Source organism: Bufo bufo, chromosome 11 (genome assembly GCF_905171765.1).
Source record: "Bufo bufo chromosome 11, aBufBuf1.1, whole genome shotgun sequence".
Taxonomy (NCBI): Eukaryota; Metazoa; Chordata; class Amphibia; order Anura; family Bufonidae; genus Bufo; species Bufo bufo.
Genome location: NC_053399.1, coordinates 25,481,043 through 25,625,221, shown reverse-complemented (window position 1 = coordinate 25,625,221; position 144,179 = coordinate 25,481,043). Strand labels below are relative to the sequence as shown.

General features: G+C 45.6%; 4 protein-coding genes across 6 annotated transcripts; 3 read left to right on the top strand and 1 right to left on the bottom strand.

Annotated features, from left to right (window-relative positions):
- Window positions 1-37,895: 37,895 nt before the first annotated feature.
- On the bottom strand, window positions 37,896-39,985 carry LOC120981436 (myosin-9-like). The gene is given in 5 exon segments (XM_040410975.1): window positions 37,896-38,168; window positions 38,171-38,457; window positions 38,460-38,586; window positions 39,334-39,408; window positions 39,707-39,985. Coding segments are annotated over 5 exon segments (1,041 nt in total).
- Window positions 39,986-66,401: 26,416 nt separating this feature from the next.
- GPR132 (G protein-coupled receptor 132) lies at window positions 66,402-81,626 on the top strand. Its single transcript, XM_040411628.1, has 2 exons — window positions 66,402-66,835; window positions 80,361-81,626. The coding sequence occupies exon 2, from the start codon at window positions 80,370-80,372 to the stop codon at window positions 81,489-81,491; it is 1,122 nt and encodes a 373-aa protein (XP_040267562.1). The 5' UTR covers window positions 66,402-66,835; window positions 80,361-80,369; the 3' UTR covers window positions 81,492-81,626.
- An 8,361-nt stretch (window positions 81,627-89,987) lies between these two features.
- On the top strand, window positions 89,988-111,082 carry CDCA4 (cell division cycle associated 4). 3 transcript variants are annotated; one of them, XM_040412795.1, is made up of 3 exons: window positions 89,988-90,162; window positions 109,236-109,464; window positions 109,623-111,082. In XM_040412795.1, the coding sequence occupies exon 3, from the start codon at window positions 109,629-109,631 to the stop codon at window positions 110,367-110,369; it is 741 nt and encodes a 246-aa protein (XP_040268729.1). In that variant the 5' UTR covers window positions 89,988-90,162; window positions 109,236-109,464; window positions 109,623-109,628; the 3' UTR covers window positions 110,370-111,082. The 3 variants fall into 3 exon arrangements, with proteins under 3 accessions (XP_040268729.1, XP_040268728.1, XP_040268727.1); XM_040412794.1 differs by having other exon boundaries at window positions 109,231-109,464; XM_040412793.1 differs by lacking the exon at window positions 109,236-109,464.
- Window positions 111,083-123,012: 11,930 nt separating this feature from the next.
- LOC120982551 (SERTA domain-containing protein 2-like) lies at window positions 123,013-136,956 on the top strand. Its single transcript, XM_040412791.1, has 2 exons — window positions 123,013-123,243; window positions 135,377-136,956. Exon 2 carries the CDS (start codon window positions 135,381-135,383, stop codon window positions 136,203-136,205), a length of 825 nt encoding a protein of 274 aa, XP_040268725.1. The 5' UTR covers window positions 123,013-123,243; window positions 135,377-135,380; the 3' UTR covers window positions 136,206-136,956.
- Window positions 136,957-144,179: the final 7,223 nt, after the last annotated feature.

Sequence of the window (144,179 nt, the reverse complement as noted above, 5' to 3'; positions counted from 1 at the left end):
CTGTTTCCACCAAATGAATGGTTTTATTATTAAATCCTCACAAATGTGGCAATCTGCTCCCTGAATGAAATGCACCAGATGGCAACAGCTTGCAATGCAAAAATTCATTTTTTGTCAATTTGTTTTTTTTTTATTGAAGAGAAATTCTATCCTATATTCGTTTTATACAGTGCGTGTCTAGGAGATGCATTGCATAGATGCATGCACGTTACATATGTAGATTGTATATGCACTTACAATATAACATGAATAATGCAGAGACGTGATGAGGAAAGCCCAGGGGAAATCCTGACTTCTACATGTTTGAAGTGATTCAAGACTATGAAAGTGAATCCAAAATACAGACGGCGTCCTAAAGCGATGCCGCACATATGCAGCTATATTATACTTTGTCGCCCTTGGTTGCCAATGTAATCTCAATTTTATCTGTGGTTCATAGTCTGCTGTAAAAGCCTCAGGTCATAAACTTAAAGGGTCTGTCCCAATACAAAAGGGGTTATGCCCTATTCACAGTGCCTGATCAGTGGGGGCCGACTGCGGGGGAAGGGGGGGGGGGTATGATTCACCATTTGAATGGACTGAGAAGCGCTCAGCTATCTCCAGCAGCCCCATAAAATCGAATTGAGGTGCAGTACGCTGGCATAATTTCTGCTCCATTCAATGGAGTATGGGCCCCCATTCTTGTGATCAGCGAGGCCCCCAGTGATCAGACCCCCACTGATCAGGCACATCCTCTGTCCTGCAGATAGAACTTAAGCTGATGTAATGGGATAACCCTTTTTAATAAACGCCAAACTGATATATTAGCACATAAATAATCACACCCCCGCACCAAAAAGGGACCTTGTTACTCAGGCAAGGTGAAGGTGGCAGTCTCTGCACTGGCTGAGCATAAACCTATGCTGCCCTTTTTAAGAGAATGGCTTTAGTTTGAACGTGCATCCTTATAGCTGTGGCAATGGTCAAATAAGTGGCCAATGCCCCATTGTGTCCTCCTTTCCTATATACTGCATATCCAATGGGGTTCAAATGGACAGACTGAAGAAAAGGACACATCCCCTAACCACATCATCGGAGAAATGTATCTGATCGCTGGGGGTCTGATCGCCTGTCATACGAACGGTGGTCCAGGAGTCCCATTTGTAAATAGGAATGCACAAATGTGACCACTGCTCCATTTCCTTCTATAGGACTGTCGAAGAGTCGAGCGCTATCTCCATCAGTTCTACAGAAGTGAGTCGAGCATTGGTCACCCTTGTTCAAAAAATAGACTTCTGTTCTCATGATTGATCGGAGTCCCAGATATCAGACCCCCCATGGTCAAAAACGTATCCCGTATCCTGTGGTTCTTTGTGGGAAAATCCCTCAAAGTGTAGTTCATGCTTAGACCAAACTCAGCAGATGTGGTTGGACAAGTATATGGCTTCAGTTTTTGAGGTAGCAACGCTCTCCTACGGTCTGGTTGTGCTGGACCACTCTATAGGTGGCGCGGTGGCTGAGCAATTGTAGGTTTCTTCAACACCCTCTTCCCCTTCATCTTGCGTCTGAGACAATTCTTGGAGCATGAACAATCTTTGGGCATCTTACTGTAAACTAATAGGGTAGCCTACCAAGAAGGTAGAAAAGGGCTGAAGGAAAGATGCCAAAGGTGCAACTTGAAGCACCAAGGCTCTGAAGCAAAATCTTCTGTCCTAAGTATAAAATGCCATATTTGTACCATTGAAGCCCTATAATATTTGTTACATTGAAGTCCTATAATATCTCAGAGGTGACACTGGGTCCCTTTTGCAACTTGCGCATGAGTGTGCCTGCACCACCTATGGTAATGTCCTTGGTGGAGGCATAACACCTATACCTAGGCTGACCATCTAACAGGTAATGATGTCATACTGCTGTGTATGATGTCACCTCCCATACCCCAGCTCCTGAGTGATGCCAAAAGATTGCCAGGGCATATAGAAGACCTCTGAAGCCCCATTTCTTCTGATTTCTACAATGTACTATGTATCTAGACCAAAAATATCCTCCAAATTGTCATGTCGGGTCCTCCTTGTGTTCGTACATTTTGTTTCAAGCAGCAGCATGTTACATATTCATGCACTTCTGCTGTGAAATCTAAAAGGATGCGAAATCAAGGCTTATGAACAGAATGGTAGAGTTGATCGAGTTATTAAAACAAAACTTGTCAAAAGCCACTAAATGTCATGTAAAGAAATAAGTCTATGGTCACCTGTTACCACCAAGCTGTTTCCAATTCGCAGCTCCGGTCCTCCTCACTGTGTTACAGGTCTGCAGCGGTGAAGTAGCCGTATAGGCAAACGACTGCTGCAACCAATGAATGGCCTGAGTGTTATAGCGCTGTATACTTCAGGGGCCATTGATTGGCTGTAGCAGATGATGTGCTGCATACGTCTTGGCTGGAGCATTGGAGTGCTGCAAGCCCCGGAGGAGCAGAGGATGGGAGTGGTAGTGGCTCTGGCTGCAATAATCATTCATAGTAGCTGTCCTCACATCGATGCTCCCTAGGGCCAGGTTAGTGATAGGAGGGCGCACCCTTTCTTCCCTCGGGGTACACCCTGATGTTGGGGCTCCTGTCTGATGGTAGTTGGGGTGCCCTTGGTGATGGTGCGAGTGCAAGGCAGGAGATGTAGGTGCAATGGCCGGCGAATTATGTTTGCATCAGTACAAGGCCAGTTGTAGAATATAAATGTCTGTCTTTACTAAAGTACAGAATATGAGTAGTAGTACATCCAACGGTATCAGAACACTGTTCCAAACAATCCTCAGTGCAGATCTTCCCAGATAGCAATGTTTGAATATAGGCCAGGATGTAAGTTGTAGTACTCCCCTCTTTCTCTCCAATGTCTCTCGCTGCAGAATCTAAGGCTGGCAATACACTGTTCATAAGGTTCTTGTAATTTTCTCTGTAATTCCCAGCCGAGGGGTACAGGATTAAGATATGGTGGGCTAGACTGTGCCAAGTGTGAAGGGTGTCTGAGCAATGTCTCTCTCACTGCAGTAAAGTCTATCAGTCTTAAACAGCAAATACCTTACTGACTGACTCCAAAGCTCGGCCATGCAAATTCTGGACCTTCTAGGTTCTTTCCTTCTCTCTCTTTTTGGAGTACTGTGAAGTAGAGATTACCTAAATCCATGACCCAACTTCCTACAGGCGCACAGTCAAAATTATTAACCCTGACTGATCTATACAGAGATATCCTGGTACATTATAAGGTAGGCATCCTCAAACTGCGCCCCTCCAGCTGTTGCAAAACTACAACTCCCAGCATGCCCGAACAGCCTACAGGTATCAGCCTACAGCAGGGCATTGTGGGAGTTGTAGTTTTACAACAGCTGGAGGGCCGCAGTTTGGGGATGCCTGTTATAAGGCATGAACATATTAAAGAGGACCTTTCACCGCTCCTGACATGCCTGTTTTAATAGCTTCATGCATTCCCCACATCCTAACAATTCTGGAACATCTATTCTTATGACTCTATGTTCTGCTATTCCTTTATTATTTCTACTCGAAGTTGTGAATGAATTACTAGCAGTCTGCAGTAAGGGTACAGGGGGGCGGTAACAAGTTGGGGGTGTGTACCTGCATAGGATGATAATGGCAGCACTGATTGGATAAAATGAGTCTGTGCAGGTACACGCCCCCAACTGGTTACCGCCCCTCTGTACCCTTACTGCAGACTGCTAGCAATTCATTCATAACTTCTAGTAGAAATAATAAAGGAATGGCACAACATAGTCATATGAGTACCGTAGATGCTCCAGAATTGTGATTACATGGTGAATGCATGAAGCCATTAAAACAGGCATGTCAGGAGCGGTGAAAGGTCCTTTTTAACTAACATTACATAACAAGAACAGTTTGTAAGTACCGTATTCCGATGTACTGCAGTAGTGATGGACCAGCGGGGGTTAGTGTTTTTAATGCCCTCACTGCCATTAAGGGCTCAGGCACACAAATGTGTGTGGCTCGTTCCCGTATTTCAGCCTGCAAGATACAGAGCGGTGCAGAGTGGAGGCATGGAGTGGAAGCCCACAGAAGCACTACAGAGTGCATCGGTCGTGCCTCCGCACCGCAACAAATTAGGAAATGTCCTATTTTTTGTGTTGTGGACCGTCTTTTGCGGATCTGCATCAGCCAATGCTGGGCACTCGGCCGTTGTGCGTGCATTGTGGGCCACTATTTGCGGTCCACAGCACGGGTACGGGCCGCACACAATCGCGTGCATGAGCCCGAAGAAGGAAAATAACTCGGACAATGCAATAAATTTGGCATTAGGTGCACTACTTTTCTAAAGCTAATATAGGGTGAAATGAACACAATGGCCACCTTTTGTATTACTCAGTATAGTAGTGGAAGCAGCATGTGTAATGTGTAGTGGATAATAGTAAACCTTGGAGTGATTCATACAATGTCTGATGGAAGGAAGCCGACTCAGCGTGTAGGTGTCAGTGAGACATTCTGGCATCGCAGGTGGGATCACATCCTATGAACACAGGAATATGATGTCATACGACAGTAATGCTGCCTTTCCAAGAGACCTTGGAGCGTGTCTAAGGGTGGTATGTGTCTGGCTAAGATCCTAATGAGTTAAAGGGCTTTTCTGGGAGTGCAGTATTGATGCCCTATCCTCAGGACTCCCAGCACCCCTGCCGATCAGTTGTGTGAAGAAGCCGCGTCTCTCTGTGCTCCTCACACCATACATGGTATCGTGGCTGTGCTTGACGTTGCAGCCTTGGCCTATTCACTTGAATGGGACTAAAACCTCTCACCTAGATACAGTAGATACCAGAGCTGGACCCCAGCTGGCGTACCTGGTCCCCCAGCAGTATGATAGCCTGCCCCTGTTGACCATGAGTGGGTGGAAGGGCCTTTTACACATACAGTGGCATGCAAAACGTTTGGTCAAAATACTGTGAACAGTTAAAGGGAACCTGTCACCGGGATTTTGGGTATAGAGCTGAGGACATGGGTTGCTAGATGGCCGCTAGCACATCCGCAATACCCAGTCCCCATAGCTCTGTGTGCTTTTATTGTGTAAAAAAACCCGATTTGATACATATGCAAATTAACATAAGAGTCATATCTTACTTGTGTGACCAGAGAAGAGTCATATTTTCAAGCTCTGACTCATCTCAGTAATTTGCATATGTATCAAATCGGTTTTTATACACAATAAAAGCACACAGAGCTATGGGGACTGGGTATTGCGGATGTGCCCACGGGCAAATAACGGATATGATGTCCAAGTGACCACATAGCAATGTGACTAAATAGTGCCCAGGACAGATATAGTATGTAATGATGTGTCCATGTTACAATAGCTTTGGTTTAGTCTTTACTTCCCTTTTCTCTTTATTTGGAGGATCGATCATGGGCAGGTCACGGCGAGATCCATTCGGGTCACTCTGGACAAAAGTCACAGTCAGGCGGTGCGTTCTCCGTCCGACCTAACATAGAGCATGTCGTAGCCAGAGCGGAGCCTCGTTCCTTAGAGACAGGGACACACATGATAAAATTAACCTCACAGCTTCATGATTAACTGGTTGCATGGAAATGTCAAAGACGGCATCAAAAGAATGACTTGCCCCTAAAAAGAAGAGAAACGGTCTATATTTCATCATGACTCGCAGATGGCAACTGTTCCCCATGTGGAACCCAGACGGGCTTTGCATTGGTGTCACAATTAAAGTATTTCCTTGCTTTGTTCGAGGAGGTATTTTCACATGTATTTTACACAATAACAAGGGTTGCCCGTGGAAAAGCAGCATGCTACAATATTATCGGCCAACTACAGATGTTGGCAAGCAGAATGCAAACATAGGCTGCATATGTGAAACTTCTAGTCCTGGAAATGTTCAAGCTTATTTAACTTGGGGGAGGCAAATATGTACATTTTATAGGAAATATTGCATTTTATTTCCTGTCAAAAATATTCAACATTTTTCAAACCAGCACCTGGATCTGAATACTTTTGTATTTGCATGTAATTTAAAATTTAGCATAGCCACTAATATATTCAATAAAATGTATCTGCATAGCACCACCTGCTGTTTTTTCCCCCCTCTTATTTCTTTGACCTGCTCACTGAGATGGTCGCACATGCTCAGTTTCATCCTTCAACTGCCTCCTGAGCTGTGATAGGGAGAGCATGGACACGCCCCCTTAGCTACAGCAGAAAAGACACTTCCCTTGAGCTGTGATAGGGAGAGCCTGGACACGCCCCCTTAGCTGCAGCAGAAAAGACACTCCTCTTGAGCTGTGATAGGGAGATCCTGGACACGCCCCCTTAGCTGCAGCAGAAAAGACACTCCCCTTGAGCTGTCAGCTTGATATAAATCTAGCAGAGCAATGAATGGAGAGATCTCTGGATCCATGTGAGGTACAGGGCTGGTTCTAGCTTTTTTAGAAAGAGGTTGTCATGTACTATATGGTCTCTGATTTTCATTATTTTCATTAGTCATGGGAGAACCCCTTTAAAGAGGACCTTTCACCAGAATAAAACATCTAAACTAGCTATACAGACATGGAGAGCGGCGCCCAGGGATCCCCCTGCACTTACTGTTATACCTGGGCGCCGCTCCGTTCTCCCGGTATAGCCTCCGGTATCTTCAAAGTTAGGCTCCACCCAGGGGAACCTGCCGACGTCTCTTTCTCCTATGCTGTAGCGCTGGCCATTCGCAGCGCTCAGCTCATAGCTGGAGAGTTTTTTTTTTCTCTCGGGCTATGAGCTGAGCGCTGCGATTGCCCAGCGCTACAGCATGGGAGAATGAGACACCGTCAGGTTCCCCTGGGTGGAGCCTAACTATGAAGATACCGGAGGCTATACCGGGAGAACGGAGCGGCGCCCAGGTATAACAGTAAGTGCAGGGAGATCCCTGGGTGCCGCTCTCCATGTCTGTATAGTTAGTTTAGATGTTTTATTCTGGTGAAAGGTCCTCTTTAAATATAAGCATGATAATGTCTGGCATGGAGACACCTAAATATAATACTAAATTACCACTGTCTATAAACCGATCCATCAGCCCGGCTTAGGACCTCCTTCTATTAGCCACTGTGGCTTCTGCTCTGGAGGAGTCCGAAGTTGCTCATTTAGATGGCCACCGTGTAATACTCAATTTGTCCAGTAGTTGCCGCTATAGGAAAAACTTGTTGCTGCTTGCAGCTTCAGCCAATACAAGCAACTGATCGGTGGCGGTTTCAGCTGTCAAACCCATGACAATTAATTTATGGCCAGTTGGTCCACCATGTTATTCATGATCAATCCCATAATTATGTGAATTAAGGAGGTGGGGTGTGAGAGGAGCCTTCTGGCTGATCAGGTTAGATATAAACCCCCTTGATAACTAAGGGTACTTTCACACTTGCGTTGCTGGATTCCAGCAGGCAGTTTCGTCGCCGGAACTGCCTGCTGGATCCGGCAATTTGTATGCAAACGGATAAAAATTGGAGACGAATCCGGATGCGGATCCGTCTCACAAATGCATTGCAATACCAGATCCGTCTCTCTGGTTGTCATCCGGAAAAACGGATTCAGTATTTATCTTTTTCACATTTTTAAAGGTCTGCGCAGTGTTTCCGGAACACTTGGGGACGGATCCGGCATTAATGCATTTTAATGTAAAATAATGCCGGATCCAGCATTCCGGCAAGTGTTCCGGAATTTTGGACGGAGAAAATACTGCAGCATGCTGCAGTATTTTCTCTGTTCAAAAACCGTACAGTGACTGAACTGAAGACATCCTGATGCATACTGAACGGATTTCTCTCCATTCAAAGTGCATTAGTATAAAACTGATTTTTTTTTTTTCTGGTATTGAGCCCCTAGGACGGAACTCTATACCGGAAAAGTTTAACTCAAGTGTGAAAGTACCCTTATATCATACTTTTCTCTACTCACCATCAAAATATGGGGATCTGCGAGACTCCAAGCAGAGCAAAAACACCTCCCTCCAAATTTAGCCTCTACTTAGTGCAGCTAGAAGCATATGTACAGTATTTATATAGCTCCCATTGACAGCAGCCAATGTGCTCCCCCTAGTGGAGGCTGAAGGTAGCCAGAATTTTATTGGATTCCCTCACTGTGTGAAGGGTGGCATTTTGTTGGTAGTTTTGCTAGTACTGAAGTACAGTACTAACACTGTTTATTACGGGCACTTCTAGACTTGACTGCTAATTCCTGCTCAAGAAACTAAAGGCAGGAGACATCTGGAGAACAAAAGGCTGAGCTTAAAAGTAAGACGGCTCACATTTACTGAACATTACAATTCAGATGTACAGTCCAGTGTCCGGTACTGCCTGGAGACATGCTTTAAAGAAACATTCCCATATCGTATTGATAGGATATGCAATTACTTTATAATTGGTAGAGGTCTGACCTCCAGGACCCCCACTGATCCTGAAAATGAAGGGGCAGCATAATTCACTTAAAGGGGTTTTCCAGGACCCAGTGGGTCCCGCAAAGCCACTTTAACAAGACAGAGCACACCTATGGTTTGTAATATACACTGCTCAAAAAAATAAAGGGAACACTTAAACAACACAATGTAACTCCAAGTCAATCACACTTCTGTGAAATCAAACTGTCCACTTAGGAAGCAACACTGAGTGTCAATCAATTTCACATGCTGTTGTGCAAATGGGATAGACAACAGGTGGAAATTATAGGCAATTAGCAAGACACCCCCAATAAAGGAGTGGTTCTGCAGGTGGTGACCACAGACCACTTCTCAGTTCCTATGCTTCCTGGCTGATGTTTTGGTCACTTTTGAATGCTGGCGGTGCTTTCACTCTAGTGGTAGCATGAGACGTAGTCTACAACCCACACAAGTGGCTCAGGTAGTGCAGCTTATCCAGGATGGCACATCAATGCGAGCTGTGGCAAGAAGGTTTGCTGTGTCTGTCAGCGTAGTGTCCAGAGCATAGTGGCTCTACCAGGAGACAGGCCAGTACATCAGGAGACGTGGAGGAGGCCGTAGGAGGGCAACAACCCAGCAGCAGGACCGCTACCTCCGCCTTTGTGCAAGGAGGAACAGGAGGAGCACTGCTAGAGCCCTGCAAAATGACCTCCAGCAGGCCACAAATGTGCATGTGTCTGCTCAAACGGTCAGAAACAGACTCCATGAGGGTGATATGAGGGCCCGACGTCCACAGGTGGGGGTTGTGCTTACAGCCCAACACCGTGCAGGACGTTTGACAATTGCCAGAGAACACCAAGATTGGCAAATTCGCCACTGGCGCCCTGTGCTCTTCACAGATGAAAGCAGGTTCACACTGAGCACATGTGACAGACGTGACAGAGTCTGGAGACGCCGTGGAGAACGTTCTGCTGCCTGCAAAATCCTCCAGCATGACCGGTTTGGCATTGGGTCAGTAATGGTGTGGGGTGGCATTTCTTTGGAGGGCCGCACAGCCCTCCATGTGCTCGCCAGAGGTAGCCTGACTGCCATTAGGTACCGAGATGAGATCCTCAGACCCCTTGTGAGACCATATGCTGGTGCGGTTGGCCCTGGGTTCCTCCTAATGCAAGACAATGCTAGACCTCATGTGGCTGGAGTGTGTCAGCAGTTCCTGCAAGACGAAGGCATTGATGCTATGGACTGGCCCGCCCGTTCCCCAAACCTGAATCCAATTGAGCACATCTGGGACATCATGTCTCGCTCTATCCACCAACGTCACGTTGCACCACAGACTGTCCAGGAGTTGGCAGATGCTTTAGTCCAGGTCTGGGAGGAGATCCCTCAGGAGACCGTCCGCCACCTCATCAGGAGCATGCACAGGCGTTGTAGGGAGGTCATACAGGCACGTGGAGGCCACACACACTACTGAGCCTCATTTTGACTTGTTTTAAGGACATTACATCAAAGTTGGATCAGCCTGTAGTGTGTTTTTCCACTTTAATTTTGAGTGTGACTCCAAATCCAGACCTCCATGGGTTGAAAATTTGATTTCCATTTTTTAATTTTTGTGTGATTTTGTTGTCAGCACATTCAACTATGTGAAGAACAAAGTATTTCAGAAGAATATTTAATTAATTCAGATCTAGGATGTGTTATTTTTGTGTTCCCTTTATTTTTTTGAGCAGTGTACATACTGTTCTGAAGTTGTGTTGGTGTTGGCCTCCTGGAAATCTGGTTATATGATGCTCCTCTTCTGAAAATCCAGCTTTGCTGATGTCAGGTCCTGTACCAGGTTTCCGGCCTGAGCTAAGGACGGGACGCCGCTCTCGAGGTGGATGGGGCCAGAATTATTCCTCTCCCTGGTGCATGTGCAGATGAGGTGGATTCAAGAGTTTGTGAATGCGCCAAAGAGAGGAATCTTTCTGGCCCCGTCTATGGCAGGAGTGACGTCCCATCCATAGCCCAGGCTGGAAACCTGGTAAAGGATGTCACATCATTGCAGAGTCATCCGGAAAGCCGATCCATGCAAATTTGGGCCAGAAAGTAAATGAAAAGCTTTCTCCTATAGGTGTGTTATGTGTAATTCAAGAGGCTTTACGGGTAGTCTGTGCTGCAATTCCCCCGGACAGTGTGTGGCCGCGGCACCACTGTACAGGCAGATACTTGAAGAGGCTGCAGCACTGAATCAGCGCTGCAGCCCCTTCATTCTCAGGATTGGTGCGGGTCCCTGTGGTCACATCCCCGCCGATCTTAAAGTAATGCCATATCCTAGCAATATCAATTAATGAGATAGCAATACCCCTTTATGCCTTAGGCTACCATGCACACGAATGTGGTTTGGTTCCGCATCCGAGCCGCATTTTTTGCACCTCGTGTGCGGACCCATTCACTTCAATGGGGCCGCAAAAGATGCAGACAGCACTCCGTGTGCTGTCCGCATCTGTTGCTCCGTTCCGTGGCCCCGTAAAAAAAATATAACATGTCCTATTCTTGTCCGCGCTTTGCGGACAAGAATAGGCAGTTATATTAAAGGCTGTCCGTGCCGTTCCGCAAATTGTGGAATGAGCACGGACGCCATTCATGTTTTGCGGATCCGCGATTTGTGGACCGCAAAACACACAACGGTCGTGTGCATGTAGCCTAAGGCCTCATGCACACGACCGTTGTTGTGGTCCGCATCCGAGCCGCATTTTTTGCGGCTCGGGTGCAGACCCATTCACTTCAATGGGGCCGCAAAAGATGCAGACAGCACTCTGTGTGCTGTCCGCATCCTTTGCACCGTTCCGTGGCCCCGCCAAAAAAATATAGCATTTCCTATTCTTGTCCGTTTTGCGGACAAGAATAGGCATTTCTACAATGGGCCGCTCGTTCCGTTCCGCAAATTGCGGAAGGCACATGGGCGGCTTCCGTTTTTTGCGGATCGCAAAAAAACGGCACAGTCGTTTGCATGAGGCCTAAGTGTTCGATCAGTGATTCACATTAGTGATTTTGAGCCAAAACCCGGTGCGGCTCTAAACAGAGAACAGGTGCAGATCTTTCCTACCCTGGTTTTGGCTCACAATCACTGACGTGTGAATGAAGCTTTAAAGGGGCCATTAAGACTCGAAAAACAATTCTGATTCCATGCAAAAATAGTGCCACCGCTGTCTGCAGGTCGGGCGTGGTACTGCAGCTCATTACCATTCACTTCTGCAATACCACACCCAACTTGTGGACAGCGGAGGTAAAATATCGAGAGGAAGCTGGTGCCTATGCTTTTACTTTGGTTTTATCGACACATTCCCCTCTGATCTGGTTTACAGTAATGATTTTTGATCTATTGCGAAGCGCGCTGACTCTCATGACTATAGTCGGAAAGTTTTTTCCCCGCTTCCTCCTGGTGGTGGAGTAGAGCTTACAAACCTTCCAGACAGAGAGCGTCGAACATGGGGCAACAGCTGCTGAAAACAGATCAGAGTTTCTGGAAATATTCAGGATATCTCGGCATAGTGCACATAACTTCAGGACGGTACTTCAATAGCATTTCCAGCAGAGATCCTCCAAGACTCCAGCATGTGCTTACATAATCTCCAGTGCCGTTATATAATGCATGGTATGGACTGGAGACGGCTTCAAGCTCATGTTGTTCCCTAGTGAGGATGCAGTTAGGAACATAATCAGCAAGAACCATGTAATCATATTACACCATTTGTACATGATATTTCGCTTGTTTTGCCTATTTTCCAAGCAGTAGTTTGCTCGCCAGCTCCTGTTGACGGATCTGGTTTACTCAAGCCACAATTAATGTACATGGGTTGAAAAAGGACACAGGTCCATCAAGTTCAACCTTTCTCATATGAATTATACAACATTAAAGGGGTTGTCCGGGTTCAGAGCTGAATCCGGACATATCCCCGTTTTCACCCTTCCGGTCCCCCTGATATGAGCATGAAATGCTCTAATGCTCTCCCTTGCTGTGTGCTGTATCACAAGGGCTGTTTGCTTATATTTTTTACACTGCTAGGCAGAGGCTTACACCTAGCGGTGTTGCTGGTGACGTCACCGGTACTGATGGGCGGACTTTGGCACTGCCCTAGCCGTTTTACAGGCTAGGGCAGCGCTACAGCAAGCCCACTAGTGCCAGTGATGTCACCGGGGTCACTGCTAGGCGACGCCTTCACCTAGCTTACCCATAGAGAGCCCGATACGTCACCGGATCTCCAGAAAAAGCCTTTACCCTGCGCGATTCAGCGCCAGGCAAAGGAGAGCATGTTAGAGGACGTGCCCAGGTGAAAACAGGGATATATCCGGTTCAGAACCCAGACAACCCCTTTAATTGTAATTGTTAGATTAAATGGGTTATTCACCCCGGGAGACCTTTTCTGCAGAACCCCCAATGTGGCTAGACCTTCAATGGGAATCATACCTGATCTCCCCACCGCTGGGTTCTGGCTCCATCACTTCCCCTCGGCTGCAGCAGGTCTCCAGACTCCTTGTGTCAACATTTGGTTTGATACGAGATCACGTCACCGCCATGGCCAGTCCTTGGCCCACGTCAAACCAGATATTAATGTCGGGAGACCCAAGATCTGCAGCAACGGCAGGGGAGCAAATTTCTACCATTTCTACCTCTTGGGGTAGGGCAGCTCTCCTTGAAGAGCACTAGGGATGAGCAAATCGAATTCGGATGAAACATCCGAAGTTGATTTATATAAAACTTTCTTTCAATAATAACTTCAGAAATTGATTTATACTGTAAAAAAAACATTTCTCCAACTCGGGTTCGGTTCCAAGTAGTACCTTGGAACCGAACCCGAGTTCGGGAAATGTTTTTTTACAGTATAAATCAATTTCTGAAGTTATTACATGAAGTCTCGCGAGACTTCAGCCAATACATTCTAATACTGTACGAAGCGCTCGCTCCGTACAGTATTAAAACAAAGTTTTATGCGAATCGACTTCGGATGTTTCATCCGTAGTCGATTCGCTCATCCCTAAAGAGCACCTGTCAACAGGATCAACCCTATTAAACCAGGCACACGACCTGCAAGGGTTGATCCCAATGATATAAATGATACCTGCCTTGTGAAAATCGGACGTTCCTCTTTAAGTTCAAAAACTTTCTAGTGTGAACTTGTAAATGGAGGAGGGGGATGCGCCTGCAGCAATCTCGATGGGATAGGCATCTGATTGGCTCAAGGGCTCTTGTATATTTACAGAGACCGATAGAGGGAAGGAAAAAGACCCTAGATATGCAGGTTACACGCCCGAGGTCTAATGTCTGATACACTTGGATGATTTGCCTCTCTGTGCAAACTCGTATTTGTACGGAGCAGTAATATTGCATCCATAGATGTGTATGGGCCTTTACGATTGCTCAGATTCCTCAAGTGCCTCAGATTTTTTTCTGATGGCTTTGCATTAAAAAAAAAAGTGGATGGTGTCCCCCTGTAGTGCAGAAGTGCCATATGGCGGGACACAGAGAGCCTACATCTCCGTATAATACAAAGCCTATACAAAAATTGTTCTGCCGTGATTCAAAACCATGACCCCGGGACTACAAGGTGAAGCCCTTATGTAACGTTCTGTGGTTGGGTTCCAGCGACAGTTCAGAGGAGAACAATCCACCTATTAAGGTTTTATCAGCAAAGAAGAGACATCCATGAAAAAAGACGGATCGTTAAATGCTCGGCTGTTGAGATAATTTCAGCAATGGTTTAAGCAAACTGTTGGAATGAGCAAATGTTCTCACAAGATACCACAGCAACAGACCATGCTCTTCATGGGTATTTACCAACCAGCTAATAATTGACAAAAAAAAATTACAGGCGGAGAGGTGGAGAATTTCACCTGAGTACACAGAGGATGGAAATGTTCCACTGATCAGGCAAGGTTTTTTATTAAGAAACCTAACATGAGGTCCAGTGTCCGCCAAATCCAGCTGAGCATGAGGAATGTCATGGACAGCCAGGCGGACAATTACAATTTATCCACCATGAAGCCAGTTCTTTGTGTAGGTCACTATTGAGGCTGACTAGTACTGTCTAACTATTATAACCATCCATATGGAACTTAAAGGGCATCTGTCAGCAGATTTGCACCTATGACACTGGCTGACCTGTTACATGTGCACTTGGCAGCTGAAGGCATCTGTGTTGGTCCCATGTTCATATGTGTCCGCATTGCTGAGAAACATGATGTTTTATTATATGCAAATGAGCCTCTAGGAGCAACGGGGGCGTTACCGTTACACCTAGAGGCTCAGCTCTCTCTGCTGCTGCCACACCTTCTCTGCTTTGATAGGGCCAGGCAGTGAAAACGTCATCACTCCTGGCCCTGTTAGTTAAAGTGGAGAAGGGCGTGGCAGAGAGAGCAGAGCCTCTAGGTGTAACGGCAACACCTCTGTTGCCTCTAGAGGCTCATTTCCACCCCAGAAACCGCTGCAGAGCCCCACAATGGTGTTAGACATTGGGGGGTGGGGGGTGGGGAGGGCACATTATCATTCAGGTCACTGTCACTGGCTGCAGTGGATCATGTGACCATTCAACTCGGAAGTTTACAGAATAGGAAAGGAAGACCGCAGAAGCCAGAATGGAGCAGTGGGGAGAAGGTCAGTATGATTTTTTTCCAGCAGGTAAAACACTCTGCTATTGGCATTTAAAAAGCTGGTCAGCCCCTTTAATGCAGCGTTCCCCAACTCAGTCCTCAGGGCCCACGTGCCCGCCATATTTTCAGGATTTCCTCAGTGTTCAGCAGGTGATATAATTTGCGTCAATGCATCAGGATTTACCACAGGTATTCATTTTGTGGGATATTCTCAAATCATGACCTGTAGGTGGGCCCTGAGCACTAGAGTTGCGGAACAATGCTTTAAAGGGGTTCTCCGGGAATTACAAAAATGAAAATAATTAAATATTACTTTATTATAAATATATTCCCAAATAACTTTCATTAGTTATAATGGCTTGTTTTCTCTAGGGAGCAATCATTAGGAGAAATAAAATGGCCGTTGTCCTATTAGTACACAGAAAACCTATCCTAATCACACAGCAGGACAAGTTACTTCACAACACGGAGGTAAAGAGCTGCCTCATCCTCCTCTCTGCTCTGCTTGTCAGGGATTATAATCCTGAACACAGCTGATAAGATCTTCAGCTGAATCTCTGTATGAATGGAGTTCATGAGGAGACATGAAGTACACAGAGGAAGTGGCAATGTGGCTGATGAGCAGCAGCTCTCATATGCAGTCTCCATTGCCACAGCCCCACATTACCATAGTCTGTCTTCTCCATCCTCCCTGTACTTCATATCTTCTCATGAACTCCATTCCCACAAAGATTAAGCAGAAGTTCTTATCATCTGTATTTAGTATCATAATCCCTGACAAGTAGGAGAGGAGGAGGAGGCAGCTCTTTAGCTCAGTCTTGTGAAGTAACGTGCTGCTGTGTGATTAGGACAGGTTCTGTGTGTACTAATAGGACGGCAGCCATTTTATTTTTCCTGATGATTGCTCCCCAGACAAAACAAGCCATTATAAATAATTAAAGGTATTTGGGAATACATTTATAATAAAGTAATATTTAATTACTTTTATTTTCTTTATTCCCAGAGAACCCCTTTAATGTATCATGGAAGTCCAGTCTTCAAAGATGGGTATCAGCAAGCTCTGTGGGTGGAATAACTGCCAGGTTTCTGCTGTTTTAAACAAGAGGCCCAGGGCTAATGTCTGCGATCAGTGATAATGCCGATTGCAGATCTTTAATCCCTCAGATGCCTTGGTCAAATATGACCATGGCATCTGGGAGAGCTGAAAACGGGAGCTGCGCGCTTCCTTGCCCGGGCCACTTACCCCTGGCTGAGATCGGAGAAGGCGGCCCATAAGGTAAATCGGCCTGGGAGCCTTTTACAGGCTCAGGCCTATTACTAGTATATTCCAATGCAGGCCTGTAGGTGCCAGCACAGCATTGGAATATACTGAATCCTGTGTTCTGTAATGTATATATATATGCATTCCAGAATGCAAGTTGCAATCTAATGATTGCTTGTTATAGTTACCTAGGGTGACTTAAGAAAAGTAAAAAAAAAAACTTTTTGAAAAGTATAAAAAACATAAATATAAGTTCAAATGACCCCCTTGCCTAGAATAAAAAAAATAATAAAAAAATTAAACATTATTGCTGCATCCGAAAACCTCCATACTATTGAACTATAAAATTCTTATTCAGATTGGGTGAGCAACATAACGGAAAAAAAAAAAAAATGGCCGATTTGACATTTTTCCATCACTTCACCTTCCCCCAATTTTTTTAATAAAAAGTGATCAAAAAGTCTCACACACTCCGAAATGGTATCAATAAAAACTACAGATCTCCCAGCAAACAATGAGCCTTCATACAGCACCATAAACATTACTATAAAAAATTATGGGGGCTATAGAATATGGCGATGAAAAGAAAATATATATATATTTTTTCAGAATTAAAACTAAAAAAACTATATAAACATGTTATCGTTGTAATCGTACTGACCCAGAGAATGTTGGGCACAGGTCAGTTTTGCCACATAGGTAAACCCTGTAAAAGAAAACCCATAAAACTGTAGCAGAATTGAATTTTTTTCCATCCCACTTGGAATTTTTTTTCCAGCTTCCTACTACATTGTATGCAATAGTAAATGGTGCAATAAAAAAATACAATTTGTCCTGCAGTAAACAAGCTCTCATACGGGCATGTGAATTGAAAATTAAAAAAGTTACGGCTCCGGAAAAGGAGAGGAGTAGAAAACATAAATGGGAAATTGCAAGTGGTCGAAAGGGTTAAAGTTGCCATACATATTTATCAGCAGATCTGGGTTATTTTAGTATTATTTGCGCTTATTCTTATGTGATTGGGAAAACGTAGCTTGTTCTGCCCATGGTCAGCAGCTAAATATCTCATGTCTATGGCTAGCTTTACTAAACCCTCTAGACATACACATCTCTGTATAGCCAGCCTTCCTCAGCTTGCAGGCTACAAGAGGTATACGGTTTTCTATGGTCTCTTCCGATAACCAAAAAAGGTTATTAAAGTCTTGATTTTTTCTTTTTTTTAACAGGAGCCATATGACACAATGCACAAACTAAAAATGGATGAACTTCCGCAAGTTGACAGGGAGTGAGATCATAAGAACTAGGACACCTGGTTTTCTGCTGAAGTTACATCCTTCCTAACCGAGTCCTTCTGCCAAGGGAACTTCATATCTTCACTGTGATTGGTATCGGCTAAATTTAAGAGATTGCAAACTTTTGGGGGGGAAAAATGTTCAGTCACTTGAGTTCTTCATTTCTATGGACCTGTTCCATGCTGTATGATGACTCCTATGCAGACAGTAGATCCAATGCCTCCCATAAATAGGGCTACTGGATCTGGCCAATGTATACATTGGAAAGTCATCTACTGATTGAACCACCAGATCCCAGACAGAACTGCCATTGTATTGCTCCTAGTAGGTTCATGCAGTCCATTTTGCCAATGAAGATGTCACCTAGACAGCGGCAGTGCCCACAGCTGAAAGGGGCCCACGGTCCTGGAGTCAGATGCATTGAAATGTATAGGGTTTATCCCATCAGGACAGCCTCTGTTCATACGCTCCATTGGGGTAGATTGATGCATTGAGGGTGGCTACGAGGTTAGGACGCTCTTCATTGGAACAGAACAGAGGGCCACTGGGTATCAACAGCTTCTTCTCTGCTCGTCCATGAACTACTACAGGGCCAGCGGCGTAGCTACCATGGAAGCAGGGAAAGCGGCTGCTACTGGGCCTGAACTCAGGAAGGGGTCCAGGGTGGGGACTAATGGTTCATTTTCAGGACTCTGTGAGCGGTGAGTATGGTGCTCCTAGTCCTAGCACTGGTATTACTCACCGCTTCCGGGTTCTCTTCTCCAGGGGCCTGTGCTGCACTAAGTCCTGGCGATGCACAGCTTCAGGATGAGACTTGGTGTGTGTGTGTAGGAGCTCACTATGACCTGACGCCGTGGCGCGTTCAGAAATTTGCTGTGGGACCCAGTCAAGTTCTAGTTACGCCAGTGTACAGGGCAGACATATGTATGATTGGCTGGAGATCTCCAGAGCAATTACAGATGTTGGCCTTGGGGTTTCAGAAGCCAAGATGGATTGTTCTAGGTAGTTCTTGTTAGACAACCTCTTAAAGTGCAGGGTTTGCAGGATAGGAACCTGGACAAGTCAGAGGCTTAAGCCCCTTTCACACTGGCGAGTTTTCCGCGCGGGTGCAATGCGTGAGTTGAACGCATTGCACCTGCACTAAATTAGGACCCTCTAATTTCTATGGGGCTGTTCACAAGTGATGCTGTTTCACGCATCACTTGTGCGTTTTGTGAAAAATCGCAGCAAGCTCTATTTTGTGCGTTTTTCACGCAACGCAGGCCCCATAGAAGTGAATGGAGCTGCGTAAAAATCGCAAGCATCCGCAAGCAAGTGCGGATGCGGTGCGATTTTCACGCACGGTTGCTAGGTGACGATCGGGATGGGGACCCGATCTTTATTATTTTCCCTTATAACATGATTATAAGGGAAAATAATAGCATTCTGAATACAGAATGCATAGTACAATAGCGCTATAGGGGTTAAAAAAAATAAAAAAATAATTTAACTCGCCTTAATCCACTTCCTCGCGCAGCCCGGCTTCTCTTCTGTCTTCTTCTTTGATGTGTGCAGGAAAAGGACCTGTGGTGACGTCACTCCGGTCATCACATGGTCCATCACATGATCAATCACCATGGTAAAAGATCATGTGATGGATCATGTGATGACCGGAGTGACGTCACCACAGGTCCTTTTCCTGTACACAGCAAAGAAGAGAAGCCGGGCTGCGCGAGCAAGTGGATTAAGGCGAGTTAAATTATTTTAAAAAATTTTTAACCCCTCCAGCCCTATTTTACTATGCATTCTGTATTCAGAATGCTATTATTTTCCCTTATAACCATGTTATAAGGGAAAATAATACAATCTACAGAACACCGATCCCAAGCCCGAACTTCTGTGAAGAAGTTCGGGTTTGGGTATCAAACATGCCGATTTTTCTCACGCGCGTGCAAAACGCATTACAATGTTTTGCACTCGCGCTGAAAAATCGCGCATGTTCCCGCAACGCACCCGCACCTTTTCCCGCAACGCCCGTGTGAAAGAGGCCTTAAAGGGGTTGTGCCAAGTTTTAAACATATCCACTACTTACAGGATAGGAGATAAGAGTCTGAACAGTTTGGGTCCAACTGCTGTGATCCCCCAACAATCATGACAACGTGGTTCCTGTCTCCCACCATATAAGCATGCACACCACTGCTCCATTCATCTCTATGAGACTAGCGCTTGGCAATCTCTAATATCCCATAGAGATGAATGGAAGGACAGCGTGCATGCTTGACTGGGATCTACTGGTATGTGAGGTACAATGGACTCTTGCTTTTGAGATCATGGTGGTCTCAGTGGTCAGACCTCAACCAATCAGACGTTTAGTCCCTTGGCATGATCGCTTTAAAGCCCCCATATACCTTTTTAAAGCTGAAAAGCTGAGACACATCATAAATATTGCCCACAGGCAAACTGCATAGGCATGATGCTTCAGTCCTAGTGTATCGATTCCTCATGGATTTTCAAGATCTCAGCCTGATGTCATTCCATTGGCAATTCCACACCTTTCACACCTGCATATCCCCTGTAAAGAAACAATGAAGTTGTCTATAGAATGACAGCAAGCAGTGATCCTGAAAACCACGAGGAAATGAGACAGAAAGCAAGTGGGGAAATTAGATAACTGTTCATTATACCTTTATTTGCTGACTCCAGAATACAGCTTTATCCGAGTATATTTACGAAAAAATATGGTATAATTGGATGTAGTTGCGAACAGATAACAGATTGTGACTCACTGTGTCTGTAACGTGTGCGCAAAGGTAAAAAAAAATCCAAAAAAGACCTACTGCAAGTCCTGCCTGCCCTCTAGTGGTCATTTAAGAATAAGCAGTTTAAGGGTTGTCCTGTTTTCTATATTGATAACCTATCACTCCTTTGACGTTGCAGCCGGCAATGCAATGTAATTACAGCTCCTTCGTCCTATTCACTTGAGTGGGACGGAGCAGTTGTAGCTATGTCGACAGCATGCAGGTAACCAGTGAAGAGTCTGCAAGATAATCATTAAAGAATGCTGTCAGCAGTTTTGAGGGCTCCTTAAAGTCCCTTTAAATGGGTTTTGGCACCATTAAATGTTATTTTAGAAGTTGTTAGGAACTGTGACAGTTACAGGGAGAGAGCTGCAGTCCAAAGGACGCGCCCCATGAGAAAGGACAAACACAATCAGCTGTGATAGGGAGAGCGCTCCAGCAGAAAGGACCCCACCCCCAGAAAGGACACACACCCTGAGCTGCCTGATATAAATATAGCAGAAATATCAGAGCAATGAATGGGGAGATCTCTGGATCCAGAAAGATATACCGTATTTGTCGTCATATAAGACGCACCGGCCATAAAACGCACCTAGGTTTTTGAGGATGAAAATAAGAAAAAAAATATTTTTAACTAAAAGGTGTGCTTTTGGTGGGCTTTGAACTAATGGTAGCCAATGAACGACACTATTATGGGGGATCTGTGGATAACGCACTGTTATGGGGGATCTGTGGCTGACACTGTTATGGGGGATCTGTGGCTGACACTGTTATGGGCTTCTGTGGTTGGCACTGTTATGGGCGTCTGTGGGTGGCACTTTTATGGGCGTCTGTGGGTGGCACTGTTATGGGCGTCTGTGGGTGGCACTGTTATGGGCGTCTGTGGGTGGTACTGTTATGGGCGTCTGTGGGTGGCACTGTTATGGGCGTCTGTGGGTGGCACTGTTATGGGCGTGTCTGTGAATGGCATGACACTGCTATGGGGGGGGGGGGGATCTGTGGATGACAGATAAATAGCATCTTATGTTATGTGTCCTCCACAGATCCCCCCCATAAGTGTCCCTGTGAATGACCCCCAATACAGGGGGTGAGGGCTGGCATCTACAGTAGTTTTGTAATGGCAGCAGGGCCCAGTGCAGTCATTGTATTCTATTGCACCGGGCCCTGCCCACTGTACTAATCATATCTAACTGCAGGCAATGTTTAACTATAGAAAATCTTCAATCCAGCAGCCTGTACTTACGACCATAGAAGGCAGGAGGCTGGGCGGGTGGGCACTGGCAGCGTAACTCACTACGTCACGTGCCCGCGCCGCCTGCTTCATTCATAAAGTGGGAGGAGCAGGCGCGTGACGTAGTGAGTTACACTGCCAGTGCCCGCCCAGCCTCCTGCCTGCTATGGTTGTAAGTACAGGCTGCTGGATTGAAGATTTTCAATAGTTAAACATTGCCTGCAGTTAGATACGATTAGTACAATGAGCGGGCCCGGTGCAGTCACTGTATTATATTGCACCGGGCCCTGCTGCCATTACAAAACAAGATGCCGGCCCCCAGCCCCTCCTCGCTGATGCAACTCAGACCGCGCTGTGCAGCATGCGGTCGGCGGTGTATCAGTGTAAACGGCAGCATTCGCTCCATAAGACGCACTGCCATTTCCCCCCACTTTGGGGGGGGGGGGGTGCGTCTTATAGGGCGAAAAATACGGTAAGTGAGGGTCATTGGGTAGAAACTGAAAATCTACTACTAAGGGAAATAGATGAGGCAGCAAATCATAATGAGGTCATAATTATGGGGGACCTCAACTACCCAGATATAGAGTGGGAAACTGAAACCTAAAATGTTTAAATAGATTCTTGTCAATAGCTAAAGATAATTACCCAACTGGACCCGACTAGAGGGACGGCCATACTGGACTTAGTATTAACCAGTAGACCTGACAGAACAACAGATGTGTAGGGTTCGAGGACAGCTGGGAAATAGTGACCATAAAATAATAACCTTCCAATTGTCATTCAAAAAAGTGTTTCTTCAGGGAGGCACAAAAATACCAAAATTCGAAAAAGCGAAATTTGACCAGCAGACCATTAGCCTCACCAAATGGGACAATGTCCTCAAAAATAAAAAAATACAGCCACAAAATGGGATATCTTTAAAAACATTTTAAACTAAATGACAAAAAGAAAGCATATCACTAAAACAGGAATGTAGGGAAGAAGCACTAAAAACTATAAGGTAAAAAAATAGAGTATGTAAAAGACAGATAAAGGCAGGGATGTTGGAAACAGAGAGGCTCATTGCCAAAGAGAGTAAAACTAACCTGAACATGTTTTTCAATTATATAAATGGTAAAAAGTTTAAACCTGAAAGTGTTGGCCATATACAGAATGATAAGGGAGGAGTGGTAGAGGGCGATGAGCAAATTTAATAAATAATTTATTTTTCCACTGTATTCACTGATGAAAATAAATTGTCGGACGAAATGAGTGTCATAATAATAAACTCCCTATTGAAGGGAACCTGTCATGTGGAACATGTTATAGAGCAGGAGGAGCTGAGCAGACTGATATATAGTTTTATAGGAAAATATTCAACACTTGTAATTCATTTAAATTCCTGCTTATTCTGGGCTTTGAAGTCCAGGAGGCGGTCCTATCAGTGATTGACAACCTTCCCTCTATGACTGTGTATACAGAGATAGCTGTCAATCACTGATAGGACCGCCTCCTGGACTTCAAAGCCCAGAATAAGCAGAAACTTAAATATATAAAATACAAGTCTTACTGAATCATATCCATTAAAACTATATATCAATATGTTAGCCTCTCCTGCTCTATAACATGCTGCCTTTAGCACCATATTTCATGTGACATATTCCCCTAAAATGTGGCCTGCCTGACCCAGGAAGAAGTGCATCATTGTCTTAAAAAGATTAAAATCGACAAATCACCGGGTCCAGATGGCATATACCCCAGTATCCTAAGAGAATTAAGTGATGTAATAGACAGACCCTTATTTCTGATATTTACGGACTCTATAACAGAGCTGGAGAGGGTTCAGAGGAGAGCAACTGAAGTAACAACTGAAGTGGGTGGACTACAGGTTAGAAATAAGACGACTGAGGGGAGATCGAATAACTATGTATAAATATATCAGGGGTCAGTGCGGAGATCTACACTGAAAAAGCCAAAAGGTGGTCACTTCTGAACCATGCATTGTACCCAAACAAAAGTGTTTGTCCACATTTATGGCATTTAAGTAACCAGTAGTACCTGCCTAACATTTTAAAGGGCTCGGTGCGTCTTAGATGGTACACGGTGGGCATAGCATATTGGGCACTGAAATGCAATATCTGTGGAAAACATGCAATTTGTGCAGTCCGCTGCATGTTAGTTTCTGCAAAATAACTGTGGTGTCAAAATGCTGACTCCACTGCTCAATAAATACCTTGAGGGGTTTAGTTTAAAAAATGGGGCCACATCTCTGGGATTCCATTTATTACATCACCCTAGAGCCTCTGCAGTTGTCAGCACAAGATGCGCAAGTCACCACATTGGGCCTCAAATGCACATGGTGCTCTTTTACTCCTGAGCCCTATGGTTTGTCCAGGCAAAAGATTAGGGCCATGTGTGGGGTGTTTATAAAACCTGGAAGCACGGCATAATGATGAGAGCGTTTGCATTTCACACAGGCATACGCTGGCGCTGGGTACAACATATTGGGCACTGAGATGGCATATCTGTGGAAAAATTGCAATATTCACTTTGCACCATCTGCTGTGAATTTATTTTTGCAGAACATCTGTGGGGTAAAAATGTTCACTGCGGCCCTTGGTAAATACTTTGAAGGGTGTGGTTTCTAAACTAAGGTCACTACTTGGGAGGTTCTTTTTTATTTCACCTCAGAGGCCCCGGAGTTGTCGACCAGTGCTGTATAAATCACCAAACTAGATCTCACTGTACAACCACATATGGGATTGTAACATACTTACCTGTCTGGGTTCCAGCGGCATGATCCTCAGCCTCAGCATGGGCATGCCAGGAGAGACTAGCTGCTAAGCCATGCCCCCTGGTGATGCGACAGCATCCTTAGCAACAGGATGCTACGCTCTGTTTCTCCCTGCAGTGGGTGTCTGCTGGAGGAGATTAGCAGTGGGCTGATTGCTCAGCTGCTCTATTACTGTGTGCTAGTGTTCTGACTAATGGAGTGCCGAGTCATGACCTATCAGGTTCTGATCCTGGGACTCGGTGCTCTATTTAAACCCCTTCCTGGCCATACACCATTGCCAGTGATAGTCTCTGACAGACCAGCTGTGATCCTGGTTCCTTGTTCCTGTGCTTATTGGATTGCCCGTTCCTCTGACCCCAACTTGTCTTGACCACTCTCTGTCTCTCGTTTAGAACTGCGTAGCCTGTCTGGTTCTGACCCATTTATGTACGACTCTGATATTTTATTTGTCTGTCTTTCTTTGTTACTCTGTCTCTGCACTTAATTAGCGTAGGGATCGCCAACCAGTTGCAGAAGGGCTTGTACTGCAAGTAGTTGGTTAAAGCGGGCTGAGTTCTAGCCTTAGGGCTCGGTGTCCTTGTCTGTCCCTACCTACAGTCGTAACAGGGGTGTTGCCATATTCAAGAAGAAATGGGTAACAAATTACGGGTTCTTTTCTCCTTAAACCTCTTAAAAAAATGAAAAATCTGTAAAAAAAAATTAAAGGGGTTTTCTGGGATTTTAATATTGATGACCTGGCCTCAGGAAAGGTGATCAAATTAGATAGTCGGGGGTCCGACACCTGGCACCCCGCCGATCAGCTGTTTGAAGAGAGCGCAGCCTTCCCTTCATTATTTATCTGCTCCCCATTGACAATGCAGTGGTGAGCAGATGTAATTACAAGGATAGGTTATCATTATTAAAATCCCAGAAAATCCCTTTAAATATTTCATATTCACAGCCAAGTGTTTTTAAAGGAACCTGTCGCCGGGATTTTGTGTATAGAGCTGAGGACATGGGTTGCTAGATGACCGCTAGCACATCCGCAATACCCAGTCCCCATAGCTCTGTGTGCTATTATTGTGTAAAAAAAACGATTTGATACATATGCAAATTAACCTGAGATGAGTCCTGTCCCTGAGATGAGTCAGATGAGATGAGTCAGGGACAGGACTCATCTCAGGTTAATTTGCATATGGATCAAATAGTTTTTTTTACACAATAATAGCACACAGAGCTATGGGGACTGGGTATTGTGGATGTGCTAGCGGCCATCTAGCAACCCATGTCCTCAGCTCTATACACAAAATCCCAGTGACAGGTTCCCTTTAAATTATATGAAAGGCCTATTGGGTCAATGTGCTCACTACACCTCTTGAAAAAAATTCATTGAAGGGTGTAGTTTTCAAAATTGGGTCACTTTTTGGGGTTTCTGCTATAGGGGTACCTCAGGGTCTTCTTCAAATGCAACATGGTGCTTGGAAATCATTCCATTAAAATCTGCCCTCTAAAAGCGTATGGCGTTCTTTCCCTGCTGAGTCCTGCGGTGTGCCCATACAGCAGTTTATGACTATATATGGGGTGCTGCTGTAATCAGTAGAGATTGTAGGATCCTGTTTCTCCTGTTGTCCCTTGTGAAAATGAAAAATATGGGGCTAAAGCAACATTTTATTGGAAAAAATTTCATTTTTCATAGATAGCAAAACCATAGACAGCAGCGGTAAGCAGGAAGGGAGACGGCATGTGTACATTGCACGCACTTTCTCTTCATACAGTTGATCGACGGGGGTGCCGGATGTCAGACCCCCACCGATCTGATATTGATGACCTGTGCTGAGGATAGTTCATCAATAGTAAAAGTGCCAGGCCATGTGTATGCATTCTAGTGGGGCCCAGTGCCATGACAGGAGTGTTGTTGGCCTGCTGGATTGTGTTACCTGCAGGTGTGGTGTTGTGGCGGTGGTGGTCGCTGTGTAGCGCTGCGCCACTTTAGAGTAGGGACCTGCTCAAAACAGGTCACCTTCACGTGATGAGAAAGCTTATGCATTTTGATCAAAAAGTACACAAAGTGCTTCATGTACTGCTTATAAATTATACTGCGAAGCAACAGATGAATGCATAGCATGTGGGTATGCGATCCATACTTTTTAAGTTTACGTCAGAATATTCCATATGTACATATGTGCCAGGGTGACTGATGCATACCACGACAGCTAGTCCTGGTAACGGTTTTGCCCAGAATGTTACTTTAATGATCACATATTGGAAGTAGCTTTGTAATATACAGTGTTTCAATACAACTTTCTTCTGTTGTATTCAGTCTAGGTCAGGGGCGTAACTACCATAGTGGCAGACCATGCAACTGCTATGGAGACCAGGGCAAGAGGGGGCCCAGTCTTAGTTGGGATTATTTCCTCTTCTACTGGTCAGGACTCTATCCTCTAAAGGAACAACTTCTAGCAAATGAGGTAGGGGGTAGGGTCATTGAAAAGGGTTTAGGTAGAAACCCTTCTGTCCTGTGTGTATGTGTGTGTGTGGGGGGGGGGGGGGGCTGGTTTGATCTTTGCTATTGGGCCATCTATGTAAGCCACTGGTCTATGTATTCCTCAATCAGGCTTTTATATTTGAACTGCACTAGTAGTACTATGGAATGACCACTAGAGGGCAGCAGATGGCAGTGACAATCTCATTCCAGGCAGCGCTCTGCAGAGAAGGCAAGTCCTGAGATAAGAAGATACAGCTATATATTGGTGCTGTACAAACATATGAATATATTTTGTAATGCCGTGGGCTCCTATGACCAGTTTTAAAGACAGTCAGGGACACAACAAAATCCCTTCAATACAGTTTATTGCTTGTTCCAGCCAACTTACAGTTCAGCCAAATCGCAGCTGGGACAAGTAATCAGTTCATGTCATCCACAATAAAGTCATGCAGGCTCGGGGCTCCTTTAGAAGCGCCCACAGGCCAGTGTTTGCTTCACACGCGCCCTGCAGGGTGTGATCTGCAGCCTCTCACACAACAGACACACCCTTCCTCATGCTGCTGACTTTTAAACGCAATCATGGACATGGGCCACGTATAAACCCCGGAGTGGATCGTGGGGAGTAAGCACCCACCCAGCTCTTTGCTTACTCCCAGTAAAATCCAGGCCCAGATTATTACTATGCTAGTTAACAAGAGCGTCCACTATCTATTCTAGTGGACGCACAACTTAACGGCTTTTACTCCACCAAGGCCGGGTACCTTGGTGGCACATCTCAGGTGCACCCCAGCAAACCCCAATATGCATCTCCTTAATACGTTTCTTGTACCATTCTCGGAGATACAGACCATCCTTTATAAATGAGGCCTGACACTGCCTCTTACCCCTCCTCCTGTTCAAACCTGTGAGGGTGAACACCTGCACCAAAACATGATGCTCGTGACAAGGCATCCACATTACCCTACAGCTTTCCCGCTCGATGTTCCACCGAGAAATTAAAATTCTGCAAGGAGAAAAACCACCTGGTGACCCGAGCATTTCTCTCCTTGGAATTCCTCATCCAGACCAATGGTGAATGGTCCGTCACCAGGCGATAATGTCGCCCTTGCAGGTAGTACCGTAAGGATTCCAAGGACCACTTGATGGCTAGGCACTCCTTCTCCACTACGCTGTAGTTCTTTTCTGCTGGGGTAAGCTTTCTACTCAAATAAGTGATGGGATGTTCATCTCCGTTCACTTTTTGAGACAGAACTGCTCCTAGCCCTACTTCAGACACGTCAGTTTGGACGATGAATTCGTCCTTAAAGTTCGGGTTGGACAGGACGGGCTATTTACATAGGTCCAATTTCAAGGCCTGAAACGCTTCTTCTGCCTGAGGATTCCACCGAATCCTGACTTTCTTCCTTTCAGCAGATCGGTCGGGGGTGCAGCCCTCCCGGCAAAATTGGGTATAAACCGCTTGTAATACCCAATTATGCAGAGAAACGTTTTTTTACTTGCTTCGTCGTGAGAGGTCGAGGCCAATTCTGAATGGCCTCAACTTTGTTTATCTGAGGTTTGATGATCCCACGGCCAAATCACAAGTACCCCAAATAATGAGCCTCCTCTAGCCCTATGGTACACTTTGGAGGATTTGCAGTCAAGTCCGCATCTCGGAGTGAGTCCACAACTGCCTACACATGGGACAAATGAGACTGCCATTCGCCACTATAGATAATGATATAATCCAAGTAGGCGGATGCGTACTTCCGATGGGGTTTTAAGACTATGTTCATCAGACTCTGGAACGTGGCGGGGGCACCATGTAACCCAAAAGGCAAAACGACATAGTGGCAAAGTCCCTCCGGTGTGACAAAGGCGGTCTTTTCCTTTGCTGACTCTGTCAGAGGTACCTGTCAGTAACCCTTGGTTAAATCCAGCGTCGTGAAGTACTGGGCCTGTCCCAGTCTTTCAATCAGCTCGTCAACACGAGGCATTGGATAAAGGTCGAATTTCGACACCTCATTCAATTTCTGGAAATCGTTACAAAATTGTAACGATCCGTCCGGCTTTGGAATCAACACAATGGGACTGGCCCACTCGCTCTTGGATTCCTCGATAACTCTTAGGCTAAGCATCTTCTGTACCTCTTCCGTAATGGCTTGTCTCCGGGCCTCTGGCACACGGTATGATTTCACTCGTACCCTTACCCGTGGCTAAGTGACAATGTCGTGCCGGACCACCAATGTACGACTGGCCTTTTCTGAAAAGACTTTGGTATTCTGCTGCACTAACTTCCTGACCTCCCGTTTTGTTGTTTTGACAGGGTTTCTGCTATTTTTACTCTGACCTCTGTCAGGACTGATGGAGAGTCTACACTAGTTCCAACCAGCGCCTCAGTGGCCCACAGGGATTCATGGTCCTTCCCTTAGCAAGTTTATGTGATATATTTATTCTGGTTTTCTCCGACCCATGCTGATATATTTTATAATTAACTTCGCCCACTTTCTCCCGAACTTCATAGGTTCCTTGCCACTTGGCGCACCCTAGCAAAACCTTGATATGTATCTCCTTAATAGGTTTCTTGCACCATTCTCGGGGATACATACCGTCCTTCATATATGAGGCCTGTCACTGCCTCACAAAATATATATACACTCACCTAAAGAATTATTAGGAACACCATACTAATACGGACCCCCTTTTGCCTTCAGAATTGCCTTAATTCTACGTGGCATTGATTCAACAAGGTGCTGATAGCATTCTTTAGAAATGTTGGCCCATATTGATAGGATAGCATCTTGCAGTTGATGGAGATTTGAGGGATGCACATCTAGGGCACGAAGCTCCCGTTCCACCACATCCCAAAGATGCTCTATTGGGTTGAGATCTGGCGACTGTGGGGGCCATTTTAGTACAGTGAACTCATTGTCATGTTCAAGAAACCAATTCGAAATGATTCGAGCTTTGTGACATGGTGCATTATCCTGCTGGAAGTAGCCATCAGAGGATGGGTACATGGTGGTCATGAAGGGATGGACATGGTCAGAAACAATGCTCAGGTAGCCCGTGGCATTTAAACGATGGCCAATTGGCACTAAGGGGCCTAAAGTGTGCCCAGAAAACATCCCCCACACCATTACACCACCACCACCAGCCTGCACAGTGGTAACAAGGCATGATGGATACATGTTCTCATTCTGTTTACGCCAAATTCGGACTCTACCATTTGAATGTCTCAACAGAAATCGAGACTCATCAGACCAGGCAACATTTTTCCAGTCTTCAACAGTCCAATTTTGGTGAGCTCGTGCAAATTGTAGCCTCTTTTTCCTATTTGTAGTGGAGATGAGTGGTGCCTGGTGGGGTCTTCTGCTGTTGTAGCCCATCCGCCTCAAGGTTGTGCGTGTTGTGGCTTCACAAATGCTTTGCTGCATACCTCGGTTGTAACGAGTGGTTATTTCAGTCAACGTTGCTCTTCTATCAGCTTGAATCAGTCGGCCCATTCTCCTCTGACCTCTAGCATCCACAAGGCATTTTTGCCCACAGGACGGCCGCATACTGGATGTTTTTCCCTTTTCACACCATTCTTTGTACACCCTAGAAATGGTTGTGCGTGAAAATCCCAGTAACTGAGCAGATTGTGAAATACTCAGACCAGCCCGTCTGGCACCAACAACCATGCCACGCTCAAAATTGCTTAAATCACCTTTCTTTCCCATTCTGACATTCAGTTTGGAGTTCAGGAGATTGTCTTAACCAGGACCACCCCCCTAAATGCATTGAAGCAACTGCCATGTGATTGGTTGACTAGATAACTGCATTAATGAGAAATAGAACAGGTGTTCCTAATAATTCTTTAGGTGAGTGTGTGTGTGTGTATATATATATATATATATATATATATATAGTGTAAGGGATCGCTCTCTCTCAGGAGGTCGCAATCACAAACGTCTCGTCAGACAATGGCAATAAAGTCCATATGATGCCTTATTTTTGCACCAGCACAAACATAAATATCAAAATAAACACCTGCCCGTCTGGGCTCTACCTAATAACAAAAGTTCTTCTCCCTGACTCACCTCTAAGCACAGCTTACACACAGAGTCTCAGGCTCCAACCCTTAGTAGTGTAGCGCCCCAAATGGCATTACCACTCCTACACCCTGCTTCTGTCTGTATATGCAATACCCTTGTCATCTTATGCCTTTATTCCAGGTCGCCCATGTAGTGTGCATTTCTTCCTATGGATTTGTATTGTTCATGTAATAACTGGTTCCCCAGTGGGTGGCAGCGTTCTTGGCAGTGCTACACTACAGAGGGTGAAACCTGGCTTTCCAGCTCTCATATACTCTCCTCCAAGGAGCAAGTACGATCTTGGTAGAACCAGTTAGTGCCTGTACCCCATGCTGTAGGGAGGAAAGCAGACGCTCGTCCCTGGTATGACTGAGCTCCCCCTCAAAGCCAGAAAGGACAAGAAGTTCCTAGGATCACAGTAGGAGACAGACTTAGAACAACAACATCAAGCAGAAAAGAAAGCATTCCTATTTAATATTGCTGACATAGCAGAGCTGAGAAAGCTACAGCATAGCAGAACTGAGATTGTTGCAGAAGAGTTTGCCTGCCAAAGTCCTGCTAAAACCTGTTGGGAACCAAGACAAGTTCAGTGGATTGTTTGGATTATCGTTCATGCAAAGTAAAGCAACTGTTGAACTGCCATACAGCTAAGTCTGGACTTAACTTTATTTCTACACTATCCAAGTTAACTACCCTTTTGCACTGCTTCGGACGGCCATGTCTGGGATCCAACCGTATCCAGGTAAGGAGCACCGTAACACGTGCAACACAACATCTTCAGGGATACTTCTACATCACCTTAAAAATCCTACACCTGGGAACCAACACTTCACCTAAAGGGAGCTTTGTGCTTCCGTTGATGGAAGGCAACTGGCATCACGACAGCTTACTCAAAGGGACATATAATCGTAAAAACCTCTTAAAGGGTAAGAGATACCCCAAACGCTGAACCCGTCCGCTGCATCATGTCAGCTTGCCAACCATAAGTCCAGGGGAGAGATCCGGCTTCTCTAAGTCCCACGGTCTAGCAGCCCACCTGACTGTGACCACACAAGCCTCCCAGGCTTCCCTCTCTGTAGGGTCACTTCCTCTCTCCCCTTCTCATACACAGAGGGTTGATTTATCCCAGCCTGATTAACCCGGCTGGCCTCACCTGCGATCACCACCGGCAAAAGACAACACATGCACTGGAAGGGTGTGGACTGGCAGATCCCATTACCAAACCTATCCACCAGTCCAAATAAAATCCAGCCCAGAACAAAATCTAGACAAAACTGTCTCAGCAAACTACACTTTGCTGAAACTACTGCAGCTTTCTGGATTTTAGTTATCTCACCCAGATGAGGTATCTGGGTGGGATATACACGCCTTCCAGCACTGTACACATTACCACATATCCACCCTCGTCTTCTCCAGACCGGAGGTCTGGGCATTTCTCCACAACATACCGTGCCCTCTGAAAGATGTGGCAGGATTTGCTCCCCTGTATATATATGCACATCTGCGGTGCTCGGGCTCAGACATGTCCTACACCGTAGGACATGTTGGCTAATCTCTCAATTTTAAAATCAGTTTGAGGGTTTAGTAAGACCGCAGAGTGCACCTGTCTTTGTTATTTTGTTATATTGTTAAGATGTGGCCAGTGTCACATTTTTTCCTTTATTCTGCCACACCCAGCCCAGCAGCGCTTGGTTTGTCACCAACACAGATTTTCTACCCAGTAGATAATGCCTAAGAAACTCTGGTGCCCATCTAATGGCCAGATACTCTTTCTACTCTTTCACGGGCGACGATGATGCGCCCTCGCACTCTTTGATCTTGCTCACTTTTTAACTTCTCTGGCTCCCGCACATGCTCCTGTCCAGACACTTTCTCCTTTGCTTTGCGGGGCTCCTTTAGCAGAGCATGCTTTTCCCGCACGCTTCTTTTAAATGCATCTGGTTCACTTCTTCCTTGGCGTCTTGCCGTTTCCCTTCTAGGGACCTCAATTTTGTCTCCACTACTTCTTTTGACAGTTCTTTCAGCAGGGGTTTCCTCAGGTTTGGCGGCAGTTTCAGAGTCCTCTGCTTCTTCAGTGGCTTTTCCCACTTCGGCAGACTCTCGTTCAGCCCCTTCTCTGATCTCTGCAGCGTCTGAGGTTTTATCCCACTCTAACACATCAGCCTTAGCTTCTTCAGCCTTTGTCTCTTTGGCGTCTCCATTCTCTTTGATAGCCTTCTCATCCTTCTCGGACATGGCATCATATACCGGCACTCTTAAAGGGGTTCTCCGGGCTTAACCTTTTTTGGGGTATTAAAAGCTAACCTGTGGAGGAAAGGTTATTGCTCACATACTTACCTTCCAGAGTGCAACCGTTCTTGAGATCTGCCTCCCGGTCAGGTGGCCCCTCAGATGGCTTTTCTTTGCTTCCGGCCGAAGTCCGTCTTCTTGTCTTCCTGTCTTCTCTTCCTTTCTTGAGCAGGAGACGGATCGCCTCCTGCTGAAGAAAGCGCCGGGCAGCCGTCTTCACTCACCACGCAAGGGATTGCCGGCCGCTCTCTGCAGTGTACAGGCTTCTTTGTTAAGCCTGTACTGACTCCTGCACAACGCGATGTAAGCGCTGTTCAGGAGTGACAACATAGCGATCAGCCACAGTGGATGACACTTTGGGGCAATGAGGATGGTACATGGGGGCACTAGATTTCACTGGGGCACAGTGGATAAAACATGGGGCAATGGATGTCACAAGGGGGCAATGGATGGATGGCACAAGGGGGCAATGCATGGCAAACAAGGACACTGGATGGCAAACAAGTGGGCACTGGATGGCACAAGGGGGCATTGTATGGCACAAGGGGGAAATGGATGGCACAAGGGGGACACTGGATGGCACAAGGGGGCATTAGATGGCACAAGGGGGCATTGTATGGCACAAGGGGGAAATGGATGGCACAAGGGGGACACTAGATGGCAAACAAGGGGGCACTGGATGGCAAACAAGGGGGCACTGGATGGCAAACAAGGGGGCACTGGATGGCAAACAAGGAGGCACAATGGGGCAATAGATGGCACAATGGGGGGACTGGAGGGCAAACAGGGGCGCTGCATGGCACAGGGGGCACTGCATGGCACAATGATGAAACTCGATGGCACAAGGGGGCAATGCATGGCAAACAGGGGCACTGGATGGCAAACAAGGGGGCACTGTTATGGGGGCACTGTGGACGTCACTGTTATGGGGGCACTGTGGAGATCACTGTTATGGGGGCACTGTGGACGTCACTGTTATGGGGGCACTGTGGACGTCACTGTTATGGGGGCACTGTGGACGTCACTGTTATGGGGGCACTGTGGATGTCACTGTTATGGGGGCACTGTGGATGTCACTGTTATGGGGGCACTGTGGACATCACTGTTATGGGGGGCACTGTGGATGTCACTGTTATGGGGGCACCGCTCCGTGGTCACCTGCCGGCCCGTACCTTGCTGCACTCCGCTGAGGCAAACTTTGTGCGCGCGTCCAGCTGCCATGCCGGTTGGCAGTGTGCTGCCTTTCAGTGTGGAGTGTTCTTCCAGCAGCCTCCTCTGCAGCGCACCCCCTTTGGTCCTGGGCTGCAGGATGAAGAGGAGGGGGGTCACCTGCCCCCCCCCCCCCCCCCCCTCGCCCGGATCCGGGAGGAACATGAGAGGGCGCTGCAGGAAGCCAAGGACACACTGAACCGGCCGCCCGAGCAGATCAAGCTGGTGTAACAGATGATGCCAGCCACTGCTGGTACCATGTGCTGGCACTGGATGATGACATGACAGGTCACACTGGTGCAGAGGAGGGGGCGAGACTTACAGCCTAGGTGGCACTTTATGTCCTGACTTTCTGTTCTACATATGGGATCAGGACGCAGTTCCAGTTTACAGCGCTATGCGGGTTATGCAGTTTATTGTGGTAGCTGGCATCTACCAGGCATGATGCTGCTCCACAGTTTATGTCTTGATGCACTGGGGGAAAGCTGGTGGCACTGGGGGCACTTGATGGCACTGGGAAGCAAGCTGGTGGCACTGGGGGGCACCTGATGGAAAAGGGGGGCAAGCTGATGGCTCTGGGGGGGGGGGGGCAAGCTGGTGGCACTGGGGAGCACCTGATGGCACGGGGGGCAAGCTGATGGCACTGGGGGGGCAGCTTGTGGCACTGAGGGCACCTGATGGAAATGGGGGGCAAGCTGATGGCTCTGGGGGGGCAAGCTGATGGCACTGGGGGCAAGCTGATGGCACTAGGGGGGGCAGCTTGTGGCACTGGGGGGGAAAGCTTGTGGCACGGGGGGGCAGCTGGTGGCACTGGGGTTGCAGCTGGTGGCACTGGGGGGGGGGTAGCTGGGGGCACTAGGGGGCAGCTGGTGGCACTGGGGGGCAGCTGGTGGCACTGGGGGATAGTGGAGCTGATGGCATTGGGGGAACGGAGCTGATGGCACTGGGAGGAACTGATGCAGTAGGGATGATCGCACAGGGGGGAACAAAGGGTGTTGGGGACTGATGAGTTTTTATAAAGGAAAACAGTCTATTAATTCATTTTTTTCTTATTATATTACTCGATTAATCGTAAAAATTAATCGGTAGAATACTCGATTACTAAAATAATCGTTTACTGCAGCCCTAGTCCATTCACACGTCCGTAGTATATTCCGGATCCGCAATACACCCGTCCGGCACCCCCATAGAACTGCCTATTCTTGTCTGCAATTGCGAACAAGAGTAGGACATGTTCTATTTTTTTCCGGAGCCGCGGACCGGAAGATTGGAGGCGCACTCCGGAAATGCAGTAGCGGACAGCACACATTGTGCTGTCCGCATCCATTCCTGCCCCATAGAGAATAAATGGGTCCGCACCCATTCCGCAATTTGCGGAACGGGTGCGGACACATTCACGGACGTGTGAATGGACCCTTATGTGGGGCACTGTGGATGTCACTGTTATGGGGGCACTGTGGACGTCACTGTTATGGGGGCACTGTGGACGTCACTGTTATGGGGGCACTGTGGATGTCACTGTTATGGGGGCACTGTGGATGTCACTGTTATGGGGGCACTGTGGACGCCACTGTTAACGCCACTGTTATGGGGGCACTGTGGACGTCACTGTTATGGGGGCACTGTGGACGTCACTGTTATGGGGGCACTGTGGACGTCACTGTTATGGGGGCACTGTGGACGTCACTGTTATGGGGGCACTGTGGACGTCACTGTTATGGGGGCGCTGTGGACGTCACTGTTATGTGGGGGCACTGTGGACGTCACTGTTATGGGGGCGCTGTGGACGTCACTGTTATGGGGGCGCTGTGGACGTCACTGTTATGGGGGCGCTGTGGACGTCACTGTTATGGGGGCGCTGTGGATGTCACTGTTATGGGGCGCTGTGGACGTCACTGTTATGGGGGCACTGTGGATGTCACTGTTATGGGCGCTGAGTATATAAGTGATAGGGCTCGTGCACAAAACCGTATCTGTTTTGCGGTCTGCAAGTCGCGGATCCACTAAATAAGGTTACTGTCCGTGTGCGATTCACATTTTTTTGCAGTCCCATTGAGTTCTATGGGTTTTAGATCTGCATTATGAGGACCAGAATAGGACATGTTCTATCTTTCGCAGAACTGACATACAGATGTGAAAAGCACAGGGACGTCATCAGTGTGTTTTTTACATCCGTATGTCAGTTCCAGTAAAGACAGAACATGTCCTATTCTGGTCCTCAAATCCATAGAACTCAATGGAACTGCAAAAAATGAGGATCGCAAAATGGATACGGTCATGTGCATAAGGGTTTAGATAAACAGCCCAGCAGGCTGTGTCATACAAAATGGGATTAGATACACCGCTCAGCAGGCTGTGTCATACAAAATGGGATTAAATACACATTTTAGCACGCTTTATCATAGAAGATGGGATTAGATACACACTTCAGCAGGCAGTATCATAGAAGATGGGATTAGATATACACTTCAGTAGGCAGTATCATAGAAGATGGGATTAGATACACACTTCAGCAGGCAGTATCATAGAAGATGGGATTAGATACACACTTCAGCAGGCAGTATCGGACACAACAGGATGTGTATCAGGCACACATACAGGATAGGATTAGATACAGATGTGATTGGATACGCTTGCTGATTCAAGCCGTTTTTCACACTCTGGAGATGGTGAGGGAAGAGCCTGCAGATGGTCAGTGATGGGATTAGATACATAGCTCAGGAGGCTGTATCTCACAGGATAGGATTAGATACACATGTGAGGGCAGAAAGATGGACACAGGAGTTGTAGTGGGTGTGGCTGCTGCAGACAGGGCAGTGGGTGGAGCAGTGTGGGGGCGTGTCCAGCCTGTGACTCATCTCTGTGCAGTGCAGCCAGGCTTGTGTATCAATAAAGTTATGTATTCAACAAAACAAGAAGGGGAGAAAGTACACAGATCTGCCAGAATAGTGTGATGTCTTCCAGGGGGTAAGGAAAGCTCAGACATGAAAAACAGGTATTGGGGGCATATGTATGGAAGGTGAGGGGTGCTAGGAGCAGATAAAAAAAATGTTGATTTTGGGGACGGACAACCTCTTTAACTCCTCCTTTTCTTTCTCATCGAGATTGGAGGCACTGGGGATATTGGGGGCCTTATCAGACTCTTCCTCTTCTGACATTCCCTCCAGAGGGTCACCCAGTACATTGTTCTCCTTCGTGCAAGCTCCAGGAGAGCCATCCCATAGTAGTAGACAGCATCTGCATATTGGTCGTCCATCTCCCCATATTTCTTCCCCAGAAGGCTGCTGGCTTTCTGGAAAGCGTTGACGACGGAGCGGATGTCTTTCATGACCAAGTCCTGACTACTCACTGCCATGAGTCTGTTGGCTTCTGTATCCATATTAGCCCCATCAACTTGTTCAGCAGAAACATCTTCCATTTTCTCGACCGGCACCGCAGTGTCACCGTTTCCAAACCCATTCTCAACAGGTCCTGGCTTGGACTTTTTTGGTCTCTTTCAGAGGACTCTCCTCCTCGGGTTTCCCATTTACCTTCTTCCGTACTAGATAAGAGATGTCTGATACACAGTTGGTTCCCCGTACAATGCCGTCCCCGCTCCTCTCTGCAGCAGATATAGGAGTACCACCATTCTCTTTTGGAACCTTTGGGAGTTCTCCCCCGGGGTCTCTTTAAGCACTTTGTCTGTGTCTACTGCAGTTTTCTGTGCTTTTTCTGCCTCTTCTACCTGGCACCTCAACTGTTTTATACAAACTTTATCTTTCTCTGCCAGGTCTTTACACTGTTCAGCATTGTGCCTTTCATCTTCCAGCTGCATTACAGCAGATCCTTCAGCTTTTTCTCTGAGCGACGGACTTGTTTACTTGCAGCCTCTCTTTCTTTTATTTCAGTATCAAGCTGTTCCTCCAGTTGTGCAATCTTTGCTTCCAAGGCCATGATGGATGCCTTGAATTTGGATGTAATTGAGCCCTCCAATTCTTGCAATTTTGTTTTTAACTCCTTGTTACATCGATCCAATTGCTGACGGGCATTCTCCTCCTTCTGAGTATTACCACGTTTTGCATTCAGATCAGCATTCATCTGGTCAATCTGGAGAGTAGCCTTAGTCTGTCGTTGGCCAGTTCAGTAGTAGGCTGTTGGGCTTGCCTTTTGGCCTGCTCTGCCGCAGCAAACTCCTCCTGCATATGGATCATCTCCGCCTCCAGACTTTTAAGTTTCTTTTCATTTTCTTTAGGCTACATGAATACAAGACCATATATGTTTTGCCGTCCGCATTTGCGGATCCGCAAAAAAAAACAGATGGCATACGGATGCTTTCACACTTCCGGCAGGCAGTTCTGTCGCCGGAACTGCCTGCCGGATCCGTCAAAACGTATGCAAACTGGTGGCATTTGTAAGGCTGATCTGGATCCTGATCGGTCTTACAAATGCATTGAAATGCCGGATCCATCTCTCTGGTGTCATCGGGAAAAACGGATCCGAATGCCGGATCCAGCATTGCGGTATTTTGAATGCCGGATCCGGCACTAATACATTCCTATATAAAAAATGCCGGATCCAGGATTCCGACAAGTGTTCCAGATTTTTGGCCGGAGATAAAACCGTAGCATGCTGCGGTATTATCTTCGTCCTGAACAGTCAAAAAGACTGAACTGAAGACATCCTGATGCATCCTGAACGGATTACTCTCCATTCAGAATGCATGGTGATAAAACTAATCAGTTCTTTTCCGGTATTGAGCCCCTAGGACGGAACTTAGGGCCGGAAAAGAAAAACACTAGTGTGAAAGTACCCTAAACCGGACAAGAATAGGAAATGTTCTAATTTTTTTTGCGGGGCTACGGAAGGGACATACTGATGCAAACAGCACACGGTGTGCTGTCCACATTTTTTGCGGACCCATTGAAATGAATAGGTCTGCATCCTATCCGCAAAAAAAACGGAACAGACACGGAAACAAACAACGTTCGAGTGCATGTAGCCTTAGATTGACTTAAAATATAATTCCTGGATGCTCTAATGTCTTCCAACTCTCTCTGGTAATCCTTCATTTGCGCCTGCAATTTGCGCACTTGTTTGATGGCTTCTTCTCATCATCATCATATAGTTCACATAACTCCACATTTTTATTATGCATTTCAATTGGCTTGTCACGTTCACTCAGCACCTTATCTGCACTATTGTTTTTAATGGTGGTTTCACCTAAACCATTGTGTGTACTGTGCATCTCCCTTACACCTTCATTTAAAGGGAGAGGTACAGGTTCTGTAGGAGTTTCATCACTTGCTGCAGAAGTGTTTCCATTTTCCCACAACTCCTGTTTTCAACACCAAGTTCATAAGTCCCAATTCTCACTGGAGTCTCACAGTCAGTGAGAGCCACAGGATAGTCCTTGCTATCCCCGTCTATGTCCAGCACATAGTCCCCAGCTACCAAGCTGGCACGCACCAAGGTGCCCATACTACCAGAGTCCACAAGAGCCTTGACGGCGCAGTCATTCACCACCAGAGAACATAACTGTGGCTCAGTATCTTGTCTCTCTGAAGTCACACAAACAAGTTCCGCAAAGAGCGACTGTTGCCTTGTAGCATCACAGCCCCTGGGCTCTGCGGTAAGAGGGCAATGGGCCGCCATGTGTCCCCAGTCATGGCACGTCCAGCACTGGAGCATCCTGGATCTCCTCGGCAGGGAGACTTTTCTGGGACCAGATTGGGTTCTGTAAGGCCGAGGTCGAATGGCTGCCATTATGGGTCTAATTGAGAATGGCACCTGGGATGTTTTAAAAGGAGTTTGTCACCAACTTTTCATGTTTTACACTGCTTATATTGTGTTCTTGCTCGCATGCACACACGATAATAACGATACCTTTCTTGTTTTAGTCCGACTTTGTAAAGCTGCAGAAACGAAGTTATAATGGTATGCCAATGAGGGCTCACAAGTGCAAAGGGGCGGCGTTTTTGCTGTAAGTGCCCGGGCCCCTCAGCGTTTTGCGCGCCTAACTCCTCCCCAGTGTAACATCTGGCCAGCCCTTTCATGATGTGCGTACACAGTTCACCGCCAGGGCCGGGCGTGTGCACTCTGGCTTTGTTTGCAAGGAAGAGGTGCAGCGGGAAGAGACAGCAGCGAGCAGCCTGGTTATCGGAGTTCGCATGCCCGGTGGTGAACTGTGCACGCGTGGGATCCTGGGAACTGGAGAGGATGATGTAACATCATGAAAGGGCTGGCCAGACAATACACTGGGGAGGAGTTAGGCGCGCAAAACGCTGAGGGGCCTGGGCACTTACAGCAAGAACGCCGCCCCTGGGCACTTGCCAGCCCTCATTTGCATACCGTTATAACCTTGTTTTTGCAGCTTTTCAGAATCGGAGCAAAACAAGAAAGGTACCGTTATAATCGTGTGAGTATGTAACATAGTAACATAGTAACATAGTATATAAGGCCGAAAAAAGACATTTGTCCATCCAGTTCGGCCTGTTATCCTGCAAGTTGATCCAGAGGAAGGCAAAAAAACCCTGTGAGGTAGAAGCCAATTTTCCCCACTTTAGGGGAATAAAAAATTCCTTCCCGACTCCAATCAGGCAATCAGAATATCTCCCTGGATCAACGACCCCTCTCTAGTAGCTATAGCCTGTAATATTATTACACTCCAGAAATACATCCAGGCCCCTCTTGAATTCCTTTATTGTACTCACCATCACCACCTCCTCAGGCAGAGAGTTCCATAGTCTCACTGCTCTTACCGTAAAGAATCCTCTTCTATGTTTGTGTACAAACCTTCTTTCCTCCAGACGCAGAGGATGTCCCCTCGTCACAGTCCTGGGGATAAATAGATGATGGGATAGATCTCTGTACTGACCCCTGATATATTTATACATAGTAATTAGATCTCCCCTCAGTCGTCTTTTTTCTAACGTGAATAACCCTAATTTTGATAATCTTTCAGGGTACTGTAGTTGCCCCATTCCAGTTATTACTTTAGTTGCCCTCCTCTGGACCCTCTCCAGCTCTGCTATGTCTGCCTTGTTCACTGGAGCCCAGAACTGTACACGGTACTCCATGTGTGGTCTGACTAATGATTTGTAAAGTAGTAGGAATATGTTCTCATCACGGGCATCTATGCCCCTTTTGATGCAACCCATTATCTTATTGGCCTTGGCAGCAGCTGCCTGACACTGGTTTTTGCAGCTTAGTTTGCTGTTTATTAAAATTCCTAGATCCTTTTCTATGTCAGTGTTACCAAGTGTTTTACCATTTAGTATGTACGGGTGACTTGCATTATTCCTTCCCATGTGCATAACCTTACATTTGTCAGTGTTAAACCCCATCTGCCACTTATCTACCCAAGCCTCCAATCTATCCAGATCCCTCTGTAGCAGTATACTGTCCTCTTCAGTGTTAATTACTTTACACAGTTTAGTGTCATCTGCGAAAATTGATATTTTACTATGCAAGCCTTCTACAAGATCATTAATAAATATATTGAAGAGAATAGGGCCCAATACTGACCCCTGAGGTACTCCACTAGTGACAGTGACCCAATCTGAGTATGTACCGTTAATAACCACCCTCTGTTTTCTATCATTGAGCCAGTTACTTACCCACATACAGACGTTTTCTCCCAGTCCAAGCATTCTCATTTATTATATTATATACTAACCTTTTATGAGGTACAGTGTCAAATGCTTTGGAGAAGTCCAGATATACGGCATCCATTGATTCGCTGCTGTCAAGTCTAGAACTTACCTCCTCATAGAAACTGATTCAATTAGTTTGGCATGACCGATCCCTCACAAAGCCATGCTGATATGGCGTTATTTGCTTATTTCCGTTCAGATGCTCTAACATAGCATCTCTCAGAAAACCTTCAAACAGTTTACCCACAACAGATGTTAAACTTACCGGCCTATAGTTTCCAGGCTCTGTTTTTGGACCGTTTTTGAATATTGGCACCACATTTGCCATGCGCCAATCCTGTGGGACATTCCCTGTCAGTATAGAGTCCGCAAATATCAGAAATAAGGGTCTGGCTATGACATTACTTAATTCCCTTAGGATATGGGGGTGTATGCCATCTGGTCCTGGCGATTTGTCTATTTTGATCTTTTTAAGTCGCTGTTGTACTTCTTCCTGGGTCAGACAGGACACTTTTAATGGCGAATTTATTTCAACATTCAGCATTTCATCTGACAGTTTATTTTCTTCAGTGAATACACTGAAGAAAAAAATATTTAACAGCTTTGCTTTCTCCTCGTCGCTCTCTGCGACTCCCCCCTCATTACTCTTTAAAGGGCCGACACCTTCAGATTTATACTTTTTAACATTTATATAATTGAAGAACATTTTAGGGTTAGTTTTACTCTCTTTGGCAATTAATCTCTCGGTCTCTAGTTTGGCCTCTTTTATTTGTTTTTTACATGTTCTGTTTTTTTCCTTATAGATTTTCAGTGCTTCCGTGCTACCCTCCTGTTTTAGTGATTTATATGCTTTCTTTTTGTCATTTATTGCTTTCTTTACAGTTCTGTTTATCCACATTGGTTTCTTTTTGTTCCTTAACCTTTTATTCCCATACGGTATGTACCTCTCACAATGAGCTTTTAGGATGCTTTTAAAGATATCCCATTTTGTGGCTGTATTTTTATTTTTGAGGACTTTGTCCCAGTTAGTTAGGCCTATGGCCTCTCTTAGTTGGCTAAATTTAGCTTTTTTGAAGTTTGGTATTTTTGTTCCTCCCTGTAGAAACGCTCTTTTGAATGATAATTGGAAGGTTATTACTTTATGGTCACTATTTCCCAGGTGTCCCCCAACCTGCACGTCTGTTGTTCTGTCAGGTCTATTGGTTAATACTAAGTCCAGTATGGCCGTCCCTCTAGTCGGGTCCTGAACCAGTTGGGAGAGGTAATTGTCTTTGGTTATTGCCAAGAACCTGTTACTTTATTAGATATACAAGTTTCAGTTTCCCAGTCTATATCTGGGTAGTTGAAGTCCCCCATAATAACCACCTCATTATGATTTGCCTCCTTGTCCATCTCATTTAGTAGTAGATTTTCTGTGAACTCTGGTATATTAGGCGGTTTATAGTAAACTCCTATTAGTAATTTATTATTGTTTTTAGCTCCATGAATCTCTACCCACAGTGACTCCACATGTTCATGTCCCTCACTTATATCTTCACGGAGTGTGGGCTTTAGACCGGACTTTACATAAAGGCAGACCCCTCCCCCTCTCCGGTTTTGACGATCCTTTCTAAACAGACTGTAACCTTGTACATTAAGTGCCCAGTCATAGCTATCATCCAGCCATGTCTCAGTTATTCCCACTATGTCATAGTCCTCCTCACACATCACTAATTCCAGTTCACCAGTTTTATTAGTCAGGCTTCTGGCATTAGTATACATACATTTGAGAGGTTTATGTATATTTTTTACCCTACACCTTTCCTTCTGAACTGTTCTAGTCCCTCCTTCCATTCCTTCCCCAGTCCCACTACCTTGCCCCCGGTCTCTATCTGCACTATCTTCCCCTTCTATAGTGTAATTTCCCTCCCCAGTCCCTAGTTTAAACACTCCTCCAACCTTCTAGCCATCTTCTTCCCCAACACAGCTGCCCCTTCCCCATTGAGGTGCAGCCCGTCCCTACGATAGAGCCTGTAGCCGACAGAGAAGTCGGCCCAGTTCTCCAGGAACCCAAACCCCTCCATCCTACACCAGTTCTTGAGCCACTTGTTAATTTCCCTAATCCCCCACTGCCTTTCTTGTGTGGCCCGTGGTACAGGCAGTATTTCAGAAAATACTACCTTTGGGGTCCTTGCCATAAGCTTTTGACCTAAATCCCTGAAATCATTTTTAAAGACTCTCCACCTTCCTCTAACTTTGTCATTGGTTCCGATATGGACCATGACCGCTGTGTGTGCAAGAATGCAATATAAGCAGTGTAGAATGTAAAAAGTTGGTGACCAACTCCCTTTAAAGAGTCAGTTTTGGTTCAACTTAGTAAGGATCTGAGGCTGAGCTCTGAAACCCCCCACGATCACCTGAACAAGGAGAGAGAAGTGCTCTAATATGGCGCTCTCTCTACTTGCTTCAGAGGACGGAATGGAGACAGGTCCACAAACTATCCAGTTCCTCGTTCTAGCAATTGGTGGGAGTTTCCGCGCTCAGACCCCCACCGATCAAAACTCAGTGACTCTTTAAGTCCAGAGTGGCATAGCTTCATAGTTTGAGCAGAGGAACATGTCACTCCTGTGTCACTATGTGGCAGGGAAGAGCTCGATGTTCCTTCAGCTCCCATTAGCTGTTCTTGGGAGTGATGTAGTTGTGCCATTAACTGTAAAGGGCCTGAGGGAGGATGATAGGAGTCATAGGGGCACAGAACTCAGGGAAGCACTACTATCTTATTCTTCTGTCAATCAGTAGTGAAAAGCTCCAATGCTAGAGTTTAAATGGAGCGGAAGTGTACACGCTCGACCGACACTACGTTCAAATGGGGGACATGGGACCCTCGTGATTGCCTCGTGTCAGACCCCGAACGATCTAACCGTTATCCAGCAACATTTTCTGATTGCTAATCAATACTGATTGCTAGAAGAAAGGCATAGCAGTGCTTTCCTGAGTTCTGTGTCCCTGCAACTCACGTCAGCCGCCCCCAGGAGTCTTGAATATTGTCCGACATCACACTGACCCAGAGAGACTTAATACAATGGCAAAGCAGTGAAGACGTCAGCCTAGGAGCATCATACCGTGTGGGGGGCACTTCCAGGTGTCATACTGTGTGGGGGCATCATACTGTGAGATGGGCACTTATAATACTTTTCTTTATCAAACTGCAGGCAAATTAAACACAATCTCCCATGAGTTGCAGGAAGGGGAGCACTTTGTGATTCTCCCCATGTCAAGGAACCCTTCAAAGAAGTAGGGATTGTCCAAAGTGGAAAACCCCTTTAAAATGTCCCTAGGTTGCTAAATCCTCTGTGACATATTAATGAAACAGAAAGCCAGCGTTTCTCAGCAATGCCGCTATACATTGTATTTTAGGGAAATTCTTTGCAAACCACAGAATTGAAAGTGAACTTTTAGATAAAAGTGCCAGCCGCAAGACAGGAAATTTGCCCAACCTTAAACCAAAGCTGGTCTAGAACTAGATACATCTACAGGCATTGTGAGCTCTTATAACTAGGCCACATAAAATGCAGTACATGCAGCCAGGGGTGGATTGGCCATAGACCTTACTGGGAAATTTTCTGGTGAGCCGATGCCCCAGGGGGCCACCTGAGCCCTCCTCACGGCCGGCCAGTGGAAGTTTTTGGGGATGTATTTTGTGCTGGTGGCAGTATTTTGTGATGGACTGTGGTATTTGGCTGTGTTGGGGCGGTATAATGTGCCACAATATACATTTTCCAGGGCCACTTTATGTTCCCAGTCTGCCCCTGCACGCAACAGTCCCGAATTTGCAAAGACTGAGACCATCCCGGCAAATTCAGGCCATCTTGTGTAAAGAAATAAGCCTTGCCCAGAAGTGGGCATTTCTGCCCAGGTTTATGCCCTGAATTTACCGACCAGAATGTTGGTGGTAGGATAAAGACCTTATCACTTAGGCTCTGATCACATCTCATTTTTACAACACGTTTTGCTTATGTGTGTCGGAAAAGTTCCCAATGCTCTGTCGAAATGTATCCCAAGGCACCCATGCATCCAGTATGTGCCATAGGCATTTCTTTCTGGCATATTCTGGGCCTGTGTGTTGCTTTCCTACAAAGAGGAGCACAGTGGGGAAAAAAACAAAACACTGTGTGGTATACATATGACACTGTATGGCTATACCGTGGCATACGTCAGAGGTATACATTGGGGAATGCTCCTTACACATACCTCTAATGTAAGCAAAAAACAAGATGTGAACCAAGCCTTACATGGAAGATCCTTCCAGGCTAGGAAGAGAAGGCCTCTCGCTAAAATGTTAAAAATGTTCGCCTATTGACTTTCATTTTGCTCTGTTTAGGACATTGCATTGGACATGTTTCATGATGGAAATCTTGGAGTTTCACCAAGAAGTTTAAGGCTCTAATTAGGATTTTGCAGGCAATTCTGTGGGGATTCACGCTCACTGATTAATTCCGATGCACAATCCAAAATTCTAAAAATAATATAATTATGGACACCATAGAGGGGTGTCCCCTGGGAAACACATCAATTGACCAAATCAGAGGCCTGCTGTGCTGAAGGACTATATTTAATGGCTAAGGGATTTAGCCACTGGAACCAAGGCAATCAGTTGAATGCCAACTGGTGGTCAGAACTGTATTTAATGGTTAAGTATTTATGTAATGGGTACCGTGTAATACCATGTTTCTCCTTTAGTGGCCACTGCAGAAGAAAGGTGCAGCTGCCCACGATAGGTGATCGCCGGGGGATTTAGCCACTGGAACCAAGGCCATCCGCTGAAAGACACAGGTAGTCAGGACGAGAAGGTATTATCCAAATAGGACACCCCCTTTAATACCCAAGGTGATTGCAACCTTCTAATAAGACCGTCATTCCCAAATCCTCTTCTTGTAACTTAATAGTGCACGTTAGAATTTTATATTTCACGTGCATGGTCTCTGATACATTTATCACACTGCCTATATAAACTACAGGAGAAACGTTCTTCAAATCAAATGACTCCACATCAGTTGTTGATCTCAAGCACGCCCCTCACCCCCCATTTCCTTACCCTTTTCTTACATCCTGCTTCCCTTTCCTGCAGTCCAAGAGTCTATATCATTGGCAGATCAAGTACCTCGCAGGCTATTATTTTTACATTTATCACTGTTTCTCAAGTTGTTTCCTGGCTTCCTGATTGCAGTCCTGCCAAAATCACTTTCTGGTGAAGGAGAAACTGTGTGCTAGAAGTAGCGTGCTATCGCAGAGCCGTCAGAACGCGGTCTAGTACTCGTGAACTTGACCCCCTCACTCTAAAACATATAGGATATGTATTGCATTTTTCCTGTCCGAACGAGAGATCACAAGCCTTATCTAAATATTGGAGCACTTCTAATGGGCGAGGACTGAGGCTGCCCTAACATCTGAGATCTGATGCCACCATTGCCATTTGAGAGGCTCGACACAGAGATTTACATTAGTCCATATGCCAAAATTAAAGGGGTATTCCTATCTCGCCATTTGGGTACCCTAATGCAGCAAAAGTCAATGGAAAACACTTTCCAGTTGCAGTGATTTATTGGAAGTGCCTTCTTTCCCGGTTTTGGCTCCCCATTCTCCTGGCATGGGTACTGCCAATTGTTAGGGGATACAGTCACCATTGAGATCTTGCAGCGGTGGCCACACTTGGCATGAAGTCCTTTGCTTACTGTGGTGGCCGGGATTGCAGGAGAGCGCATTTCCACGCATGAGCAAAGCTGCTCTCCCAGCCACTGGTCTGCAGCATATCATGGTTTGAAAAGGACAGCTCCAGGGCATATACAGTAGCCCTGGAGCTGTTCTAGACAGCCATGATTAAGCCAGAGCGGCTGAACCCAGCATTGGGAATCTGTACGCACAGGCAAGCGGTGAAATGATGTAATTACAGCGCCACTTGCCTGTTCTTTTAGTCAAATGGAATGGATGCACCCACTGAACTTCCAGGCAGTGCTGAGCTCAGAAGGTGAACAAGGGAGATGGGACAACCCCTTTAATGATAAGTGATGGACAGGCCATAAGGCTCTGTTCACATCTGTGTCTGCGGCTCCATTTGATGGGAAAAATAGAGTTGCATGCATGATGGATGTCTTGGGGGCAACATAGACCCCATTATAAGTCCTTGGGGGTCTGTTGGGTGCCATTGGTGTTTTTTGTGCAATGGATCCATGACAGCCTTGTGTATTCCAGGAAGCTACAAGGGTGATATGAATGGAGCCTAACCAGTAGCTTCTTGGCCCTGTGCAATATCTGTACAAGGGTCCCCAGCTATTAAGTGCCATTTATATTAGCGACATCTTCAATGCCGGAGGAGCCTTTGGGCTCCCCTCAAACACAAGACACAGGTGCAAACGACCATTCTGAAACTCATGCAGTTACATCCTTGGTGATGGACAATGTATATAGACAGTCAAGGGGTTCAGTCCATTGCACCACCATTTTACAGCTCACAAGATGGGGGCAACACAAGCTTGGGGAACAATTTCTATAAATCTGAGTAAATCTGAAAGCAGTGTCAACATACATCGTCATGACTACCATTAGGAATGCAATAGCGGCTGACCGTGCCACCGTAGAGGAACAAGTAATGGCGGGGGTTCGAGGATGTTCTCCAAAAGCTTCAAATGTCAAAGTGAAGCAAGCAGAAATCTTCTAAACCCAGTTTCTCTTGATGCTCACCATCAAACATCAGAGGGAAAGAAGGCTGGACGATATTAGAGAAGTTCTACGGCTCCATAGTTTTCACTTGAGCAGATGGAGCCGTCGCATCGAAGTGAATGGGGACGCCATACCTGTAATTACACCTGCTCACTACTGCAATTGCTGCAGCGAGCAGGTAAACAGAGCAGAGAAGGAAGCTCTCATACGAGTGCTGCCTTCTCTTCAAACATCTGATTGGCAGGGGCGCCGGGAGTCAGACGACCCCCGCCTATCTGATATTGATGACCTATCTATGAGGATAGGCCCTTAATAAGTAAAAAGTAGACAACCCCCAGGGAACATTAACACCTTACATGTGTGTTTTCTCCCCCCTTCTGACGCTTGTTGGTTGAAGAAGCCATTGGATGTCAACCTATGACATTTGGAAGATATCTACTTGGTTTATTCTTCTTTTGGATAAATCAAATTTCCTGTGACTGCCCACACATTACCATTCCGAGAACACAGATGCCATTGCCATGTGTTCCTTCTGTAAATGGACAGAGCAGAGGCTTATTGTTGTGTTCTCCTAGGCACTGAAAGGAGAGGAGAATGTTATGGGCATGCTCTGTGCAATGTACACTAGTGCAGGGAGAGAGGAGGAACTGAATTGTGTCCATTAACTATTGTGAATTGTATATTTCTGTGTTATTTTTTATTGAAATCCTGCCACCTGATGATTATGTTGACTATGGATAATATATGAATAAAAGAAGGTTCTGCACAGGAGGACGTTATTTCTCTTAGGCTTTTCTTACTTGAGCCAATTCCAGGTAATAAAAAGAGCTAAACAATGATATATAAGTCAAGTGGTGCTGTTTTTAAGAACCTTTCCAAATTGCCTGATGACAAAGTGAAAGGGGAGCAAATGATCATTGTTACGATCATTTGTTCCCAATTCACCTGCCATATTCTCGGCAGGACATCCCCATGGCATTTGTAGGAACGATTGTTTCCGATAATTGGCTCGATACTAAAAGGGCCCTTACGGACAGGATTCATCTTGGTAAAGTAGAAACTTCATCATAATTCATAATGAGTGACAACTACAGGATAATGTGAATGGCTCGTTCCTAAAACATTGTTCTACACAAAATATATAATATTGGACCCAGGGCTGGGGCAGGGTCTCTGGATGCCTGTCACGATTCGGGGTGGGAGGGAAACACCACACCGAGCAAAAGAGGGAAGGGGGGAACAGGGAATCAGACCTGAGAACTAGGGAAGGAAGATGGACACCTCATAGTAAAACCCTAACTAAAATCCCGACTGACTATCAGTATGAACAGACCCCAGAGGTAGGTGTGTTCATATCATACACAGGATTACCTAGAGTCCTAACTAGCCCTATAGGACCCTGGTACTAATGGCAGGGATGAGACTACCTGTTCCTCCAAAAGGAAGGACGAACAGGAGTCTCCTTTAGGCCTAATACAAACAATAGGGAAACCCAAACAAAATACAAAAGGGAAAGGAAAGACTTAACTTCAAAGGAGCAATGGAAGCACCAGGAACTCTGCCGAGATCCACACACCAGCAATCCACAACTGAAACCGATGCTATAAACCGCACAGCATTGTGGGAGAAGCAACAATAAATAAGGAAGGTTAAATGACCACATTAGCAACACCTGAGGCAAGGGGTATGGCCATCACCAGAAACAACACAGACGCCTATTGATCCACAAGGAAAATGTGTCAGATCAAACCACGTGTTGCCAGTCTCACCGATCTCCTGTCGCGGGAACGTCAGTGACAATGGCCCTGGCAGACATCTAGGGGTTCATATTACCTGTTTATTTGAAAGAGAAGAATGAAAAGTAATATCGCGCCCACTAGCCGCTAAATAAAGCCACTATAGAATGTCCATATAATACTACTGTAGAGTGCATACATGATAGTGCCATACTTCAAACACATAACAATGCTCTAGGGACATGTAGTACTAAAAAAATAACAATTAAAAAAATAATCTGCCAGCAGTTTTGACTGTGTTAATCTGCTGAAAGCTCTAAATAGGGGCCTGGAAGAGCAGCACAAGCATACCTTTTATGGAGCTTTTATTATCAGGAGTGGTGTGAATGTGAAGTTTTAATCTGCCAGTTTCTGCTCCTTCAAGTACCCAGGAGTGACAGCTGTAGAATCCAACCAGGAGATCATAGGTGTAACTACCAGGGTAGCAGACATAGCAGTTGTTATGGGGCCCGGCAACTCAAACATTTGGTGCAGTTAGTAATGCAGTGTATATAGGCTGGCATGTGGCCCCATGATTAGCTATGCTGTGTCGTGATGTTGCTATATAATTAATGTACTGTGCGTTATACATACGCGTGACATCATTATGTTTTTTGACTGAGTGATGAACAAACGGGTATATGTTGCCATTTTTTTATGGTATTGCAATGTTTTGTGCTGTATACATGTACTGTGACATCACTGTTTGTATAATATGTACGCTGTATCATCCCTGAGTAGAATATCTCTCTATAGTGACATCACTGTGTGCATTTTGCCTATAACGTGACATCACTGTGAGCATTATGCCTACACTGTGATGTCAGAGTACAGGCAAAATGCACACAGTGATGTCTCTATGCAGAGATCACAGTGAGATCACTGTGCATCACGGGTGATGCTAGAGAGGCTCGTCCCCGTCGCGGCCTGCTATTGGCTGCCCAGGTCGCCGGAGATGCAGCAGCGGCCGTGCAGGGAGCAGGAACTGCGTGGGTGCCGGGGTGTGGAGTAAGTACCATCTATACAAGGGGCACGGGCATTTACACGTTGCATAACCCCTTTAAGTGAACAGGTGAGAAGATTTATACCTTCAAGGAAACACCACTCCTTTAAGGAAAAAAATTTAACTTTGGAAGGTTAAAAGTGAGATAACAAAGTTAATTTACAATCTAGGAGCCTTCAGACATGAGAGGAGGTGAATGTACTTCCCATGAGACTTGTCTGCCCTGACACGTCCCGTTCCAGTATGAGGAAAGTGTTTTTGACCATCGTCCAACTTTAAGTGATTTCTTTTGTGTGACCTTACGTTGGGGAACATCCAAAAAAGTGGAGACTTTTTGAGGAAAACGGAACAGGAGGTTAGTACACTGGAGCTCTAAATATTAAACCTGTAGCTAGTATACATGTACACCATCCTTACCATTTAAAGAGCACCTGTTGGCTGGATTAACCCTATTAAAACAAGCACCTAGTAGGGTTGATTCCGCTGATTGCAAGGATACCTGTCCTCGGGAAAGTTGGTTGTGGGCTTTAGAGCCCCTTGGTGCACTGAAGACCTAATTTGCATTAAGAATAACATCTTTCTACTTGAGAATGCTAAAACCGATTTTTATCAACAGAAACCACCCCCACCAGGAAGTATCCCTATTTAATAGGGTTGATCCTGCTGACATGTGCTCATTTAACCCCTTCACGCATTTGGACGTAACTGTACGTCCAAATTGCAAGTAATTTACTGTATTTAGGTGTACGGTCATGTCCAAACTGCCCACCGGGGCTGTGACACTATAAAGTCTCTGCTCTACCGGAGAGCAGAGACACCGGGAAAGCCAGCAAGGGACCAATCAGAGTGGTTCCTTGCTGTCAAGCACTCCGATTGGTTAGTCTTTTCAGACTAACCAATCGGAGCGCTTTAGTGTTAAAATGCAGTTTCCTGGCTGTGATCTCAAGGCTGGAGATCGTTGCCTGAAATTGGGTAGGACCCCTTGTGTTCCCCCAGTGCCCCTGATCATGTCTGTGGAGGGGTAAGGCTTAAGAAATGGAAATAATAATTTGGATGTCTTACTTTGTATGGTTATATCATTATAAAAAAAAAAAAATCCAAATGGGTTTTGATAAAAAAAGTAAAAAATATTAAATTTTATAAAAATAAATAGTCTTTTCTCATATGCGTTCATTTAGGTCATTAAAAAAATGAAAAAATAAAATGAAAAAATACACATAATTGGTATCGCCGCATCAGTAATGACCTGATCTATAAAAGGATCATGTTACTAATCCCGTGCGGTGAACGCCGTAAAAAGAATAATGTAAAAAACAATGACGGAATTGCTGTTTTTGTCACCTCACCTCCACAAAAAAAAAAAATAACAAGTGATCAAAAAGTCATATGTACTCCAAAATTATACCAATAAAAACTACAGCCCATCCTGCAAAAAACAAGCCCCCGCACAGCTACATTGGTAAAAAAATTAAAATGTTATGGATGTTAGTATATGGTGATGCAATATATCATTTATTTTAAAAACTAAATTGATTTTATGCTGTAAAAGTAGTAAAACATAAAAAAACTATATAAATTTGGTATCGCCATAACTGTATCAACCCACAGAACACAATTATTATATCATATTTAACGCAAGAAGAATCCCACAAAAAAATAAAAAACACTGAAACAATTGCCATTTTTACCCACTTCACCTCCACAAAAAATGATATAAAAAGGGATCAAAAAGACTTATGTAACCCAAAATTATACTAATAAAAACTACAGCCTGTCCCGCAAAAAACAAGCCCCCCCTCCCCCCACAGCTACATTGGTGAACAAATGGACCTTAGTATATGACGATGCAAAATATAATTTATTTTTAACACAAAAGTGATTTTATGCTGAAAAAGTAGTAAAACATAAACAAACTATATAAATTTGGTATCACCATAACCGTATCAACCCACAGAATAAAATTATCATATCATATTTACCGCAAGAGGAATCCCCTAAAAACAAAAAAAAAGACAGAACTGCTATTATTACCTACTTCACCTCCACAAAAAAAATGCTATAAAAAGTGATCAAAAAGACATATGTACCCTAAAATGATACCAATAAAAAAAAATACAGCCCCTCCCGCAAAAAACAAGCTCTCACACAGCTACATTGGTGAAAAAATACAAATGTTAGGGCCCCTAAAAACAATTTCAGCAAATTACACATTAGAAAATCCTGATGTTGCTTCTTCCCTTCTGAATGCTGCCGTGCCCCCAAACAACGGTTTACAACCACATGTATGGTGTTGCTGTATTCAGGAAAAAATGCATAACAAATTGCGGGGTGTATTTTCTCCTGTTAGCTCTTGTGAAAATAAAAAAATTGGGGGCTAAAGCAACATTATATTAAAAGTAATTTTTTCATTTTCACAACCATGCATTTCTAAGGGCTCTTTCACACCTGCGTTATTGTCTTCCGGCATAGAGTTCCGTCGTCGGGGCTCTATGCCGGAAGAATCCTGATCAGGATTATCCTAATGCATTCTGAATGGAGAGTAATCCGTTCAGGATGCATCAGGATGTCTTCAGTTCCGGTACGGAACGTTTGTTGGCCGGAGAAAATACCGCAGCATGCTGCGCTTTTTGCTCCGGCCAAAAATCCGGAACACTTGCCGCAAGGCCGGATCCGGAATTAATGCCCATTGGAAGGCATTGATCCGGATCCGGCCTTAAGCTAAACGTCGTTTCGGCGCATTGCCGGAGCCGACATTTAGCTTTTTCAGAGTGGTTACCATGGCTGCCGGGACGCTAAAGTCCTGACAGCCATGGTAAGTGTAGCGGGGAGCGGGGGAGCAGTGTACTTACCGTCCGTGCGGCTCCCCGGGCGCTCCAGAGTGACGTCAGGGCGCCCCAAGCGCATGGATCACGTGATCGCATGGATCACGTCATCCATGCGCATGGGGCGCTCTGACGTCATTCTGGAGCGCCCCGGGAGCCGCACGGACTGTAAGTATACCGCTCCCCCGCTCCCCGCTCCTACTATGGCAACCAGGACTTTAATAGCGTCCTGGGTGCCATAGTAACACTGAAAGCATTTGGAAGACGGTTCCGTCTTCAAATGCTTTCAGTACACTTGCGTTTTTCCGGATCCGGAGTGTAATTCCGGCAAGTGGAGTACACGCCGGATCCGGACAACGCAAGTGTGAAAGAGGCCTAAATTCTATGAAATGCTTGTTGGGGCAAAGCATTCACTTCACCCCTAGATTTATTCCTTGAGGGGTGTAATTTACAAAATGGGGTTACTTTTGGGGGGTTTCTTTCTAGGGGTTCCTCAGGGTCTCTTCAAATATGACATGGCACCTGAAAACCATTCCAGCAAAATCTGCCCTCCGTTAACAATATGGCGCTCCTTTTCTTCTGCGCCCTGCTGTGCACCCATACTGCAGGTTTCGACCACATATGGGGTGTTTCTGTAAACTGCAGAATCTGGGTAATAAATATTATGGTTTGTTTGGCTGTTAAACCTTGCTGTTACAGGAAAAAAAATATTAAAATTTAAAATCTGCACAAAAAAATGAAATTTCTAAATTTCCCCTCCATTTTGCTTTAATTCTTGTGGAACACCTAAAGGGTTATCAAAGTTAGCAAAATCAGTTTTGAATAACTTAAGGGGTGTAGTTTCTAAAATTGGGTCATTTATAAGTGGTTTCTACTATGTAGGCCCCACAAAGTAACTTCATAACTGAACTGCTCCTTAAAAAAGTGGGTTTTGACAATTTTGTTAAAATTTTTAAAATTTGCTTCTAAACTTCTAAGCCTTCTAACGTCCTAAAAAATAAAATGACATTTACAAAATGATGCCAACATAAAGTATACATACGGGGAATGTAAAGTAATAACTATTTTATGAAGTATCACTATCTGTCTTAAAAGCTGAGAAATTCTCATTTTCAAAATAGCGAATTTTTTCAAAATTTCAGCAAATGTGTTCTTTTTTTATGCATAAAAGGTAAAATGTATCAACTCAAATTCACCACTAATATGAAGTATGACGTGTCACAAGAAAACAATCTCAGAATGGCTTTGGTCAGTTATTACCAGATAAACTGAAACATGTCAGATTTCAAAAATGGGGCTCCATTTGGTCCAAACTGGCTGTCGCTTGAAGGGGTTAAAGAGCTCTTGCTCTCTGCAAAGTCTAGGTTATTTTGTGAGGTTTACTGGAGAGTCGAGTCTTTTATTTTTTAAGCCACTCTGTTCCGCCGCCACCAGTTTTTTTTGCACTAGAAGAGCCCCTTTAATAACCCTTTTGCACACTTTCTTCTTGAAACAGCTCCATCCTTGTCCATAGGATATGGCTGGTATTGCAGCTCAACCACAGTCAAGTCAAGTGGATGAAGCGACAATGCAATGCCAGACATAGCCCCTGGAAAAGAGAGTTGCTGTTCCTGGAAGAAAGCCGATATGTCCTCCTAATCACATGTACAGTATCTCACAAAAGTGAGTACACCCCTCACATTTTTGTAAATATTTTATTCTATCTTTTCATGGGACAACACTGAAGATCTGATACAATGTACAGTAGTCAGTGCATGGCTTGTATAACTGTGTAAATTTGGTGTGCCCTCCAAATAACTCAACACACAGCCATTAATGTCTAAACCGCTGGCAACAAAAGTGAGTACACCCCTAAGTGAAAATGGCCAAATTGTGCCCAAAGTGTCAATATTTTGTGTGGCCACCATTATTTTCAAGCACTACCTTAACTCTCTTGGGCGTGGAGTTCTCTAGAGCTTCACAGGTTGTTACTGGAATCCTCTTCCACTCCTCCATGACGACATCATGGAGCTTGTGGATGTTAGAGACCTTACGGTCCTCCACCTTCCATTTGAGGATGCCCCACAGATGCGCAATATGGTTAAGGTCTCGAGACATGTTTGGCCAGTCCAGCACCTTTACCCCCAGTTTCTTTAGCAAGGCAGTGGTCGTCTTGGAGGTGTGTTTGGGGTCATTATCATGTTGGAATACTGTCCTGTGGCCCAGTTTCCGAAGGATGGGGATCATGCTCTGCTTCAGTATGTCACAGTACATGTTGCAATTCATGGTTCCCTCAATGAACTGTAGCTCCACACAGCCGGCAGCACTCATGCAGCACCAAACCATGACACTCCCACCACCATGCGTGACTGTAGGCAAGACACACTTGTTTTTGTACTCCTCACCTGGTTTCCGCCCCACACTCATGACACCATCTGAACCAAATAGGTTTCTCTTGGTCTCATCAGACCATAGGACATGGTTCCAGTAATCCATGTCCTTAGTCAGCTTGTCTTCAGCAAACTGTTTGCAGGATTTCTTGTGCATCATCTTCAGAAGAGGCTTCCTTCTGGGATGCCAGCCATGTAGACAAATTTGATGCGGTGTGTGGTCTGAGCACTGACAGGCTGACCCCCCACCCCTGTAACCTCTGCAGCAATGCTGGCAGCACTCAACATCTGGATATGACATACAGCATCTGGATATGACGCTGGATATGACATACAACATCTGGATATGACGCTGAGCACATGCATTTGACTTCTTTGGTCAACCGCGACGAGGCCTGTTCTGAGTTGAACCTGTCTTGTTAAACCTCTGTATGGTCTTGGTCACCGTGCTGCTACTCAGTTTCAGAGTGTTGGCAATCTTCTTATGGCCTCGACCATCTTTATGTGGAGCAACAATTCTTTTTTTCAGATCCTCAGAGAGTTCTTTGCCATGAGGAGCCATGTTGAACTGACCAGTATGAGAGAGTGCGAGAGCAATAACACCACATTTTACACACCTACTCCCCATTCACACCTAAAACTTTGTAACACTAATGAATATGTGATGTGGGAGGGAAAATGGCTCACGTATGGGGTGTACTCACTTTTGTTGCCAGCGGTTTAGACATTAATGGTTGTGTGTTGAGTTATTTTGAGGGTACACGAAACTTACACTGTTATACAAGCTGTACACTGAGTACTTTACATTGTATCATATCTTCAGTGTTGTCCCATGAAAAGATACAATAAAATATTTACAAAAATATGAGGGGTGTACTTACTTTTGTGAGATACTGTAACTCTCTTACTACAAATTGTAGGCTGACCACCAGTGTGAAAGAGTGCTGCTATGGGCCAATATTTCCCAATAGGTCACTAGGGACTAAACCATATTCTTCTATCCTCATTGGATAGAACAAGACATGCCAAGTGTCATCAGAACTTGCACTGGGTGTCCTGAGACAAGCTGGTATTTCAGGAGGTCCTAAGGGACTGCATTCTGCTTCATTAGTCCACCAAGCACAGGGCACTTCTACTAGCTTGTCAGGAAAGCACCTCCTTGGCTCACAAGGGAGTTGATGGCTTCACCAGAGATATACTACAGTATGTAAGTGGATGGCTGGCTTCTACATTGTCAACCAGTAGCCTTTAACCTGTAACGGACACAGGGCATACAGGTACGCCCTGATGTCCCGGTACTTAAAGACACAGGGCGTACCTGTATGCCCTGTGTTTTTCCGATCACCGCTGCGCGGCGGGCGGTGATTGGAACTGGGTGCCTGCTGAAATCAATGTGACCCCCCCGTATCAGCGATCGCTGCGGATTAACCCCTTCTATGGGGGTTTGTATTTGAGGGAGCGCATCGAGTCCCCGCGCTGCTGTGGCGGGGACTCGATGTCTCAGAAGGCAGCCCGATGCCGTGCAGAGGCTGCCCGATGCCATGTAGAGGCTGCCCAACACAAACAGAATTTAAATGGCCAACCTGTAGTACACAAACAGGCAATGCATTTCAATACAAAATGTATTGTAATGCATTGCAGAGGGGATCAGACCCCCAAAACTGAACATCAGAAATAAAGTAAAGAAAAAAGTAAAAAGAAAGTGTTTTTAATAAAATTAATAAAGTAATAAAATTAATAAAGTAAAAAAGAAGAAAAACGCCTCTTTACCTTTATTTTATAATAAAAAACAGAAAGAAAAAAACCCACACATATTAGATATCGCCACATCCGTAATGACCGGCTCTATAAATATATCACATGATCCACCCTGTCTGATAAATACCATAAAAAAAATATAAAAAAATTGTAAAAAATGCAATTTTTGTCACCTTACATCACATAAAAGTGCAACCAAGCGATCAAAAAGTCATACGCACCCCAAAATAGTGCCAATCAAACTGACATCTCATCCCACAAAAATCATACTCTACCCAAGATAATCGCCCAAAAACTTAAAAAACTATGGCTCTCAGACTATAGAGACACTAAAACATGATTTTTTTTGTTTCAAAAATGAAATCGTTGTGTAAAACTTACATAAATAAAATAAAGTAGACATATTAGGTATCGCCGCGTCCGTATAACCTGCTCTATAAAACTATCACATGACCTAATCCCTCAGGTGAATACAGTAAAAAAAAAAAGCAATTTTTTGTCACCTTACATCACAAAAAGTGTAATAGCAAGCTATCAAAAAGTAATACGCACCCCAAAATAGTGCCAATCAAACCGTCATCTCATCCTGAAAAAATTAACCCCTACAGTTGTGGCCAAAAGTTTTGAGAATGACAAAAATATTAGTTTTCACAAAGTTTGCTGCTAAACTGCTTTTAGATCTTTGTTTCAGTTGTTTCTGTGATGTAGTGAAATATAGTTACACACACTTCATACGTTTCAAAGGCTTTTATCGACAATTACATGACATTTATGCAAAGAGTCAGTATTTGCAGTGTTGGCCCTTCTTTTTCAGGACCTCTGCAATTCGACTAGGCATGCTCTCAATCAACTTCTGGGCCAATTTCTTACTGATAGCAACCCATTCTTTCATAATCACTTCTTGGAGTTTGTCAGAATTAGTGGGTTTTTGTTTGTCCACCCGCCTCTTGAGGATTGACCACAAGTTCTCAATGGGATTAAGATCTGGGGAGTTTCCAGGCCATGGACCCAAAATGTCAACGTTTTGGTCCCCGAGCCACTTAGTTATCACTTTGCCTTATGGCACGGTGCTCCATTGTGCTGGAAAATGCATTGTTCTTCACCAAACTGTTGTTGGATTGTTGGAAGAAGTTGCTGTTGGAGGGTGTTTTGGTACCATTCTTTATTCATGGCTGTGTTTTGGGGCAAAATTGTGAGTGAGCCCACTCCCTTGGATGAGAAGCAACCCCACACATGAATAGTCAGGATACTTTACTTTTGGCATGACACAGGACTGATGGTAGCGCTCACCTTTTCTTCTCCGGACAAGCCTTTTTCCAGATGCCCCAAACAATTGGAAAGAGGCTTCATCTGAGAATATGACTTTGCCCCAGTCCTCAGCAGTCCATTCACCATACTTTCTGCAGAAGATCAATCTGTCCCTGATGTTTTTTTTTGAGAGAAGTGGCTTCTTTGCTGGCCTTCTTGACACCAGGCCATCTTCCAAAAGTCTTTGCCTCAATGTGCGTGCAGATGCGCTCACACCTGCCTGCTGCCATTCCTGAGCAAGCTCTGCACTGGTGGCACTCCAATCCCGCAGCTGAATCCTCTTTAGGAGACGATCCTGGCGCTTGCTGGACTTTCTTGGACGCCCTGAAGCCTTCTTAACAATTATTGAACCTCTTTCCTTGAAGTTCTTGATGATCCTATAAATTGTTGATTGAGGTGCAATCTTAGTAGCCACAATATCCTTGCCTGTGAAGCCATTTTTATGCAACGCAATGATGGCTGCACACGTTTCTTTGCAGGTCACCATGGTTAACAATAGAAGAACAATGATTTCAAGCATCACCCTCCTTTTAACATGTCAAGTCTGCCATTTTAACCCAATCAGCCTGACATAATGATCTCCAGCCTTGTGCTCGTCACCATTTTCACCTGAGTTAACAAGACGATTACGGAAATGATCTCAGCAGGTCCTTTAATGACAGCAATGAAATGCAGTGGAAAGTTTTTTTGGGGATTAAGTTAATTTTCATTGCAAAGAAGGACTATGCAATTCATCTGATCACTCTTCATAACATTCTGGAGTATATGCAAATTGCTATTATAAAAACTTAAGCAGCAACTTTTCCAATTTCCAATATTTATGTAATTCTCAAAACTTTTGGCCACGACTGTACACAAGACAGTCGCCCAAAAAATAAATAAAACTATGGCTTTCAGAATGTGGAGATACTAAAGAATTTTTATTTTTATGCTTTGTTATGTAAAACTGAAACAAATAACCCCAAAATTTGTGGTGAATTTGGTATTGCCGCGTCCGTGACAACCTGCTCTATAAAAATACCACATGATCTAACCTGTCAGATGAATGTTGTTAATAACAAAAAATTTAAAAAGGTGCCAAAACAGCTATTTCTTGTTACCTTGCCTCACAAAAAGTGTAATATAGAGCAACCAAAAATCATATTTACCCTAAAATAGTACCAACAAAACTGCCACCCTATCCCGTAGTTTCCAAAATAGGGTAAATTTTGGGGAGTTTCTACTCAAGGGGTGCATCAGGGGGGCTTCAAATGGGACATGGTGTCAAAAAACCAGTCCAGCAAAATCTGCCTTCCAAAAACCGTATGGCATTTCTTTCCTTATGCGCCCTGCCGTGTGCCCGTACAGCAGTTTACGACCACATATGGGGTGTTTCTTTAAACTACAGAATCAGGGCCATAAATATTGACTTTTGTTTGGCTGTTAACCCTTGCTTTGTAACTGGAAAAAATGGATTCAAATGCCAAAAAAGTGAAATTTTAAAGTTTTATCTCTATTTTCCATTAATTCTTGTGAAACATCTAAAGGGTTAAAAAAGTTTGTACCTTGAGGGGTGTAGTTTGTAAAATGGGGGTCATTTGTGGGTGGTTTCTATTATGTAAGCCTCACAAAGTGACTTCAGACCTGAACTTGTCCTGAAAAAGTGGATTTTAGAACTTTTCAGAAAAATTTCAAGATTTGCTTCTAAACTTCTAAGCCTTGTAACAACCCTAAAAAATAAAATGGCATTCCCAAAATGATCCAAACATGAACATGAAGTAGACATATGGGTAATGTAAAATAATAACTATTTTTGGAGGTATTACTATCTATTATAAAAGTAGAGAAATTGAAATTTTGAAATTTGAAAATTTTTCAAAATCTTTGGTAAATTTTGTATTTTTTTTTATAAATAAAAATGCTTTTTTTTTTACTCCATTTTACCAGTGTCATGAAGTACAATATGTGATGAAAAAATAATCTCAGAATGGCCTGGATAAGTCAAAGCATTTTAAAGTTATTCACACATAAAGTGACACTGGTTAGATTTGCAAAAAATGGCCTGGTCCTTAAAGAGGACCTTTCACCTGGCAAAAAATTGTGAACTAAGTGTCTTGATCTGTACAGCGGCGCCCAGGGATCTCACTGCACTTACTATTATCCCTGGGCGCAGCTCCGTTCTCCTGCTATGCCCTCCGGTATGTTTGGTCACTTGGTTATAGTAGGAGGAGACTGCCCTTGTTCTCCTGGGCGTCTCCTTCTCCCAGGCTGTAGCGCTGGCCAATCGCAACGCAGAGCTCACAGCCTGGGAGGTTTTTTTCTCCCAGGCTGTGAGTTCTGTGCTGCGATTGGCCAGGGCTACAGCCTGGGAGAAGGAGACGCCCAGGAGAACAAGGGCAGTCTCCTCCTACTATAACCAAGTGACCGAATATACCGGAGGGCATAGCAGGAGAACGGAGCTGCGCCCAGGGATAATAGTAAGTGCAGTGAGATCCCTGGGCGCCGCTGTACAGATCATGACACTTAGTTCACAATGTTTTGCCAGATGAAAGGTCCTCTTTAAGGTGAAATATGGCCGTGGCCTTAAGGGGTTAAAGGGCATCTGTCAGCAGATTTGTACCTATGGTATAGGGGTGGAGCTCCGCACACTGTGATTGCTGGTGCCAGCAAGGACTTGGTAGTCGTGATCAAAGAAGGGAAGATAGCGGCACACAGGTTCTTAATTTGCAATTTATATAATTTATTAATGTGACATCGTCATATCTGATACATGATCCAGTTGCATCGTATAATCAGTAGGAAAGACACTTTTGATAATCGCGTTGACCGGAAATTTTGGTCCAGAAGGACCTTCTTCAGTGGTCTTATAATCTATGGTGTAATGATAACACCCCAGCCACCAGAAACAGGTTAATACTTCTATATACATAGACCAACTTCATATATAATTGCTCATATGTCTACCTATTTATCCAGTTTACTTGGCTCCTGTTCACAACTTTCCCTATGTGTCATCCATTTTCTCATCCTCTATTCCCTATCTCTTCGCATTGGGGATTTCACACTCCCCTCGACTCTCATTACTCTGGGCATTTTTCACCACTGCCTAACCACCATGCTTTGTTTTTTTAGATGAAAAGGTCTTTAATAATGTTCGTTTCTATGTTTTCTTTGCCATCTTTTGATCATGTTTATTTGGTTACTAATGGGATCTGTATTATCATTACACCATAGATTATAAGACCGCTGAAGAAGGTCCTTCTGGACCGAAACGTAAGGTCAACACGATTATCAAAAGTGTCTTTCCTATTGATTATACGATGTTACTGGATCATGTATCAGATTCCCCCACTCCCCACTGTGACAGTATGTCCCACTAGGTGGCCCTCAAGGACTGGGCAGAGAGAACACCCATGACAGGAGCATAGCTCCAGCACAAACAGAAGCTGGAGTACAACTAACTCCAGCCTGGAAGCCACAGGCAAGAGAAACACCAAGTGGCCACACCCAGCCAGGTAGTTAACCCCTCCAGCACCAGACAGGGAGGAACCATGATATGAGGGGCAGAGCACATACATGCTGCATAAACAACACATTGCCCCAGGCAACAGCATGCATGGCAAACGTGTCACGGCACACAACACCGAGGCCGTGACAACAGTATATGGCATTTTATATAAAATTTTGCCAGAATTCAAATTCTAAGAAATTCTGAGAGAATGAGCACCTTGCCACATCATATAAGCTCACGACGTCTTATTGTCTCACGTGTGTGTAAACCCAGTGGGTGTCTTTTTTTCCTTTTGGTGCAGCTAAGTTCACGATAGATGAACCACAGGCTATACACTGTCTGAGTGTGAACAGGAAGGAGACTCATTTTAGGTGCTTCTTTCTTTAGATTAAACTATGATTGTACTTTGCTTAAGAGGCTTGACCTATTAACCCCTTAGTAACCACTAAAACAAAGGGGGTTTTAGCTAAACAGCTGGCTTTAATCAATCATTACATGTCCCTAAAATGGTGCATTAAAAACCTTAACTTGTCCTGCAAAAAAATAAGACCTCATACAAGTACATTGATGAGAAAACAAAAAAGTTATAGCTCTTGGAATGCGATTTAAAAAAAAAAGTGTGTGGTCACTAAGGGGTTAAATTGTTTAATCCATGGTAAAATGGCATTTAATGTGGCATGAAACACAAAAATATTGGATCCCACTGGCTTTTATAACCCAAAAATGATGTCCTTTGGTTAATTGTGGTAGTTTCACAAGGATTACCCCTGCCTATGTCTTATTATGGTATTCATAGATAGGAACCTGGTGTAAGGGGGATAGACCTCATGTCCCCCCATTTCTTCAAAGTCTGTAGATATATTAAAGTCTGTGTCTATATGGTATTTGTCATGTACACACTTTACATACTATACTGTGTTGTATTCTTTCTCACTCTGCGTGTGATGCAATTTCTGAAGCATGTACTGTAGTGTGTACCGTTACCATTAGATGTCCCTGTTGTAGCAGGAATACAGGAGGAGGTTATAAAAAGCGCTGGCAGCATGAAACAGAGTCAGTGTGTGGCTGAAGCCACATGGTGTGCTAATGGACCCTGCCCAGCTTATGAAAGAGTTGCCTGAAGACAGGCTGCGGAACTAGCCTCCTTAAAGACACCCTTGGATCTCCCGGTCAACAGGAACCAGATGAGTAGTTGGATTTTTGGCTTTTGCCTAGTGTCACTTGGGGAACATTTCTCCCTGTACTTACCTGTGCATTTCCTTGTGTTGTGTTTGCCCAGATATCTGTTTCTAAGAAATCTGGGAGGATTGTAACCCAGTATTTCCAGACTTCTAAATGGCAATAACTAGGCGGATTTGTCCCATTCAGTAGTATAGAAAAGCTGAGTGACACCCTATTTGGACCTTTGTAATGGCCATATGAGTTGTCAGGCAACTTTCCCTGAAGCAAATTCAATTAAAATAAGTACAATTTTTTTTTTTTTTTTGTGAGATTAAAAAAATAAACAGACCAGAAGATGTTAAAAATAACAAAAAGGATTGTTAATCATCTTCACCGATTCCACACCGTTACTCTGGTCCCCCACTTCGAGTCTCACCCCCCCCCCCCCCCCTCCTCCATAAACTGACCTTAGCAGTGAGTGACCTGGCTGAGCCAGTGATTCGTTGAGCATGCCTTTCCTGGAGTACTTTTCATGGAGTACTGGGTCCGGACAGGAACTGCAGATTAGCAGGGACTGGTGCTGGAGCAGAATGGCAGTGCGCGGATCAGTGTAGGTGAGCAGCAATACTTTGTTATTTGAAAAGAATTCTGTCACCACATATAAATGTTTTAAACTGTTCCTAATGTCCTGTCCATTAGTAAAAAAGAACCCAAGGGAAAGTACCCATTGACGACGGAGCCGAGACACACCCATTTGAATTGAGTCTCGCCCCCCTCCAAAAACAGTAGCAAAAGCCTGTTCAGCCCATCACTGACCTTAGCAGTGACCCACCTGAGCCACTGATTCGTTGAGCATGCCTTTCCTGGTGATTCATGAGTACCGAGTTAGGACAGGAACTGCAGAGCAACAAGGACTGGAGCAGGAGCAGAATGGCACTGGCACGGATCAGTGTAGGTGAGCAGCAATACTTTGTTATTTGAAAGGGATTCTGTCACCACATATTAATGTTTCAAAACTGTTCCCAGTGCCCACGAAATCGAGTCTCGCTTCCTCCTCTGCGTCTTTTCTCAACATCAATCCACTGCTTGAAAACTCTTGCAGGGGCACGGCAACTGTCTGTTTGCGTCTGCGCAGTCTGTGCCCTTCTGTGGGCAGTCATCTACTCTACTGCACATGCGCCTCATGGATGTGCAGCACAGACAACGTGGAAGAGGAGAAAGGCACAGACAGCGTAGGTGTGAACAGAGCATAGCTGGGCACCTGTGCAGGATTTCGAGCAGTGGATTCATAAGTGGGGAGCAGAAGAGGGTGGAGAGAAGGCGCAGAGGGGCGGACCGGGGCTCAATTCAAATGGCAGCGACGATGGGCACTGCCCCTTTGTGCTCTTTTCTACTGATTTGCATATAGATCAAATATTTTTCGGGGCCATTAAATATCAATGAAAAAACATAAAGGTAGGTTTGGGATATAGTGCATGTCAACCACAGGACACAGGGAATGGTTTAAAGCTTTAACATTGATGACTCCCTATACAGCGGTATTCCCATTCCTCATCTCTAGGATATGCCATCAATGTCAGATAGGTGTAGGTTCCACCTCCAGGACTTTCGAAGTGAAGGAGAGCGCACCACTCAATCATGGCCACCCTCTGTTCACCTATATGGGAGTTCTGAAAATAGCTGAGGGCTGGCTCAGCAATTTCTGGTAGCCCCATAGCGGTGAATGGAGAGGTGGCCTTGCATGCATGGTACGCTCTCCATTCACCGCTATAGGATCTCTGAAAATAACCGAGCACGCTTATTCGACAATTTTCCGAACCTCCATGGCAGTGTGCTCTACATTCATTTCGAGGGCCTAATTATGGAGATAGGAGTGGGTCTCAGAGGTGGGACTCGCACATACCTGACATGGCGATATGTCGTCAATGTCTGAGATGGGCCAACCCCTTTAACGTTTTCTTTTATCTCCTTGGAAAGCCCCTTAGTAAAAAAACAGCCTGATGACATCTCCTGCCTAGGCGTGCTGCTATTGTAGTGAAACTCTTTTTTTTCTGTGTGGTATTAGTGATTGCACTCACATTTCCCACAGTCTATGATCTAGGAAATTAACGTTTCATTTTTCAGTTAAAGAAAAAAAAAACCTTTTACTCTGTATTTTGAGAACGTTTGGCACTACATGTAAATTTTTGTCTTAGATGTGAAGATAAATACATTTTTCAGAGTCGGATAAAAAGAAAAAAACAACCAAGAAAGTCCAGCGAGAGAGAGATGAAAAAAAAAAAAGAAGCTCGAGAGTTCATCAGATGACAAAGTGGAAAGTCCTATTCATCGTCTGCTGTAAGAAACTTGTAAGAAACTTCCTGTTGTGTTAACGCGTTCTAGACCCGTAGGAAGACTATCACAAACCAGCGCGGAGAGAGAACGTAATCCAACGGAGACGGGTGGAAATGTTACACGCTCTTAAGGAGGTATGTATTTATGATGCATCTGAGTTTGATGTTCTTCAAGACGTTTTGCTGTGCACTTGAAACTCCCTTCCAGATGTAGTTGAGCTTTCCTTGAGCTGCGTTAGGCTGGAGATGCACATGGACCTTTTGTAACGAGATTTTCTAATATACTGTAAGTCCATAGTAGTGCATGTATTTCTCTAGACTGTAGCTGTCACCCAGTGGGTCAGATTGGAAAATCTTGCTGCAAAAATTTCGGCTTCTGCTCCCCAACACCCCTTGTGTAAGCTACATAGACTCTTTGTAGCAAACGCTTGCAAATCTTATGGGATGTCTGCAGCAGTCCATAGGAATCTACTAAATTGCACTGAAAATTTCTCATTATACAAAGTGCCTGTAGCCCAGGTAGCAGGTTTATTTGTGCCCCTGAGTAAAGCTATAGTTAACACATTGTGTGCCAGAAGACAAACCCAGCTCTGCAGTACATATGTACTGAGCACATGGCATTACATGCAGGTTGCATGTATAAAAGACTATACCACACGTCTAACATGCGCAGTACAGCTGCATAGGATTGCTATGGTAGTATAATGTCAGAATGTAAAGTTTCATGTTTCTGTTACTATTATGATTGAGAATTTACAGTGTACGGTGTTTGTTGCCATTGTATGTTAATAGCAAAGTTTAGTGATCTGTAATCGGAATCAAGACAGTTAGGCTACTTTCACATTAGCGTATTTTGCGGATCGGTCATGGATCGGCAAAAACGTTTCCGTTACAATATTAAGACCGCATGCATCCGTCATGAACGGATCCGGTTGTATTATGTCTTCTATAGCCAAGACGGACGGATCCGTTTTCTATTGTGTCAGAGAAAACGGATCATACATTGTGTGTCAGGACGGATCAGTCTTGCTCCGCGCCACATGGCGGACAGAAAAAAGCTGCAAGCAGCGTTTTGGTGTCCGCCTCCAGAGCGGAATGGTGACTGAACGGAGGCAAACTGATGCATTCTGGGCGGATCCTTTTCTATTCAGAATGTATTAGGGCAAAACGGATCCGTTTTGGACCGCCTGTGAGAGCCCTGAACGGATCTCAGAAATGGAAAGCCAAAATGCTAGTGTGAAAGTAGCCTTAGGTAGGGTACAACCACTTGTATGGACTTTGCTGTGGTGCGGAAACGCTGCACACTTGGGGTGAACTCGGCAGAAGATAATCTGCAAACATAAATCGACATACTGCGGATTTTAAATAGTTTTCGCATGGCAATGAGATTGCTATCCTCAGGATAGGACATCGATAGCAGATTGGTGGGGGTCTGACACCTGGTACCCCCAACTGATCAGCTGTTTCGAGCAGCCTCAGTGTCGGAAACTATACGTCGTATGGAGCAGAAGCAGGAGGCACTGGGGCACATTTGTTAAAACGGTCTTTTTACGCCGGTCTTAAGCTACTTGAACATCTGCGGAACGGAGATCCAGCCGCCTGATCCGAAAGAGGATGCCAGTATTTGGCCAGACACAAACCGCAGTATGCAGCAGCCGATTCTCGGCATTTGCGGCCAGATTCCAGATCCAGAGAACCCATGCCGCAGATGTGAAAGTGGCCTAAATTCCACCTCCCTTGCACAGCCAGAAGATTCGGCTATTTTATAAATTAGGCGCACCTATGACAGTCCTTGTTCCTGGCGAAAAAAACTACTCCAGTTCCTCGCTGGTGTAATTTTTCGCCAACATTTACGCCTGTGCATTCTGTATTTTGCGGAACGGAACAGCTGGCCCCTAATAGAACAGTCCCTTCCTTGTCCGTTATGCGGACAATAATAGGACATCTTCTTCTCTTTTTTTGCCGAACGGACATACAGAAACGGAATGCACACGGATTATCTTCCGTTTTTGTTTTTTTTGCGGACACATAAAGAAAATACGTTCATGTGCATGAGCCCTTAAATGCAGCGGTATACTAGATTATATACCCCATATCTGCTCGCCCCAGACCAAATACACCTTCACAGACCATTCCTATACAGATAGCAGCAAGCGAGACTATATTTCCTACATCTATCTCTGGGTTCATGAGTCTCCAATGGATAACAAAGCGCGGTCATTTAGCACACCCACGTAATAATAAGGAGGTAACGAAGACGTCGTAGTGGAATAGCAAGTTATCAAGGCGAGAGGCAACTGAAAAATTTAGGAAGTCACAGTGGTTAAGAATTGCAAAAAGAAGTGAAACACCTGCTGCAGCAGTGAACACTAAAGCCCTGTTCACACGTGTCTGATACAAACTGATTTTGATGCAGATGCCTTGCAAAAATCATCCCATGCACGTGAATGTTGCAACAGTGTCACAGAATATTTCGGCCTGCCAAATTTGCACATTGCACAAACTGATTTCAATATGAACCATGTAATAGTTGGTGGTGCTGCTAGGATTTCCCACAGATTTAAAGGGGTTGCCCAGCCCCTAGTAAGTGAAGGCTTACAAAATGGGAATTGCCAAATTGCCCCAGGGTTTGCAGATCGTTGGGACCCCCGCTAGACAGGCGGCTCCCTGTTTTGGCATTCAGCTATTTCATGGATGGAGAATGTGCATGTAATAACGCACTGTGCATGCAGACCCTTGAAGAAGAGAGGCGTTACATGTGCTCGCTCCTCTGAAGATTAGGCCTGAACTTCAGAGAACCACTATCTCTGAGAGATCCACAGAGAGAAAACCATTTCGGCTTTTAACAGTAGACCAGAGAGAGAAAGAAAGCACCAGAAGGTCTAGAATCTGCATGGCCGAGCATTGGAGTCAGTCAGTAAGGTATTCGCTGTCTAAGGCCTCCTGCACACGACCTGTTTTTTTTTACGGTTCGCAAAAACGGGGTCCGTAGGTCCGTGATCCGTGACCATTTTTTCGTCCGTGGGTCTTCCTTAATTTTTGGAGGATCCACGGACATGAAAAAAAAGTCGTTTTGGTGTCCGCCTGGCCGTGCGGAGCAAAACGGATCCGTCCTGAATTACAATGCAAGTCAATGGGGACGGATCCGTTTGACGTTGACACGATATGGTGCAATTTCAAACGGATCCGTCCCCCATTGACTTTCAATGTAAAGTCAGGAGTCCCTTTTATACCATCAGATCGGAGTTTTCTCCAATCCGATGGTATATTTTAACTTGAAGCGTCCCCATCACCATGGGAACGCCTCTATGTTAGAATATACTGTCGGATATGAGTTAGATCGTGAAACTCAAATCCGACAGTATATTCCTAACACAGAGGCGTTCCCATGGTGATGGGGACGCTTCAGGTTAGAATATACTAAAATAACTGTGTACATGACTGCCCCCTGCCCCCTGTTTTTAACTCATTGGTGGCCAGTGCGGCCGCCCCCCCCTCCCCCTGTAGTTAACTCTTTGTTGTCCAGTGCGGCCGGCCCCCCTCCCTCCCCTGTAGTTAACTCATTGGTGGCCAGTGGGCCCCCCTCCCCTGTAGTTAACTCTTTGTTGTCCAGTGCGGCCGCCCCCCCCCCTCCCTCCCCTGTAGTTAACTCGTTGGTGGCCAGTGGGCCCCCCCTCACTCCCCTGTAGTTAACTCTTTGTTGTCTAGTGCGGCCGGCCCCCCTCCCTCCCCTGTAGTTAACTCGTTGGTAGCCAGTGGGCCCCACCCCCCTCCTAATTAAAATCTCCCCCCCTATCATTGGTGGCAGCGGAGAGTACCGATCGTAGTCCCAGTTTAATCGCTGGGGCTCCTATCGGTAACCATGGCAACCAGGACGCTACTGCAGTCCCGGTTGCCATGGTTACTTAGCAATTTGTAGAAGCATTATACTTATCTGCGAGCTGCGATGTCTGTGTCCGGCCGGGAGCTCCTCCTACTGGTAAGTGACAGGTCTGTGCGGCGCATTGCTTAATGATCTGTCACTTACCAGTAGGAGGAGCTCCCGGCCGGACACAGACATCGCAGCTCGCAGGTAAGTATAATGCTTCTATAAATTGCTAAGTAACCATGGCAACCGGGACTGCAGTAGCATCCTGGTTGCCATGGTTACCGATCGGAGCCCCAGCGATTAAACTGGGACTCTGATCGGTACTCTCCGCTGCCACCAATGATAGGGGGGGAGATTTTAATTAGGAGGGGGAGGGAGGGGGGAGGGCCCACTGGCCACCAACGAGTTAACTACAGGGGAGGGAGGGGGGGCCGGCCGCACTGGACAACAAAGAGTTAACTACAGGGGAGGGAGGGGGGCCCACTGGCCACCAATGAGTTAACTACAGGGGAGGGAGGGGGGGGGGGGCGGCCGCACTGGCCACCAATGTGTTAACTACAGGGGGGAAGGCCTGCCCCCTGCTGCCTGGCAGCACCTGCCAGGCAGCAGGGGGCAGTCATGTACACAGTTCTTTTAGTATATTCTAACCTGAAGCGTCCCCATCACCATGGGAACGCCTCTGTGTTAGAATATACTGTCGGAGCTCTGAAAAAGCTTTTATGCAGATGGATCTTCGGATCCGTCTGTATGAAAGTAACCTACGGCCACGGATCACGGACACGGATGCCAATCTTGTGTGCATCCGTGTTCTTTCACGGACCCATTGACTTGAATGGGTCCGTGAACCGTTGTCCGTCAAAAAAATAGGACAGGTCATATTTTTTTGACGGACAGGATACACGGATCACGGTCTCGGCTGCAAAACGGTGCATTTTCCGATTTTTCCACGGACCCATTGAAAGTCAATGGGTCCGCGAAAAAAAACGGAAAATGGCACAACGGCCACGGATGCACACAACGGTCGTGTGCATGAGGCCTAAGGCTGATAGACTTTACTGCTGTGAAGGGGTCATTGCTAATACACCCTTCACACTTGGACAGAGTCTTGCCCACCGTATCTTAATTCTGTACCGCTTAGCTGGGAACTGCAGACACATTTTGCAAGAACCTTATTGCCATTCTGCACAGATAAAGGCATAATTGAAAGGAGTACTACAGACCCCTTCATTTCTCACATCCATACATTTCTATCAGAGAAGATTTCCACTATGAATTGTTCGGAACTGTGTTTTGATACCGTTGGATGTACTACAACTCCCAAACAGAGACTTGTCTATTTTCTACAACTGACCCGGTTACTGACTCCAGCACCATTCGCCAGACACAGCACCTACATCTCCTGCATTGCACCATAACGCCAAGTACACACCATCTGCCATCATCAGGCAGGAGCCTCAACTTTACGGTGTGCCCGGAGGGAAGAAGGGGGGGGGGGGGGGGCTTTCTATCACTACCCGGTCCTAGAGAGAATTGGTGTGAAGATTGCCACTGTAATTTATGTGAGTAGCTGTTGCAGTCACTACCACTCTCATCATCAGCTCCTCCTGGGCTGCAGCACAAGGAAGTATTACTCATCTGAAGTGGAAAGACATTGCTAAACCTGTGAACGTGTGTTGCAGTCTGTAACTTCCTGAGCAAAACCCTTCCCTTCTGCAATTTCCGCCCCAATTTCCTATTAAAAAGTAGAATATGATAGATAGATAGACAGACAAATATGAGATAGATAGATAATAGATAGATGATATATAGATATGAGGTAGATAGATAGATAGATAGATATGAGATAGATAGATAGATATGAGATAGATAGATAGATAGATAGATATGAGATAGATAGATAGATAGATAGATAGATAGATAGATATGAGATAGATAGATAGATCGATATGAGAGATAGATAGATATGAGATAGATAGATAGATAGATAGATATGAGATAGATAGATAGATAGATATGAGATAGATAGATAGATATGAGATAGATAGATAGATAGATATGAGATAGATAGATAGATCGATATGAGAGATAGATAGATATGAGATAGATAGATAGATAGATATGAGATAGATAGATATGAGAGATAGATAGATAGATATGAGATAGATAGATAGATAGATAGATAGATATGAGATAGATAGATAGATATGAGATAGATAGATAGATCGATATGAGAGATAGATAGATATGAGATAGATAGATAGATAGATATGAGATAGATAGATAGATAGATATGAGATAGATAGATAGATAGATATGAGATAGATAGATATGAGATAGATAGATAGATAGATAGATAGATAGATAGATAGATAGATAGATATGAGATAGATAGATAGATATGAGATAGATAGATAGAAGATAGATAGATAGATATAGATAGATAGATATGAGATAGATAGATAGATAGATATGAGATAGATAGATAGATAGATATGAGATAGATAGATAGATATGAGATAGATATAGATAGATAGATATGAGATAGATAGATATGAGATAGATAGACCATTCTGCACATTATAGACCATATCCTCTTCTAGTCCATATTGCAGATGCAAATAGTCATTTCTATTGATGGGAGTGCGATAGATATGTAATGCACACAGAAGGTATCTGTATTTTCTGGATCCTTGGTTTGCGGACAAAAATATGGCCACGGCTGTGGAAGCCTAAGTCTACATTTACACAATCATATGTGTTTTGCATTCCACAAATTGCGGATCCGCAAAAGAAAAGGATGACATTTTGTATGGCATCCGTTCCCCCCCCCCCCCCCCGATGCATTGTATCAATGCCTATCCTTGTCCGCAAAATGGAGAAGAATAGGACATGTCCTATTTTTTTGCGGGGCTACGGAACGGACATACAGATGCGGATAGTTCACAATGTGCTGTTCGCATTTTTTGCGGACCCATTGAAATAAATGGGTCTGCATACTATCCGCAAAAAAAACAAAAAACGGAATGGCCACAGAAATAAAATACATTCGTGTGAATGTAGCCTAACAAAGTTGGAACCAGTCCTGAAACCCCGAAATGAGGGGTGTGTCCTTTCTGCTGCTTCTCAATGGGCATGTCCTTTATGATGCAGCTCTCTCCCTATCACAGCTCAAGGGACGTGCCCTTTCTGCTGCAGCTCTGTCACAGCTCAGAAGGTGTGTCCTTTCTGCTGCAGTTATCTCCCAATCACAGTTCAGTGGGCATGTGCTCTGCTGCTCTTTCCCTATCACAGCTCGGAGGGTGTGTCCTTTCTGCTGTAGCTCTCTACCTGCTAAGGGGGCATATATTTTCTATCCAGCGCTCTCCCAATAAAAATTCAGGGGGCATTTTCTTTTTGCGCCCGCTCTCTCCCTATCACGACTCATGGGGGCATGTTCTTTTTGCTGCAGCTCTAGCCCTGTAACTGACAGCTTCTAACACTAGATATGGATGGCTGCAGTTGGAGGATGGTACTGAATATGTACGACCACCTCAGCAATGTTACTAAGGCGGATCGAGAAAAAAAGGAAAAGAGCAAACAGCAGATGGCGCTAGACAGATACATTTTATTGAATAACTCAAAAACTTTGTTACATTCAGTTACAAAGGTATTCAGATCCAGGTGATGCTGTGAAAAACGGAGCAACCCCTTTATGAATTTCTTTGCACAATATTATAAGAATCGATAGGCCGCCGATACTAACATTTAGTAAATCACTGTTGCTTCTTTTTAAAAGATGGTTCGTGACCTTTATGTGAAAAATCTGCAACACAAACATCACACAACTCCCCGCGAGACCCACAGAATGCAGACCTTTCAAGAATACGGCAGTTGTATTTTTAGCCGGGTCTTTCCTAAGTTAGCTGAAGCTTGCAAAAATATGTAATAGCAAATTTAGAAGCCTCCCCCGGGGCCCCCATCACTGACGTTCATTTCCCCTCTGGAACGACCCATAATAGAATTGTGGTCGAACAATTTACTTTATTTTCCAACACTGGCACGACAAAATTCCAAAAGTTTGTCGAGTTGCGCCAAAGTGACTGTCAGCGTCTACCTGTGCTGCTGTGGGGGGCTACTCCCTGCCCTGCATCTCTCACTTACACCACTCGCTATGCCACTATATTTCTTGGGTGCCCAGCTACCCACAGCTTTAGACATGTGCCATGCAGTGTACTGTCTCAGGCCACCAGGTGGCCCACAAAATTCCAGTCCAAGTCCTTGTTAGATATGGTGCAGTGTTGCTTTAAAGAGGGTTATCCAGCTTTCAAATCCTTCTGGGCAGCCTTACCCCTACTCCCCATGGCTTCAGTTCCGGCTCCTCCGGTCCACAGAGCTCCCAGTTCCCTGCTTGTCACCTTCTGGAGTGGGTGGGGGTCAAGTGCACCACTGCAGCCAATGACTGGCTGCAGAGGCACACCTAACCCCCATCCACTCCAGAAGTTGACAAGCAGGGAACCAGAGCTGGCTTCAGCCCCCGTCCACTCCGGAATTTGACAAGCATGGAAGTGGAGTGCTGCGGCGGAGGAAGAGGGGGGGGGGGGGGGGGGGCAACCCCTTTAAGGAACCGCTTTAATGAACCACTCAGGTTCCAAAATTTCACAAACTTTCTACCAGCATACAAACTTGTCTCCCGGCAGCTGCTCTTGAACGTTGCCTCCCAGGCTCTGGATCTAGCACACTAGGTCGACATTTACTACTGTGGCTGCGCCAGAATTCTGGCACCAACAAAATTTGGCGTGTTTTTGGCAAAATTTCATCTAATTTTAAACATATTTATAACGCAAGCAAGCCAAGTAAAATAATCCACTGCACCCCGCACGTCAAGGGTACATGGTTTAGGGCTTGCTCACACGACCATATGTATTTTGCGGTCCGCAAAAAACACTGCTAACGTCCTTGTGCATTCCGTATTTTGCAGAACAGAACAGCTGGCCCCTAATAGAAAAGTACTATCCTTGTCCGTATTGCGGACAATAATAGGACATGTTCTATTTTTTTGTGGAACTTAAATACGGACATACGAAAACTGAATGCACATGGAGTACCTTAGTTTTTTTTTTTGTGGACCCATTGAAATCAATGGTTCCGTATTCTGTCCCCAAAAAAAAACCGGAACGGACACGGAAAGAAAGTACGTTCGTGTGCATGAGCCCTTAGCAGGAAAGAGAGTATAGCATTTTGAGCCAAAATATTGGCCAACCTGTAGGTGGCAATAAGGATGGCTTCACATTTTATGACGTATACATAAAAAAAATAAAGTATACTTTTTTTTTACAATGGTAAACAAATGTATAATTTTTTTTTTACAATAGAACTCTATGGTGAACGGATGCCACCGTATGGTATCAGCCTGAGGCATCCATTTAACGTATACGTTTTTTGTATGGGTCTGCTAAGACCCACGGTCAGTCTGAGGGCCTTCGGCATATCTCTCAGCTGCGGCTCTGAGGCCCACAGGTACCTGGCGAGGCCACTGGCCTTTTTTTCAGTTCTCCTTTCACTTTGGTTAGTGCCAGGCTCTACATGGGCCCACACTGACGTTTGGCATCTCCTCCTCATGCCAGTTGGCAGCCCGGGACCCATGTTTCCCCCTGTGCGGTGGACTGCCAGCCCCTTACATACTAAGGGCTACAGGTGCACATACAAATATAGGGGCAACAACATTCTTAAAAGGAAAATCCACAATTTTAAAGAATACAGAAGCATCTCAATAAATTAGAATACGTATCATCTAAAAGTTAATTTATTACAGTAATTCAGTTCAAAAAGTGAACCTCCTATTTTTTATAGATTCATTACACACAATGTGATTTATTTCAAGCGTTTATTTTGTTAATGTTGATGATTATGGCTTATAGTTAACGAAAACACAAAAGTCAGTGTCTCAGAAAATTAGATTATAAAAGACCAATTAAAAAATGATTTTTAATATAGAACTGTTGGCCTACTTAGAAGTTCTCCAATATATGAAAGCTACAGTATGTGTTATGGAAGCCCGGGTTGCTTGGAGAGCGGCCTTCAGCTCATCTGCATTGTTGGGCATGGTGCTTCTCCTCTTCCTCTTGACAATATCCCGTAGATAGTACGGGGTTTAGGTCAGATGAGTTTGCTGGCCAATAAAGCACAGTGATACCGTGGTTATTAAACCAGGTATTGGTACTTCTGGCAGTGTGGGCAGGTGCCAAGTCCTACTGGAAAATGAAATAAGCATCTCCATAAAGCAGAGGGAAACATGAAGTGCTCTAAAATGTCCTGGTAGATGACACTTTTGAAGTTGGCTCTGGGTCAACAGTAACTTGACGCAAGAAATGCAACAGTTGTAGTCCATGTCCTAGATACGTCTGTGTGTGGTGCTCCTGAAGCGCGGACTCTAGCCCCAATCCACTCCTTGTAAATCTCCCCTAAATTCTTGAATAGTCTTTTCTCGACAATCCTTTCAAGGCTGCGGTTATCCCTGTTTGTGCATCTTTTACTACCATGATTTTTCCTTCCACTCAACTTCCCATAATATGCTTGGATACAGCTTGGCCAGCTGCTTTAGCAATTACCTTTTGTGGTTTACCCTCTTTGTGGAGGGTGTCAGTGTCACGGATGAGGTATGGGAGGGAACACCACACAGACAACAGGAGGGAAGGGAAAAGCCACTAGGCCTCAACGCTAGGGAAAGGGTCACCTCCTATAGAACCCTACTCCTTGCCCTGACTCCTATCCGTATGGGCACACCTTGAATGTAAGAATGCCCATACACCGGAACCTGGAGGACCTTTAGACCCTAAAGAGCCCTATGGGTATTGGCAGGGCTTGAGATGACCTGTTCCTTTCCAGATGAAGGAACCAGCGTCTCCCTGAGGCCTAGTAACAACAGACACGGGGAGTGTAAACAATTCACAAAGAAACGAGACACTTAACTTCGTAGTGAGATGGAACTCCAGAGAGGACAACACACCAACTCTTCCAAAACCAAATGAAGCTATCAACCGCATAGCCAGGAGGGTGAGGTCAGACTATATAGGGGAGGTGTAATGACCACTAAGCTACACCTGAAACAAGGGGTGTGGTCATGAACAACAACACTGAAGCAAAAGAGGCTGTTAGATCCCTTCACGTGTAGCCTGTCTCTTCGATCTTCTGACATTTGTCACAGGAGGGACCGTGACAGTCAATGACTGTATTCTGGACAACTGTCAAGTCACCAGTCTTCCCCATGATTGTGTAGCCCACTAAACCAGACTGAGGAACCATTTAAAGTCTTATGAAACCTTTGCAGGTGTTTTGTGCTGTTTATCTGATTACAGGGTGACACCATTAGTCTACAATATTTAATAATTTTCTGAGATATTGACTTTGGGGTTTTCTTTAGCTGTAAGCCAGAATCACCATTAAAAGAAACAATTGCTTAAAATAGATCACTCAGTGTGTAATGAATCTATAGTAATTTACTTTTTAAATTGCACCTTCACCTTACAAGTATCTACGGTATGTTGCACTTATGCAGTGAACCTCTTTTTCTCACTGGTGGTTTAGATGCTTGTTGTGTCTATGCACTTACTTCCTGGTGAGCTTGTTTTATCTATGCACTTACTGTACTTCTTGTTGAGCTTGTGGCAGGGGCGTAGCTATAGGGGAAGCGGCTGCTTTGGGGCCCAAACTCAGAAGGGGCCCAACTAGGAGGAGAACTAAAAGATTTTATATACAGGGCCCCCACTACAGTATTAGACAATGACATTATATACAGTGACACTGTAGAAAACGGACGGAGGGGTTGCTGGACCTCATCTGAGAGAGCGATCTTGACTAGCCACAGGAGTAGGGGTTGCACAGGAGTCAGAAATTGCAAAGAGGTTGCTGGGGGAGGGGGTCCCGTTACAAAATTTGCTGTGGTGCCCAGTCATTTCTAGTTACGCCACTGGCTTGTGGTGTCTGTGCACTTACTTTCTGGTGAGCTTGTGGTGTCTATGCACTTCCTGGTGAGCTTGTGGTGTCTATGCACTTACTTCCTGGTGAGCTTGTGGTGGACTTGTACTTACATTGGCACGTAGTATGGTTGACAATAGACAAGATTGTCGGCAAGTTCAACCAAGGCAAGGATGAAGATGTTAAGAACAAGAATTCTATACATTTTCATTAGCATTAAAGGGGTTTTCCGGGACCCAGTCGGTCGTGCAAACACACCTTAATATCACACCTATAGGAGAACGTTTGTAATATACTTACTGTTCTGAAGTTCCACAATTCGGCCTCCAGGGAACCGCCAACATCACGTCTTTTACCGGGTTTCCAGCATAGGCTGTGAATGGGACGTTGCTTCCGTTATGGATGAGGCAAGAACTATTCCATCCACAGATGAGGTGTATTCAGGAGTTTGCACATGCTCCAGGTAGAGGAATCGTTCTGGCCTCATCCACAACAAAAGTGACATCCCAGACCAGAAACCTGGTAAACGATGTGACACTGGTGGAAGCTGGATTTTCAGAATAAAAGTGTCACGTGGCCGGGTTCCCAGAAGGTTTGATCTACGCAACTTTGGAGCGGCAAGTATATTACACACCACAGTGTTGTGTGTCATTTTCTGAAATTCTACATAAATGGGTCTTCTGAATTCTGGAATTCCTAAGGTCTACAGTGCTCCGCAACATATCAGCTCCTCACACATATGAAAAATATGAGTAGTATGTGGTGCACGAGACATCACGTGTCTAGATACTGTAGATACACAGCCATTATCGGTCAACTCTATGGTCGCTTTAATTGATTTCCGAATAAAAAAAACACCACAATGAGGAAAGGGCGGTTTCACCAGAACATATCGAGGTATTTGTCTGAGCAAGAAACCGTTAATGATCATATTACTCGTTAGTGGTTTTTCTTCCTCATTCAGCACATTTCTAAGACTTCTAGTATTAGGTCTGTTGCATGCAACAGAGCTGTATGCACAGTATGGTGGCATATGGAGTCCCTACGGCTCATAGGCAATTCATGTTCTGCCATATAGTGCCTTCACATGGCACTGTACTACCGAGATATTCTCCCCCAGAAGCAATGTTTTTAAGAACACTTCTGACCTCCCCTCATGGAAACAGTACAGCCATATAGACTTCTACCTGTGCCGGCTCGTGGCTCCTTACAGTTGTAGGGAGCTGTAATACCTCATATACTGTATATTAGCCCTTAATGGGGTTGTCTAGGATTTTACGATTGATGGCTTATCCTCAGGATAGGTCATCAATATCAGATATGCGGCGGTCCAACACCCTGCACCCCCGCCGATCAGAGGAGTTCCAGCACAGGAACTACACTCTATCTGACTATAGTTCCAGTCCCGGAGCAGATGATCGTCAGGGGTGTGAGGTGTTGGACAGATGACCATCAATATTAGGCCATTAATATGGGCAATCAGTATTAAAATCCTGGAGTACCCCTTTAAAGAGGTTGTCTTGCCACAGCCAACCCCTTGAATATGGAAGCATCTGCAATTATCCGCAGACCGCTAGCCATGGCCAGTCAGATGTCTCCTCTTTAGCAAAACTTAGTATTACATGGCAGCCATTCAGATGATCCATGGATACCTTCAATCCACCAGAATGTGAGCCATTGCTTCCTAGAGGCTCTTAGGCTCATGGAAAAGGACCCTCTATGATGCCCCCTATGGATAGGGATTATCAGGGACCACCGCTGCTTGTACGTGGTCCTTTTTTTTAACCTTGTCCTTGTATATCTAACCTGTTGTTTTTTTTAATTTGTTTTCATTTGCAGTAGCCAAAAATGAAGCAAAAATTTGCAGGAGGCAATGTTTCCTGGGACCTGAATTCTACAATGGGGACATGGAACAACACCAAGACCTCGTTACCACCGTGCATCCCACCCTATAATGAAAGCGCCCTTTTCGTCATTATACTCTACAGCATCGTCCTAGTCATTGGAATACCGGCAAACCTTTTAACCTTATGGCTGACTTTTTTACAAATATGGCGGAAAAACGTGCTGGCGGTCTACCTGTTCAGCCTGTCTCTAAGTGAACTCATGTACCTCGGGACGATTCCCCTTTGGATCCTGTACGTAAGAAACGACCACAAGTGGCAGTGGGGCCCGACGGCTTGCAAAATTACGGGCTATATTTTCTTCAACAACATCTATTTCAGTATTCTGCTTTTGTGTTGCATTTCTGTGGATCGTTACTTGGCCGTGGAATACGCTTTGGAGTCCAGAGGGATCCGGAGGCAGAAAATCGCCATTATTGTCACCGTGGTTCTTTTCAGTTTGGTGGCGCTTATTCACTCCCCCGTCTTCTTCCTCAGTGACGGCGACCAGACGGAAAACCAAACCACTTGTTTCGAAACGTTACCAATACCCCCGCACGTCGCTAATTTCTACGTGGCCCGGTTCATCGTTGGATTTTTAATCCCTCTGTCAACTTTGACTTACACCAACTTCGTGATCAAAAAGAGGATCGAGACCAGCGTCAGCTTCACGGACCAGCAGAAGACCAAAGTCAAGTACCTCGCCATAACCATCATCGTCCTATTCATGATCTGCTTCGCTCCATATCACTTTGTGTTGCTCGCCCGGAGTATTGCTTACTACTTGGAGGAAAATAATGAAACCTTCTGCGATTTCGAGCAGGAGATCTACACGCCCTATACCATGTTCCTTTGCCTGGTCACCGTCAACAGCGTGGCAGATCCTTTCATCTATGTGTTGGTCAGCGAAAACGTAAGGAAAGATATCTGCAGAGCCATGAGGGGCTGGAGGAGACACCTCTCCATCAATACCAGGAGTGACAGTACCTACCCCCATACTCACAATTCCAGAGATCAACACTTGGACAAAGAGTATTCAGCACATAGTGGAGCCGGGGTGACAGATACACTGCAGAAGAGGAGTTAGTCCGACGGTGCGCTGTCGCAATACTAACAAATTGGCGTGGCGCGTGATTTTAAATTTTTTTTATTTATGTTATTTATTTTTATGACCTGTGTAAATATCCATCGCTTTCTCTTTCCTTAAATCCGCCAATTAATAAATTTCCAATTTAAATAATATTGGGGGTCGACTTCATTTCAGTGTTTATTTTACGCATTTATATATCGCCAACATACTCTGCAGGGATATACGGAGATTGCCATTGGCACCTCTCGGCTCATAATCTAAGTTCTGAATTAAAGGGATCCCGAGAGTGGGGGGGTCCCATGTCTTCTTCCTTATGGAGCGACAGGCCAAGCCTCCACCCTACTCTATGTGTTCTCTATCTCCGGTAGTCCCATAGAGAATGAATGGGGCAGCAAGGAGCTCGTCGGGACAGGGACATGGGACCCCCATTCTTGGTATCGGTAGCGTTCCCACCGGTTGGACCCCCAGCGATCAGTTAGATATCTTGTAGACTCGGTACAACCTCCCATTAATTGACATCTGGACATTTATGACATTTGGAAAGGTTATGCTATGAATGTCTGATTGGTGTATGTCTCACCTCTGGGATCCACACCTAGCTCAAGAACCGGGGCCCAAAGTGAATGAACAGCACAGTGCACATGCGCAGCATCGTCTCTGCTATGGGACTTCTGAAAATTGCCAAGTGAGCGTGCTCGACTATTTTCTGAAGTCGCATAGCAGTAAATGGAGAGGAAACTGCGCATGCGCAGCTACCCCTCCGGTCATTGCTATGGGACTTTCGAAAATAGCCGAGTGAATGGGAAAAGCTGTGCAATGTGTGGCTTGCTCTCCCTTCATGTCGAGGCCTCGTTCTCGCTCAGTTATTTTTGGAAGTTTCATAGCAGTGAATGGAGAGGAAACTGCGCATGCGCAGCCACCCCTTCATTCATTACTATGGGACTTCTGAAAATAGATGAGACAGTGCTCAGCTATTTTAGGAAGTCCCATGGCTGTGAATGTAGAAAGATGCACATGCGTAGCTTGCTCTCCATTCATTGAGATGGGAGTGGGTTCTAGAGGCGAGACCCACACCTATCGATATGTCGGAAATGTCCGGAAGGGAATACCCCTTTAACCTATTTTCAGAGTGTGCAGCGTTGAACCCAGGAAGCCATGCTAAACACTGATATCTGAATTTAGAAAATTGTATCTGGTGGTACTAGGGTTTGTAGGATTTTTGTCAAGGGGGGTTTATAGGTGCCACACAGTTCTCCCATACCATTGTCAGTCACAGTACCCCCACAACATTGCCGGCTTTAGGCAGTTCTCCTATAAATACGCTTCCATAAAAGCACCGGCCACTATAAATAAAAATGCCACAGCACCCTGCAAAGAACCGTTATAGGAAGTCATTGTGTCCTTATACTAAAGGAACATATCATAGTCCCACCAATGTTAGAAACTGCCACAGTGTCCTATAGAAAACCACTGCTATCCCATGTCCGAAAGATCCTGTGTATTTGATCAGAACTGTGGTTCCTAAGGGATCAATGCTGATCACTGCTCAATTCAATTCATTAGTATGTGCCCCCAGGGGCCGGGGTTATGTAGGACAGAGTTGCCTTCCTCTCCTATAGGGGGCAGATCAGGAATAGGTGCCAACAGCAGAGATTCTGCAGATGATTGATTCTGTGATTGTCGCTGTTTTGCAGTATTATGTGGATGTTATGGGAGGTATGCGTGGGTACTGAGACTGGTACTGCTCCTGCACAGTAGTAAGGTTCCATTAGTGCCTCCCACACAGGCTGATGCTCCCTTAAGTGCCCCAACAAAGTGATCCCCTCATAAGTGCTCCCATACAATATGAGACCCCTTTAAAGGGCATCTGTCAGCAGTTTAGTCCCTATGACACTGGCTGACCTGTTCCATGTGCACTTGGCAGCTGAAGGCATCTGTGTTGGTCCCATGTTCATATGTGTCCGCATTGCTGAGAAAAATTATGTTTTATTATATGCAAATTAGCCTCTAGGAGCAACGGGGGCATTGCCGTTACACCTAGAGGCTCTGCTCTCTCTGCAACTGCCGCGTCTGCTCCATTTTGACTGACAGGTGTGATGACGGTCTCACTTCCTGGCTCTGTCAATCAAAGTGCAGAGATTGCGGCAGTTGCAGAGAGAGCTGAGCCTCTAGGTGTAATGGTAACGCCCCTGTTGCTCCTAGAGGCTCATTTGCATATAATAAAACATCATTTTTCTCAGCAATGCGGATACATATGAACATGGGACCAACACAGATGTCTTCATCTGCTTTGGGCACATACAACAGGTAGGCCAGTGTCATAGTTACAAATCTGCTGACAGATGCCCTTTAAGTGCCCTTATACAAAGTGATGCCCCCTAAATTGCACCCAACACAGTATGAGGCCTTCATACACACTGATGACTACTAAGAATGGTGTAAAGCAGGTATGCTCTGGTCTCCGTTCTGCGCAGCCAGCGTGAAGATTTCACTGTTGCACATCTGCCTGCGCCGAACAGGACCTCCATTGTATTCACTTGTATGTGCGTCTTGAGGATGCAGGTGCAGTTGAAGTCGGGACGGGTGGCATCTGTCCTGGGACCACGGGACAGAGGCTGAAATTTGTGACTGTCCCTCTGGATCCAGACGGCTGGGAGGCATGTCATTATTATAACCTGGGGGAATGGCGGCTAGTAGGGTATGTGTCCTGCGTGTTGGGTTCCGGGGTATTTACCTGGGAAATACAGGGATAGTGACACAAACTGGATCATTGCCCCCAGATGCCACATTTAGATGGCTGCAATTATCAGACTGCTGACATATAGAGGCAGTCACATGTCATAATGTTACGGCATATCGTAATTGTGGATGTGTTAACCCTTCCTCTTCATAAAATCAAAGGACAGATCCCATCAAAAGTCTTTCTTCACACTGGTGCTGTGGAGAAAAATCTGAGGATTGTGTGATATGCCATAAACCTTTATAATATAATGATTGATGATAGTTGGTGATGGTTTCAGTTGTTATATGTACTTTTACCACCAGAGGGCGCACTACACTGCTGTTATAATAGGTCCGCTGGTCATTGACCTGACATGTAAGCCTCTGTTCGCTTTCTACTTATGACCAGGCTGAATTTGACCGATTGCTTCCGATATACCCCACTCGACTTATAAATGGGTTTGTTGGGTTCTGCTGAGGTGTTCATCCTTTTGCCAGAAAATCTAGAGCGGCATGCATGGCTAGTTTTTTTTCTATCAGAAGAAGGTTTTTGACTTAATCTGGATCAACACAGTAGGATGATGGGTTGGACTTGGGAATTTTTCAACCTAATCAAATGTGTATGGTAACGACGTATGTGGCTATGTCGGGGGGGGCGGGGGGCACATTTCTGTAGGGTTTGCAGCAATCAAGGAGCGTACTATAATGTACAGGGTGGGCCATTTATATGGATACACCTTAATAAAATGGGAATGGTTGGTGATATTAACTTCCTGTTTGTGGCACATTAGTATATGTGAGGGGGGAAACTTTTCAAGATGGGTGGTGACCATGGCGGCCATTTTGAATCCAACTTTTGTTTTTTTAATAGGAAGAGGGTCATGTGACACATCAAACTTATTGGGAATTGCACAAGAAAAACAATGATGTGCTTGGTTTTAACGTAACTTTATTCTTTCATGAGTTATTTACTTATAAAATGTGCTCAATGTGCTGCCCATTGTGTTGGATTGTCAATGCAACCCTCTTCTCCCACTCTTCACACACTGATAGCAGCACCGCAGGAGAAATGCTAGCACAGGCCTCCAGTATCCGTAGTTTCAGGTGCTGCACATCTCGTATCTTCACAGCATAGACAATTTGCGTAAACTGAGGGTCCTGTTCCAATTTTTGTTTTGCCCATTCTGCAAGTTCAGTGCGCCGATCTGGGTCATCCTCGTTGAGATGCTGCAGTAGCTGGAGTTTGTAAGGGGGCCATTTGTGAGTAGCTAATATCCGCCGAAGGGATGTTCGACTAATGCCACTTTCCAGTGACATGCGGCGAGCGCTGTGGGCTCTTGCTGAATGAAGCTAGGACAGCCACTGATGTTTCTTCATTAGAGACAGATTTCATGCGTCCACATTTTGGCAAATCCAACACTGAACCAGTTTCAGGAAACTTAGCAAGCAGTTTGTTAACTGTAGCATGGGAGATGGGTGGTCTCGTAGGGTGTCTTGCATTGAAATCTGCTGCAATGACCCGGTTACTGCGTTCACCAGACATCAACACAATTTCTATCCGCTCCTCACGTGTTAACCTCGGCGACATGTCAATGGCTGTAAACAAAGAGAAACTTGTAAATAACTCATGAAAGAATAAAGTTACGTTAAAACTTCCTTTGCACACTTTTATGGCGTGTTTTTTTTATAAATAATCTTGCATTTTTCTAATTATATAGAGAAGCCAATGGGAAAAACGTCAGAAATAATCCACACCCAAAGCATGCTGCGAAGTAAAAAGAGAAAAAAAAACCACCTTGAAAAAAGCTGCCTGTATCACGTGTTTCATAATGAATTACAGACTTTACACTGACATTTTGCTGCCTAAAAAAGTGGAAAAAAGGTTAAAATCTCAGAGGTAAAAGCACCTTAAAGACTGCCTGAAACCCGTGTTAGGCTGGTGTCACACAGGGGTTTTTTTCCTGGCGTTTTTGAGGGTTTTGCTTTTTTTTGTTGTTGCTGGCATTGAATTTTTTGCCTTTTTTTTTTTTTTAGGCGCACTTTTTTTTTTTCTCCAGCCACAGCATGCTTGGGATCTGCCTATATTTTCTTTTTTCCTCACAGGTCCGACCAGTCAACCGTCGACTATTTTTTCTCATCGCCTTGTGTTTTTTTTCCCCATACACTTCCTTTTTTTTTTTTTTTTTGCACCTTCCAAAAAGTGAGTGGTCAATGTGTATTGATTTCGTTTTTTTTAAGCCTCATGCACCCAACCGTTGTGTGCATCCGCGGCCATTGTTCCGTTTTCTGTGTTTTTCTGCGGACCCACTGATTTTCAATGGGTCCGTGGAAAAATCGGAAAATGCACTGTTTTTCATCCGCGTCCGTGAAAAAAATAGGACCGGTCCTATTTTTTTCATGGACCCATTCAAGTCAATGGGTCTGTAAAAAACCACGGATGCACACAAGATTGTCATCCGCGTCCGTGTCAGGTTTTTTTCAATTATTTTAAAGGCAAACTTGACTTAGAATTTTTTTTCACTTTTCATGTCCGTGGATCCTCCAAAAATCAAGGAAGACCCACGGAAGAAAAAACGGACACGGATCACGGAACCCGGTTTTGCGGACCGTGAAAAAATACTGTTGTGTGTGTGTGAGGCCTAAGTTGTTTTTTTTTTTAACAATGCTTTTTCCCCCATCCAGCTCTACAGAGAAAGTATACAAAACCATATTGGCAAAAAATGCATCAAAAAAAGCTTAAAGGGGTCGTCTCACTTCAGCAATAGCATTTATCATGTAGAGAAAGTTACTACAAGGCACTTACTAATGTATTGTGATTGTCCATATTGCTTCCTTTGCTGGCTGGATGTTACATGTTGGCCGATAGGGAATTATAAAATGCTTTCACAAACACCAGGGCTCATTTATCAAGACCAGTATTTGTATGCCAGTCCTGAAATCTCCGCTAGAAGATGCGCTTAATTCATGATGAGGCGCCGGCTTCCTCACAAAGCGTCACTAACTTTAAAAAAAACGTTTGCTATCATAGAGACATATGAAAAGTTTTGATTGTAGGGGTCCGAGTGCAGAGAACGAGGGGAGAGAGAGGCATACGCATATTGCGCTCTCTTTCTCCTCACTGCCCGTCTCGATTCTGTCCTCCCTTCACCCTGCGCTTTTCTCCCCTCACTCTAAAGGTTTGTTCACACAAACGCAAATGCGGTCCGCAATACGGCAACGGGCATCACACTAAGGGCTCATGCACACAAATGTTTTTTGCGTTCAGTATACGTTACTTATACTGAACCAGTCATTTCAATGGGTCAGCAAAAAAAAAAAAAGTGTCTCCGTGTGCCTTCCGTTTCTGTATTTCCGTTCCATTGAAAGATGGAACATCTCTTATTATTGCCCGCAAATCACGTTCCGTGGCTCAATTCAAGTCAATGGGTCCGCAAAAAAAAAAAAAAAGAAACACATACGGAATGTACTCCGTATGTCTTCCGTATCCGTTCCGTTTTTGCAGAACCAAAATGTTATGCCCAGCCCAATTTTTCCCAATGTAATTACTGTATATGGCATACGGAAAAACGGAACTAAACCGGAAACACTACTGAAACAAAAAACGGAAAGGCCATACGGTCATGTGCATGAGCCCTAAATATTGGCAGAGGTCTCAGGATTCAAAACTTTTGATATGTCTCTATGACATATTAAAAGGGGTGTAGGGATTTGCTCTGGTAGGCAGGGTAAGCGGACGCAGTACAGAGGCAAGAACACGGTAATAAAGCAAAAAGTTCAGTGTTTATTCACACGCAAGGAAAAACATAACAAACACTTTGCAGAGTCCTGGTGTTAATTCACACCACGGGAATTCCTCATGTTATTTCACACGGCCAAAGTCCACAGAACTCAAAACAAACCCGTCACCTGGATATCCACAGCAGGCTTTAGGGCGCCTGGCTTCCAGCTGGTGGCTCTCGTGCAGCTCCCCGAGACACAGAGCCTTCACAGCTCCACTTTCACTTGGAGGAACATACCACCCCCAGCTGAGCTGCTGGCTGGGTTTTTAAACCCCAGCCCAAAACCTGGCCTGGACGTGGGGAACAGCCACCCACCCTGCTCTTTGGCTGCTCCCAATAAGAACCGGCCCGAATCGGCTTTTCAGCCACACTAAGAATAAACAGTGTCAGCGAGCTCTACCGCTTCTTATCTCACCGAGGCCAGGAACCTCGGTGACACGTACCTTCCGTCAACGACGGACCCTTGCGCCTTCCTACAGGGGTTATGCAAAATATAAAACATGCCCCCCATATAGATTATATTTACCCCACTCCCTGGCAGCCGCACCAATCCTGAACCCACGCACGGCCGCCGCTGCATCTGGTGACAGGGACGAGCGGCCAATAGCAGGCTTCGACGGGGACGAGCCTTCCTAGCATCGATGGTGACGGTAGAGAGGCTCGTCCCCGTCGTAGCCTGCTATTGGCCGCTGGTCCCTGTCACCAGATGCAGCGGCGGCCGTGCGTGGGTTCAGGATCGGTGCGGCTGCCAGGGAGTGGGGTAAATAAAATCTGTCCAGAAAACTGCCGTAAATGATAAACGTGCTGACGTCCAGTCCCCTTTTTTGGAAAGTGGCGAGGGCGGCGTATAAATACCAAATACACCTAAAGTGTCACAAACTCAGTTTATTTTTATGCCAGTTTCTGACGTGGAGGGTCTAGTTTTTTGCAGTTCAGTTTTTACGAAGCTTTTGGTCACTTGGCAGCTCAGGGTGACTCTCGTGACGCTCTCACTGCAGTCCCTTAAAGGGGTTACCATTACACCAAGAGGCTCTGCTCTCTGTGCAACTGCCACGCCTTCTCAAGTTTGATTGGCAGGGGCCAGGCCCGATGATATTTACACTGCCCGGTCCTGTCAATTAAACTGCAGAGGGTGCAGCAGTTGCAGAGAGAGCAGAGCCTCTAGGTGTAATGGCCCCCGTTGCTCCCAGAGGCTCATTTGCATAGATTAAAACGTCTTCGTTCCTATGGGAGAACCCGAAAATAGCCAAGCAATTTCCGTCATCCCCAAAGAAGTGACTGGAGCAGTGGTCGCGCTTGCGCGGTGCGCCTCCCATTCATTTCAATGGGACTCCCGAAAATAGCCGAGCACCCTCCAGGACTTTGCAGGCTCCGTTCTAAAGATAGGTGCGGGTCCCTGAGGTGGGAGCTGCAGCTATCAGACATTGGGGGTATACCCTAGCAATATGCGCCCCCCATTGTCTCAGATGGGATTAAACCTCTAACATATTATTTCAGTATATGTAAATCTACGTATAACGTGCCATGTCTGAGACCTTCCACTGCGAGCTCTGCCCGTACAAGGTGCGTCGTGGCCAAAGCCGCCTTGCTGCCCTAGATTAGGGCTCATGCACACAACGGATCCGTATTTTGCAGAACGGAACAGCGGGCCCCTAATAGAACAGTCCTATCCTTGTCCGTAATGCGGATCAGATGCGGACCTAACATACGGTCCGTACAGGAGCCCTTATTCAGGTTACAAGGTTGGTTGAGGAAAATTGTTCTCATTCCTAATAAACAGGGATGATGATGATGATGATGATACATCGGCCCTGCTGCTCCCCCTCCCCAGCGCGGGCGCTGAATGGCCCTTTGTCAGGCGGGGGCCTTTCGGCCTCCCTGCTGAGTTTCGAACCTTGTGCCCATTTCTCCGAACCAATCAGAAACCAGGAAAGGGGCGGGGACTGGAGATCCATGGTAACATCCCGTTGGCCGGAGCCGAGGAGGGGGCGGGGCTAGGTTCTTGCTGCTGCTTCCCTGTGGTGTCTGCCGTGAGAGCGGGACGGGGGGAAAAAACGCAGCCGGAACCTGACTCGCCCGGCGGAGGACCGGCGTCGTTTGCGGTTTCGCTAGCAAGAAGTGACCCGCCGCGCCTCTGTGTATGCCGCTAACCGGGCTGAAATCGCACGGTGAGTGAGGCGGGAAAAGAGGGGAGAGGGGGTTGGTGGTGGTGAGGTTTCGTGAGGAGCCTAGCTCCCTAGAGCCGGGATGCGGGGCTCGCACTCTCCGGTCGTCGAGGGCTTCTTTACTTCCGTTCAGTTTGATTAACTTTCCGTAACCGACATTGTGGAGGGAATGTAACAATGGACGACTACAAAATGGCGCCTGCTCGCTCCCTAGTCATCGGGCAGCGGCGTGGTGACGTCACTACGGGAGCCTGCGCCGTCCAGTCCGCGCTCTATATAGTAGGCTGCGGATTTGAGAGCGAGTTCTTGATAACTGGATTATCTAGGTCTAGGCTACTTAAAGGGTTTCTATCACTTCGTTTCACCTATTTAGCTTTCAGACACTAGCGATCCGCTAGTGTCTGCTTTATCTAACCATCCTAATATAAGAGCTTATTGTCCTGCCGTTTAGCTAAAAAAATAACTTATATAGATATGCAAATGAGCCTCTAGGTGCTATGGGGGCGTGATTAGCACCTAGAGGCTCCGTCTACCTTAACAAACTGCCGCCGCCCAGCGCGTCCCTCCAGCCCGCCCATCTCCAGCTGAAGCGATCCTCTCCGTGCGCGTCTCTGTTCTGCGCATGCGCAGTGAATGTCTGATCGCTTCCCTGCTCAGACATCTCCACTGCGCCTGTTCCTCGGAGCACTATGACGTCATCGGCGCAGGCGCAGTGGAGATGTCTGAGCAGGGAAGCGATCAGATATTCACTGCGCATGCGCCGAATACGAGGAGCATCGCATTCCGGAGGAGATGGGCGGGCTGGAGGGACGCGCTGGGCGGCGGCAGTTTGTTAAGGTAGACGGAGCCTCTAGGTGCTAATCACGCCCCCATAGCACCTAGAGGCTCATTTGCATATCTATATAAGTTATTTTTTTAGCTAAACGGCAGGACAATAAGCTCTTATATTAGGATGGTTAGATAAAGCAGACACTAGCTGATCGCTAGTGTCTGAAAGCTAAATAGGTGAAACGAAGTGATAGAAACCCTTTAAAGGAACACTCCATGCCGCTAATACACCGTGTTATGGCTAGTGCAGGGCCTGAGGGGGTCAGAGACTTCCTGTGTCATGCTCCTCCCCCTCAGCCCAGTACTGGGCGGAGCCTATTGGATTATTTTTGCCTGAAATGTTTCCTTTTATTACTTTTCAGACAGTTCAAGTGCATTTGATTCTCCTGTCTCCATAGTTTGCTGCAGGATGCTGGTGTCCTGGCCATTTAGTTCGCAGGGGGTTACCAAAACTGGATGTAATTGTAACAAACCCTCAGCTGTGAGGAGTGGTTAGGTCACTCCCTCCCCCACCCAGTCGCTCAGATTGGGCTACTTTCACACTGGCGTTTTGGCTTTCCGTTTGTGAGATCCGTTCAGGGCTCTCACACGCGGTCCAAAACGGATCAGTTTTGCCCTAATGCATTCTGAATGGAAAAAGATCCGCTCAGAAAGCATCAGTTTGCCTCCGATCAGTCTCTGTTCCGCTCTGGAGGCGGACACCAAAACGTTGCTTGCCGCGTTTTGGTGTCAGTCTGATGAAACTGAGCCAAACGGATCCGTCCTGACACACAAAGTCAACGGGGACGGATCCGTTTTCACTGACGCAATCAAAAACGGATCTGTCCTCCATTGACTTTTAGGGTGTTCAAGACGGATCCGTATTGGCTATGTAATAGATAAGGCCTCCTGCACACGACCGTAGGTGTCCCGTTCCTGTATTGCGGATCCGCAATACACGGCCACCGTTCTGTGTGCATTCTGCATCACGGATGCGGAACGGAAGCTCTACAGAGTGCTTCCGCGGGGTTTCGTCCCGTACTTCCGTTCCACAAAAAGATAGAACGTGTCCTATCTTTTTGCCGAACGGCCGGATCGCGGACCCATTAAAGTGAAAGGGTCCGCGATCCGCTGCTGCTGCCCCACGGACAGTGTTCGCGCATTGTGGGCCGCATCACGGCCACTGGACACCCAAACGAATGCAGACGGTTGTATTATCTGAACAGATCGCACCAAGTGAAAGTAGCCTTAGAGGGAGCGATTGCCCCAATTATCTATCCACGTAAATGGACTTTAGATGACGTGGACTCTAAAGGGCACCAGTCAGCAGGATCAGATTTATTAACCACCTCAGCCCCCAGTGCTTAAACACCCTGAAAGACCAGGCCACTTTTTACACTTCTGACCTACACTACTTTCACCATTTATTGCTCGGTCATGCAACTTACCACCCAAATGAATTTTACCTCCTTTTCTTCTCACTAATAGAGCTTTCATTTGGTGGTATTTCATTGCTGCTGACATTTTTACTTTTTTTGTTATTAATCGAAATTTAACGATTTTTTTTGCAAAAAAATGACATTTTTCACTTTCAGTTGTAAAATTTTGCAAAAAAAAACGACATCCATATAGAAATTTTGCTCTAAATTTATAGTTCTACATGTCTTTGATAAAAAAAAAAATGTTTGGGTAGAAAAAAAATGGTTTGGGTAAAAGTTATAGCGTTTACAAACTATGGTACAAAAATGTGAATTTCCGCTTTTTGCAGCAGCTCTGACTTTCTGAGCACCTGTCATGTTTCCTGAGGTTCTACAATGCCCAGACAGTACAAACACCCCACAAATGACCCCATTTCTGAAAGTACACACCCTAAGGTATTCGCTGATAGGCATAGTGAGTACATAGAACTTTTTATTTTTTGTCACAAGTTAGCGGAAAATGATGATTTTTTTTTTTTTTTTTTTTTTTCTTACAAAGTCTCATATTCCACTAACTTGTGACAAAAATTAAAAAGTTCTATGAACTCACTATGCCCATCAGCGAATACCTTGGGGTCTCTTCTTTCCAAAATGGGGTCACTTGTGGGGTAGTTATACTGCCCTGGCATTCTAGGGGCCCAAATGTGTGGTAAGGAGTTTGAAATCAAATTCAGTAAAAAATGACAAGTGAAATCCGAAAGGTGCTCTTTGGAATATGGGCCCCTTTGCCCACCTAGGCTGCAAAAAAGTGTCACACATCTGGTATCCCCGTACTCAGGAGAAGTTGAGGAATGTGTTTTGGGGTGTCTTTTTACATATACCCATGCTGGGTGAGATAAATATCTTGGTCAAATGACAACTTTGTATAAAAAAATGGGAAAAGTTGTCTTTTGCCAAGATATTTCTCTCACCCAGCATGGGTATATATAAAATGACACCCCAAAACACATTCCCCACCTTCTCCTGAGTACGGAGATACCAGATGTGTGACACTTTTTTGCAGCCTAGGTGGGCAAAGGGGCCCACATTCCAAAGAGCACCTTTCGGATTTCACAGGTCATTTTTTACTGAATTTGATTTCAAACTCCTTACCACACATTTGGGCCCCTAGAATGCCAGGGCAGTATAACTACCCCACAAGTGACCCCATTTTGGAAAGAAGACACCCCAAGGTATTCCGTGAGGGGCATGGCGAGTTCCTAGAATTTTTTATTTTTTGTCACAAGTTAGTGGAAAATGATTATTATTATTTTTTTTTTTTTTTCATACAAAGTCTCATATTCCACTAACTTGTGACAAAAAATAAAAACTTCCATGAACTCACTATGCCCATCAGCGAATACCTTGGGGTCTCTTCTTTCCAAAATGGGGTCACTTGTGGGGTAGTTATACTGCCCTGGCATTCTAGGGGCCCAAATGTGTGGTAAGGAGTTTGAAATCAAATTCTGTAAAAATTGACCTGTGAAATCCGAAAGGTGCTCTTTGGCATATGGGCCCCTTTGCCCACCTAGGCTGCAAAAAAGTGTCACACATCTGGTATCTCTGTATTCAGGAGAAGTTGAGGAATGTGTTTTGGGGTGTCTTTTTACATATACCCATGCTGGGTGAGATAAATATCTTGGTCAAATGCCAACTTTGTATAAAAAAATGGGAAAAGTTGTCGTTTGCCAAGATATTTCTCTCACCCAGCATGGGTATATATAAAATGACACCCCAAAACACATTCCCCACCTTCTCCTGAGTACGGAGATACCAGATGTGTGACACTTTTTTGCAGCCTAGGTGGGCAAAGGGGCCCATATTCCAAAGAGCACCTTTCGGATTTCACTTGTCATTTTTTACAGAATTTGATTTCAAACTCCTTACCACACATTTGGGCCCCTAGAATGCCAGGGCAGTATAACTACCCCACAAGTGACCCCATTTTGGAAAGAAGAGACCCCAAGGTATTCGCTGATGGGCATAGTGAGTTCATGGAAGTTTTTATTTTTTGTAACAAGTTAGTGGAATATGAGACTTTGTATAAAAAAAAAAAAAAAAAAAAAAAATCAGCATTTTCCACTAACTTGTGACAAAAAATAAAAAATTCTAGGAACTCGCCATGCCCCTCACGGAATACCTTGGGGTGTCTTCTTTCCAAAATGGGGTCACTTGTGTGGTAGTTATACTGCCCTGGCATTTTCCAGGGGCCCTAATGTGTGTTAGGTAGGTAAATGACCTGTGAAATCCTAAAGGTGCTCTTTGGAATATGGGCCCCTTTGCCCACCTAGGCTGCAAAAAAGTGTCACACATGTGGTATCGCCGTATTCAGGAGAAGTTGGGGAATGTGTTTTGGGGTGTCATTTTACATATACCCTTGCTGGGTGAGAGAAATATCTTGGCAAAAGACAACTTTTCCCATTTTTTTATACAAAGTTGGCATTTGACCAAGATATTTCTCTCACCCAGCATGGGTATATGTAAAATGACACCCCAAAACACATTCCCCAACTTCTCCTGAGTACGGCGATACCACATGTGTGACACTTTTTTGCAGCCTAGATGCGCAAAGGGGCCCACATTCATTTTATGAGGGCATTTTTAGACATTTGGATACCAGACTTCTTCTCACGCTTTGGGGCCCCTAGAATGCCAGGGCAGTATAAATACCCCACATGTGACCCCATTTTGGAAAGAAGACACCCCAAGGTATTCAATGAGGGGCATGGCGAGTTCATAGAAATTTTTTTTTTTTGGCACAAGTTAGCGGAAATTGATATTTTTTATTTTTTTCTCACAAAGTCTCCCGTTCCGCTAACTTGGGACAAAAATTTCAATCTTTCATGGACTCAATATGCCCCTCACGGAATACCTGGGGGTGTCTTCTTTCCGAAATGGGGTCACATGTGGCGTATTTATACTGCCCTGGCATTCTAGGGGCCCTAAAGCGTGAGAAGAAGTCTGGAATATACATGTCTAAAAAATTTTACGCATTTGGATTCCGTGAGGGGTATGGTGAGTTCATGTGAGATTTTATTTTTTGACACAAGTTAGTGGAATATGAGACTTTGTAAGAAAAATAAATAAAAATTCCGCTAACTTGGGCCAAAAAAATGTCTGAATGGAGCCTTACAGAGGGGTGATCAATGACAGGGGGGTGATCAATGACAGGGGGGGGTGATCAATGACAGGGGGTTGATCAATGACAGGGGGGTGATCAATGACAGGGGGGGGTGATCAATGACAGGGGGTTGATCAATGACAGGGGGGTGATCAGGGAGTCTATATGGGGTGATAACCACAGTCATTGATCATGCCCCTGTAAGGCTTCATTCAGACGTCCGTATGCGTTTTGCGGATCCGATCCATCTATCAGTGCATCCGTAAAAATCATGCGGACATCTGAATGGAGCTTTACAGGGGGGTAATCAATGACAGGGGGGTGATCAGGGAGTCTATATGGGGTGATCACCACAGTCATTGATCACGCCCCTGTAAGGCTTCATTCAGACGTCCGGATGCGTTTTGCGGATCCGATCCATCTATCAGTGGATCCGTAAAAATCATGCGGACGTCTGAATGGAGCTTTACAGGGGGGTGATCAATGACAGGGGTGTAATCAATGACAGGGGGGTGATCAGGGAGTCTATATGGGGTGATCACCACAGTCATTGATCACGCCCCTGTAAGGCTTCATTCAGACGTCCGGATGCGTTTTGCGGATCCGATCCATCTATCAGTGCATCCGTAAAAATCATGCGGACATCTGAATGGAGCTTTACAGGGGGGTGATCAATGACAGGGGGGTGATCAGGGAGTCTATATGGGGTGATCACCACAGTCATTGATCACGCCCCTGTAAGGCTTCATTCAGACGTCCGGATGCGTTTTGCGGATCCGATCCATCTATCAGTGCATCCGTAAAAATCATGCGGACATCTGAATGGAGCTTTACAGGGGGGTGATCAATGACAGGGGTGTAATCAATGACAGGGGGGTGATCAGGGAGTCTATATGGGGTGATCACCACAGTCATTGATCACGCCCCTGTAAGGCTTCATTCAGACGTCCGGATGCGTTTTGCGGATCCGATCCATCTATCAGTGCATCCGTAAAAATCATGCGGACATCTGAATGGAGCTTTACAGGGGGGTGATCAATGACAGGGGGGTGATCAGGGAGTCTATATGGGGTGATCACCACAGTCATTGATCATGCCCCTGTAAGGCTTCATTCAGACGTCCGGATGCATTTTGCGGATCCGATCCATCTATCAGTGCATCCGTAAAAATCATGCGGACATCTGAATGGAGCTTTACAGGGGGGTGATCAATGACAGGGGGGTGATCAGGGAGTCTATATGGGGTGATCACCACAGTCATTGATCATGCCCCTGTAAGGCTTCATTCAGACGTCCGGATGCGTTTTGCGGATCCGATCCATCTATCAGTGCATCCGTAAAAATCATGCGGACATCTGAATGGAGCTTTACAGGGGGGTGATCAATGACAGGGGTGTAATCAATGACAGGGGGGTGATCAGGGAGTCTATATGGGGTGATCACCACAGTCATTGATCACGCCCCTGTAAGGCTTCATTCAGACGTCCGGATGCGTTTTGCGGATCCGATCCATCTATCAGTGCATCCGTAAAAATCATGCGGACATCTGAATGGAGCTTTACAGGGGGGTGATCAATGACAGGGGGGTGATCAGGGAGTCTATATGGGGTGATAACCACAGTCATTGATCATGCCCCTGTAAGGCTTCATTCAGACGTCCGGATGCATTTTGCGGATCCGATCCATCTATCAGTGCATCCGTAAAAATCATGCGGACATCTGAATGGAGCTTTACAGGGGGGTAATCAATGACAGGGGGGTAATCAATGACAGGGGGGTGATCAGGGAGTCTATATGGGGTGATCACCACAGTCATTGATCACGCCCCTGTAAGGCTTCATTCAGACGCCCGTATGCGTTTTGCAGATCCGATCCATCCATCAGTGGATCCGTAAAAATCATGCGGACATCTGAATGGAGCTTTACAGGGGGTTGATCAATGACAGGGGTGTAATCAATGACAGGGGGGTGATCAGGGAGTCTATATGGGGTGATCAGGGGCTAATAAGGGGTTAATAAGTGACGGGGGGGGGGGTGTAGTGTAGTGTAGTGGTGCTTGGTGGGACTTTACTGAGCTACCTGTGTCCTCTGGTGGTCGATCCAAACAAAGGGGACCACCAGAGGACCAGGTAGCAGGTATATTAGACGCTGTTATCAAAACAGCGTCTAATATACCTGTTAGGGGTTAAAAAAACCACATCTCCAGCCTGCCAGCGAACGATCGCCGCTGGCAGGCTGGAGATCAACTCTCTTACCTTCCGTTCCTGTGAGCGCGCGCGCCTGTGTGCGCGCGTTCACAGGAAATCTCGCGTCTCGCGAGAGGACGCACCGGCGCGTCCACCCAGAAGAGCAGGGCCGCCGCAAAGACGCAATCCTGCGTACGGCGGTCCTGAGGTGGTTAAACCAGGCATACAGCCTGCTAGGGTTGATCCTGCTGATTAAATTGATGCTTGTCTTGTTAAAATCAGTTTCAGCGTTCTTGAGGAGAGACTTCTATTCTTTATGCAAATGAGGGTTTCAGTGCAATGGGGGCGGAGCCTAGCCCCTCGGCTTCCCAGTGCTGGACACACCCCTCATGGCACTGAAATGCTCATTTTTGAGAAAGTGCCTGTAGCCTGCCCCCTGAAACAGAAGATTCCTACTTACCTGCTCTGGTGGTGCATGGTCACATGTAATGCTCCAGCCAATGACTGGCTTCAGCAGTGATGTGATGACGAGCACCACCGGAGCCGGTAAGTAGGAATCTTTTGTTCAGGGGGCATGCTGCGGGCACTTGCTTAAAAACAAAATCATTATTCCTGGAAAAACTCCTATAAACGGGTTATACGGGAACTAGATATTGCTGGATAGGTCATCAATATAGGTCAGTGGGGTCCGATTCCCCCGCCGACCAGCTGTTTGAGGGGACTGCGGCCTCCTCCTAGCTTACCAAGCGCGGCGCTGCCCATTGGGGGGAGTTTTCACCTTACATTTTCCAAAAGAGCTTTCAAAAATGAAAGGTGGAATCTGGTTGCTATGGGTAACTATGCCAATTTTCCTTTACACCAGAATTGTTAAATTCTGCCCCAGAACGATGAGCGTGACGTCACTGGCCTAGGAAGAGGCCTAAATGTTCGCTGAGGGCTGTGGCCTCTTCCAACAGCCGAGGGGTGGGGGGTGACGGGAGTCAGACCCCGCCGATCTGATAATGATGAGCTATTCTGAGGAGACCCCCTTTAAAGAATTGAAGTCTTATTTCTCGGGAACGCCACAACCAGTTTCTGCAAGATACGACCGCGCGGACGTGCACTACGAAGCACTTCTTTGGGCTTTCGGGTCCGCAAAGTATAGGACATGTCCTGTTCTCGGCCGTATCCGTGGGTCGCTGACCCATTCGAGTCAACGGGAATGCACATGGATGGTGCCCGTGCATCGCAGCATCGGCACAGAGCCCTTACATTAATCTGAATGAGCCCTGAGTATCGTTTTAATCAGCAGGATCAACTCTACCTATGCTCGTTTAAAGGTGTCGCTCCTGCTGAAAGTCCCCCTATAAAGAATGTTTCCATGATAACCATAACGTTCCGGAACTGGTCATTACACAGCGATAAAGCGAGTGGAGGTAAATGGCCGGTAATCCCTTCTAATCCATAGAAGTGTGTGAACTTGCTGAATTTTCACCTGGTAAATGTCCCCACGTGTCATCTGATTGATTGACCGCTGTAGGTAGGAAAGATGACAAATCCGGCCAAAGACAGCGCGGCCTGCTGCTCAGAGCGAGGACGGAGGGGACTATACCGACGGCAGGATCTGAACCCTGCGAGCTGTGTACCGCAGCCAGGGCTTCTGCTATGACGAGCGAGGGGCTGTTTGTCAGTACTGTACTTCTCGCCTTGTAAGACGCACCTAGGTTTTAGTGGAGGAAATTAAAAAAAGATTTTTCATTAGACTTCAGATCAGACCACCAATGTTGGGGCTCGATCTGCAAAACACGGATACTGGCCATGGACCCATTAAAGTCAATGGGTCTGCAAAAAAAAAAAAAAATGGATGCAACACTGACGTCATTTGTGTTTTGCGGAGTGCAAAAAGGCTTATTTACACAATATTTGTCTGCATCCGCAAAATTGCAGAATAGATGCGGATAGGGCTGCAACGATTATTCGACGTTATCGATAATATTCGATAACTGGATTCGTTGTCAACTAATCCCGTTATCGAATAATCGGCCGCTTCGTTGCTATACGGGCGTTCGGGCGCTATGCCTGGGGTCCTTTAACTTTAGATCACCGCATCTTTATTACCTTACAATGAAGCTCCAGTAACAGGCAGAGCCCCTCCATAACAGTGCCATCCACAGAACCCCTCCATAACAGCGCCATCCACAGAACCCCTCCATAACAGCGCCACCCACAGAACCCCTCCATAACAGCGCCACCCACAGAACCCCTCCATAACAGCGCCACCCACAGAACCCCTCCATAACAGCGCCACCCACAGAACCCCTCCATAACAGTGCCATCTACAGAACCCCTCCATAACAGCGCCACCTACAGAACCCCTCCATAACAGCGCCATCCACAGAACCCCTCCATAACAGCGCCACCCACAGAACCCCTCCATAACAGCGCCATCCACAGAACCCCTCCATAACAGCGCCACCCACAGAACCCCTCCATAACAGCGCCACCCACAGAACCCCTCCATAACAGCGCCATCCACAGAACCCCTCCATAACCGTGCCACCCACAGAACCCCTCCATAACAGCGCCACCCACAGAACCCCTCCATAACAGCGCCACCCACAGAACCCCTCCATACCAGTGCCACCCACAATTTGTTTTAATATAGCCTTTGAACATAATTTTTCAAGTAAAATCCTTTAAACCCCTTTTTTTGTCATTTTGGTGTTTTTTCCCGATTTAATTGATTAAATTATCGGCAAATAATCGTTAGCTGCAGCCCTAGTTGCGAACCTGTTCACTTCAATGGGGCCGCAAAAGATGCAGACAGCGCTCCGTGTGCGGTCTGCTTCCTTCCTTCTGTTCTGCGGTCCCACAAAAAAAACGGAACGTGTCCTGTTCTTGTCCGCAATTGCAAACAAGAACAGGCATTTCTTTCATAGGATTGTCTGTTCTGCAAAATGCGGAACGCACACTGTTGGTGTCTGTTTTTGCAGACTGCAAAAACTGATCTGGTTGTCTGAATGAGCCCTAAAGGTCACTCGTGGTGTTCCTGTGAGCGCTGACCCTCAGTCCATTGAGACCACACACCAGGTTACCGTGGCGGGCTCTAGCCGTCCCCCATGATGGCACCGCACCAATCAAGGTGAGCATATTGCGCAGTGTCTTTTACTATTGAGTCTAAGGCTACTTTCACACTCGCGTTTGGTGCAGATCCGTCTTGGATCTGCACAAACGCATCCGTTTACATAATACAACCGTCTGCATCCGTCCAGAACGGATCCGTTTGTATTATCTGTAACATATCCAGAACGGATCCGTTTGTATTATCTGTAACATAGCCAGAACGGATCCGTCTTGAACACCATTGAAAGTCAATGGAGGACGGATCTGTTTTCTATTGTGTCAGTGAAAACGGATCCGTCCCCATTGACTTACATTGTGTGTCAGGACGGATCCGTTTGGCTCAGTTTAGTCAGACGGACACCGCTGCAAGCAGCGTTTTGGTGTCCGTCTCCAAAGCGGAACAGAGACGGGACTGAGGCAAACTGATGGATTCTGAGCGGATCCTTTTCCATTCAGAATGCATTAGGGCAAAACTGATCCGTTTTGGACCGCCTGTGAGAGCCCTGAGCGGATCTCGCAACTGGAAAGCCAAAACGAGAGTGTGAAAGTAGCCTAAACCAGCAGGCGGCTCCCCGTGTGGCCTCTGGATGTAAGTCTGCGCAGTCCTCGTGCTTCCGTGTGTATTTTGTGTATCACTTTTATCATCTGTAATAACCTTTTTATATACCAGAACCTTGTGCACATGGAGTGTTCTTTTTTTTCTTATAGTAAGGTTAGAGATCATTGTATATGTAGGTCAGTCCTATGAAGCAGTACTGTCCCCCCAGAGCGGAGGATGACCTGTAAGTGGCGGGGCGCCTAGGACCGAGCATCTCTATCGCTGTGTTCTTCTCTCCCTCTGCTATTTGCACAGCGCAGCCTGAGTGACATCATCGTAGCGTCCCCGGCTGAGGTTGGAGCTGATGTAAGTCAGTGTCAGTGCATCACTTTTCTTTAACGATTTTTGTAAAATTTACATTATAGATATGTATATTATTATTTATTATTATTTTTTTATTGAAGAGGACCCATCACCCCTCCTGACATCTGTTTTATGCCCACTTCACATATATCGGTCTTGTCAGGCAGAAGAACTGAGCCTGCAGCGATTTTGTGTCCACGGCATCACAACTGAGAGTGGACCCCCCCTATAGAAAGCTATGGGATCGGTTTGGGCTTCAGTTCCCCTCCAGTGTTGTCTATCTAAAGGGGCCCTTAGTAACCACGTCAATTCCCCATGCATGTAATCAAATAACTCTGGAGTACAATTCCTCAGTTATTCCTCCTAGAGGTATATGAATGAATCGCCAACCCGGTGTGTCCCTTCTCAGTCTGACGCTGTCCGATCAATGCTCTGACAGTTAGCACCTTCTAGTTGGATTAATAGAGGAATGACACCACATAGCCATAAGAAGAGATGCCCCAGAATTATATTCATGTGGGGGATGCAAATAGTTACTAAAACAGACAGGAGAGGTGACAGGTCCTCTTTAAATGCTCTTACTTTGGACAGCACACGTGAACAGGTTAGTGTGTAAAGGCCCATTTACACAGGCCGAGGGTGCGGGCAATTAATGGGGACAAATCGTGTTCTCCTGATAATTGCCTGGTCGTGAGTGGGGGCATGAGCGCTGCAGAATCAACGCCTCTGCTGAACAGGGATGAATGATCGCAAATGGGCAGCGGATCACTGTTTACGCAAGACAACCTGCTGCACAGAAACAATCATTTCAGTGTCTGCATTAAAGGGGTCGATACCCATTCGGTGGCAGACGGGCCTTCCTTGGATGCTTTTTTCCAATAATTGCCCTGTTTGTCAGCCCGTGTAAAGGGCCTTAAAGGGGTATTCCCATCTCAGACAATGGGGGCATATCTCTAGGTTATGCCCCCATTGTCTGATAGGTGCAGGTCACACCGCTGAGACCCGCACCTACAGCGAGAACGAAGTGGGGAGCGCTGTGGCTGGAGGACCTCAGAATTCCCGGGGTCCGTCCACCACCAAGCGCTGCTCCCATAGAAGTGAATGGGAGTGCACCGCGCATGCGCTGCCCATGCTCCCGTTCATTTCTATGGGGCAAATGGCAATAGCCAAGCCAGCGCTCTGCTATTTTCGGCGGCCCTATAGAAATGAATGGAGGGCGGCTGCGCATGCTCAGTGCGCCCTCCGTTCATTTCCCGGCTCCGTTCTCATTGTAGGTGCGGGTCCCAGCGATGGGACCCGCACCTATCAGACAATGGGGGAATAGCCTAGTGATACCCATTGTCTGAGATGGGAAAACCCCTAGAATTTCTTATCTGTTAACGTATACTGAAGCCCTGTCCCTCAGCACCTGGAAACCTTCCCTGCTCCATTGTAACAACAACCCCCCCCTCAGGCTATGACCTTCAGCTAGAGCAGCCGCCCTACATGGGCCATGAAGCAGCGACGCAGTTCTCCTCCATTATGTAGATTGTAGTGTGAAAACATGGAGAGACCTGTGGTGGCCGATCATTCTTAGGCTGGGTTCACACGGGCGTTGCGGGTGACGTGCCGGAAAATGCTCGATTTTTATTTTAATGCGTTTTGCGTGCACGTGAGAAAAATCGGCATGTTTGGTACTTCAAAGAAGTTTGGGTTTGGGTTAGGTGTTGTGTAGATTGTATTATTTTCCCTTATAAAATGGTTATAAGGGAAAATAATAGCATTCTTCATACAGAATGCTTAGTAAAATAGTGATGGAGGGGTTAAAAAAAATAATAATTTAACTCTCCTCATTTGTTCGCGCAGCCCAGCTTCTCTTCTGTCTTCTTCTTTGATGCCCAGGAGGAAAAGGACCTGTGGTGACGTCACTGCGCTCATCACATGGTCCATCATCCTTCACGTTAGGAGAAATAAAGGATGCAAAAGTCCAGTATACCGTTTAAAAAAAAAAAAATGTATATATTTATTTATTTTTCACAAAGGAACTCTATGGTGACAGATGCCAACGCATCTGTTTAACCTCTTAAGGACACAGGGCGTACAGGTATGCCCTGATGTCTGAGTCACACCAAAACGCTGAATCATTCAGCAGGCACTTTGTGACAATGCCGAGGGGGGTCCTGTTTTCAGACCTGCGGTTTGCTGTGTTTCCGGGTCTCCGGTGACCCGATAACCCAGAATAGGATGGTGATCGGTGGTGTGATAATACACCACCAATCACTATCCTTAGATCCTAAGAGGTGGCGGTGACATCACCTCTCAGGATTGCATCCTATTGGCTGGATGGGCGGGTGGGTGGGGGTTAACTTCCCCCAGCTCTCCTCTCCTCCTCCACACTGCTTCCGTGGAGAGAGGAGCCCGTTCGTCCACCCCGGACCCAGCACCCCCACGTGAGCCACCATAGTGCCATCCGGCACTCAAAAGTTTGCAGGGACAGGTTTAGGGAAAGGTTAGATTAGGCAGGGAAACTGGGGGATAGTTTTCTTTTTGGGCTTCACCCTGATCGGGTGTCTGTGGTCCACAGCACACTCAGCAGTGACCCCCCCCCCCCTCCCAGGGGTGCTGCAGCTTGCGCCCCCACCTACACATACATACACCTACACACCTGGCCCTGTCAGAGTGCAGGAGTTGCAGAGAGCAGAGCCTCTAGGTGTAATGGTAACGCCCCCGTTGCTCCTAGAAGCTCATTTGCATATAGTAAAACATCATTTTTCTCAGCAATGCGGATACATATGAACATGGGACCAACACAGATGCCTTCAGCTGCCAAGCGCACATGTAGCAGGTCGGCCAGTGTCATAGGTACAAAACTGCTGACAGATGCCCTTTTAACATAAACTTTTTTTGTGTAGGTTAAACATAAGACAAAACCGTGATGTGAACCCAGCCTAAGAAACAGAAGATTAAAGGGAACCTGTCACCAGCAACCCGACTACCAAACAGTTTGCATAGCTGTGGTTCACCTGATTAATATATGTGATGGCTACAGCCAGTGAGTAAACACGGGTGACGTGTCACCAGGTCATGTGACATGTCTCTGTTGCGGCCGTTCTTTGGCTGCAGTGGTCATGTGGCTCACGTTAAACTGGATGTTGACGCAGGGAGACCAGGACCTGCAGAGCCAGAGGGGCAACGATGGAGCCGGGACCTGGCAGGAGATATCGGGGAGTAAAGATTACCACCGTGGGCACGCTGGAGGGTCTGTAGCAAAGATCCTGAGGCGTGAACAACCCCTTTAATTTCCAGCGATTAAAATAATGATATATCTTACTGATATGCTACTTTATAAGAAAATTTACCAAGAATGCATGGCAACCCAGCAATTGGCTTGGGCAGTATTAGTAGGATTACTTTCTTACAATTCTGTCTTGTCTGTGTTGGGGGTGCTTCAGGTTTGGAAAGTGCAGTGCTCTGCAATAGTCTATTGATTAATGTATATATGGACTTAAAGGGGTTGTCTCATCATGGACAATGGGGGCATATCGCTAGGATATGCCCCCCTTGAATTATAGGTGCAGGTCCCACCTTTAGGACCAGCACCTATATCGAGAACAGAGCATTGCAAGTGAAGGAGGGCGCACTGCGCATGCGCCGCTGCCATTCATTCATTTTCTATGGGGCCAGCGAAAATAGCCGAGCGCTGGCTCGGCTATTTCCGTCGACCCCATAGAAATGAATGGAAGTGCGCGGTACGCTTCCATTCACTTCTGTGGGGAAGCCGGCTTGATGGTGGCCGGACTGGAGTCCCTACAGCCACCACTTTGCGGGGTTCCGTTCTCGATTTAGGTGTGGGTCCCAGCGTTGGGACCCACACCTATAAGACAGTGGAGGCATATCCTAGCGATATTCCCCCATTGTCCATGATGAGACAACCCCTTTTAAGTGTACAGCTGTGGAAGTAATGGGAGGTGTGGGTTACCAGTTCGGCCAGACGAGCCAGTTGAATGTGATAAACTTGCAGGGTGTGGCAGTGACAGGTCCCGTTCTGACCTCCGCTCCTCTGACGGGATCACACAGCATTAGGCCTCCTGCACACGAACGTGTGCGCCCCTTGGCCGTGCTGCAGCTGGCAAATTGCGGGCCGCAATGCATGAACACCGACCGTGGGGCAGCGGATCACGGACCCATTCACTTTAATGGGTCCACGATTTGCCCGTTCCGCAAAAAGATAGGACATGTTCTATCTTTTTGCGGAACGGCAGTACAGGACGAAACCCCTCCGTATTGCTTCCGTTCAGGATTTGCAGACCCATTGAAGTGAATGGGTCCGCATCTGTGATGCGGAATGCCCACGGAACGGCGCCCGTGTATTGCGGATCCGCAATACGGCAACAGGCAGCACACGTTCGTGTGCAGGAGCCTTATCCTGATTTACAGTGCCTTGCAAAAGTATTCACCCACCCCCTTAACTTTTTTTTTTTGTATTTTGGTGCCTCACAACCTGGAATTAACATGGATTGTTTGATTTAATTTACAGAACATGCCCACAACTTTGAAGATGTTTTTATTTTTATTTTTTATTGTGAAGCAAACAACAAATAGGACAAAATAACAGAAAAAGTCAATGTGCAGAACTATTCAACTATTCACCCCCCTAAAGTTAGTACTTTGTAGAGCCACCTTTTGTGGCAATCACAGCTACAAGTCGCTTTGGATAAGTCTCTATGAGCTTGCCACATCTTACCACTGGGATTTTTGCCCATTCCTCCTTGCAAAACTGCTCCAGCTCCTTAAAGTTGGATGTTTGCGCTTGTGAACAGCAATCTTTACGTCTGACCACAGATTTTCTATTGGATTGAGATCTGGGCTGTGACTCGGCCATTCCAACACATTTACATGTTTCCACTTAAACCACTCAAGTGTGTTTGGGGTCATTGTCCGGCTGGAAGGTGAACCTCCGTCCGAGCCTCAGACCACGCACAGAGAGGTACAGGTTTTTCTCAAGAATATCCCTGTATTTAGCACCATCCATTTTTCCCTCAACTCTGACCAGTTTCCCATCCCCCCAGCATGATGCTGCCACCACCATGTGTCGCTGTGGGGATGGTGTTCTTTGGGTGATGTGATGTGTTGGGTTTGCGCCAGACATAGCGTTTTGTTTGGCCGAAAAGTTTGATTAGTCTCATCAGACCAGAGCACCTTCCTCCATACATTTTGGGAGTCTCCCACATGTCTTTTCCCAAACTCACAACGTGACCTTTTGTTTTTAGCTGAAAGTAAAGTCTTTCTTCTGGCCACTCTGCCATAAAGCCCAACTCTATGGAGCGTACGGCTTGTCGTATGTACAGATACTCCAGTCCCTGTGCTGCCTCTCTGATTAATGCCCTCCTTGCCCGGTCCGTGAGTTTTGGTGGGCGGCCGTCTCTTGGCAGGTTTACTGTTGTGCCAGGTTCTTTCCATTTGGTTATGATTTGATGGTGCTCCTGGGGATCATCAAGGATTTGGATACTTTTTTATCACCTAACCCTGGCTTGTATATCTCAACAACATTGTCGCTTACTTGTTTGGAGAGTTCCCTGGTCTTCATGGCAGTGTTTGGTTAGTGATGTCTCTTATTTAGGTGTTGCAGCCTCTGGGCCCTTTCAAAATGTATGTATATGTAGTGACAGATCATGTGACACTTAGATTGCACACAGGTGACATTATTCACTAATTATGTGACTTCTGAAGGTAATTGGTTGCACCAGAGCTTTTTATGGGCTTCCAAACAAAGGGGGTGAATACATACGCACATGGCAATTTTCTGTTTTCTATTTCCAAACAATAGTTTTATTTATATATATTTTTCTCATTTCACTTCACCGACTTAGACTATTGTGTTCTGATCCATCACATAAAATTCAGATTAACCAAACATTGAACTTAAGGTTGTAATGTAACAAAACCCGAAAAAAGTCAAGGGGGTGAATACTTTTGCAATGTACTGTATAAGGCCTCTTGCACACAAACGTATTTTATATCCGTTCAGTTTTTGCGGTTTCAGTTTGCGATCCATATGTGTATTAATTTCAATGGTTCCACACAAAAAAAACGGAAGGCACTCCGTGTGCCTTCCGTTTGCGTATTTCCGTTCCGCTAAGAGGTAGAACATGTCCTATTAATGTCTGCATAACGGACGAGGATAGGACTGTTCTATTAGGGACCAGATGTTCCGTTCCACAAAAAACTGAATGCACACGGATGTCATCCGTATTTTTTGCGGACCGCAAAATACTGAAAATGACATACAGTTGTGTGCAAGAGGCCGAAGGCTGTGTCCCTGTTAGACCTGTGTCTACTGAATTACAGTGACAGATTCCAGGTCTCGCAGGGACACACAGCATTATAAAGCCTCATGTAGACGGCTGTGTCCATAACTAGGGTACCGGCCGCGTGCACTCCACATTTTGTGGAACGGTACCTTCTGCATGTTCTGTTAAAAAAACAAAATGCAGATCGGATGCGGACCAAAACAATGGTCATGTGCATGAGCCCTAATGCAGGAGCGGAGATCAGAACGGGACCTCGCGCTGCGAGTTTGTGACACTGAACTCGCTCTTCTGTGTCCACAGAGTCTCAGGATTGGCATAAAGCAAGAGCAGTGGTCAGCAACCTCATGGCACTCTAGCTGTTGTGAAACTACAACTCCCAGCATGCTCCCTTCCCTTTTATGGGAATTCCAATAACAGTTAAAGAAGTGTGCATGCTGGGATTTGTGGTTTCACAACAGCTGGAGTGCCGGAGGTTGCTGACGGCTGTGCCCCTAATGTCCGATGGGCAGGTAACTGATCCAGAATGGACTCCCATGACATGGCAGTTCGGCATATCCTGAAAGTCAGATTAGTGGAGGTCCACTTCCACGAGTGGTTCTGGTCTCATATGGGCGCCTTGTTTCATCGCAAAGGTGGCAGTTCACTCCGTTATACACTGGATAGGACATCAGTATCTGATTGGTGAGGGACCCCCGCCGATCAGCTGTTCAAGAAGGCATTCCTTCTCGCAGCTTCCCTAGGCCTGTGACGGCTAACCTCCGGCTGTGGTAAAACTACAACTCCCAAGATGTACACTTGCTTGGCTGTTCCCAGAACTCCATAGAAATGAATGGAGCATGCTGGGAGTCATAGTTCCAGCACAGCTGGAGTACCGGAGGTTAGCCATCAATGGCCTAGGTGCCGCTCATCCCCATTGATGTGAATGGGCCTGAACTGCAATACCAAGCACAGCCACTACACAATGTACAGCGCTGTGCTACTTCGGGGGTCCCACCGATCAGATACTGATGACTGATGTCCAGGGGATAGGTACTCAGTTTTTAAATCTCGGAGAAACCTTTGAAATGAATGGAAACGATGGAAACCCCATGAGTGCCTGTAACCAATGCAGCCAGATGTGTCTATTGCTGTTTTATGTGACGTATGAAATCTTCTGTTTTGCTGCAGGAATATTGCACTAACCGGTGTATTCTCATTTTCTGTGCAGTGCAGAATTAATGCTGTGGCGTTTCCTGATGCCTTATCATTTAGAAACGCTCTTCTCATGTGAGGATCATCCATAGTGCTTAATTGTGCCGTGGATCGAGGATCTCTAAAGCAGCATGCATCCTCCAGTGCAGACTTTATTAATCAGGACCAAAGTTGTTTGCCACTTTTCTTTCCTACAATGTGCTGCCGCAGTACACACACGAAGAAAACATTGTAATTGCCTTCTAAAGAGGTATACGTTTATTTTAGAGCATACGTGGTTGTGATTGCCTTGGCAGCCATCGTCTCCGTATACGTCTGCTGCTCTGCCAATGTCGTTGTGTAGCACGTGTGTGATATGGCATTCGTGCCCTCGTTAACACCTCTCCTCCTCCGTTTCCACCCTTACAGGGCATCATGTTCACTCGAGGAATGAAGAGAAAGTGCTTTGATCCAGAAGCCATCGACGGGTCCTTGGCCGATGTAAAGACTCATCCGTCCTATACCCTGGAACGTCAGTCCATGTTGGACATGTCGCTAGTGAAGCTTCAGCTGTGCCACATGCTGGTAGAGCCAAACCTCTGCCGTTCAGTGCTCATCGCCAACACGGTGAGGCAGATACAAGAGGAGATGACTCAAGACGGCAGCTGGCAGATATTTTACGCACAGCAAATTGATCCCCCGGCACCCTCGGATCGTCTCGTTTCGACAGAAATTCTGTGTCGCTCTTCCAAGGATCAAGCCGAAGAGAAATGCCCCGAGGAGGCCTATATTACATACAGCGAGGAGCTGGACGTTCAAGAGACTCAGGAGATTTCTGAGCTCTCGACGGTCCCTTCGGTTAAAGTGGCGCAGAACGCGGCGTCCGGCTTCTGGGAGGAGGAAAGTCCGCAGGAAAACCGAGCAAACCTTCAAAAATCCATAGACCATATATTTGAAACCCTGGAAGGGAGAAACACCAATTCCATGGAAGACTTGTTTTCCGAGGTGGACACCTCTTATTACGACCTTGATACTGTGCTGACGGGGATGATGGGGAATTCTAAGCTGGGCCACTGCGATGTGCTTGAGAGCTTGTCCCAGTCCGCCGCGCCCACTCACTGCAAGGCAGAGCTCAACGAGATTGATCACGTTGTGGAGATTCTTGTCGAATCTTGAAGGTGATCTTCCATTATGCATGACGGCGTGTTTCTGGGTGATTTCCATCTTCAGTCGCACCTCTTCTGCCAGGTTATTGCAGCCAATGTACTTTCCACCAGGGGTTGGCACCTACCTAGGCTCCTCTGCCTGTCTAGGGAATATATTTCCTGCCTAGGCAGGCTCGTCATTCAGTCTACCTCTATGGCGGCCATAGTGGAAGTGGTTCTCGCTCCGAATGCCCCTGGTGTACCATCTTGACCAGTCTCTTACATGACATTGTGTTTGTCTCCAGCATCCTGTAACTGTGGTGCTAATAAAGGGAATGTATGAGATTCGGGGGAGGGAAGAACATGGCTGCTTTCTTCCAAAAAGGGCGCCATGTGTGTCCACAGGCCGCGTCTGGTATGTCGGCTTAGAGCTGCATTACCAGATACAAGCCACTGGACAAGAGGGGCGCTGTTTTTGTAGAGAAGCAGCTATGTTTTGTCATACAGACCCTTTTAAAATGTAACGGTTATGTGAAATTATCACATAAAGCTGTAAACCAGTGGTGTCCAGCTCTTCAGCTATTGGTATATTACAGCTCCTGGCACGCTGGGTGTTGTAGTTTCACAATAGCTGAGGAGCCACAGGTTGGAGACCACTGCTTTGAACCATGTCATTAAAGGGGTTGTCTCACTTCAGAAAATAGCTTTTATCATGTAGACAAAGTCATTACAAGGTGCTTACTAATGTGTAGTGATTGTCCATATTGCCTCCTTTGCTGGCTTGATTCATTTTTCCATCTCATTATACACGGTTTGTATCCAGGGGTTACGACCACCCTGCAATCCAGCAGCGGTGGTCGTGCTGGCATATGCTATAGGAAAAAGCACCAGAACCATGGGAGCTGCGCATAGGCACGCTTCCATCCCTGCCACCTCGTATCTGCGCTACAGCCGTAACCACGGAAACAAACCATGTATAATGTGATGAAAAAATGAATCCAGCCAACAAAGGAGACAATATGGACAATAACAATACATTAGTAAGTGCCTTGTATTAAAGGATTTCTGTCACCAGAATTAACCCTATTAAACTGGCTGACATTAGCGACGTGCTAATGTCAGCAGACCCCAACTCTCCTAACCTTATGCTTATGGATGCCCCAGTTACTGCACAATTTTAACTTTGATAGGGAAGGGGGGAGCTCCTGCTCCTAGAGGCTCCGTTCGCCCACCTAAAGTCACGCCCTGTCGTGCAAGATTGACCGGGCCAGGTAGCGTTCGTCTCTTCCTGTCAGCCCTGTGTGCTGGGACTGCGCAGGCGTGAGATTTATCCAGCGCATAGGGCCAGCAGGAGAAGACGAACGCTGGCCCTGTCAATCAATGACGGCAGGGCGTGACTTGAGGTGGGTGAACAGAGCCTCTAGGAGCAGGAGCAACCCCCCACTGCTCCTAGAGGCTATCTAGCATATCACCAAAGTTAAAATTGTGCAGTAACGGGGGCATCCATAAGCATAGGATTAGAAGAGCTGGGGTCTGCTGACATTAGCACATCGCTAATGTCAGCCAGTTTAATAGGGTTAATTCTGGTGACAGAAACCCTTTAACTTTCTCGACATAATAAATGCCATTTGCTGAAGTCAGAGGACCCCTTTAAGGGGGGTTTTCCTCATAATTTCCACAGGATAGGTGATAAGCATCTCTTGGGATCCCCTCCGGTCACACATGCACATTACTCAGTTTATGAGATAGCCGAGAACTGTTATTTTCAATCTCTCGGTCACACAGACATTACTTGTTCGCATGCTCGACCATTCAAATGGGTGGGGGGCATCGGAAGCCTCACGATCAATGGGTATGCAAAATAGGGATTTTCTTATTGTTATACCAGCCATATATATGTCAGTGGCACAATTATTTTTTATTTTTTCCCCATTCATCCACCATAGTGCATCGGTCCCCAACCTGCGCTCTTCGCCTGTTGTGAATGCTGGGAGTTCTACTTTTACAACAGCCGGGGTGACAGGTTGCAGATGTCTTTCCTAGAGGGTAATGTAAAGTTACACAAATGACGTCCATGTCTGTTACTACTTTTTCTAGTTACACTAATCTGCAGTATTTATTTTATAGTCTTTCTAGTTTTTTAATTTTAATCCAATATTTATTTTATTTTGTTACTACCATATATATATTTTTTTTATTTCTATAGCACACGGTTAACGGCCCATGTACACGGGGCAGCTTAATTCCGGTCATGTAAAACATATTTTTGCGTCACGTTTAGGGGGAAGAGAGAGCGAGCGCCCTGTGCAGATCCCGGTGTGCCGCTCACATGGTGCCGGTATTAATCGGCCCTTTTTGTGTGTGATTTGCAACCAACGTGCAGTACAAATGATTGACATTGTTCACCTTTTTCCCCAGTGTCTTGTAGACAAATCCAAGGTGATTGGATAGTGCCACCTGTGTAATTGGGCCTAAGTTCTTGTTCACATATTACAGTTCTGCAGGAAAGTGTAATAGTGAGAAATGGATTTGACTGTAAAAAAAACAATGTCTCTTTTATACTTTTTCACTGTTTAGGATCCACCTCTGGCTATTTCGTCTGCACAGTGTGAACAGGGTGTTAAGACTTGTTTATTGCAACAGAAATCACAGAAGGACATTTCAAATATGTGCAAATTGTAATGTTAAAGCGGTATTGCAGCCATCATTAAAGGGCTTGTCTGGGACTTAAAGGGCATCTGTCAGCAGATTTGTACCTATGACACTGGCTGACCTGTTACATGTGCACTTGGAAGCTGAAGACATCTGTGTTGGTCCCATGTTCATATGTGCCCGCATTGCTGAGAAAAATGACATTTTAATATATGCAAATGAGCCTCTAGGAGCAACGGGGGCGTTGGTGTTACAGAGAGAGCTGAGCCGTTGCTCCTAGAAGCTCATTTGCATATATTAAAACATCATTTTTCTCAGCAATGCGGACACATATGAACATGGGACTAACACAGATGTCTTCAGCTGCCAAGCGCACATGTAACAGGTCAGCCAGTGTCATAGGTACAAATCTGCTGACAGATGCTCTTTAAATGTTGATGACCTATGCTCAGGATAGGTTATAAATATCAGATCGGTGGGGGTCCGACTCCCAGCATTCCCACTGGTCAGCTGCCATGAGTGATGTAGCCACTTCATAGAATACTAAGCACAGCGCTGTACAATGTATAGTGGCTCTGCTTGGTATTAGGGTTAAACGCTATGTACACCTTTTGGGAGCAATTTTGGTCTTTATTTAAAATAAATAAGTAAATAATTGCCGTTCTGTCACAAAGGGTTAACAGCTTTTCTAACTGTGTGAATCGTACCTCCACTTTCACTTTGTGCTAGTCAACTTATAATCCTTATCTCTCGATTATTAAAAGGCCATAAACACTTATTTAAGCCACATTCTTATCAGTAACATAAGAATTGGGCTCTGAGTGTTTATAAAGTCAGAGATGAGCAGCCGTCGCCTGAGCTGCCTGCAGATCCCGCTACTAGAGAATCTGAAGGCTGTACAGAGAAAGGGGCTCAAAATATTTAATAAAGACCAACCGAAAAATCACCCTAAAGGTGTGCATAGCCTTTAAGTCCCATTCACTTGAATGGGACTGAGCTGCACTAAGGCCGTGTAATGGAAAGGGCCCCTCCGCTCGCCCAAGCACAGCGGCCCCTCCGCTCGCCCAAGCACAGCGGCCCCTCCCAGCAGCTGATCTGCAGGATTGTCTCAGTCTGCTATTGTAACCTATCCTGAGGATGGCCCATCTCAGACTTCAACATATCGCATGGGAATGCCATCAATGTCCGATAGGTATAGCTCCCAGAGGGTGGTGCTTGCATGGTTTGCTGTCCCTTCACCTTGGGGCCACAGTTTATAGAAAAAAGAGCGAGTCCCAGAGGTTGGGCTCACAACTATCTGACTTTAGTAGCATATCCTAGCAATATATCATCAATGTCTGAGATGAGACAACCCCTTTAAGTCCCAGAAAACCCCTTTAATCACATCTCCATTTGCTCTGTCTTAAACGGGTTGTCCGGGTTCAGAGCTGAACCCGGACATATCCCCATTTTCACCCCGGCAGCGCCCCTGACTTGAGCATCGGAGCAGGGACATAACCTATAGTAGAAGAGCAAAACGTAAACGTGACTCATACTTATACATTCGTTATAGAGTGTATCTTACTCTTAGTTCCTAAGGATCTCCTATATGTACAGGATTTTAGATTTTAGTAATGCTTGTTTTTTTTTTTTTTTTTTTGCGGGGTTACGTTTTCAAGCAAGTACATATTTTTTTTTTTTTTTTTTTTACTGCATTACCTCTTCAGATACGGAGCTCAGAATGCTGTTTCCTCAGCAGATATATTCACATTATTAGCCCAGCTTCTTATAATGGTATTAAACTGGTGCCTTGGGCATCTGCTTTAAAGGGACACTGAAGTTTAAAAAAAGAAAAAAATGAATTTGATTATTGTGATATTTATCTCTCGGACCGCCCATAATGAAATTCAAATGGTGGAAACGGTTCTATATAGTTTTCTATATGTCTCCCTCCTATATTGTTTGTACTCGGTGGAAGGGGGTCCGGCCTAGACTGCTCTCCGCACTGGAGACCAAGCAAATGAATTCTTCTCCCTACCTAAGGCCTCCTGCACAGGACCGTGTCACGGATCGGCAAAATACAGATGCCTTCCCTGTTGAATCCACATTTTTCTCACCCCCCCCCCCCCACCATCACCACTAGAAATGACTGTTCTCACCCGCTACACAGACAAGAATAGGACATGTTCTGTAATTTGCGGAAATACCGCACACAGATGATGGCTAGAAAAGAATGGGTCTGTGTGCAGTCCACAATGATACGGTCGTGTGCATGAGGCCTTACAGAGGACCAAGAACCCCCGTCTTCTCTGCCAAATATCTGCCACCACCATAGATGGTATCTTACTCCACCACGATTCGGATTCAGACCTATTATTAATAAGTTGACGGCAAGAGAAAAGTTAAAGTATTTGTTGAGAGTTAGGGCTGATTCAGACGGCCGTATGCTGTCCGCAATAAAGGCGGATCCGTTTTTTTTTTTTTTTAGGATTAGATGCTGTCCCATTCACTTCTATGGGGCCCTTTTCTTCCATTGCACGGCTCAGCAAAAAAATTAAAACCTGTCCTATACTTGTCAGTGAAAATCAGGACATGGCCCTATTGAAGTCTATGGATCAGCAAAATCACGGACTGCAATCCCTTTTTTTGTGGACATGCTGAACTGTCCGCAAAAAAGCGGATCCGCGTTTTTGCGGACAGCATACGGCCGTCTGAATGACCCCCTAGTAAGACGTGGCTGCTGCCTTCCAGAAACGGCGCCACACCTTTTCACAGGTTTTGTGTGGTATTGCAGCTGAGCCGGATTTACTTTTTTGGGGCTAGGCTGCACTTTCAGATACAACCCATGGACTGGGGTGGCGCTGTTTCTAGAAGAAAGCAGACACATTTTTTCTAACTCTGCACAGTCCCTTTAATGTGCCTTTAAGGCTACTTTCACACTAGTGTTATAGGTTTCCGGCAGAGAATAGCCTGACGGAGCGCTCTGGATCCGGGATAGGCGGATGTTACTGCAATGCCCGGCGGCCCCCATTGACTATAATGGGATCTAGCAGAGATCTGTCCGCCACCTGGCAAATAATATGCCGGGATTCGGCTGGACAAGAACCGCTGTCCAGCCAGATGGCATTGTGGCCCACCGGGCATTGCGGTAACATCGGCCGGACATCTGTAATGCAGATGTGAAAGAAGCCTTAGTCTTCTACAAATCAGGTTTAGCAGCTATTCTTCTATCCGCTCCATACAGAACTAGCAGTGCATCTGGATTATGATGTAAGAACGTATGGTCCTGGTGGAGGGGGGGGGTTCTACGTGACTCCCCTGGATGTTCTATATGTGCACGTGGTCCTGATGCATTTATACAGACCAGTATTGGATTATCTTTTACTTTCATAGCCTGCTTTCTAATATTATCCATACAATTTTGCAATGAATGTAGTTTACGTATGTTTTAATAAACAAGTCTTTTTTTTTAAAATTTGTCTGACGCATTTCATTTGTACGGGCATCTCCGGCCAAATATTAAAAAGGGTATTTCCAAAAAAACAAGCAAAAATCCCTTATACTCACCTCCCTCGCTCTTCTGCTTGTGCCATGGTCCTCGCTGCCCTCCACTTCCTTCCTTGGGGATCTTTCACACGAGCGGATGCCAAGCCCCGTTCCGGACAGCAGAGACACGGAGCAATAACATGGTTGACAATGCTCCGTGCCTCTCTGTGACCTTTTTACTACAAAATCACAGTGAGATAAAGTTGTCACCGTGATTTTGTACCAAAAAGGTCCCAGAGAGGAAAGAGCATTATCAACCATGTTACTGCTCCGTGTCTCTGCTGCCCGGAGCGGGGCTTGGCTCTCTTTCATGCAGCAGATTACCCGCATGGGATCCGCTCCTGTGAAAGAGCCCCCAGGCTGCTTTCACATCGTTGTGCTGTCCGGTACTGAGATCCGCCACAGGGTCTCAGAACCGCAGCACTATGCTTTAGTTTTGTCCCTATTCATTGTCAATAGGGACAAAACTGAAGAAACTGGAACGGAGTGCTCCAGAATGTATTCCATTCCGGTTTGTTGCCTTCCCATGCAGAGTTTGTGTGCAGCATGGGAAACTGAAGAAGCCAGCACCAAAAACCATGGAAGTCAATGCTGCCAGATCCGATATACAACCGGATCCGTTCTGTATGAATGCAGCCGGTTGTATTATTAGAACGGTAGCGTTTTGCTGTGGTTTTGAGATCTTCAACCACCCCCCTTACTGGATTTTAAAACTGGACAGCAAAAACGCTACTTGAAAGTAGCTTTAATGCCTCTTGCACACGAACGTTGTGTGGCCGTATTACGGTCCGCAATACTGTAAAACAAAACATGCAATGCAACAGCTCTCTGCAAACCAAATAAAGTACAAAAATGCATAATAATGGCTAGTGCTATGCTTATAAATTAGAGATGCTTGGCAAATACATTCTGTACAAAATTATTTGGGCCCGTCTGCCACACGTCAAGGCGATCTCTGTAAGACTGGAACCGAACACTAAGGCCTCTTTCACACTTGCGTTGTCCGGATCCGTCGTGTACTCCACTTGCCGGAATTACACTCCGGATCCGGAAAAACGCAAGTGTACTGAAAGCATTTGAAGACGGAACCGTCTTCCAAATGCTTTCAGTGTTACTATGGCACCCAGGACGCTATTAAAGTCCTGGTTGCTATAGTAGGAGCGGGGGAGCGGTATACTTACAGTCCATGCGGCTCCCGGGGCGCTCCAGAATGACGTCAGAGCGCCCCATGCGCATGGATGACGTGATCCATGCGATCACGTGATCCATGCGCTTGGGGCGCCCTGACGTCACTCTGGAGCGCCCCGGGAGCCGCACGGATGGTAAGTATGCTGCTCTCCGCTACACTTTACCATGGCTGCCAGGACTTTAGCGTCCTGGCAGCCATGGTAACCATTCAGAAAAAGCTAAATGTCGGATCCGGCAATGCGCCGAAACGACGTTTAGCTTAAGGCCGGATCCGGATCAATGCCTTTCAATGGGCATTAATTCTGGATCCGGCCTTGTGGCAAGTCTTCAGGATTTTTGGCCGGAGCAAAAAGCGCAGCATGCTGCGGTATTTTCTCCGGCCAAAAAACGTTCTGTTCCGGAACTGAAGACATCCTGATGCATCCTGAACGGATTTCTCTCCATTCAGAATGCATTAGGATAATCCTGATCAGGATTCTTCGGCATAGAGCCCCGACGACGGAACTCTATGCCGGAAGAAAAGAACGCAAGTGTGAAAGAGCCCTAAATTCTACCTGCTATGTGCCATGACGGCTACTAGGGCTGCACGATATGGGAATTTTGTGCGATTGCGATTAGGGCCCTAAAAATTGCGATAACTATATGCTATACGATATTTTAAGGGAATTGTGCTAGAGGTCTATTTGCTTGGATTTTCAAGGCAAAAGCACACAGAAATTACTGATAATGCTGAAATGTAGTTCTGCTCAACTCCAGAACTGAAATGCACAGTGTTTTTCTAAATAAAACCTCTTTTACTAAATTAAATAACATATTTGCATTACTGCACAAAATACAAAACTTGCCATTTTCTTAGTAGCACTGCACAGAACAGATAAATAGAAGAACATTTGTTCATTAAAATAACGACTTGCCTCCAGCCCACTGTAACTCGTATATCGCCGGCCACGCTGTGCAGCATAGTGGCCGGCGATACATCCGTGTCAGCCACGTAAAAAGTCAACCATCGCTTTTAGGGGGAAAAAGTTTGTCTTATAAAGCGAAAAATATGGTAATACAATTGCAGCATTTTTGGGTCGGCCAATTGGCTATTGCAATATGGCGATTTATTGCGATTGCTTTGGCGATATATTGTGCAGGCCTAACGGCTACCATACAATTCAGGGAGTGTAGGTCCCACATGCATGCTGGGCCTGCTTTAATTTCTGTCATCTTTGGTGCCAAAATGGCCTCCATTATATCCAAGGAATGCAGGTACCAACATGCATGCCGGGCCCACTCCACACCACTCCAATCACGGATGCAGACCCATTCACTTGAAGATGCAGCACGGATCAGAAGCGCTACGGGAGTGCTTTCCTGGTCTTTCTGCCCGTGCCTCCGCACCGCAATAAAATAGAACATGTTCTATTTTTTTGCAGTGCGGACGGATCACAGACCCATTCAAGTTGTATGGGTCTCGAGCCGTCTCGGCCGCTGCACGGACGTTGCCCGTGCTTTGGGGACCGCACAGTCCCCAATGCACGGAACGGATGCGCAACGTTCGTGTGCAAGAGGCCTAACATGGTAGGAAATGCCTGGGGGTACTGCTCAGCCAATCACTGGCTTCAGCCATGTCCCGCCTCCGCCAGTAATTCGCTGAGCAACATTCCCAGCTTTGAATTTGAGTTTGAATTCCCCTTTAAAGGGGTTCCATTTTACCAAGTGCGAGGAGCCTGGCCCACTAAGCGAAAGATTCATACTTGCCTGCTCCCTGCCTCCCCGGTCCCCAAAAACAGCTCAGTAGGGTAAAAACACACATGGATTTTATATCCACCGTAGGTCCGGTTTCCACCATGGGTTTCGACCTTTCATTGCATAGTGTAAAATCTTGCAGGTTTTGCCGCTGCTTTTTTTAGCATCCTGTGCACGGCATTGGCTGCAAATCCAGAAGAAATCCGCCTCCCGGACATGACAAGCCCCTGCGTGCCCTTCAGTCCATTGCAGATTTCTTCCTTGGCATGTTAATGGGGGGCTTTAGAAAACTGCACATCACATGCCTTGTACTGTGTGCACGGAGGCTTATGGCTCGTGCAGGCCCGCTGCTCCGTTATGGCCAATGCAGTGAACCTTGCAAATGTAACCGTTCCCTTATTTTAATTTCTACTCTACATTTTACTCTTACAGTGAAAGGATGGCCCCCATTTGATCGCCACCGCAGGGGGCGTCCCCTTCCTTTTTGTTGCTCAGCAAGATGCAGGAAATGTCTGGAGGTCTCGCTTGGTAAGTGATTTTTCGGTAAGTTGGTTAGTAATGGAAATATTGATATGGTGCGGTCGAGTTGCATTGAGATATCTACGGTGCGGTGGGAGCCACGGGACAGGGTGTGGCGGATATATATATATATATGTTTATGCCATGTGTTGATTACACCAGGTGCTTTGTTCTGCCCGGGGATGGGTTTATGGTGCAGGACGTGGTAGGCGCCACGTGTAGTGGACCTTTAGGCCCCTTTCACATGGGTGAGGGCCGGATGCGTTCAGGGTGCATTGCGGGAAACCTGTGCGAGTAGGCGCGCAATTTCAGTCAATTTTGTCTGCGATTGCGTTCCGATGTTCCGTTTTTTTTTTTTCCACGCGAGTGCAATGCGTTTTGCACGCACGTGAGAAAAAACTGAATGTGGTACCCAGACCCGAACCCGGACTTCTTCACTGAAGTTCGGGTTTGGGATCAGTGTTCTGTATATTTTATTATTTTCCATTATAACATGGTTATAATGGAAAATAATAATCTTTTTTTAATACAGAATGCTTAGTAGAAGGTCAATTGAGGGTTAAAAAATAATAAAAACATAACTCGCCTCATCCACTTGATCGTGCAGCCGGCATCGTCTTCTTTCTTTCTTTCTTCTTTCAGGACCTGCAAAAGGACCTTTTGATGACGTAATCGCGCTCACCACGTGGTGACGTCAGTGCAGGTCCTGCTGAATGAAGATAGAAGGACCTTTTATCTTTATTTAGCAGGACCTGCGATTACGACAAAGGTCCTTTTGCAGGTCCTGAAAGAAGAAAGAAAGAAGACGATGCCGGCAGCGCGATGAAGCGGATGAGGTGAGTTATATTTTTATTATTTTTTCAACCCTCAATTGACATTCTACTTGGCATTCTGTATTCAGAATGCTATTATTTTCCCTTATAACCATGTTATAAGGCAAAATAATACAGTGCATTTACTTTAATGGGGTCCGGGGTTGCTTTTATCCCCTAACAACCATGCGAGAAAATCGCACCGCATCCGCACTTGCTTGCGATTTTCACGCAGCCCCATTCACTTCTATAGGGCCTGTGTTGCGTGAAAAAACGCACAATATAGAGCATGCTGCGATTTTCACGCAATGCACAAGTGATGCATGAAAATCACCGCTCATGTGCACAGCCCCATAGAAGTGAATGGGTCCGGATTCAGTGCGGGTGCAATGCGCATTGCATCCGTGCAGAATTCTCGCCCGTGTGAAAGGGGCCTTAGGCCTATTGCACACGACCGTATGGCTTTTTCAGTGTTTTGCGATCCGTTTTTCACAGATCCGTTGTTCCGTTTTTTTGTTTCCGTTTTTCCGTTCCGTTTTTCCGTATGGCATATACAGTATACAGTAATTACATAGATAAAATTGGGCTGGGCATAACATTTTCAATAGATGGTTCAGCAAAGAACGGAAACGGAAGACATACGGTTGCATTTCCGTATGTGTTCCGTTTTTTTGCGGACCTATTGACTTGAATGGAGCCACGGACTGTGATTTGCGGGCAATATTAGGACATGTTCTATGTTAAAACGGAATGGAAATACGGAAACGGAATGCATACGGAGTACATTCCGTTTTTTTTGCGGAACCATTGAAATGAATGGTTCCGTATACGGAACGCAAAAAACGTCTGTGTGCAATAGGCCTTAGGTTTATTTGGGGCTGGGTCATGTCGGGCTTAGTGCCCTGACCTCAGACATAGTTGAAGGGGGGAACTTTCTGTCATCACTTTGTCGTTGTGCCTCTGCCGCTCAGATAAGTGACCGTTGGGGCATGTTTACACCGTTTTTTTGTTTGTTTGTTTTTACGTGGATTTTGGCGCAGATTTTGCACCCAAAAGCTGCGCCGAAAACCCTTGCAGTTCATCTCCACTGTATTTAATGGGCAAACCACTTGTTCATTCCTAGGGTAGTAAAAGTCTACGGACGGCTCGCTGCGATAACATTAAGGGCTCAACGGATTTTCTTTCAGTGTCCGTTCAGTTAATTTTTTTGCAGACCGTAATTGCATTTCAATGGAAGTTACTCCGTGTGTATTCGGTTTCCGTATGTCCGTTGTGCAAAAAAATACAACATGTCCTTTTATTGTCCTCATAACGGACGCCAGGGAAGAGCAAATTAGGGTAGGGAAAAAGTAGGGAAGAGCAAATTTAGTGTTTTTCAAGTTCGGCGTAAAAGGTTCAGGTTATATAAGAATTCAGTCATGGATTCCGCAACCACGGATGGTCCGCGGTTACGGAATTCTTAGAGGACCCGAACCTTTTACGCCGAACTTGAAAAACACAAGTTCGCTCAGCACTACGGACAAGGATCAGACTTTTCTATTAGGGGCCATTCTGCAAAGTACGGAATGCAAACGGATGTCATCCGTATTTTTTTTGCGGATCGCAAAATACATACGGTCATGCGCATGAGCCCTTAGTTGCATTTCTTCTGACGCAAATTTCCACCTGTGCCTTGTAAAGGGTTAAACTGAAGGTGGGATATTGCCGCGCTGCGCATTTAAAGTGCACACGCAGGTCAATTTGAGCAGCAGGGCCAACTGGTGCTGTAACAGTGTATGTTCATACTTGGGTGCGTTTTTTGTGTGTGTATAAAACCTGACAAATTCCACCACGTGAACATGGCCATAGGCAGCAAAAAAAAAAAAAAAAGCGTATCTTCCATGTCTGAAAATACCATATAGGGAGCAATTATAGATGTAGCACGACTTGGAAGCACACGGTAAAACCGCATGTGGTAAAACCGCACTGCTATGTAGTGTTTTACAAGCGACAATTACGCGCTGCCCTAAGCCGTCTGGCCTTTATAGAATGTCCCTGACGTCATCGTGACGTCACCTCGCCCGCCCCTCCTGAGGTCTCATTGGTCGCCCTAGCCGCGCAACCTGCTAATCACCCAGTCCCCTCCCCACTGACCAATCAGAAAATGGTTGCTGTGCTGCCCAGGCCACCGTCAGCCAATCAGAGGCGGCGCACCTGACAAGGGCCGTCAATCAGCTGGGTCTCCTTCATGCACTCTCTCTCTATTGCCTGGTGCTGGCAGCGGATCCCTCGGATGCGCACACTAGAGGGGTCCTCGAGGCGGGGGGCGCCAGCCGGCGGCGGCTTCGGGGGAGTGTACGGCTAGAATGTGACGGGAGCCGGTCCCCCTGTGTCTAGAAGTTGTGGCCTCATGGAGTAAAGGTGACACGGGGAGGAGGAGAGCGGCAGACGGGGAAAACCGAGGAGGAAGTGTCCGCAGCCGCCGCCGTGTGTGAGGTAAGTGACTGTGAGGAGGCTGCCCCCTAAGAAGTTCCATCACGGCGACATATTATCCCTGTGCGACGTATACAGACAGGTGCCTTCTTCAGGCCGAAATGTCGCATGTGAGGCGCTGCTTTTTAGATACTTCTGTGGGTGTATCTTCATGCAATTCTTAAAGGGGTCCTCCTCCGATACAGTAATTATCACAGCCCTGAGCAAAGGATGGGACGTTCCCACAGGAATTTATTAAAAATGTTGCCCCCGGAGTCGTGCTACGGTTTTATCTCCGGCGAAAAAAACTGAAGACTTGTCTGAATGCCGGATCCGGCATTTTGTTCCATAGGAATGTATTAGTGCCGGATCCGTCCTTCCGCAGACCGAAAAAAAAGGTGAAAAAAATAAATGCCTGATCCATTTTGCCGGATGACACCGGAAAGACGGATCCGGCATTTCAATGCATTTTTCTGACTGATCAGGATGCTGATCAGTCTTACAAATGCTATCAGTTGGCATATGTTTTGCCGGATCCGGTGACAGAACTGCTTGCCGGATCACTCTGCCGCAAGTGGGAAAGTAGCCTTATCCACAGGGTAGGGGATAATTATTGGATAGGTGGGGGGGGGGTCCTACATCTGGGACCACCACCGATCACGAGAATGGGCGGCAGGTCTAGTCATCTCTATGGGACTGCCGAAAATGGAGGACAGTGCTCGGCCATTTCCCTTAGAGATGCACAGAGCATGCTTGACCTGCCGCCCCGTCTCGTGATTGTTGGGGCGCTTACGGAGGACCCCACGGTAGGACCTCCTCCGATCCAGTAGTGATCCACTATCTCGTGGTTCGGGAATAACTTCAGATTACTGGAATACCCCTTTAAAGGGGTTTTCTGACTGTTCTATACTGATGGCCAATCTTCAGGATAGGTGATCGGTGGGGGTCCAACTCCTGGCATCTTGCCGATCAGCTGTTTGAAGAGGCATAGCCTCCTCGCAGATTACCACCGCGCCGTCCATTGGATAGTCTTTGTGTGTTGGACAGATCTAAATTCCTCTCAGTAAATGAGAGGAATAGAGAAATGGGAGAGAAAAGGGGCGCACAATAGGGTAGTATGTATATACAGATAGAATGATAATATCATAGGAATTGTGAAGGCTCACCTTTTTTTGGTTGTGCAAAATTTAGGCACAACTCTATTGAAGGCTTTAAGAGTGATGAGACTTATCTTCCGGAACTGCAGCCGCAGATTGTGAGTTCTTTTTGATGGGATGTCCATAAGAGAGAAATTCTGCTTCGGCACAAGTCCACAAATGGAAACGGTCTCACAAGTATGATAGTTCTTCTTTAATGGAAACAACGCATTTCGGGGAGTGAAACTTCCCCTTCATCAGGTTTAATGAAACCTGATGAAGTCCATTGGATAGTGGCTGTGCTTGGTATTGCTGCTCCTAGGCCACGTGACCGATGAACGTGACGGCACTGGCTACGACCTCTTCAAACAGCTGGCAGTCGGACCCCCACCATCTTGAGGATAGGTCATTGGTGTAAAACTCTTGGTCAACCCCTTTAAGGCTAGGTTTCTATGTAGCCTCTGTGGGGAGGTTAATGCGCCAGCAGGTGCGCAGTAAACTGACATCCGTTTGCTGTGTATTTTTACGGTTTCTCAGAACACGTGAAGAACTTGATAGAAGTGCAGAAATGCTTGATTCTCGGCCACTACGCAACAACGCGACCCCTCTCTGCTGTTTTACGGAAGCAATCTCTTGTCACCATAGGGTTCAGTAGCTCTACCAGGGGCCCGGGAGTAGTCGTCGGCCCTAAAAGGCAGCAATTGTTGGAGTCTGCTCATAAGGCAATACTCCAGACTTCGATGGTGGGCTGCCAGTAGATTGTATTATTTTCCCTTATAACATGGTTATAAGGGAAAATAATAGCATTCTTAATACAGAATGCTTGGTAAAATAGGGCTGGAGGGGTTAAAAAAAAATAAAAATAATAATATCTCCCCTTAATCCACTTGATCGCGCAGCCGGCATCTCTTCTGTCGTCTTCTTTGCTGTGCACAGGAATAGGACCTTTGATGATGTCACTGTGCTCATCACATGGTCCAATCGCATGGTTCATCACCATGGTGAGGGACCATGTGATTGGATCATGTGATGTGACGTCACCACAGGTCCTTAGCCGGCAGCTCAACATTACAGAAGAAGACAGAGATCTGCAACTACGCAATCAAGTGGACTCGGTGAGTTAATTTATTTTCAACCCCTCCATCACTATTTTACTTTGCATTCTGTATTCAGAATGCTATTATTTTCCCTTATAACCATGTTATAAGGGAAAATAATAAAGATCGGGTCCCCAGCCCGATCGTCACCTAGCAACCATGCGTGAAAATAGCACCGCATCCGCACTTGCTTGCGGATGCTTGCGATTTTCACGCGGCCCCATTCACTTCTATGGGGCCTGCGTTGCGTGAAAAACGCAGAATATAGAGCACGCTGCGATTTTCACACAACGCACAAGTGATGCGTGAAAATCACCGCTCATCTGAACAGCCCGATAGAAATGAATGGGTCCGGATTCAACTCACGCATCGCACCCGCGCGGAATACTCGCCCGTGTGAAAGGGGCCTTAGAAGCAGTTTTTTTTTTTTTTCAAGAACGATTCCAACACCACCTATTTTAAGGACTAATTCAGTTCTGAAGTCACTTTGCAGAGCTTGCATAATAGAAGCCACCCATAAATGACCCCATTTGAGAAATTGCATCCCTAAAATTATTCAAAACTGAATTTTTTAATGTTATTTATCCTTTAGGTGATCTACAGGAATTACCATATTTTTTTGACTATGACACACCAAAGATTTAGAGGAGAATAAGAAAAATTTTTCATTAGACGTCAAGTCGTCCTCCGATCCCCAACCTCCATCAGCCTCAGATCAGACATAGAAACCCTTTAATTTTATTTTATTTTTTATCATCAGAAATTCTGTTTTGTAGCTGACGGACCGCGATGTGCTAATGTCAGCACTACATAACAGTGTTCTTTATACTTTTGTCCCTGTCGCCGTTCTCCTAAAAAACACACTTTTAAAATATGCTAATGAGCCTTTAGGTGCTATGATGGCGTTGATTCAGCACCTAGAGGCTCGGTCTACTAACCCTTTATCCCGCCCAGGTCCTCCGTTTAGCTCGCCCCGCTCCTCTTGAGTGACGTCCGAGTTAGCGGGATCGCTGAATAAATCCCGCGCCGTCCACTTTTGTATTCGGCGCAGTGAGTGAAGGACGCGCTCCTGGTGTGTTTTTTAGGAGAACGGCGGCAGGGACAAAAGTATAAAGAACATTTATGTACTGCTGACATTAGCACATCGCTGTCCGTCAGCTACAAAACAGAATTTGTGATGATAGAAACCAGATTGTGCTGATATTCTGCAGATCCAGTACTCACCGCTCATGACTAGTGGTAACCCTGATCCAGCCTTATGCACTACGTGCTAGGAACCGGGGGGGGGGGGGGGGGGGGGTTTAGGGGTTTAGTTGGGGTGTCCTTTCCTTCATAAACCTGGAACCTGTGGGTGTACCCTGAGGTACTCAAGTTTCGCTTATACATTTATTATTCATTTTTGAGTTTTCGTTTTTCACTCCCTGCCATCCGGAGATGTAACTTCTAATTTTCTGTTTACATGGCCATATGAGACTTGTTTTATTTTTTTGCAGAACACTTTATGCACCACCATGTAATAGTGCAGATAATGTAAGTGGGAAACTGGAATTTTTTTTATTTTATTCTGCCACAGTTTTACAGGTTTTGTTGTTATGGCATTCCCTGTGCAATAAAACGGTCTTGTGCCCTTCATTCTCTGGGTCAGTACGATTACGATGCCACATTTACCGTATTTTTCCACTTTATAATACGACGAGGTTTTAGAGGAGGAAAATAAGAAAAAAAATATATATTTTTCATCATACCTCTTCTCAGATCAGACCCCCATAAATATCAGAACATCGGATCAGACCCCCATCAGCCCTCCATGTCAGACCCCCATCAGACTCTTATTTCAGCCCTTTAATTCAGACCCCCCAGAGTTCCTTGCCAGAACCATCAGAGATCAGATCAGAATAAAATAAAAAAAACTCTTCCCTCTCTTGCGCCGCAGCTCCTTTCCATCTCCGGCAGCAGTCGCGCTCCAAGGTTTTCTCAGGCCCGTGCTGCGCTGTCACCTGACTGCGTGCAGTGTGAGGTCATAGTGCGCGCCCTCCGTCCTGACGCTGTACGGGGTCTGGACAGTGCAGCGCCAGCCCCAGGAAGGAAATCGTATGAGCCCTCACAGGGATGGGCTACAATGCATAGGTTCACAAAGTATACCAATGCATTATAAAAGCAATGAGACTAATAATTGTGTTAATAAGGTTTATTAAAAAAATATATATAAAATTCCATTAAATGTTCCATTTTTTTTTTTAAAGGGTTAAAGAAAACACACACGCATGATATCGCCATGTTTGCAGTAACCCTCATAATAAAGATAATGTGTTATTTCAACCGAACCATGAACAGCGTAGTAAAAATGAGAAAAAAATACCAACTGAATTGTTTCTCTTCTTCACCCCCGCCACCCAGCGGCTTATTTTGTACTCCTACTTTGCCAAAACGTGGAGTATTTTTACTCTGCCAGAGAAAATGTAGAGCGACCTCTGCACATCACTAAATATATTAGCAGAAGAGGTACAGAGAGGAACAGAAGTATTTGAACACCCTGCGGTTTTGCAAGTTCTCCCACTTAGAAATCATGGAGGGGTCTGAAATTCACATTGTAGGTGCATTCCCACTCTGAGAGACAGAATAAAAAAATTATAATAATTCAGGAAATCACATTTTATGATTTTTAAAGAATTTATTTGTCTTGCACTGCTGAACATAAGGATTTGAACACCTGAGAAACAGCAAGAATTCTGGCTCTCAAAGACCTGTTACTGTCCCTTTTAAAAAGTCCACCTCTACTCCACTCATTAATCTAACTTAGTAGCACCTATCTGAGCTCTTTAAAGACACCTGTCCACCCCACAGTCAGTCAGACGCCACTACTACCATGGGCAAGACCAAAGAGCTGTCAAAAGACACCACAGACACAATTGTGGACCTCCACAAGGCTGGAAAGGGCTACGGGGCAATTGTCAAGCAGCTTGGTGAAAATAGATCAACTGTTGAAGCAATTGTTAGAAAATGGAAGAGGCTAAAGACGACTGTCAGTCTCCCTCGGAATGGGGCTCCATGCAAGATCTCACCTCGTGTGGTATCACTGATGATAAGAAAGGGGAGAAATCAGCACAGAACTACAAGAGAGGAGCTGGTCAATGACATGAAGAGAGCGGGGACCACAGGTGAAAGGTCACTGTCGGTAGAACACTATGCCGTCATGGTTGCAAATCATGCATTGCACGAAAGGTTCCCCTGCTCCAGTCATCACATGTCCAGGCCCGTCTGAAGTTTGCCAATGACCATCTGCATGATCCAGAGGAGGCAAGGGGGAAAGTCATGTGGTCAGATGAGACCAAAGTAGAGCTTTTTGGTCTAAACTTCACGTGTTTGGAGGAAAAAGAAGGATGAGTTGCATCCCATGAACACCATCCCTACTGTGAAGCATGAGGGTGGTAACATCATGCTTTGGGGGTACTTTTATGCGAAGGGAACAGGACGACTGCACTGTATTAAGGAGAGGATGAATGGGACCATTTATTGTGAGATTTTGAGCAATAACCTTCTTCCCTCAGTCAGAGCATTGAAGATGGGTCGTGGCTGGGTCTTCAAACATGACAACGACCCCGAAGCACACAGCCAGGATAACCAAGGAGCGGCTCCGTAAGAAGCATATCAAGGTTCTGGAGTGGCCTAGCCAGTCTCCAGACCTAAATCCAATAGAACATCTTTGGAGGAAGCTGAAACTCTGTGTTGCTCAGCGACAGCCCCGAAACCTGACAGATCTAGAGGAGATCTGTGTGGAGGAGTGGGCCAACATCCCTGCTGCAGTGTGTGCAAACCGGGTCAAGAACTACAGGAAACGTTTGACCTCTGTAATTGCAAACAAAGGCTTCTGGACCAAATATTACACTGATTTTCTCAGGTGTTCAAATACTTATGTTCAGCAGTGCAAGACAAATACATTCTTTAAAAATCATACAATGTGATTTCCTGAATTTTTTGTTTATTCAGTCTCTGAGTGGGAATGCACCTACAATGTGAACTTCAGACCCCTCCATGATTTGTGGGAGAACTTGCAAAATCGCAGGGTGTTCAAATACTTCTGTTCCTCACTGTAAATCAATATAACAAATTACATGAAGACTCTCTTACATATATACAGTTGCACGAAAAAGTATGTGAACCCTTTGGAATGATATGGATTTCTGCACAAATTGGTCATAAAATGGGATCTGATCTAAGTCACAACAATAGACAATCACAGTCTGCTTAAACTAATAACACACAAAGAATTAAATGTTACCATGTTTTTATTGAACACACCATGTAAACATTCACAGTGCAGGTGGAAAAAGTATGTGAACCCTTGGACTTAATAACTGGTTGAACCTCCTTTTGGCAGCAATAACTTCACCCAAACGTTTCCTGTAGTTGCAGATCAAACGTACACAACGGTCAGGAGTAATTCTTGACCATTCCTCTTTACAGAACTGTTTCAGTTCAGCAATATTCTTGGGATGTCTGGTGTGAATCGCTTTCTTGAGGTCATTCCACAGCATCTCAATCGGGTTGAGGTCAGGACTCTGACTGGGCCACTTCAGAAGGCGTATTTTCTTCTGTTTAAGCCATTCTGTTGATTTACTTCTATGCTTTGGGTCGTTGTCCTGTTGCAACACTCATCTTCTGTTGAGCTTCAGCTGGTGGACAGATGGCCTTAAGTTCTCCTGCAAAATGTCTTGATAAACTTGGGAATTCATTTTTCCTTCGATGATGGCAATCCATCCAGGCTCTGACGCAGTAAAGCAGCCCCAAACCATGATGCCCCCACCACCATACTTCACAGTTGGGATGAGGTTTTGATGTTGGTGTGCTGTGCCTCTTTTTCTCCACACATAGGGTTGTGTGTTTCTTCCAAACAACTCAACTTTGGTTTCATCTGTCCACAGAATATTTTGCCAGTACTGCTGTGGAACATCCAGGTGCTCTTGTGCAAACTGTAAACGTGCAGCAATGTGTTTTTTTTGGACAGCAGTGGCTTCCTCTGTGGTATCCTCCCATGAAATCCATTCTTGTTTAGTGTTTTACGTATCGTAGATTCGCTAACAGGGATGTTAGCATATGCCGGAGACTTTTGTAAGTCTTTAGCTGACACTCTAGGATTCTTCTTCACCTCATTGAGCAGTCTGCGCTGTGTTCTTGCAGTCATCTTTACAGGACGGCCACCTCTAGGGAGAGTAGCAGCAGTGCTGAACTTTCTCCATTTATAGACAATTTGTCTTACCGTGGACTGATGAACAGCAAGGCTTTTGGAGATACTTTTATAACCCTTTCCAGCTTTATGCAAGTCAACAATTCTTAATTGTAGGTCTTCTGAGAGCTCTTTTGTGCGAGGCATCATTCACATCAGGCAATGCTTCTTGTGAAAAGCAAACCCAGAACTGGTGTGTGTTTTTTTTATAGGGCAGGGCAGCTGTAACCAACACCTCCAATCTCATCTCATTGATTGGACTCCATTTGGCTGACACCTCACTCCAATTAGCTCTTGGAGATGTCATTAGTCTAGGGGTTCACATACTTTTTCCACCTGCACTGTGAATGTTTACATGGTGTGTTCAATAAAAACATGGTAACATTTAATTCTTTGTGTGTTATTAGTTTAAGCAGACTGTGATTGTCTATTGTTGTGACTTAGATGAAGATCAGATCACATTTTGACCAATTTTTGCAGAAATCCATATAATTCCAAAGGGTTCACATACTTTTTCTTGCAACTGTAACTCCTTTTACACATGTGCAAGTCAACATCTTGTAGATATGACTGTGATGTTAAGAGGAACATCTTAGTTGTGTTCACCATGTAGAACATTAAAGTGGTTGGCTCACTTACATTACTAGCTGCACATGGGAACAGTAAGAAGTATTATCAAACCATCAGCACCAATGTAAAATAGTTTAATATTAATAATTCATATTTACTTGCAGGCTCACTCACCTGCCTCAAAGTGCTTCGCTCCGAACATGACCGCGGATGGAGGGTCCCGTCCACCATTGGCCTCCATTCACTTACACGAGGGGGGGGGGGGGGGCGCGGACAGTGGAACTAGCGCATACGCAGTCTGTCCCCAGTGCAAGTGAATGGAGGCCAAAGATGGACGGGGCCCTCCATCTGCGGTCATGTTCGGAGCGAAGCACCTGGAGGCAGCAGGGCTCCAGATGGCGACAAAAATGGTCACCAATGCGACTTAGAATTTACAAATGGCGACAAGACTTTTTAGTCTTGTCGCCATTTGCGACTAGACCCGCCGCCGCAGCACTGCAGTTAAATACAGCGGTGGGGCACAGGAGATGATAGTTCTCTGCCCCGCCGCCGATATTCTTCTCAGCAGCGCAGTGGAGAAGGAGTCTCTCCCTCCCCCCTGTGCTGCTGCCACCGCCAATAAAAAGAGAGACGGGAGGAGGAGGGGATGGGAGGGGCTGTGGCCACTGCGCCACCAATGAAGATAACTGACTGACTCCCGACCTTTATGCGACACCTAAGGGGTTAACTGCAGCGGATCGCAGCTCCCTGTCATGGAGGTCGGGTGCCGGCTATTTGATCCCGGCACCCGCCTCCTGTATTTGTATTAACAGGACAGTTATCTTCATTGGTGGCGCAGTATAATAAACATTGGTGGTGCAGTCGGGGCCCCACCCCCAACCCCTCAGTATTAAAGTCATTGTTGGCAGTGGCAGTTCAGATTGGAGCCCCAGCTGTAATTGCGGGGCCCCGATCGGTTACCATGGCAGCCAGGACGCTACTGAAGCCCTTGCTGCCATGGTAACATCCCTGATGCTGTGTGCACGGGGCAGCAGGGAGAGTGTGAGGTCCTATTCACCCTGATAGAGCTCTATAAGGGTGAATAGGACAAGGGTTCCAGCCCCTAAGGGGGGCTAATAGTAAGTAAAAAAAACAAAAAAAAACACAAACACTAAAATATTAAGTTTAACCTCTTCCCGACCTATGACGTACTACTACATCATGGGAACCACTGCGTTCCCGCAATAGTACGTCCTAGTGATCGCGCTGGCACCGGAGGGGCCCGGCAGTCCGTGGTAGCCGGGCCCCTTCTGTATCCGCCGGCATCGTTGTAAAAGCCAATGCCGGTGGATTAACCCCTTCTATGCCACAGTCCGCGACATAGAAGAGGTTTGTGTTGGGTGAGCGATCACATTGAGTCCCCGCGCTGCTGTGGTGGGGACCCGATGCGACACAAGGCAGCCCGATGCCATGCAGAGGCTGCCCAATGCCTTGCACGGCATCGGGACCTGCCTTCTACGAGTACCAAGGAGATCAAGCCTCAGGCTGGGTCTCCTAGGCAACCTGTTAGTGAATGACAGATGTATTGTAATGCATTGCAGGGGGGATCAGACCCCCAAAAGTGAACATCAGAAATAAAGTAAAGAAAAAAAGTATAAAAAAAGGTGTTTTTAATAAAATTAATAAAGTAATAAAATTAATAAATAAAAAAAATAAAAAAACGCCCCTTTCCCTTATTTTATAATAAAAAACTGAAAAAGCCGCGTCCGTAATGACCGGCTCTATAAATATATCTCATGATTCACCCTGTCCGATAAACACCATAAAATAAAAACGGTGTAAAAAAAAAAAAAAAACAACACCAAGCGATCAAAAAGGCGTATGTCCAACAAAATGGTATCAATAAAACTGTCACCTCATCCCGCAAAAGATGAGCCCCTACCTAAGACGATCGCCCAAAAATAAAAAAAACTATAGCTCTCAGAACATGGAGACACTAAAACATCATTTTTTTTGTTTCAAAACTGCTATTATTGTGCTAAAGTGAAATACATTAAAAAAATATACATATTAGGTTTTGCCACGTCTGTAACAACCAGCTCTATAAAAATATCACATGACCTTACCCACAGGTGAACACCGTAAAAAAAAATATATATATCTTTTTAAAAAAATGCATTTTTGTCACATTACATCACAAAAATTGCAACATCAAGTGATCAAAAAGGTGTATACCCCCCAAAATAGTACCAATCAGACCGTCACCTCATCCCGCAAAAAATGAGACCCTACCTTAGAGAATCGGTAAGAAAATAAAAAATGATAATTTTTTGCTTCAAAACTGCTGCTATTGTGCTAAAGTGATTTTTTTTTTAAAGTTGACATATTAGGTATCGCCACATCCGTAACAACCAGCTCTATAAAAATATCACATGACCTAACCACTCAGATGAACAATGTAAAAAAACAGAAAAAAAAAACAATTTTTGTCACATTATTGCAACAGCAAGTGATCAAAAAGGCGTATGCCCCCCAAAATAGTACCAATCAGACCGTCGCCTGATCCCGCAAAAACTGAGACCCTAACTAAGAGAATCGGTCAAAAAATAAAAAAAGCTATGGCTCTCAGACTATGGAGACACTATCAGGTATTGCCACGTGCATAACGATCTGCTCTATAAAAAAGTCACATGACCTAATCCCTCAGGCAAACGCTGTAAAAATAAAAGCGCTCTCACGATGCCAAAATTCGGTTTTGATTTGGCGACTAAAAATGTAATTTGGCCCCTAAAGTTCAGGAGCCAATGGCTACTAGGTATTTTTTTTTAGTCTGGAGCACTGGGCAGGTGAACCTTATATTGGTCTACAGCCGGATCCTGTGCAGTGATTGATGGCTGTTTCTGTATGCAGAGCCAAGTAGGACCCCCCCCCCCCCCCCCTCATTACTAAGCTCAGAATGAGCGGAGATTTAAATGAATGAAACACAAGTTATATTGAATCTATACATCAGCCTGTGCCTCTCCTGCTCTAACGTGCTGCCTGCAGATTTCATAGAATTTTCAATGTGACAAGATTGCTTTAAATGACAAAATTCTGGCAACCTGCAGCCACCACTAGGTGGAGCTATCCTTTGCAGTTTTGCTGTGGTATGCCTTTTGGCTTATATTTTAACATGGCCTAACAATTGTTAAAGAGATTCTCTATCGGGCAGCACGGTGGCTCAGTGGTTAGCACTGTTGCCTTGCAGCGCTGGGGTCCTATGTTCGAATCCGACCAAGGACAACATCTGCATGGAGTTTGAATGTTCTCCCCGTGTTTTCGTGGGTTTCCTCTGAATACTCCTCTGAATAACTCCAAAGACATACTGATAGGGACCTTAGATTGTGAGCCCCATTGGGGACAGTTGGATGATAATGTCTGTAAAGTGCTGCCGAATATAGTAGCGCTATATAAAATGCATAAAATAATAATAATAATCATAGGATAGGTCATCCATGTCGGATCAGAAGAGATCAGTGTCTAAAGTAGGATCTCTTCTGATCTGACATTGATGACGTATCCTATGATTATTATTATAATTTTATGCATTTTATATAGCGCTACTATATTCCGCAGCACTTTACAGACATTATCATCCAACTGTCCCCAATAGGGCTCACAATCTAAGGTCCCTATCAGTATGTCTTTGGAGTGTGGGAGGAAACCGGAGTACCCGGAGGAAACCCACGAAAACACGGGGAGATCAGCTGTTTGAAAAGACCACAGTGAGCGCTGTGCCTCCTTGCAGCTTACCGAGCACAGCGCCCTCCGGTGAATAGTGGCTGTACTTGGTATTGCAGCTCAGCCCCATTTATTTGGATAGTACTCAGCTGCGCCTAGGCCACGTGACGGGAATATTTCAGGAACGGTATATGCTAGAGAGCTGAGCCTGGTCTAAAACCTTCCCTGATGTACCTGTGTGATTGTAAATGCGACGGTGCGGATTCCTTTAGCTGACACACATACACTCAGCTTTATATATTGTATTCCGGTTATATCATGGCATTATATTTTAGTGTGTGATGGAGTATCTTGTGTCATTATGATCATTGGCATGGCGAGCCTATCCTATTGCCTATCATAACAGAGATGCATCCGTTTTATCTTAACAGACCCATGCTTGGTCGAGGACTTAAACGCAAATTGAATGATCGCGACGAGACCATGACCGACCTCTCTTGTGCCTACGATTGCCATCGAACCATGCCATACAGTCATCAAAGGCAACTGGTGCTCAACATGTGCCTCAACAAACTGCAAAGCTATAAAATGCTGGCTGAACCTAACCTGCATCGATCCGTTCTCATAGCCAATACAGTACGTCAAATCCAGGAGGAAACGAGGCAGGAGGCCAGCCAGCTGCCGGGAGTTATGGGGAGCGATCTCCCCGCCAACATGTACCCAGGAAGCGATTCCTTAGACACTTCGCTCAACTTACCTTTCGGAATCAACGCAGACTTCACTAGAGATTCCTGGCCCAACGAGAACCCGTTGGACAGTCTGATGGAAGTTACAGACAATGACATGTCTTCTGCCATTTCCTCAATCCTGAAGGATCTCGATTTTGTTGAGGACATCAGCCCAACCTCGGCCCAGAGCCCTGCCGTGGACGAGCCCCCAAAACCCACGGAGAGCGGATCCAAAGGTGAAAAGCAGGATCTAAGGGGAACAGAATGTGTGTTCGGTTCTTTCGAGCTGACCAGCTCCACCAGTTACTTAAAGGACTTGTCGGTGGATGACATTTTTGATGACATTGATACTTCTATGTACGACTCTGATTTTAGCTTTTCCTCCTTGATGTCACCAAGAATGCAGCCCACGGTGGAGGAGCCCCTCAAGCTGTATACAATGTGCAATAATTCCTCAAACAGCAACTTGCAGGTCTGCAGGACAGATTTGAATGATCTGGACCACATCATGGAGATTCTAGTCGGGTCCTGACATCCTAATCGTTAGTGGTCTTAAAGGGGAAATGTATTTGAACCAAGTTTGAAAACACAAGAAAGGGCAATTTTCCCTTACAAATGCACAAATGATCAGGATACAAAGATATAGATATAAATGCCTGTGGAATCCCCAAACTGTCTAGCTACAGTAATTCAGTATTATGCATATTCTTATAACCGGAGGCGACGTGAACGCTGAAGAAAACCAATATTTTTGTAATGACGACCATATTTATAAACCTTTTGGGGATAGTATTAACCTACTAGAGCCAACGCGAGATGTCACTTCTTGTACATAGCGGACACTACCTCTTTAAGACGAAGTGCAAAACCTTCTTGTGTGCTTTGTGGGTTGTTTTTTTTACGTTTAGCGTTCTTTTCTTTCAATCTCTCTCTGTATTGATATTGTACATTTCAGATTATTATTTTGTTAATTTATAAATTGTAATCGGATTGATTTAGTTTGTGGTTCTACTGGTGATGACGTGTACCGTGTGGTCGGTACTCTGCGTGCGAGCCATGGGGATCAAAACCAATAGGTCTGCCTAATTGGCCTATTGAAATGCTTGGAACTAGTGACGTCAATGAGGAATTCTAGGAGTTACTTTTCCCAGAATCTGCACCATTGCGGTCTATGGGCTAGGTCTGCTAGTATAGGTTAGTGCCATTCAGTTGTATTTGAATGAGCTGCGGCACCAGATAACAGCCCATGGATAACAGTGGTGCAATTTTTGGGGAAAAAACGCCCTTTTTAAAAAAAATTTTACTAATTTTGGACAGCCCCTTTAAAGGGGGTATTCCCATCTGAGACATTGATGCCATATTGCTAGGATATGCCATCAATGTCAGATAGGTGTGGGTTCCACCTCTGGGCCGCCCAAAGTGAACAGAGGGCAGCCACACATGCGCGCGCGCCCACCCCTGTCCACTGCTATGGGATTCCAAAATTAGCTGAGCGCGCTCGCTTGCCTATTTTCAGAACTCCCATAGCAGTGAATGGATCGCACTCTGTGCGGTGCGCTCGCCTTAACTTTGGGGGGGTCTGTTCTTTGGACAGGTGTGGGCCCCACCTCTGGGACCCTCTCCTGCGTGACTGATGGAATATGCCAGCGATATACCACCCTGTCTCAGATGGGAATACCCCTTTAGGGTGCAGCTTCATGGGGGCGCGTCTTGAGAGACAAAAATCTGTGCGACTTGTCTGCAACTTGCTGTCGCATGACTATTGGCTGTGAAAAGACAACCACGGCGCAGGCCACTTGTACGTGGCACACGACTTCCATCAAAGTCATTGGATGAGAAGTCACGTGAGACACAAAGTCCAGCATGTCTGTTGTGTCAGACACATTGCGACACCATTGACAATCATTACATGAAATGTCGCCATGTAGCCGCACCCTAAAGCACAAATTGACGCATTGTTGTCAGTAGTTCTTATGAACTCCCCCAAGATCACCCCAAATATTGGCTGCAGGCGCACGGTCTTAGCATGCTGGCACTTTACCTCCGAGGCAGTCCTTGGCTTCTCTTCTTAGATCTGATCCTTCACTTCTTTTCTACCTCAGATATGTTCCTTTGTGGCAATTTATCTAAAACCTTTGCTTCTGTCTAGAAGAAGAAACCTGCAGATTTCTTGCTTGTGAATATTTACTTATTGTGCTTTTTAGGACATTTTTCCGAGCTATGCATTTGTAGATGTTCCGAATGTGCAGTGAGCATGTATGCAAGTAGCGCAGCCATTTTATTTTTTTTAGCTCTTTGGAAAGCACTTATTTCTTGATGTTCCTATTTCTATAGAAAATTCGTTTTTTTAAAGTGTAAGAACTGAACACTTTGTAACAGAGACTGAGAAATGTGAAAGGACAATACTTCCCTGTTTCGTGTATCCGTTTAGGTCTCTTCATCCCTCTGACTTGTTTTCTGACTCGTTGGATATATTCATTATTATTTTATCCCACGTTATTCTTGGACGTGAAGTACAGTTTATAGGGCAACCTCCAGCACTCCAGCTGTTGTAAAACTACAACTCCTAGCATTCACTTCTATGGGAGTTTGAAGAGCAGCCTAGTAAGTTTACATGCTGGAAGTTGTAGTTTCACAACAGGTGGAGGTTGCTGGACCCCTGTTACAGGGGCTTGTGACAGTAACGCCTCCTGTTCTGCCTGAGCTTGAATCAATATGGAAAATGTATCTTAATGGTTTGCTAATTTTGTAAATGTAGGAAGTGTGTCCCTTGTAGGATACGCTGGACTACTTTTTTTTTTTTTTGTCTAGAGCAGGGCTGGCCAACCCGCGGCTCTCCAGCTGTTGCAAAACTACAACTCCCAGCATGCCCAGACAGCCTACAGCAGGGCATGGTGGGAATTGTAGTTTTACAACAGCTGGAGAGCCGCAGGTTGGCCATCCCTGGTCTAGAGGCACATCAGAAATCCATGAAAAGCGTTTGAGTGCAATAACAATGACATGAATGGAATATAATGGACGAAACACGATATCAGTGCGACCCTTAGGGTATATGTGAACACTGCCCATCGTAATACAGAACCAGCAAAGTTAGGGCTCATGCACATGGCCGACATGGATGCTGATACGTTCATCTCAGTGGGGCCTCAGAAGATGCGGACAAAACACCCATGTGCGGTCCGCATCCGTAAGTGCGTTTCGCAGCCCCGCAAAAAAATAGAACTTAGTTTTGCGGAGAAGAGTAGGACTTTTCTTTTGATGGGGGCAAAAAAGTGATTTGCAGAACACGGCCTTAGATTTTCCAGTTCTCATGTACACTGTGAGTTTATTTTTTTTATGTGCGTAATTTGAAATCTGCAGCATGTCAATTGCTGGGGGGATTTCACTACAGATCACACCTTTTTGCAATTCAAAGGTTGAGGTCTGGGACAAGTTTGTGTCAAAATTAGCAAGTAACACATTCGGATTTTGGTGTGAACACGTAGCGAAATCGGCATGAAAAGCCACACAAACTACACTGCCATGTGCCTGTACCCTTAGGGCCTGTCCACAGATCCATATATAGCACTGTACAGACTGTACTACAGCTACCTAATACAGACCTGTAGGCACTCGGTGTGCCTGTGCGTGGTGCCCCTGTCACGCACCATGTACCTCTGTAAAAACGGCATGCAGTGCAGAAATGGCAGTACAGTTAGGCCCATAGATTTCTGGCATATAAGGAGTCTGCGTGACGCAGATCTTATGGTCTACAGACATGAGACGAGTCTATTCACACGTCCGCAATTGTGGTCCGCATCCGTTCCGCAACGGGTGCGGACCCGTTCATTCTCTATGGGGATGGAATTGATGCGGACAGCACACAGTGTGCTGTCCGCATCTGCATTTCTGGAGCACGCCGCCGATCTTCCGGTCCGCGGCTCCGGAAAGAAATAGAACATGTCCTATTCTTGTCCGCAATTGCTCCAAATATAGAATCAAATAGAAAAACCTCTGAATGAAATCCGGCATTTGGAGGTGCAGCGGGGTCTATCAGTACCCTCTTTCAGCTCCGTACAATTACGCTCACCTTCATGAGGCCTAGACATTATACCTGTTTAGCCTGTTTCTAGCAATATCATTTTTTATATATTTTTTAAGATGCAAACTATATCTCCACACTTCCATTTGAACCATTGTTAATGATTCGTTCCCCTTGAGCTGCTTCATTAGATTTGCCTTCAGTTTGGGTCTTTCCATCCAGGATGTTCGTCACCATCTTCAGATTTTAAAATCCCCCTTATCAAAGCGAAATGTTTAGTATTGGACTAGACTGAAATAGCAGACGCTGCTGCCTTTTAAGTGACTTTTCTTTTTGCTGTCCATCCTCTAATGGATGCACTTAGGCCTCTGAAATGCATTTTGGTGGGAGTGAAGCATCTCGTTAGATGCGGATTCAGTATCTGATCTGAAGGGTAATACACGATGCAGTACTTCAGTGTGTGCCGCTGCTCTCTCTTCTATATATATATATGGTTATCGCTCTCTGCACCGTGAAGACACCGAGGCAGATTCACTATACAATGTGCTCCCGAATTCTGGCGCAGTTTGGCCCAGCAGACTCGCAGACCTACTTTGCACATCATTTGTTAACAGTTTTCGACGTGATTTCTGCCTTGTCCGACAAGGGGGCACGGATACGAGAAAGGGCGCGGCCTCAGTGCAGCATTGTGCGCCAAAAACAATGACTGGGTGCAGCGCGTGGACATCTCCTGTGTCCTTACAACATTTAGCCACATAAGTGTATGGGTAAAAAATGCCTCCCTACATAGTAATGAATGGGAATAATGTACTGTGGGAATAGAAATGTCATCTATTTCCTCTTATCTAGGTCTCATGCACACAACCGTATATTTGGTTCGTATCCGATTTTGATTTTTTGCGGCTCGCATGCGTAACCATTCACTCCAATGTGTACTGTCCGCATCCGTATGACCATGTCGTAGTCCCGCAAAAAAAAATAGAAGATGTCTTATACTTGTAGGAGGAAAAAAATATGGCGGCCGGTATCCATGTTTTGCAGACCGTAAAACTACACGATCGTGTATACGTGAGGCCTGCGAGTATAATAATTTGTTGCTGAACAGATCTTGTTAAATTGGAGGTTCAGCCATCGGGTGCACCTTAGCATGGTGGGTATGTCGGCACGTCCTGTTCGGCTTCAGTGGGGGGGGGGGGGCAGGTATCACATGATCCCACGCTGCCAATCAGACATGCACGCCGCCGGTATCAGTATTTTACAGACCGCAAAATCCATAGGGTTGTGTGCCTGTAGCCTAATCTTGGACAAACCCCTTTAACATACACTCATCTACAGGTCTGACAACAGATTTCCTATCACTGCATACAAGGCGATGAAGGCTGCAGGATGGATCCACACGTCTCCCTCCATGTCTGTGTCAGCAAATACACCTTCATAATAGAAAATTAGCTGAAAGGTCTAACTTTCAAAGATGTGTGTGTGTGTGTGTATATATATATTTCTAAAACTTTTCCTGGGGGTACAATTGCCTTTATTAGTACTTGATGTCAATTCTACGTCATATGTTAATCCTTGATACATATGGCAGAGTAATAATGAGCTTCATGCAATGTCACTAGACGCGTGTTCACTGCATATTTGATGTGAAGGGTCTTACTCTGTAGACTTCAGTCTGAAGCACTTTTCTCATTACCGGTGACGGCCACAACGTTAGGCTATTTTCACATCTGCGTTTTCAATTCCGCTATTGAGATCCGTCATAGCAAGAAAACGCTTCAGTTTTGTCCCCGTTCATTGTCAAGGGGGACAAAACTGAACGGAACGCACCAAAATGCGTTCCGTTTGGTTTCGTCCCCAAGCAGCGTTTTTCTGTCCGCGATGTGTTATGTGGAGCAAAACTGATCCGTCCTGACACACAATGTAAGTCAACGGGGACGGATCAGTTTTCTCTCTGACGCAATAGAAAACGCATCCGTCCCCCATTGACTTTCAATGGTGTTCAAGAGGGATCCGTCATGGCTATAGAAGACATAATACAACCGGATCCGTTCACGACGGATGCATGCGGTTGTATTATTGTAACGGAAAGGTTTTTGCTAATGTGAAAGTAGCCTTAGATAATCGTATCCATAGTGTGAATTAATCCCTTGCACTGCATTGCAGCCGACCGCGGCCGAAAACGCGACCCTATGAATGCACCCTGTTAGAGAGCAAATTGCGGATCCGCAAAACACGGATGGCGTCCGTGTGCATTCGGCAATTTGCGGAACGGCACGGACAGCCTTTAATATAACTGCCTATTCTTGTCCACAAAGCACGGACAAGAATAGGACGGGTTATATTTTTTTTGCAGACCACGGAACGGAGCAACGGATGCAGACAGCACACGGAGTGCTGTCCGCATCTTTTGCGGCCCCATTGAAGTGAATGGGTCCGCATCCGAGCCGCAAAAACTGCGGCTCGGATGCGGACCAAAACAACGGCCGTGTGCATGAGGCCTTATGATGTTGATCTCACTTTATATTTGCTTTATCGCTTTCTTCGATGTCAAGCCGTGCTGTATAGTTTACATGGCGCTTTTGTTTTTCGCTATAGACGGAAATGGTTGTCGGTGTATGTATATAGGGGACTTCTCTCTTTGTATACAGTCATGTGAAAAAATTAGGACACCCTTTGAAAGCATGTGGTTTTTTGTAACATTTTTAATAAATGGTTATTTCATCTCCGTTTCAACAATACAGAGAGATTAAAGTAATCCAACTAAACAAAGAAAACTGAAGAAAAGTCTTTTCAAGATCTTCTGTAAATGGCATTCTACAAAAATGCCTATTCTAACTGAGGAAAAAGATAGGACACCCTCACATGTATTCCCTCTTAAATTGGCTCAGATCTCACACAGGTATATCACACCAGGTGCACATAATTAGTAGATCGTTACTCTGCATGTTGAATGAGGCTTGCCCTATTTAAACCTCAGACATTTAGTTTGGTGTGCTCCTGACTGTTGAAGTGAGAGTGAGCACCATGGTGAGAGCAAAAGAGCTGTCAGAGGACTTCACAAAAAAGATTGTAGCAGCCTATGAGTCTGGGAAGGGATTTAAAAAGATCTCAAAAGATTTTGAAATCAGCCATTCCACTGTCCGGAAGATAGTCTACAAGTAGAGGGCTTTCAAAACAACTGCCAACATGCCCAGGACTGGTCGCCCCAGCAAGTTCACCCCAAGAGCAGACCGCAAGATGCTAAAAGAGGTATCCAAAAACCCTAAAGTGTCATCTCGAGAACTACAGCAGGCTCTGGCTACTGTTGATGTAGAAGTACATGCCTCTACAATCAGAAAGAGACTGTACAAGTTTAACTTGCATGGGAGGTGTGCAAGGAGGAAACCTTTGCTTTCCAAGAGAAACATCGAGGCCAGACTGACATTTGCCAGCGATAAAGTTGACAAAGACCAGGACTTCTGGAATAATGTTCTTTGGACAGATGAGTCCAAAATTGAATTATTTGGACACAACAGCAGAGGACATGTTTGGCGTAAACCAAACACAGCATTCCAAGAAAAGAACCTCATACCAACTGTGAAGCATGGAGGTGGAAGTGTCATGGTTTGGGGCTGCTTTGCTGCAGCAGGACCTGGTCAGCTCACCATCATAGAATCCACGATGAATTCTACTGTGTATCAGAAGGTGCTTGAAGAACATGTGAGACCATCAGTTAGAAAATTAAAGCTGAAGCGGAACTGGACCATGCAACATGACAATGACCCAAAACATACTAGTAAATCAACCAAAGATTGGCTGAAAAAGAAGAAATGGAGAGTCCTGGAATGGCCAAGTCAAAGTCCAGATTTGAATCCCATTGAGATGCTGTGGGGTGACTTGAAAAGGGCTGTACGTGCAAGAAACCCCTCAAACATCTCACAGCTGAAAAAGTTCTGCATTGAGGAGTGGGGTAAAATTTCCTCAGACCGATGTCGAAGACTGGTAGATGGCTACAAGAACCGTCTCACTGCAGTTATTTCAGCCAAAGGAGGTAACACTCGCTATTAGGGGCAAGGGTGTCCTATCTTTTTCCTCAGTTAGAATAGGCATTTTTGTAGAATGACATTTACAGAAGATCTTGAAAAGACTTTTCTTCAGTTTTCTTTGTTTAGTCGGATTACTTTAATCTCTCTGTATTGTTGAAACGGAGATGAAATAACCATTTATTAAAAATGTTACAAAAAACCACATGCTTTCAAAGGGTGTCCTAATTTTTTCACATGACTGTATATGATTCTCATCTTTCTCCCTAGCTGGAGGTGCGGCTGCAATAGTAATGATCATGGGGGTGATTTATCAAAGCTAAGTGCAAAGGAAAAGTGCATTTACCCTCATCAACCAATTTAGCCCTGTGGAAAAAAAAATAAAAAGCTGAAGCCTGGTTGCTTTTGGTGCTTCTTTTCCTAAATCTACTACACACTGTGGAGGCAACCATTTTTTTTCTTC

Coding starts and splice junctions, on each gene's coding strand:
- LOC120982551 (XM_040412791.1), top strand. CDS start 135,381: ATGCTTGGTCGAGGACTTAAACGCAAATTGAATGATCGCGACGAGACC.
- CDCA4 (XM_040412793.1), top strand. CDS start 109,629: ATGTTCACTCGAGGAATGAAGAGAAAGTGCTTTGATCCAGAAGCCATC.
- GPR132 (XM_040411628.1), top strand. CDS start 80,370: ATGAAGCAAAAATTTGCAGGAGGCAATGTTTCCTGGGACCTGAATTCT.